We start from the raw sequence: 144,179 nt of genomic DNA, 5'->3' as shown, positions 1-144,179 counted from the left end.
CATTTTATAAATGTGGAAAAATGAAACCTAAACCATAATTTAGTCTATATTGCCCAGCTAGTAAGTATTAGGGCTTTATTTGTTTGTTTTTTTATTAGATCAAATTACAAGGTAGGAACAACACAATTACTTATGGAATCAGGTGAACCAAGGGGAGCTCTTTCTAATGAAGTAGTGAAGCACATAAGTAATCATGACATTAAGAAACTCTGCCCTCCGTTTGCATTTTTTAGAAATCCTATTATCTAAATCTATTCTTTGATCTGACCCATACAAAGTTTTCTTTCTGTTTATTCTCAAGTTCTCAATGTTCTTATGAGCTGCTGTGAGGTACAATGCTATAAACTAATCAGGTTTATTAAATGTTTTGAAGAATAATTACATGTATGAAGTTGATTTCCTCTGTCAGAGAATTAAACTGCTAGATGGACTTCGAGTCAAACAACACTTAATACTGGATCTGTGTCCTCCTGCCTCCTCCTACCCTGTGCCTAGGATTGTGTTGAGCATAAAGAAAATCTTAAAAAGTATTCAACAGATTCCTATCCTTTTTAAGGACTTTTAAAACCCATTGAATAGATGTTATTTCAACTATTAAACAATGAAATACACTACCACAATGGTATGTGGTCTTTTTGATGCAATTATATGTATATATATATGTATATATATATACATATATATGATCATATGAATAATTACATAAGTTATATATAAGTGTAGAATATATAAAATTATATATATGTGTGTGTGTAAAACAAGGTTCTGAAGAAATCTCAGGGTTTTTTTTTTTAAAGATTTTATTTATTTATTCATGAGAGACACACAGAGAGAGAGAGAGAGGGAGAGACACAGGCAGAGGGAGAAGCAGGCTCCATGCAGGGAGCCCGACGTGGGACTTGATCCCAGGACCTCGGGATCATGACCTGAGCCAAATGCAGATGCTCAGCCGCTGAGCCACCCAGGAATCCCTAAGATTTTCTTTAAAAATCTGTAAAAACAAAAACAAAAACAAAAACAAAATATGTAAAAACTGTTAAGTTAAAGAGAAGGGCATGGAGCTACAGAACTTCAGATTCACTATACAGAATTGTTTTCTCTACAAGAATTTCAGTAGCAAACATGGATTTTGTTTCTTTTTTCTTTTCTTTCTTTCTTTTTTTTTTTTTTTAAGATCTTATTTATTTGACAGAGATTAGGAGAGGAAAAAGCCAGCTCTCTGCTGGGCAGGAAGCCCACAGTGGGGCTTGATTCCAGGACCTTGAGATCAGGACTTGAGCCAAAGGCAGACACTTAACCAACTGAGCTACCCACGTGTCCCCCAACATGGTTTTTAGAGCAGAACTCTCTCTGGTGCACACTTGCACTTTAAAAATAATAAATTGGTGGATTAAACTCTTTCTCCTCTGATCTGAAATCCACATATTCAGGAACCACTTCTCTTGATCACCTTTGGCCTTTATTTTGTCATTTTGCTTCTCTATCAAAGTTCAAACTCTCCAGAGGCAAATAAGAGAACAAAAGAACAAGGATAAACAAAGCACCCCCAGAGCAAAGGGCAGAGGAGCCGGAGAGCAAAGCACCAACATTGCCTACTCATTTGTAAAGGAATGGCTCCCAGTGGTGATTGGCATTATCATCAACTGGGATCCCCTTAATGTGAATCTTGCTCCTCAATTAAGTTGTACCTCAGTCATGTAATGCACACTGTCACGGAAATTCATGTGTGATCAAAAGCTTCTTTATGTGTGCTATACATGAGTGCCTTGAGAGCCCAGCGCAACGATGAGAAAGGGTTGAAAGAGTCGGCGAAGCCTTCATGGAATGTGGAATTTTGAACTGGGCCATGAAATAAAAATAAAAAGATGGATTGTCCTGCAAAATGTGTAGCTGAGATGAACAGTAACTCAGCAGGAAACAATACTCATGGGAAGAGCTTAAAAAGGAGACATGAGCCTGGAACGGGTGTGGTGCCAAACTCCTGCAGCCGATGTGGCCATTTATAATTAGAATTTTACAGTAGATATCTGTAGCCACCGATACGCAAGGGCTATTAGGCAGGAGGCCCTATGGAGCCTCCACAATCTCACTACCACTTTCCAGAAAAAGTAACTCTCAAACTGAATGTGTCTACACCTATAAACATTTATTAGCAAACAGACAAATAAATAGAAACCTGGTTTTTTTTTAAGATTTTATTTATTTATTTATTTATTTATTTATTTATTTGAGAAAGAGAGAGAACATGAGTGGGGGAAGGAGCAGAGGGAGAGAAACAAGCAGATTCCCTGCGGAGCGCACTGCCCCATGCTGCCAGACTCCATCTCACAACCCTGTGATCCATGACCTGAGCAGAAATCAAGAGTCAGATGCTTAACCAAAGGGGCCCGATACCTGTGTTATGAGGTCAAGTCCCAGCTATGTCTTTAGGTGCTCCAAACATAACTGACTCAAAAGGGTCACTAGAGAGGAATTAATAATTTTTCAAAGGCAGGGTCAACGAACCTTCTGTTTAGCCTGAGAAAACCACACTTTTCTGAGTAGGAGGCTGTCCACAGGCAGCATTTGTGAATCAAGTCAGGGACACCAAACCAAAGGGTGGAGACTACCGGGCCTGCTGGATTCTTATGCTCTATCCACATTTCTGGCTAAGTCACACATCTAGAACACAGTTCATTTCGCTGGCAAAAACTAACTTCTAACATTCATTTGCTAATCAACAGAACGCCTAGTGTTGATTAGAGCTAAAGATAGTTGGAGAGCTCCTAGGAGCTCTCTCCTCGGAAAGTGCCCTTTTGATTAAAAGCCACCTCACCATCCCTGAAATGTGTATTCCTCTTCAGGCAACAAGGCACTGACCACGTAGATTAAGGAAAATTAACACACTCCTCTGTATGACATGGTCTCTGACGAAGGATTTTTAAGAAGTAAATCACCACTGACACAGCAGGCGAGAAACAGCAATAAATCCTTAGATTTATTGGTGAAGCATAGAATGTTGGCAGATGCAGTGGAGGACAAGGGGAAGCCAGAGTATGGAAAGTGCTGACTGGCAAGGAGAGTGGACCTAACAGGCATCCGGGAACCTCTGAACAGGAGACTCAAAGAGTGATCTCCCACTAGGGCAGCATCTGAGAGCATAGGCTCTAGTGGAGGACTGCTGGTGGGGATGCAGACTGCCATTTACTAGCCGTGTGCACTTGGGTAAATTGTCTCTATGCCTCCACGAAGAGGAGAGTTAAAACATCTAATTCATCATATTGCTGAGAAGAGTCAATTACACGCGCGCGCGCACACACACACACACACACAGGTAACAAAGCACTGATAACAGTATCTGACACCAGTAGGTAAATAAATGTCAGCTACTCATAGAAGGACATGAGGGAATGAAAAGATGCAGGAATGCAAACTAAGACAGCACTAAGTTGCACCCAAGTGGTGATGTGCACTGGGCATGATTATGATTCCCTGCCATCTGGGCAATAATCATGATTACTTCTTTGCCTCCTGCACGTTTTCTTCCCCCAATATTCTTGATTATATGTGAAATTTAATTTGCAGGATTGAATTCGCCCCTGTGCCTGGTAGCAACACAATAATCCCAGAAATAGTGGGATCCTGTCATCATTAGAGGTGACACTGGACCTGTCAGAACCAACTGGATGCAGTTATATGGAGTCAACAAAGCAGAGTGCAAAAATTTCTTATGAACAGAAACATGGGGTGACACGTTCAGATTGTGAATACAATGTGTGGTAAAATTGTGGGCTGAAATAGCATGGAACAGTCATTAGCCTTGCATGTGAGAATTTTTTTTTCTTAGCCAAAGCGGGTAACAAACAAAGCATACAGGGAAGAAGAAAAGAAATCTGGCTTCACTCATTTTGCTGTTTGAATACCTTTCCTGAAAATACATACTCTGGTTTTAAAAATAGAATCTACTTTTAGGGGTCTTTGTATCAAATTATTCAATTGGTCATCTAAATAGAATTAAATCAAATTAGTCTTTAATAACATGGAGATTATTTGCTTATTTAACTGTTATTTACTGAGCAGCCACTGAAGGTACTAAGGCTACTTCAGTTCATAAAACAGACATAATCCCCAACTGAATGGACCCTCTATTCTAGTGGGAAGAGACAGACATGAACCATAACTGTAATGAGTAACTCACATGACATGTTGGCAGATGGTAAGTGCAGCGGAAACTAACCAGAGAGCGGTAAGGGGGTCAGGCATGTGGGGGTGGGAAGGATGTGTAGTTTTAAATGGAATGATCCACCTTTAAGAAGATGGCTTGAGGAGTGTGCTGAAGAAGGTGATGGAAGCCATCAGAAACATTTAAAATTAAGAAAGAACATCTCAGGAAAACTAAAATAAATGATGGAAGACATTGTAATATACAAAATTCTGACCTATAAACGCATTTCAGAATTATGTATTGCAATAAGGATGTAATGATGCCCAAAGATTGCTTTATGGCTGGAAAGAATAGAATCCAACATACATGAATGTGAAAAATGAGCCACTTCTTTTTAAAAATCTTACTATAATTCAATTAATTAACATATAGTGTATCATTATTTCAGAGATAGAGGTCAGTGATTCATCAATTGCATATAGCACCCAGCGCTCCTTACATCACGTGGGCTCCTTAATGCCCACACCCAGTTACCCCATCTTCCCACCCCCGCTCCCCTCCAGCAATCCTCATTTTGTTCCCTATAGTTGAGTCTCTTGTCTCTCTCTCTGTTTTTATCTTTTTTTCTTTTTCCTTCCCTTCCCCTATGTTCATCTGTTTTGTTTCTTAAAATCCACATAGGAGTGAAACAATATGCTAATTGACTTTCTCTGACCGACTTATTTTGCTTAGCATAATACCCTCTAGTTCCATCCACGTTGTTGCAAATGGTAAGATCTCATCTTTTTTGAGGCCGAGTTAAAAAAAAATGAGCTACTGCTTAATGGCTTGAAGAATGGTTTCAGTCAGGAACTTCCAACTTCGGGCAAATTAATATCTCTATCCAAAATTGAAGAAGAGGGCAGCCCCGGTGGCTCAGCGGTTTAGCGCCGCCTACAGCTCAGGGCGTGATCCTGGAGACCTGAGATCAAGTCCCACGTCAGGCTCCCTGCATGGAGCCTGCTTCTCCCTCTGCCTGTGTCTCTGCCTCTCTCTCTCTCTCCTCTCTGTGTATTCTCATGAATAAATAAATAAAATCTTTAAAAAAAAAAATTGAAGAAGAGGGCTCTCTTTCTTTTTATTAAGTTTATTTCTTAAAAATCCTTTGAAAAAAATAAAATAAAAATAAAAAACTTAAATAAATAAATAAATAATAAATAAATAAAAATAATTTAAAAATAAAAATAAATTAAAAAAATGATTTCAGTCAGGAACTTCCAACTTCGGGCAAGTTAATATCGCTATCCAAAATTGAAGAAGAGAGCTCTCTTTCTTTTTATTGTTTATTTTTTAAAAACACCTTTAAAAAATATAAAATAATAAAAATAAAATTAATTAATTAAATTAATAAAATAAAAATAAAATAAAATAAAAAAGAATGGTTTCAGTCAGGAACTTCCAACTTTGGGCAAATTAATATCTCTATCCAAAATTGAAGAAGAGGGCTCTCTTTATTAAGTTTATTTTATTAAGTTTATTTTATTTTATTAAATATTAAGTTTTATTTATTAAGTTTAGTTTTTAAAAATTCCTTTGAAAAAAAATTAAAATAATAAAAATAAAATAAATATCCATTCATCTTTCGATGGACACAGAGGCTCCTTCCACAGTTTGACTATTGTGGACATTGCTGCTATAAACATCGGGGTGCAGGTGTCCCGGTGTTTCAATGCATCTGAATCTTTGGGGTAAATCCCCAACAGTGCAATTGCTGGGTCTTAGGGCAGGTTTATTTTTAACTCTTTGAGGAACCTCCACACAGTTTTCCAGAGTGGCTGCACCATTTCACATTCCCACCAACAGTGTAAGAGGGTTCCCTTTTCTCCGCATCCTCTCCAACATTTGTGGTTTCCTGCCTTGTTAATTTTCCCCATTCTCACTGGTGTGAGGTGGTATCTCATTGTGGTTTTGATTTGTATTTCCCTGATGGCCAGTGATGCAGAGCATTTTCTCATGTGCTTGTTGGCCATGTCTTGTGAGATTTCTCTTCATGTCTTTTGCCCATTTCATGATTGGATTGTTTGTTTCATTGATGTTGAGTTTAATAAGTTCTTTATAGATCTTGGAAACTAGCCCTTTATCTGATACGTCATTTGCAAATATCTTCTCCCATTCTGTAGGTTGTCTTTTAGTTTTGTTGACTGTATCCTTTGCTGTGCAAAAGCTTCTTATCTTGATGAAGTCCCAATAGTTCATTTTTGCTTTTGTTTCTTTTGCCTTCGTGGATGTATCTTGCAAGAAGTTACTGTGGCCAAGTTCAAAAAGGGTGTTGCTTGTGTTCTTCTCTAGGATTTTGATGGAATCTTGTCTCACATTTAGATCTTTCATCCATTCTGAGTTTATCTTTGTGTATGGTGAAAGGGAGTGGTCTAGTTTCATTCTTCTGCATGTGGATGTCCAATTTTCCCAGCACCATTTATTGAAGAGACTGTCTTTCTTCCAATGGATAGTCTTTCCTCCTTTATTGAATATTCGTTGACCATAAAGTTCAGGGTAATGGATAAAGAAGATGTGGTCTATGTATACAATGGAATATTACTCAGCCATTAGAAAAGACAAATACCCACCATTTCCTTCAATGTGGATGGAACTGGAGGGTATTATGCTGAAGTAAGTCAATCAGAGAAGGACAAACATTATATGTTCTCATTCATTTGGGGAATATAAATAATAGTGAAAGGGAATATAAGGGAAGGGAGAAGAAATGTGTGGGAAATATCAGAAAGGGAGACAGAACATAAAGACTCCTAACTCTGGGAAACGAACTAGGGGTGGTGGAAGGGGAGGAGGGCGGGGGGTGGGGGGGAATGGGTGACAGGCACTGAGGGGGTGCTTGACGGGATGAGCACTGGGTGTTATTCTGTATGTTGGTAAATTGAACACCAATAAAAAATAAATTTATTTTAAAAAAATAAAAAATAAAAATAAAAAAATAAAAGATATCACTGATTAAAAAAACTGAAACTTAAAGAACAAAGAAAAAGAAAAGAAAAAAGAAGAAATATAAATAGGTGAACATAACAGAGCAATACATTATAGCCTAGGTGTTTTGGGTCAGTTTGTTAGAAGAAACTACATCTCAAAATTGTAAAGAAAGGAAAACATATACGTACAAAAATAAAATTAAATACAATGAAAAAAAAATAAATAAAATTAATTAATTAATTAATTAAATAACTAAAAATAAATAAATAAAAATAAAAATAAATTAAAAATAAATAAATACATAAATAAATAAATAAATAAATAAATAAATAAATAAATAAATAAAAATAAAAATTCCTTTGAAACACCACAGTAGGGATCCCTGGGTGGCGCAGCGGTTTGGCGCCTGCCTTTGGCCCAGGGCGCGATCCTGGAGACCCGGGATCGAATCCCACATCGGGCTTCCGGTGCATGGAGCCTGCTTCTCCCTCGGCCTATGTCTCTGCCTCTCTCTCTTTCTCTCTCTGTGACTATCATAAATAAATAAAAATTAAAAAAAAAAAAATGAAACACCACAGTATTTGGTCTTACCAATAGACCAAATTGGTAAGACCAAATCTACTTACCTCATTTCTAATCAATAAAAGACTATTGAGCTTCTACAATTTCCCTGGATTTGTTTGTGAAGATATACCATGAAAAACAATCCACATTGTCGTCTGAATTAATCACCTACTGGGAGTTCAGGGAATATAAGTCATGAAACCTAGGACTAAGGAAAAACTTCAAGGATAAGGCTTTGGATTTGCTCATTTTAAAATGATCTCAAGGGGATCCCTGGGTGGCTCCGTGGTTTAGGGCCTGCCTTTGGCCCAGGGCACGATCCTGGAGTCCTGAGTCGGGTTCCCGGCATGGAGCCTGCTTCTCCCTCTGCCTGTGTCTCTGCCTCTCTCTGTCTCTCTCTATGTCTATGAATAAATAATAAATAAAATCTTAAAAAAATAAAATGATCTCGAGGACTAAAAAGTTATTGCTGAATTCATTGTGTTGTAAAATAACTACAAAAATAATTTTAAGTTGTATCCATTGTATTTGTCAATGGTTATAATTTTGATATGATAGATCAGAGACCCCAAAAGAGAATGGCTTAAACAAGATAGATTATTATTTCCCTACCACATTATAGACTAGCTGTTTGAGGCTGGCAGGACCTCTCTGCTCCACATGGGCATTCTGAGATCCATGTGTCTGCCACCTGTGCTTGGTCATTCACAAAGGCATTGTCTTTGTCTTTATGGTTATAGGTCCCTAGCATGTCTGTGTTCCAGTTCCTGCAGGGGGAAAAGAACCATTGTCTGGGAAAAGTAACTAGTCCTGAAGTCGGAGAAGAGATATAAGTTGAATATGTCACTTATAGTTCCCAGATCTCCTTGTCCAGTGTCAGTCACATGGCCACAGCCATCTGCAAGAAAGACTAAGAAATGTAGTCTCTGTATGAATTACCACATATCCAGGAAGAAAGAGACATCTTGCATTCTGCTGTGGTCTGCCTTTCTGTCCACCCGATTTTCCTACACACCATTCCACCCACACATGGAACATACTACCCTTTTCCTAAAATACTCAACATCCCATTCAGTTACTGTGGCCAGATCAAAATTCAGGATCCTTGAATGCTGAATGACAAGCAACTTTTCCATCTGGTCCAGAGTGGCTCCTCTGGACTAGAAAGCAGCTTATATATGTTATCTACATCCTTCCCAATATGCACATAATATACAATGAGGACCAATTCCAGCCTGAGCCTATCTCGTTCTTATAATACTTTGCTAACAACATCAAAGGCTCAAAGGAATACATGTCTTCAAATTATGCAGACCTCTAGGCACCTCAGATCACTGGTATCGGCTTCCTGAGAAGCTGCAGGCAGGGGAAGTGGTCAGTGGCCTCCTCTGGAGGTTCCTGAGATCTTTAGGGAGCTCTCAAGCAGTGCTGGGTTAGAGTAACAATGACAACTTCCCAGCTCTTCTCTTCCTTACAGCCCTCAGTGGTGGTGGAAGACTCTAATTGTCTGTATTAAAATGTTTTATTCTTGGAATACTGATTGACTTTTATTTTCCTGATCAGACCCAAACTGCTACATCATATTTCATCAAACCTTAGTCATCATCAAATGTAGGATCCAGGGCAGCCCCAGTAGCCCAGCGGTTTAGCGCCACCTTCATCCTAGGGTGTGATCCTGGAGACCCAGGATTGAGTCCCACGTCGGGCTCCCAGCACGGAGCTTCTCTCTCTGCCTCTCTCTCTCTCCCTCTCTGTCATAAATAAATAAAATTTTTAAAAAATTTAAAAAAATGTAAGATCAACCATTAATATATTCAACACAAAAAAAGAAGGACTATATAAGCCAAGTAAACTATGGCGTTGATTGGGAAACATCCTGATTTCAGAGAAAGAGATATTTGAATGTTTAAAATGTGTCTCTTAGAATTGATAAAATAAGGGAAGATGTTAATCCTCTTGGAATTTCGCCCCCTCCTTGGAATTTTTTTTTAAGTATGGGATGAAGTAGGATCAAGCTTTATCTTTTTCCACATGGATACCAAATTATCTCAGCTTCATTTATTGTAAACTGTGTCCTTTCTCCACTAATCTGTAGTGCTACTTCTGTCAAATATCAAATACCTTTACGTGTGTAGATATGATTCTGGGTTTTCTAGTCCATTCCATTGATTTGCCTATCTCCATACCAATACCATGCTGCCTAAATCACTATATTGTCAAAAAAAATTTTTTGATAGCTATTAGCAAATCTTACCATCTAGTTCTTCTTTAGGGTGATCTTGGCCTTCTGTATACTATATAAATTTTAGCTTAGCTTACCAAGTTACACACAAAGCCTTCTGAGGTTGTGATTCAGATAGCATTGACTCTAAGTCCATATAGTACTTAGTCTTCCAATTTATAAACATAGTACATAACTCTCCACTTTTATATTATTCTTTCAATAAAGTCTTTTAAGATTATTTATAGAAGGCTTGTGCATAGGTTGTTGGATTCATTCCAAAGTGCTCCATATTTTTTATGTTTTTGTGTATGGTATCTGTACAGTTCAATTCATGTCTGTTGTTTTCACAAAGTCTCACAAGTCTGCATAATGACAGTTTTGTTTCTTCCCTCTAATCCTCGTACCTTTTATTTCTTTTTCAAGTTTTACTGAACTCGCTGGAATCTCGAGGAAAATGTTGAATGGAAGTGGTGATAGCAGACACGCTCGTCTTCTTGATCACAGAGGGAAAGAATTCAACATTTCACCATTAAGTGTGACGTTAGCTATCGTTATTTTGGAAAATAAGAATGCTAACTTCTCTTTTATTTGTAGTTTTTAAAGATATTTTATTTTAAAATAGACCATTTTACCACATTTTATTATGTGATAAAAAATGGCCAGTGGCACTCCAGGCTCCAATATCTATTTCCCTGTCACCTGCAATTCATCTGCTAATAAGCAACATATCATCAATTTTTTGTTATGACAGTACACTATCTCCAGGTACCTATCTCTAAATATGTTAAGGTAAGTGCTAAACTTTTCCAACAAAGGTAACCTCTCACATAGCAGTTTATTTTATTTTTTAAAAAAAGAATTTATTACTTTATTCATGAGAGACACAGAGAGAGAGGCAGAAACACAGGCAGAGGGAGAAGCAGGCTCCATGCAGGGAGCCCGATGGGGGACTGGATCTCAGGACTCCAGGATCACACCCTGTCACATAGCAGTTTGGAGGAAATGTTTTCTTTCTTACCTAGCACTCTGACCATCTACCCTCACAGGGATACTCTCGTCATCAGTTTTTATATAGCACCCAATGTTGTCATGCACCTGAGATTCTTTTGAATGCACTAAAGCTCTACTCCCTAAAGAAAAGAAAATGTGTATACTGTCTTGAGGAATTTCAAAACAAAAATGATTGATGCTGCTGCTTAAAATGATCATGCCAAATACGTCCTTTCAAATTCTGTTCTTCCCATGCACCTGGCTTCCCAGCCAAGGACTATAATTCTAAGTTTCCCTTGCAGCCAGGTGGGCTGCCTGACAGCTTGAGCCAATGACTGGTGAGGGAAATGGAGTGTACAAAGTCTACATCAGCTCCTTTTTATAGACAAGCTGCCTTTCCAGGACTTTGGCTCTTTTTCCTTTCCTCCAAACCTGAAAGCAGATATGCCAGGAATCCAGTTTCGAATAAGCAGCTAAAGATAAGGGCTAGGAGAAGAGCAGAGTAACTGGCAGAAACTTAACCTATTCTTAAATTGCCTCCTCCACTGCGTTAGCATAAACCCCTTTTGGAAAAGAACCTTGATTACCAATCAATAAAATCAGATTTTAAAAATTAATTGGAGAGTTTCTTATTTCAGCAACTCCATTAGAAGATAATAAAGTGTTCGAATGTCTAGGAAAAGATGGCTAGAAAATAGATTTTTAAAAACCAAACCAATTGTTCGCAAATTTTCTTATTTTATATCTCAATCACAAAATTCAAGCCTAACAAATCTATTGAGTGCCTATGTTTTGTTCTAGCATTATAGGAGGTACTGGGAAACAATAATCAATAAGACAGCCACTGGCTGCATAACCACAACACATAAAAAGGAACTGACACACGTTTCCCTCTATGTCTCTCTCCACTTTCCCCTTGTCTCTGAAATTTGGCTAATGGATGCAGGTACTCATGAAATTTCGAGTACATTTTAAACTATTTGGTGGATGTGGGACAGAACTCAACTTCAAACTAAATCAAATCTTTGAGCTGTTTTCAAGCAGATATCATTTACCTATTACCGCAGCACAAAGAAAAATTATCACTGTGGTAGGTTGCCCTGGTTCTATTATCCTGAATAAGCTCAAAAATGAGAGAATGACCACATACACTATATAAAGTCAGTTGTCTGCTGATCGCTATGTTAAAGAGTTACTAAATGTAAACCTTTTATAACTTAAATAATACTAATACTAAACCTTTAAACTAAAGTGACTAAGTCATTTTTGAAGCTTACAATCTAAGGAATAGTATTACCTCATATTAGTACCCAGTATATATTAAGGGATTCAATCCTCGCACAAAAACTCCGTGACGTAGCCATCACCAACGTCCTCCTTGTACAGATACAAAAAACAAAGCCTCGAAGAGGTCGAGTAACTTGCTCAAGCAATACAGTATTCAAGTGCACGAGGCCTGGATCATCAGTATATTCTCTTTGTTTGAAGTCACTGTCCTGTTCTCATCTTCTCATCTGGCTTCCTCATGGCCTTCTCTTGCTTTCTCTCCTTTTCTCCTCTATTTAAAGAAGATATGATGGAATATGACACCATGGAATATTACTCAGCCATCAGAAAGGATGAAAATCCACCATTTGCTTCGACATGGATGGAACTTTGGGGTACGATGCTGATTGACGTAAGTCAATCGGAGAAGGACAATCATATGGTTTCACTCATACAGGGAATATAAGAAATAGTGAAATGGATTATAAGGGAAAGGAGGGTAACTGAGTGGGAAAAATTATAGATGATGACAAACCATGAGAAACTCCTAACTCTGGGAAACAAACAAAGGGTTACAGAAGGGGTGGCAGGTGGGGGGATGGGGTGACTGGGTGACAGGCCCTGAGGAGGGCACTTGATGGGATGAGCACTGGGTGTTATGCTCTATGTTGGCAAATTGAATTTAAATTAAAAAATTAAAAAGAAAGAAAAGAAAGAAAGAAAGAAGAAAGAAAGAAAGAAAGAAAGAAGAAAGAAAGAAAGAAAGAAAGAAAAAAAGAAAGAAAGGAAGGAAGAAAGAAGAAAGAAAGGAAGAAGAAAGAAAGAAAGAAAGAGAAAGAAAGAAAGAAAGAAAGAAAGAAAGAAAGAAAGAAAGAAAGAAAGAAAGAAAGGAAGGAAGGAAAAGAAAAATGTATTTTGGGACACTTGAGTGGCTCAGTGGTTGAGCATCTGCCTTTGGCTCAGATTGTGATCCCAGGGTCCTAGGATTGAGTTCAGCATTGGGCTCCCCACAGGGATCTTGCTTTCCCCCTGCCTATGTCTCTGCCTCTCTCTGTGTATCTCTCATAAATAAATAAATAAATAAATAGTCTTTATAAATAAATGAATGAATAAATAAAATAATAAATAAAATGTATTTCATAGGGTGCATTGTAAGAATCAATAAGGAATGTCTTAAACTTCTTCAGATTTAAGCAGAATGGGAAAATGTTAAATAATCACTCAAGTTCTATATCTTTCTGTGATGTAAAGTCTTATTTTTAATTTTTGCATAACATTTAAATTTTTTTTGGTAATTTACATAATTATTTTATTAAGTGGCTTTAATTACTATAAAAATATAGGAATAATTTTTAAGTGGCTGGACGACACTGACTAGGTCAAAACAGGAGTTCTCCCTTGTTGGCAATATATTTTATAATCCAATGTATGCAAATATCAATGAGCCATAAATATTTTTCTTTATGCTAAGAATGATGCAAAGTAACATTTGTCATAATTTGGGAAGGGTATAATCCTGTAGCAGTCTGCAAGCCACAAATGCAATTGTGTGCCAAGTCACATATTTTATGTATCCCAGTGATCAATCAATCATAAAAACAATAATCAATCACACTAAAAGATGGAATTATCACTCACATCTATATAAAAATTATATTGAATTATTATCATATAAATAAGCAATAAAAGATTATGCTGCCTGAAATATAGTGAAAATGTCCTATAGATATGTTTCATTAATAAAACTATAGCCTGGGTGGCTCAGCAGTTGAGCGTCTGCCTTTGGCTTGGGGCATGATCCAGGGTCACGGGATCAAGTCCCACATGGGGATCCCTGCCTGTGTCTCTGCCTCTCGCTCTTTGAGTCTCTCATGAATAAATAAACAACATCTTTTAAAAAAATTATTTTTTTAAATTTTTATTTATTTATGATAGTCACAGAGAGAGAGAGAGAGGCAGAGACATAGGCAGAGGGAGGAGCAGGCTCCATGCACCAGGGGCCCGACGTGGGATTCGATCCTGGGTCTCCAGGATCGCGCCCTGGGCCAAAGGCAGGCGCTAAACTGCTGCGCCACCCAGGGATCCCTAAAAAAATTATTTAACTATAGTTATATTTTTAGTTTTGGAGATGATTATGGTATTATCATATTTTTAAGGTTGTAATGTGTTGTGATTTCTTTCCTCATTCCAAAAAAATATTTTCTTACATAATTTATTCTGACGATCCCCAAAATTACATAAGCTTTAGTCTCCATCAGAAAACCTAGGGATGCTTGGGTGGTTCAGCAGTTGAGCATTTGCCTTTGGCTCAGGGTGTGATCCCAGGAGCCTCCTGTATCAGGCTCCCTGCAGGGAGCCTGCTTCTCCCTCTGCCTATGTTTGCTTGTCTCTCTGTCTCTCATGAATAAATAAATAAAAACTTCAAAAAAAAAAAAAAAGAAAGAAAGAAAATCTAGATCATCCTCTACCTCCGCTTTTTGTTGATATCACATGATTGTCATGAGGATAAAAGGAAACAATGCATTTTAAAGACCTTGGAAAAGCAAAAAAGTACTATAGTACTGAAAACTGTTAGTATTATATTGTTTTGGCTGTGACTCATTTTCACTTAAATCTTTCACACATGGTAGAGAGATTTCCATAATGGATTTTCATTTCCAGCTCAAAATGGAATGCAGTTTTCTATGTATAATATTCAGGTGTGAGGCATAACTGCTAAATTATGTGGTATCTTAGAAATTTAAGATACATTCTCTGCACTGAAGAGATTCAGGAATTCCTGAGGAGTTTCTTCATTTGCTTGCTGAGCCATACCATAAGCCAGACAATATGTTATATGATGAGTCAGAAATAGAACCTGCTTTCAAGGTTGTCTCAATGATAGTGTTAATCTATTGAGAACAGGTGTGGTTTTGAAAAATCCAAGTCATTTGGAGATAATGGGATGAATGAGTCAAACAAACTTGGATAATCGTGTTTGAGGCTGTAAGTAAGAAGTGAGTGAAATAATGAGGTTAAGTTTTCTTGTATGGCCCATACAGTGGATCTGGATACAACTTTTGAAATAATTGTTTATAGGAGCACCGGGTGGCTCAGTTGATTGGGCATCCAGCTCTTGATTTTGGCTCGGGTCATGATTTCAGGGTCCTGGGATCAAGCCCTGTGTTGGGCTCCAAAGTGAGTTAGGAGTCCGCGTGAGAATTCTCTCTCTTCCTCTGCCCCTCCCTGCACTCACACGCATGCTCTCTCTCTAAAATAAATAAATAAATCTTTAAAAAGTTAAAATGAAATGAAATATTAATTTACAGTAATCCTTCATGACTTTATTGCCACATTTTGTACACACTGTGATTTGGAGACTTGCTTGTACACATGCCTTCAGCAAAGAAAAAGCCAATGCAGCTATATATTTAAATATATATATATATATATATATATATATAAATATATATATATTTACTCTTAAATCTCTTCAAGAGAGATGTATTCACCAAAGCAGGTTTTATTAAAAAAAAAACCGAAAAATTAATCAATTTGTGAAATTATATATGCAGAAACATAGGCCAGCAAGAGCACTACTTTCACTGAGGCAAAGCATATGCTTGTATTGGCATAATTATGAATTACTATTAAATAATTAAAGCTTCATTCATGTCTATGAAAAATGGCTGCTGTTTGGAATTTCAGAACAACTGCTGGGATTTCCTCTGCTTTTTGAAGAAAAAATTTAACTTATAAAGAATAAAAGAAACATATGTTAATCCAATGTCAAATCAATAAATTTTTTTTAGTCTGCCCATTAGAGCCCAGTAATATCAGTAAATTTATATGCAAACTTGAACCTCCTTAATATCTATTCCTTTTGCATGGAATGAATTTAATTTTACTTACTATGGAAATCAGTCAAGCTTAATTCCTTCATTGCTCATCTGTAATGGATTCATGGGTTTCTATCCCTCTCATAGCTGGAAGAAGAACAAAGCTCAGGGTGACATATTCAGAAATGTAACCAGTACAAACATGAAAGCGGAGTCCTGCAACTTGCTGCTAACACAATGTTTACAGTTTACCCAACTTCATAACTTGCACAGCAGGTCTCCCTTTGCTTCTGGAGATTTCTCAAGACACATTCTGAACACTAAGAGGCTATTCCCATAGTTTGGAGAATCTAGTACCAATCATTTTCCTTTACAATTGCCCCCTTTCACAGAGCTCCATATTTAATAGAAAAGTTGTGCCTAGGCATTACTAATTCTAAGAAGCTACCTTTAAAAATTTATGTGTACCCTGCCTCATTCCACAAAAATTGAGAAAATTCACCAAAATCAATTCATTATAACTGGGTAGGATAAACATAAAACTAAAAAAACCAAGGCCAGGAGGAAAAGGCAATCATGCAAGGGACTAGTAACGGACGTTGCAAAATGTGTAGAATCTTCTATTTTTTTTCTTTTTTCTTTTTGTTTTTCTTTTTTTCTTTTTCTTTTTCTTTTTCTTTTTCTTTCGTGTGTGTGTGTGTGTGTGTGTGTGTGTGTGTGTGTGTGTGTGTGTAGAATGTTCTATTAGCAAAGACTCTGCGAAGCACACTGGGAAGGACCAGGACTTGGAGTCTGTTCCCAAGTCCACCACTATATCTGTTACTCAGCCAGGGATTTGAGTTACTTTCCAATTTAATAAATAAATTCTTCTGAAGCATTTTCTGGGCCTCAGGGGCTGTTCTGGGGGTGGAAGATGCAAAACTTCAGGGCTCCTGCCTCCACCCAGGGGAGGCAGGCGGCTCCTGGCCCTCCCTGCGAGGAGGAGGAGGAGGTAGGTGGTTAGCTGGCCACGCTCATGAGGAGCGGGGAGAGATTTCAATTCCGACTTGGAATCACGAAGGGCTTTGGAGAAGTAATGAGTGAGGTGAGCTTTCAAACACAGAATTTTGACAGGAAGGCGAGGCAGGCGAAGAGCCGCCAGGCCCGGAGGCCGCCCGCCCCCTCCCCGCCGGGCCTGGGAGCCCCCAGCTGCAGCTGCAGGGCCCCGGGGCCCTAACCCGGCTCCCCCGCCTCACCTGGCGCCCTTCACCTCGCCAGCTCCTTCCATCTGCACAACCGCAGAGTCTTTATGCCCTTAGCATTTTCCTTCTATTAGCTAAACACAGAGGCCCAGGTTCAGCTTTGGCAATGGCCCCCCTGGGCCACAGAGCCTCCTTCCCGTGGAGGGCAGGGATCCTGTCTGCTATTTTGACGGTCCTCATCCACACTGACTTAACATGTGCTTTCATTGAAAAGCTAATTAATGAATGTTAGCTATTTTTTTATTTATAAGAATATAATTTATTATATACTGAACACATGCAATGAAGATATATATTTATGATTTTAAGTGTTTATTTACTTATATATTTGTGTACTTTAACAGCTATGAGCTAAATGTTGACATTAAATAAAATATGGGACGCCTGGGTGACTCAGCGGTTGAGCATCTGCTTTCGGCTCAAGGCATGCTCCTGCAGTCCTAGGATCGAGTCCCATATCGGGCTTCTTGGGGGAAGCCTGCTTCTCCCTCCGCCTATGTCTCTACCTCTCTCTCTCTCTCTCTCTCTCATGAATAAATAAATAAAATCTTTATAAATAAATAAATAAAATAATAAAAGTTACCTAATAAGATCCTCCCTCTCAAATCATTCCGCAGACTATAGCGTATAATGGTACCATATGGTGATGTCACAACCCAAACAAAGCCCTCTTTTGTGTCCTACCCTCCCTGGGTGACGCCCCAACCTTCTCAGCCTGGTGTATGAAACTCTACATCGTCCACCAGTGCTTAGCAATCTTGCCCCATGGCTCTTCATCCTACCGTCATACTCTACACTCCAGCTCTCACATTCCTTGAACCATATCTTTTCTTTCCAGTTCTCTTATGCTTTTAGAGACTGTTCACACTGTCTGAAATCTCCTACCAAAATGATCCTTCAGCCTAAAACCCTTTTCCATTCTCTTGCTGAAAAAATAGAGAGAGAGGGGTGATAAGAGGTTAAGTTTTAAGATAATCTTTAGAGGGTAACATGATATAGGAAGAGGAGGCAATCAAACGTAATTTTTATGACAATCTTTTGATGCATGGGTCTGAATTCCTCCTAGGGCATCTGCTTAGAGGTATCCACAGAGAAATCAAACTTAAAGAGACACCTGACAAACAAGCCTGGAGCAGGTTTATATTGGCTTCTGCCACATTCAAATAAAGCAAGGCTGAGATTTCCAGAGTTAGAAAGCCCTTAGAAGCTTAAAGGCCATGCCTTGATGAGCAGAGTCTCTGAGAGGCACAGGTTTGCAGTGATGGTTTAGCAGTGACCTCAACAGCAGTGAGGCCCAGCCCCACAGCTCAGGAGAAACTTCCTAATGCTGTCCTGAACCTGATTCCACCCACCCCATAACTTCTTTTGCTTGTCTACCTGCCACCCCTTCTTCATATTTCAGCTGAAGTATCATTATCCAGCATCTAGGGACCACCCTAATAGCAAGTTCACAACATCTTCTGGGTTCCTTGCCAAGGTGTTAAGTCTTATATCACCAAAGCATGTCCATAAACTAATATACTCTCTACTAATCAAGCACCTCACAACCCAGTCTCATTCATACTCTCCTGACTCCTCCTACATTCTCTTTACTCTTTTATCAGGCCCAGCATATCCTGCTGGGTTGTGTTGAGACTTAATTCTGGATCCAGGACCTATGGCCAGGAGAAGATACAAGGGAAGATCCCAAGGGGGTACCTCTGCATCACCTTCAACAAAGGGAGAATGTTAGCTATTAATAGGAGGAGAGGGCTATTCAGGATCAGAGAGTTCAGGGAAATCTAGAAACTCAAGATTTGAGGATCAGACAAGTGGGATTTATTCCCAGGGTGTATGGGTGGCTCAATATTCACAAATCAATCAATGTGATATATCATGCAAATAAGAGAAAAGATAAAAACCTAATTTCATTTCAATAGATGCAGATAAAGCATTTGACAAGTAAAACATCCATTCATGATAAAAATTCTCAACAAAATAGGTTTGGAGATAACATATCTCAACAAAACAAAAGCCATACATGAAAAACCCATAGCCAACATCATACTCAATGGTGAGAAACAGAGAGCTTTTACCCTAAGGTCAGGAACAACACAAGGATGTTCACTCTTACCACTTTTATTCAACATAGTAGTGGAAGTCCTAGCCACAGCAATCAGACAAAAAAAAGGAATAAAAGGCATGCAAATTGGTAAGGAAGAAATAAAACTTTCACTATTTGCAGGTGACATGACAGTAGTATATATAGAAAACCCTGAAGACGCCACTATAAAACTACTAAAACTGATATATGAATTCACTAAAGTTGCAGGATACAAAAACAATGTCTAGAAATCCATCACGTTTCTGTACACTAATAATGAAGCAGCAGAAAGAGAAATTAAGAAAACAATCTCATTGACAATTAGATCAAAAATGATAAAATATCCAGGAATAAATTTAACCAAGGAGGTGAAAGACTTGTACTCTGAAAACTATAAAACATTAATGAAAGAAATTGAAGATGATGAAAAAAATGGAAAGATATTCCATCTCATGGATTGGAAGAATAAATATTGTTGAATAGTCAAGTCAGTTAAGTCAGTCAGAGAAAGACAAATACCTTCTGATTTCACCAGTGTATAATTTAAGAAACAAAACAAATGAACAAATGAAAAAAAAAAAAAAACCAAGATTTTAAAAAACAGACTCTTAACCATAGTGAACAAACAGATGGTTACCAGGGGAGGGGGTGATGGGGGATTAAGAGTACACTTAAATTGGATGAGCACAGAATAGTATATGGAATTGGTGAATCACTATATTGCACACCTGAAACTAATACAACACTGTATATTAACTATACTGGAATTAAGATTAAAATTAAATTTTTAAAAAATTTTTAAATTTAAAAAAATTAGTAACACTTAAAAATTGAGAAAAAGAAGATTTGGGCATCAGAGGAATCACTGTCTATGTGTCAGGGTCCCATTCTTTCTCAATAAGCCTGCTAACCAGGACCTACCTGCTGTGGTTGGAAGTTTAACACTTTCTGGAGCTGAACTACTCTGAGAATTAAGTCCTAGGCATGACTCCAATCTCCACAGCTTCTCTAAGCTTCGTCTTCAGAAATGAGAGCCTTTTTGGAAGGTACCTATGCCCTCTGGCTTTCACACTTGGTTTTCATTTCCTATTAAATGTTCCTTGCCTTTCATTATCATTTTATAGAACATCAATCAAACTTACCCAGAGTCATCAATTCCATTCTTAAAATTACAATTCCCTTCCTACTTTTCAAATACCTGATCCATTGCACCAGCAAGCGTAACCCTTTATGCCAGCACAGCATCACAATTCACCACTAGTAAAACTTTAAACAATCAGAGCATCGGTGGGAGTGATCTGCACCCCACCTACCAGAGATGGGTCTCTGATATTAGTCCCACAGTAACTGATCTAGCTCCAAAACCCATCCTTTAAGAAAAAAAAAAAAAAAAAAAAAGATATTATTTATTTGACAGAGAGAGAGAGCACAAGCAAGGGAACTGGCAGACAGAGGGAGGGGGAGAAGCAGGCGCCCTGGAGAGCAGGGAACCTAATGTGGGACTCAATTCCAGGACTCTGGGATCATGACCCGAGCCAAAGGCAGATACTTAACAAGCTGAGCCACCCAGATTCCCCCCATCTCTTTTTTTTTTTTAAGAATTTCTTTCCAAGTTTTTTTTTTTGCGGGGGGAATAATGGACATACATCATCATATATATGTAAGGGGTACAGCATGATGGTTTGACTTACATATAATGTGAAATGATTGCAATATGTTGAGTGTTCCATCCATTTTCTCATATAGATACAATAAAAAGAAAATAAAAACAAAATTTCTCCCTGTGATGAGAACTCTAAGATCTACTCTCTTAACAACTTTCCCATGTCTCAGGCAGTGGTGCTGGCTGCAGTCATCATGTTGTACGTGACATCCCTAGTACTTATCTTATAACCGGACGTTTGCACCTTCCTCCAGTTTCTGTGAGTTTATTTTTGTTTGTTGGTTCTGAGATTCCAAATTTAAGATCATACAATATTTGTCTTTCTCCGACTTATTCCACATAGCACAATGCCTTCCAGGTCCAACATGTTGCTGTAAATTGTAGAATTTCCTCGTTTTTTATGGCTATTATTTCATTGTGTATATTTATCACAATTTACTTATCTTTCGATATACAACTTAGGTTGTTTCAAAGTCTTGACTATTATAAATAGTCTTGTTATGAACATGGAGGTGCAGGTATCTTTTTGGGTTAGTGGGTTTCTTTTTTCCTTTGGATATATACCCCAAAGTGGAACTGCTGGATTATATGGTAGTTCTATTTTTATTTTTTATTTTTTTTCCTTAGGAGTTGTACCAATTTACAATCCTATCAACAGTACACAAGCGTTCCCTTTTCTCCACATCCATATCAGACACATGGAAAAGTAAGTATAGGCCAGACAATGACAAAGGAGCTTAGACCTGTGTCGGCCATGGAAGCTTTGGGGCAAACGTGATATAATCAGAAGTGGGAGTTGGGAAGATGATTATATTCATCACTCCAACTTTCATCCAACTAATTGTTATTAAGAAGCATCAGTGTATTATTCCAAATGTTGTATATACTTGGGTCTTTGCCCTCAAGGAAATAGGCAATAAACAAATACATATACTGACAATATATCATTATAAACTTTGTCTGTGGGAAGAAGTCATCAATACGGAGCTCAGTTTGGAGGCTACTGTAATGGTCCAGGCCAAACAAAAAACAAAACAAAACAACAACAACAAAACTTAGTTCAGCCTCTAAGGAATGTCAGTGGCAGGTAAGGAGGATAGAAATAAAGCATGACACATCTGGAAATACAAGGAGAAGACTGTGTGACCGATGGGAGTAAGAGAATCAGTATTTTAGGAAATAAGAGATGTGGTTAGTTGGATTACAATTATGTTGAATTTCAGATTTCCACGGGATATCTCAAGGGACAGTATAAAGAAAAAGAAGATCTAAATAATAATAAAGTATGTGGTAACTCTCTTAGGTTCCGGGGGGGGGGGGGCGGGGGGGAGAGAGCCCTATCGATTCACTTCATCTCACTGCAGTTCAGCTTCACTGCACTGCTAACATCATAGGGTTTGAAGGAGGATTTAAAAAATAATAATAATATGTGTGAAGACACTGTAAATCGCATACAAGTAAAGCTTTCTAAGAAATGGCCTTGGGGAGTCTTGGTGGCTCAGGCGGTAGAGTGCAAACTCTTCATTTTGTCTTGGGGTTGTGGGTTCGAGCCCTGCGTCAGGCTCCATGCTCAGGACAGGGTTTGTCCCTTCCCCTCTGCGCCTCCTCCACCCACTTGCACACTTTCCCTCTCTCTCTCTCTCTCTCTCATTAAGATAGATAGATGATAGATGATAGATAGATAGATAGAAGATAGATAGATGCTAGATAGGTAGATAGGCAGATAACTTTTTTAAAAAAAGGCCTCAAATTCTATAGGAAAGTCAAAGCAGTTGAGGAGCTGGCAAAGGCCTCTGGGTGCTGCCATTTGGCGGTGAAAAACCAGGTGAAGCATGAAGAGAGGTGAAGCGACCTCTCCTCTTGAAGCCCAAAGATAGAGTGAAATGACAATGGTGTGCCCCTTCGAGCTCCCTGAAAAACAAATATTTTTAAAACCAGATTGAAAGAAAGCTTTAAAATGCTTTACTGCCAAACATGAACAGTTTTCTCTTTAAACTTAAAGTCAAAAACACCGCGTTTTTCACTTCTGCATCCCCAGCTCATGGCACAAAACCTCACACGCGGGAGGTAGTCAGGAGGCTTTGAGGGGTGAAGCGCACGAGGCCCGGTGACCCCATCTTCCCTTCCCAAGCACCTCATTCCTCCTGCCCTCTCCTCGGCCCTGCTGGCTCTCTCCAGCTCTTCAGACAAACACATTACAGCAGGGGGTCAGGTACGGGTTGAGCCGCCCGGGGCCCTCCCAGCCTGTGTGTCCAGTAAATATTACACAGGTGGTCAACGGACATTGACTTAGGAGAACACACAGGCTTTAAAAGTACGTTTTTATTTAAAAACATATGAGGATAGGGATCCCTGGGTGGCGCAGCGGTTTGGTGCCTGCCTTTGGCCCAGGGCGCGATCCTGGAGACCTGGGATCGAATCCCACGTCGGGCTCCCGGTGCATGGAGCCTGCTTCTCCCTCTGCCTGTGTCTCTGCCCCTCTCTCTCTCTCTCTGTGACTATCATAAATAAATAAAAATTAAAAAAAAAAACATATGAGGATATAATTATCCTTCATCCAAGATATAGAAGACCAGGGATCAAGCAAACACTTTTGCGACCTTCTAATTTCTAAAAGCACTTGCAATCTTTAGCAAGCCTGATGGCTGATACTGGGTGGTTTCATTTCTTGTTTCTTTTTTTTTCTTTTTTCTCTTTTTTTATTTTTATCTTTTGGTCCTCATAAACTGGAGGATGTTGCCCCCTTCAGGAAAACTCAGATTTAAAAAAAAATCTGTTCTAGAAGAAAAAATGTGGGGAGAAGCGCTGGCCTGCCCAGGCCCTGCGAGGAAAGGCAACTTGGAGGGAGTGGCCACTAAGGGTGGGGGTTCTGACAAATCTTGGTGCCTGTTCACACGTCTCCGGGGCACACGCTCCTGTCCTTCACGTTTTATTTGTTCATCCATCGGAGTTTGCTCGTGTCTGGGGACTCACGCCGGTGAGGCCGCCGTGGCCTTCCCTTCCCAGAGCCCTGGGTGCACCTGCCGCGCCATCCACACCCAACTCGCAGCTTCCGCTCCGACAGCTCACTTCTTCACATTTTCAGAATCTTAGATACTCGAAATTTCAGATTTTCGAAATTTTAATCCCACACATTCTTTTTAAAGATTTTATTGATCTATTCATGAGAGACACGGAGAGAGAGAGGCAGAGACACAGGCAGAGGGAGAAGCAGCCCGACGTGGGACTCGATCCCGGGTCCCCGGGGTCACGCCCTGGGCCGAAGGCAGCGCTAAACCGCTGGGCCGCCCAGGGATGTCCTGATTCCGCAAAATTTTAGTGATGAAGGGAACCGGCACCCTGGTAGCGGCTGCGCTGTCCCGAAGGCAGGGAGCGACATGCTGCCCCTTTCAGTGCAGGAGACGGTGGCCCTTCTAGATGTTTCTAGCAGGAAAGGGTCACAACACGGGGACAGCGAGCGCTCGTGCAAGCTGCTGGCTGAAGGCGCAGTCCGGAGCGGCCGCGGCCCCTGAGGCTCCCGCCCCCCCCCCCCCCCGCGAGGTGCTCCGGCGCCCCGGCAGGTGCAGGCGCCCCCCCCCCCCGCTCTCCCGCAGGCGCCCCGGCAGGTGCAGGTGCCCCCCACCCCCGCTCTCCCGCAGGCGCCCCGGCAGGTGCAGGTGCCCCCCCCCGCTCTCCCGCAGGCGCCCCGGCAGGTGCAGGCGCCCCCCCCCCCGCCGCTCTCCCGCAGGCGCCCCGGCAGGTGCAGGTGCCCCCCCCCCGCTCTCCCGCAGGCGCCCCGGCAGGTGCAGCACCCCCCACACACACACCTGCAGGCGCCCCGGTAGGTGCAGGTGCCCCCCCGCCGCTCTCCCGCAGGCGCCCCGGCAGGTGCAGCACCCCCCACCCCCGCCCACCGGCTGAGCACAGGGCTCGCACCTGCGGCCCGAGGCGCCCGCACCCGCCGACGTCGGCCGCCGCGAGCCCCGCGTGGGAGGCGCCTCGGCCCCGCTCCCCCTCCCGGGGCTCGGCGAGCCCAGCGCCTTCGCCTTAGCAGAACCGGAGTCCGGCGGGAGCTGCGGCCCGAAAGGCCGGGGAGCGAGGGCGCCGGCGGGAAGCGGCTCCCGGGCGACCCCCCGCGGCCCCCGCGGCCCCCAGCGCCGCCCCGCCAGGCCGCAGCCCGCGCCGCGCGTCCCTCCCCCGCCCCCCAGGATGCGAGCCTGGCTTCCCAGCACCGCAGCAGGGCCCCGGGGCCCCCCGTGAGCCGGCCCCCCTCCTGCCCCGGCGGCGCCCTCCTCATCCTCCCGCCGCTCCGCGTGTCGCCGCCTGCACGTGCTGGGGGGGGGCTCGCGAGGCCATCCACGTACCCCCTCTTCTAACAGGAATACCACCACCCACCACCCCACCCCCGCTCGCAGGACGAGTTTCCCTAGTTCCACACACCGTCTCTTGCAGGTGGGACACTCCGATCAGGACCCGCCCTGTGCTACCCCAGGCCGTGACCCGGGGCACCAGAAGGCCAGACAGCACATGCTCAGTGGCACTGGCCTTAGATACCTTAGGCACCAATTCAAGGGTCAAAGATCCTTCGGTGAGGACAATCCGGTTTGCATTCCCCTCTCCAGTGTTCTCTGAAGGTTGCCTTTTAAGAATTACCTATGGTTGAAGAACATTCTGCAGAGCCCTTTTGTAAGAAGTGCCCAATTACCTAATCGGAGCTGAGGTGTTTCACCTCAAAACATCTGTGCTAAATAGGATTCTGTGCTAATTCTGACGCTCACCTTACTCACTGAGGACTGGCTATTGGTGTGGACACTTACGGTTCTCAGTAAGATCTGTTACCGAGCCATCTAGAAGCTTTGACCTAGAGGGAGCTTCAAATATTGGCCACTCAGTCCTGCCTATTAGCTCCGAGAGAGGACAATGTAGGCTCATCCAGCGCTAATTACAACAGGCATGAGTAGGCATAAAATTCACCTGCTGAAGGATGAACACCAGGAGTCTACATACTGAATACACGAGACCATCAAGGATAAACTCTGAGTGACAGATGACACCACTTCTGCTTGATAGCAGCGCTCCTGCTGCTAGCTTTCCTGAGAAGGGCTTCTATCGCTGGTTTTGGAATGGCGGGATCAGGGTACAAAAGGCCCCCGTGAAGAACGTGTAAGTGGAGAGAGACACTTAGCTTATCTAAACACCTTTTAAGACTTTATGTTGGTCTGGATTACTGTATCGCCTATTCCCATGACAAAGGAAGAACCCTCCTGTCCCAGCAACATCACCTTTCCAAGGCTGCTTGGAAACACCAGAACTTTTGTCTTTAATATTTTCACCATTGGGGTGGACTCCCTGTTGGCCCATCCTTTGGCCCTCGACTCCTGGTTCTCTTTTCTATCTAGTTTTCCAGATCCTTCAACACACCTCTTGCTCTCCATAAAGGGTTGCATCAAGAGCTCAAAAAATAATTCTCCTGGCATTTATTTTTACTTACAGCTAACTTTCAAATTATACTATTCTCTCATTATAAAGGCGTGGATAATGTGATGTTTTCGTTATTGTTCTGGATAGTTTCTAGAGGATGGCTAAAGAGATTTGGATTTTGGTGACTTACATTACCCTTAAAATCCTAGGTTCCCATTTTTTTCCCCCTTGGCCAACCTGTTTTAGGAACCCTCCATGATACAAGAGATTAAGGGACAGCAGCATAGCAAGAATAAAACTTTAGTATTCTTAAAAAAAAAAAAAGATGTATTTATTCATGAGAGACAGAGAGAGAGAGAGAGAGAGAGAGAGAGGCAGAGACACAGGCAGAGGGAGAAGCAGGCTCCATGCAGGGAGCCCAACATGGGACTGGATCCTGGGACTTCAGGATCACGCCCCTGGGCCAAAGGCAGGCACTAAAAGCAGGCTGAGCCACCCAGGTGTCCCACTTTAATATTCTTTACACCATTTCTACTTGACAGCAGTGCTACTGAATATTTCAAGTACACTGGACCCATTGAGTCAAAAGCAGTGAAGTGCATAGCTGCTTGCATTGCTGCACTGCAGTTACCACCTGGGTTTATTTTTTTCCCTGGGTCCCTACTCAAAACCCAACTCGTGGTTAGTCACTGATCACTGATGTATTTGGGTTCAGATTAGGTTTCTCTAATGTATTTTGAGTTTCCTAATGTATTTGTGTTCCGATTAGGTTCCCAATGTATTGATGTTCAGATTAGGTTCACTAAAGATCTTCATTTTATTTCTGAGAAAAGTTATAGGTCTTCTTACTTTAAATGAAGATCGATGATAGATTAAACAGTCACACTGTGCCTGGAATAAGGGGAACTTTAAAAGTGTGATCCTATCTGCTTTCTCATAATCACTTAGTTTTTCGTATAGCCTTCCACTGTTTGGTATGCAAGGATAAGCACATGCAAATGTTTTCTTCCTCTTTATCCAAAATACAGCATTATTATACACATACTTCTGACCTTTGCTGTTTTCCACTTAACACTATCTCTTTCTATATTAGGAATAGTATCTCTTTTGTATTTAATATGCACCAATAAATGTATTATTTTAGTCCCCTAATGATGGGTATTTAGGCTACAAATGTTTTGATGAATCACTTTTTAAATATATCATTTTGCACACACATGCAAGTATATTCCAGAATGAGGACTGCAGGGTCAAAAGATTGAAATATTAGTGATTTTTGACAATAGCTGCCAAACTGCTCTTTATATAAATCATATCAATTTATAATTCCAGCGGTAATATAGGAGAATGCTGGTTTCTTTAAAATCTTACTAAAGCCTTATCAAACCTTTGAATTTCTGCAAATTTGAACTTTTAGTTTGTACTTGAAATAAAGCATCTTTTCATACATTTAAGGGCCTGTTATCTGCCTATTTTATCCATTTTTTCTCGAGTAGATTTTTTTTTTCTAAAGATTTTTATTTATTTGAAAGAGAGACAGCGCTTGGAAGGAGAGGGACAAGCAGACTGAATGTGCGACTCACCAGAGGGTTACACCTCATGCTTTGAGCTCATGACCTGAGTTGAAATCAAGAGTCAGACAGACACTAAACCTATTGAGCCACTCAGGCGCCCCTTGAGTGGATGGTCTTTTATTGATATTTTACAGTAGTAGAGATTAGCATTAGCCATTTGTAAAAATAACTTGCAATTCTTGTTCAACTTTATCATTTGTCTTTTACATATGCTTTTTTGCCATGCACATTTTTTTTTAATTGGACTTGCCAACCTTTTCTATAATGGCTACTAGATTTTAAGTCATAGAGAACTCTTTCCCACTGTAACACTGTAAAATAATTAAACTAGAGAAATAAAGTTAAGCTTTCTGCATAACCTTCTGATGTTTACGACAGTTTTTATGCAAAACAGATCATCGCTACATAACAGGATCTACTCCACATCTCAGCCATGGTCCCTTGCACAAAGTTGCATAGAGAACCTGGAAAAGGGCTGTCTTTAGAATTGTTTCCCCAACCAATGAGCTATATCAAATAGCTAAGAGGCTTATCAATAATAGTTTGTGATGAACTAACCAGGAAAGCCCTTATTTGAATCAAAGGCCTTAGACTATAAAAATTAAAGCATCAAGTAATTAGCAGCTACATTCACAAGCCAAATGAAATTTCATGTGCAGTATGAACAAAATTAATTGCCCATCTATAATATCGTATAGAGACCATGTTTGACATGAATGTACTGCTAGATTTCTGCTTGAAGGGAGAAGAGACGAAACACTGGTACAAATAAATTAATAGTGTATGATTTATATAATTATACTCAAAATCAGCTACCATTTGTGTGACTTCTATTTGCCAGGTGTTTTTTTTTAACATTATTAGGTGTATATCACCCCAAATAAAAAACTGAGCTTGAGCTCGAAGAATTGGTGGTGGTGATCCAGTAGGATAGCCAAAGCTAACATATTTTCCATCATGTTACTATGGATCTCCAAATACACTGTGTGTGTGGCTGGTAAGCACTCTCAACTGTTTGTGGGTTTGTGTTTTAATGAAAATGCTATGTGGGAACTTGTAATTATGATTATTTGGGCCATTACAAACATTTCTATGAAGAGCGATATCAATGTGTTTTCCTTTGGTCTGGAATCTGAGTCATCTCTGTATCCCAAGGGTTAGCACAGTAGCTGACTAAACAAAAACTCTGTATATGTTTGCCAAAGGAGTGATATGAACCTGTAAGTCACGGTAATTAAATTGCAATATCTATGCAATCTATGTCAGGAAAAAATTAATTTTGGTTAAGTATAGTATCTATGTTCATTTAAAAGAGATTTAAGGCAATAACCCAGAAAGTTAAGTACTGTATTCTGTTATATGGAATAAGCATCATATAGAAGGGGAAAAAAAAAAAGAAGACTACAGTTGACCCTTGAACAACAAACACGGGGGGCTAGGGGCACCAACTGCCCCACAACCCCCACACAGTCAAAAATCCAGGTATAATCTCTGACTCTTCAAAACTTAACTACTAGGGGTCCATTGATCTGAAGTCTTACCAGTAATATAAACAGTCTATTAACACATATTTTATCTATGTATTCATACAATAAAGCTAGAGAAAATGTTAAGAAAATCATAAGGAACATACATTTATCACACTATATAAAAAAATCTTGCATAAGTGAAGCCCAATTCAAACCTGTGTTGCTCAAAGGTCAACTGTAATTTACTCTCCATATAACTTCTGCCAGAAACTTAAGCCAGCAGAAGAAATATCTGCAGCAACCATTTCATATCCTATGTATGCAAATTCCATGTCCTATGCTGCTGTCAACAAAGTTAATATCTGGTATCTAAGAGTGGAAAAAATTTTGTCCGTGATCATCAATTATGTAAACCATCATTAGAAATTCATTATATATGTACATTACCAAACCATTAAACAGTCAAAATGCCTGGATTCACTAAATATTCATAACAAAAAGGAAATTTCACCTGCTTCAACAAAATATTTCTACTATTAGCTCCTGAGAAGGATTCTGGTTACAATGTTTCACAAAACTAACAATTTTCTGTTTCCAGTATCCTTTGCTTTGGTCCCATGAAGACACCTATGAAAAGGTCAAGGTGACTGTGACAGCTAATTTTTTTACACATACTAATAAACAAAAATAAAACACATGCATATTAGAAGCATCACGTATTTAATGTCAAAGAATTTGAATTCAAGTACAAAAATTAAACAACACATGATTTCAACATTAGAAAACTGTGAACACTTATTATTCAAACAACTATACAGTGAATATCAAAAACACAAAAGAAGCATAACTATAAAAACCTGAAATACATTAACAGCAAAATTAAAATTTATTTCTATAATAAACAATTAACAAAAATATTTCTAGTTATTTTCAAGGACCACAATGGTAGAGTGCTTTTCCTTTAGTACTGCATAAAATTTGTATCTTAATCTTTTTGCCCTTCATTTCTTTCTACATAATAGATGCTTCTGGTTATATAATTGTTAAAATCTCTAATACAGATAGTGATCCTTGGTAATCAAATCTAGCATAACCATTGTCTGCAAGTGCTTAAATATTTGTGAAATGCTATTTGGCAAAGTTATTATGCAAAAATCTAACACAAACTATTGGGTTCTACTGTCCACTCAGGAATTAGAAGTATTTAAAATCCCAAAAGTTTAAAAAGAGGAGTAGTTTGCTATATCTTTATCAAACGAAACCACTGAATAACTTTTTAAACTTAGCATTTTTACAAGTTCTACAACTGTAGGTTATTCTGAATTATGGTTGATGTTTTTACTATGTTGAAATAAATATATATGTATCATTTTAAAACCAAGTGTGCAAACCCGATTCTAAAATAAAACAATATTTTAATTTGCATGCTTTACAAAGAAACTTTCATACTCAATGTTTACAGTATCTTCTTCAGAAGAATGAGGCCTGATTGGAGATATATAGTCGCTGTCCAACATGGCTGCCATTAGTAAGTGATATTGTTGGTGACAAGGGATAGCTTGGATAAGAATAAGGCCTTGAAGTATAAGGAAGCACGCTGGGAGTCCCAGAAGAGAGAGTAGCACTAACAGGGGAAAGACTATTTATTGAGCTGCGACGGAAAGTGTAGTCTGTAAATAAATACATGAACAATTATGCTGCACATCTTTATGGATACAAATTTAATTCAAAGAGACAAAGCATTAAAACCATAATCACAGTTTAACATAATGTTCTAACATTCAAAATCGTACTAATACTATTTTGCTAGTAAAGAATGTTTCAGCATTCACTAAATTGCAAATCCTGATAGGTTTTATTACAGTCAGTCTTGTTTCTTTCACTGACACAACGGCTTCAGAGGTCTTACTAGAATGCATTCTTGGATATCTTTTACTTGTATATCTATTCATTGTTTTGTGTATTTTTGATCACAGAAAAAAGAGAACCTCTGATTTCTCTTGCTCTACAATGCACCTCCTTTTAAATTTGGTTCTGATGCTAAGGGGTAGTCCATGAAGAAAAGATTTAAAAAAACAGCAAATTCATATTTGCTTATCCTTTTTGAAACTGTATTAGGCATCAAATCAGCAGAAACATTCTCCCCTGGACTGCAAAAACATTTGGTGTAAACTAACTGCCCAATATTTCATTATTTAAATACTAATATAAACATTTGTATAACTCAATACACCAATTTAACATTAGAGTTCCTACTTGTACCATAAAACAGTAAAATGAATAGTGTTTATAAAATAAACTTCAAGAAACCATTATCAACTTATAGCATAGAAAAATCCAAAAATTAAAAACAAATTTTTAAAAAACCAGTTATATTTGAAATATTATTATTCCACATTAAACATTCATCTTATGCACCAATAATTTCCTGCTTCATTAATTGTAATGTTTATATGTGTGTAAGAATATTAAAGACCAAATCTGTAAATCCTGTACTTTCCAAAAACTCAACTATGTTCTTTGGGGTAGAATAGGCCACAGGTCTGACAATAACTATAAGATGATTATTTATAAAAGTCATGGTGTTTCTGGGAATGAAAGAAAAGGAATTAGGTAATCTAATGTACAAGTCTTTTCTGTATTTTCCTGGTATTATAGATGAGGCCTAAAACATATGAGCATTAACTTAATGTTGTCATGGGGCTTAATATTTAGCCAACAGGAATGAGATCAACTGCAGGAGAATAAGCTCAAGCAACATCAGTAAGGACCTAGTTAAGAAAAAAAAAATGGAAAAAATAAAAATCAGTTAAATATAGGTTTAATTTCTAGCACTGCAAAACTCTAACTTGATTAATTTTAATGGTGCCATAAAACCAACAAAAGCAGTCTGTTCCAAGAAAACAAATCCATTTAAAATATCCAGTTCAAAATATTTTCAGTATTTTGAAATTGGATAAGGAATTACTTTGATACCATTTGCATTTTTAATATCCAAAGTAGGATAAGTAGTTGTCACAGAATTTTTCTTCTTCTCTTATGGATACACTTTGCCTGAAGGGTATGGTATTTAGTAGTAACAGAAACCTTAGTGCTCCTGTAATTCAAATTAATTGCTTACAAAGTTTTGATTCTCTCCTCCTAAAGAATATTACACAAATACAATCAATTCCTTATTAGACATGCATCTATGATACAACTAGCTCTTTCAATTTTTAACAATGTGGTCATAAACAATATAATTTAGAAGAGCAGATCTTTAGTTACACTTCTGTAGGTGGGGAAAATGCAGTTTTCAGAGAAATCACTTTCAACTTTGGGTTTATATCCATGCAAGAGTTAATGCAGCATATTCTTTGAAATCTAGATAAAAGAGATAGCTTCAGGGAACGATTTTACAAAGAAGATAGCAAGACAACGGACTACTGGCATAGTACCTAAGTCTGAAAATGGGCATTTTTAATAGTCTCCTACTGCAAACCTTTAATTTAAGAATACACTAATCAACCACTGTTTTCCTACATTTCTAAGGAAACTAAATTAAAATACAAAATTAAAAGCTGACTTTGATGACCTCATTCATACAGGATGAATCAAGAGAAAAAAAAATCTCCCCCTAATGCTACAAAGATTAGGAAATGAAAAGCCTCAGTGTTCATAAGATTTTACAAGCATTTCAAAAATAAATTTTATTATGGCATAATAATCTAAATATATTCAGAAAAAATCTAGGTAATTAGAAAATACAATACATATCAAACTTAAGATAGTAACTATTGGCATAAACCTAGATGAATCATCTTTTCCTTAGATCTAACATACAATATATAGCACAGAAAATAAACATCAAAAGACATCACTGATTTTTATGAAACAAGTTAATAAGTGAGTTAGAATTCCTAGCATGTACTTACTTGCCCACCCCTGGTTTTTTTCCCCAATGAATATCCTTAACTCTTCAATACCACTGTTTCTGTCTCAGACTTGGATCCGTACTCCCCCTTCCCCTTCTTAAGGGAATGATAGAGCCAATTTCAGATTTTAAGTTTTACACTGAGAATGATTCAATTGTCTTAATACTTTTTAAACTGAGGTACAATTTACATACAGTGAAATGCATACATCCTATGTGTTCATTTCAATGAGTTCTGGTAACTGTTAACCTAGGCAACCAACCCCTAGAACAAGATATAAAACATAGCCATCAATCCAGAAGTTCCTTGTGGCTCCTTTCCAGTCAATAGCTCCTCTACTGGAGGCAACCATTTCCTGACTTCTCACTACAGCTTAGATTTTTCTGTTCTTGGACTTCATATAAAATGTATTTTTAAAGTACTTTTAAATCTAGCTTCTCTCAATACAATTTCTAAGATTCATTACGTTGCATCAGTTTATTCCTTTTAATTGTTCAGCAGTATCCTGTCGTACATATACAGCATAACGTTTTTTAATCCATTTACCTACCTGTTGACAGATAAATATTTGAGTTGTTTCTAAATTTTGACTATTATGAATAAAGCTGTTATGAACATTCTTATGCCAGCTTTTTTGTGGATATATGGTTTCATTTCTTTTGGGTAAATAGGAGTGAAACTGGTGAGTTATAGGGCAGACAGGTATTGCTGAACAGTTCTCCAATGTGACCATTTTGCATTCACACCAGGAAAATATAGAGCTCTGGCTGTTCCACATCCTCACCAACATTTGGTATTGCCAGTGTTTTGAATTGTAACTATTCCAGTGATGTGACATAGTATGTCATTTCAGTTTTAATTTGAATTTCCCTCATGACTAATGTGTTTAGCTTCCCATCTGAACATTCATGTTCTTTAGTAAAGTATGTTTTCAAGACTTTTGCTCATTTTTATTGGTTTGACTATTTATGGTTGGTATTAATAAAGCTTTTAACTAATCAAATTCTCTAACTCAAAATCATAAACCAGGGATAGGCTGGTCCTCAGAAGTCTCTAATTCCAATCACCTCTTTCATTGAAGAATGACAGACAAAAGATGGCTGATTGTTGTACACTCCCACAGTTAAATGAAGAAAAACAAGTTAAAAATTGGGCCTCCTAATTCCTAGGAAAGTATTGTTTCTACTTGACCAAGCTTTTTCACTCTGGCAATCTTCTCAAAGCTTGGTTGGGCTAAGGGTCTCAAGAGGTTATCAGCAACAGGGGATAGAAATACAGTAGTAGGTGCTCTAAGCTACCTGGCCGCTACTTGCACCTGGCCACCCCATACTTCCCATTTCAAGGCATACTGCTCTGCATTCCCAATGTATATGCTAAATGTTATCTAAGAATTTCATTTGAATAAAAGGTCCTTTTGCAAAATAATAAAAAATAAATAAAGTGACTTGCTCTAATATAATATTAGAGATAGCATTTTCGGTCAAATCCTCTACAATTTCATATTTATATCTTGAATGAATACAAACATTTTCATATAATAACACTTTGATCTATATAGCAAATAGGCTAACCTTAAGTGCAATTCTAATCAAGCAGTAATGGCTAAAAGGACCCCAGATTCTGAAGGATTCGGGAGCTGTGTCTAGAAAGAGCAGGAAAGTGAACAGGTTGTAACTGTTGTGCCACTGACCTGGGAGCAAGTGCAGAGACTGGCAGCACATTCACCACCTACTCATCAGCCCCACCTTTTAAATAATAATTTGGTCTACTACCTTTCTCTGTCCAACACAAGAGATGAATACCATCAATATGCTTCTCTGTGAAAACCTAAGCAATGGACGACAGACACTGCTCTACTCCAATTGTATCTTGTTTGTTTCTAATTCTCTTACACATTTTGACCAAACTCCATGGATTCTCGAACTGCTTTTCTGCCTCATATAAAGAGGAGGAAACCCTTAATGGAGACTCTAACCTGAGTTCAGTGAAAAGGTCTTCTTATACTTATTTCGGCTTTTTCTTCTAGTTTGTTTCTGACCATACTCTTTAATTTTCCATTAATAAGTACCCTCCCTCATAATTTTCCTTAACTATTTTTTCTTGTTAACTAAGTTCTACCTTCACATCCACTCCCTCTTTCTGATGCACCCTTTTTGAGTGTACAATTCAGTGGTTTTTAATAGATTCACAAGGCTGTGTAACCATTACCATTAATCAGAACATTTTCACACCCTAAACAGAGACTCTATACCTATTAGCAGTAACTCCTCCATTTTCTCTCCCCCAGCTCCTACAAACACTAATTTTTCTGTTTCTATTGATATGCCAGTCCTGGATTTTTTATATAAGTGGAATCATACAATTTATGTCATCTTTTAAACTAGCTCTTTAGCATATGTTTTCATGGTTCATCCATGTTGTGGTATATATCAGAACTCCATTCCTCTTTTTTTTTTTTTCCATTCCTCTTTATAATCCCTTCTATGAATATACCACATTTTGTTTATACACTCATCAGTCGATGGACAGTTAGGTTGTTTCCATCTGTTGGCTGTTATAAATAATGCTAAGAAATAATATGCACAAAATTTCATGTGGACATATGCTTTCAATTCTCTGGAGTAAATAACTAAAAATGGACATGCTGGGTCATAAGGGAATTGTATGTTTAACTTTTTGAGGCAACTATACTGTTTCCCAAGACAGCTATACTGTTTTACCTTCCCCCAGGCAGTGTGAGAATGAAGCACCTGATATTTTGATTTATGAAATACATTTCCCCACACCTTTAATTCATATTTTAATTACTTCTTTAGATTTCTATAGGATCTTTATTAAAATTTTTGAAAAATTTCCTCACCTCACCATATTATTATTTCAATTTCTAACATTCAAATAGCCACAAATGAAATAACTCAGTAACTTTCTTTCACTGAACTTCATCTGCAAAAGTGTTAACACTTGTTAACACAGCACTGTATATATGCAGAACAGAAAACATGGCTGGGTTGAAAGAGAGATTTCTAAAATTTCTAGTATAATGTAAATGACATTTATCATTTATTTTGTACTTTCCATCCTAGTAAAGAACTATCAAGAGCTAACTGTAAAACAGAGGAAGGAATTTTCAAAATTGCTAATTATTAACTTATAGCCTATGACATATTTACAAATTACTAACTAGAAATTTTTAAGTGATATTTCTGGCTAGCACACTTAGTTATGATCAAATTTACTGGCATTTTTAAAATCTCATTTACTTTCCCTATTACAATTAAATTTTGACCAAAAAATAAAAATAAAAAAGTATTTTTACCCCCTACTTAATTTTTGCTGAAGGCAACTGACAGCAAATATAGTATAGCAGACATGAAATGACCAATGTTTTTTCTTACGACTAGGCTCACAGAGTAGCTTAAGTCAGTTTTTCTGTTTTAAGATGATTTTTAGGAGGCTTTCAATATGTTAATCTTAGTAATGGTGGCTGGATAAAAATGAAAGTTATTATCTCTAACTCCTTTCTAGAAAGTTCTAGTTGGCTAGTTCTCTATTTTTAGTAATTATATTTTTCAGATTCAGTTTTTGGGGGGGGAAATCACCTGCTTTTGTTTTTAATTGAAGTATTTTTAAAATTTACAATATATTTTCCATATAATTTTGAAAGAGTGATGTGAGTTTCAAATTCTTATTGTGAAACTTTGTATATAACAATTTTTATAAACCTATAATTGTCAGGTATCTGTACTTATATTTTTAAGAAATTACAACTGTTTCATCCTAATTTATCTAAAGATTATAAACATTCAAAAACAAAGGTATGAAATTCTAGAAAATACAAAGTAATCTATAGTAACAGCAATCAGATCAGTGGTTGCTTGAAAAAGAAGGTAGTCCTCCAGGAGGAACAGGTTACATTAGGGGTGACAGAAATGTTTGTCTTCTTGATTGTAATATTATTTCACAGATGTATACATAAATGCAAACTGACCAAAGTGTACACTTTAAATGTGCACTTTATTGTATTTCAATTGTCAATAAAGTTATAAACAAAACCCAAGTGTTTCCTTGAGTTAGTTTCAGTGTTTCCCAACCTATTACAATTCAAGTACCTCAAAACATTAAGAATCCCTTAGCCAAGAAAAAAAAATTTGAAAAAATAAAATTGGTAAAACTGATTTAACACTTGTACAGGTTGCTACTACTATGCTTTTCAATATGCTAATAAGCATTATGATTATGCTAGGGCAGTATATAGTACACAGTTTTTCCCAAACTTGTTTGACCTTAGGAACAATTATTTGACCTTAGGAACAGTTATTTCACTGAACAACTTGCAAATCACTTTGGGAAGAACATTTAATGGGGGGCTAATATGTAATAGGGAAACATTAAAAACAAAACAAAAATATTCTTGAACTATGTTAAACACAGTGATTACAAACTTAACTGCCCTAAGAAGCTAAGATGTAACAAACAAATGAAAAAAGAACTCAAAGAGGACTAAATGTATAACAGGTGTCTACTATTTGTCCTGAAATTAAATCTAGGTGCATTCCTTTCAAAAAACCAAACAGACAAAGCAAACCATATCAGGAGCTTCCAATTTGCTACCTTTGTTTAACAGATTATGTCAAATTCCTTTTAATGACAGTTTCTAAACCATTTGGAAGAGATTAATAGAAATGCAACCTACAAGAGAGAAACTTATGATCTGAGCACTACAGTTTATTTAGGATCCAGTATGGCTCAAAAATTGTAACTTGCTAAAAAAAAACTATCTGGGCAAAAGTTAGGAGACGATAAAAGTCTTAGGAAAGATAGCAACTCTTTTCAAGTTTCATTTCTATCAGTAAAATTAGTCCCCATAATTCAAAATTTGAACTATAAAGACTTGTTAGAAAAGGTACTTCTGACAATAACATCATATATTTGAGTTTTTATGTTAAGATCTACAATAGTTATAAGCCTCAAGCAAAATATATCTCCTTGTATCTCAAGTATGAATTCTATTAATATTTATTGAGTACTTACAAAGTGCAAAAATAACTATACAACATCAACACTACTTAATCCTTACAAAAGCCTTATAAAATAAGTACTATTATTTTCCTCTTTAACAAGAAAAATGAGGCACAGAAAGATGAAATCGCTTATTTAACAACAAGAACTAAAACATGGAGTCTACCCAGGGAACCACAACATTCTTTTTGCCTCAACAGGTAAAAAGGAATTTAAATGGTAATATTTATTTGAACTATAAACTACCTTTAACATTCTACTAAAACTTATCTTCTCAGTATCATGTTGGAAAAACTAAAGAGTGAATCCTAGTAAATAACTTTTATTTTTATTTTTGTATTGTATCAACAATAATTTTAGTTGTATTAATTCAAAAAAATAGGTAAATTTCACAGGTAATCTTGAGAAATGCTGAATAATCTACATTAAAACACTGTTTACCATCTTTGGTGGTTCACAACATACATTAGTATGTCATAAGCCTTGAGAAGACCTGAAATATGGGAACCAGTTTAACTTTCTGAACTTTGCTTAATGAATCTATAATTAACAAAACTTTTATAACCAAATTATTTCACAAGCTTCTTTAGACAATTTTAAATATTTCTTCTTATAACCATAAGAAGGATAATTTATAACTGGCTTTCTGAAAACTAAATATATCACTTAATATTCCCAAAAGACTTTTTCTTACCTGTTTATTTTCTCCAAATTCTTCTACATAGGTCCAGGCTGAAGAGATTGTGTTCCCTGTCTGTAATCAGTGAAGACAGAAAAGAATTGAGTCTTTAGATTGGTGTTATCCCTAATCTTGGAAGTGCATGGAATCCTTGATAACTTTAGTTAAAAACCTTCTGATCAGTAAATAGGAAAATAGAGAAAAGAAACAAGTGACAAATAATTATCATTTCTGAATCTCTGCAAAGATGAACAAAGAGAACAGTATTTGATATCTGAATGAAAAGTATGAGTTAATACATTATCAAAAGTATTTCTATACCAATTAAGTCCTTATTAGTTGGTTTTTTCAAGAATTGCTACTCTACTAATAAAGGACTTTAAAAACAAATAAGATTGCCCAATTTCTGATAAGCAGATAGCCCAAAGAATCTAAACAAATTTGAAAACTACCACCATCCTTTCCTTCTGTTTTAAAAAGAGATAGATGGCCAAAATAATACTAAGCTTAAAAAAATTTTTGCTTATTAATAGCTCAACAATCTACTTGAAGCCCAATATAACCATATACAGTACAACTCTGGATTATCCATACATTTTAGTGGCTATCTCTTTATATCCCTTAAAGCTTTCTGGTAGGGACATACATCCAACCCTCTCCTAAGATACTGTGCAAAAAAGTATGAACAAATGAAAATGTTTGATGATCCACAAAGAACTATAGATTTTTAAACAGCCATCTTAAAGATAACTCAGAAAAAAAAATAGTCACAATATTTTCTTGATTTCTACATAATGAAATTAGGTAACTTCAATCAATCTTCCTGGTGAGAATTAGAAAATGGAAGCAATTATTACAAGCAACAGTATCTATCAGAGAGCACCAAGAAGGATCAAGGAAGACAATGAAGAATTATGGGATCATGATCTTGGATAAGAAGGAAACCCAAAATGGTTTGCACATCTTTTGGAGGTGTGTTTCCCCTAGAAGGACTAGCTGATCCTGTAGAGGTATCTGACAGCCAACAGAAGATAACAAGAGATAGACGAATTTCTAAGGATAAAAGTACAAAATCAGAGCTGAAAAACTAGTGATAAGGCATGTCTCGAACCTGAATAAAACTGAACTAGAAGTAGACCAACTTTAAAAGAGATTAACTTCAACTCTTCCCAGTGCCTTCCTGGATTAATAAGGCACTCTGGGATTGACAGTCCCTTGGCCATTTTTCTGAAGCAAAATAAATCTTCCCTTATAAACATTAAAGCAGCATGCTAGCTTTCAAACTCTTTATTTTTCATAGACATATGTGACATTCAATCAAAAATAACCAGTCATACAAAGATAAAACAATCTAACCTAAAACCAACAGAAACAATAGTCAACAGTAACTGATCTACAGGGAATTTAGGTAAAAGTTTTCAGAACTAGATATTAAAATAACTATGCCTAATATGCTCAAGGAAATAAAAGACTAAATATTTGGAAGAAAAAATATAAATCAAAAAAGAGTCAAAAGAAATTCTAGAACTGAGAAATAAATACAAATAAATGGTTTTATCAGCATGATAGACACATGCTTTAAAAAAAGGGGGGGGGGGTAGTGTAAGAAGAACTAATGAACCAAACAAAAGATTTGAAGAAAATACACAGACTACACATAAAAAGAATGGAAAATGCAGAAAGAACATAATAAATATATGGGATACCTGTAGAGGTCTAACACAGGTGTAACTGGAGTACCAAATGAAAAAAATGAGACAAAAGCAATATTTTAAAACAGAATAACTGAATTTTCTGCAACAACTGAGTAACATTGATTCACAGATTTTAGAAGCAGTGAAAGTCTCAATTAAGATAACCAAGAAAACCATATGTAAGTTCATCTTAATGACACTCCCCCAAATCACAGAGAAATATTAAAACTCCCTGCAGGGGTGAGGAGAGTTTATGTTCAAAGGAGCAATAAATAAACGACAGTTGACTTCTCAACAGAAACCATGGGAAACCAGAAGACAGTGAGTGGAATTATAACTTCAAATGGCTAAAGGAAAATAACTGGTGACCTAAATATATAATATATATATATATATATATAATATATTTATTATATATTATTTATTGTATATTATATAAATATATATTTTTTTATCTATATTTCTTTCAAAGACATATTCAGGTAAAACAAAACTAAATGAAATCTGTCATAAGCATGGATCCACACTAAAGAAAATACAAATTAATGTTCTTTGGGCAGAATATATAGAAATAATCATAGTGGAAACTTGGTGATGTAATAGGAAATGAAGAGCAAAGGAAATGATAAATATATAAATGGTAAATGAATACAAATGTATATTAACAAAAAACTATTATAACTAGGTATGTCGGGATTAAAATATATAAATTTAAAACACACGGAAATATCAGGACACTTGGGTGGCACAGTTAAGTGTCTGACTCTACATCTCAGCTCAGGTCTCAATCCTAGGGTCATGAGTTTGAGCCTCGCACTGGGCTCCATGCTAAGTGTGAAGCTTACTTATTCAAAAAAAAAAAAAAAAAAGGTAAAACATATAGAAATACCAAGGCACTATTGAAATTGGAAGAAGAAATAAGTTAGAGTGTACAAAGGCTCTTGCACTGTCTAGAAAATGATAAAAGCATTAATTAATATTAGTCTTCAATAAATTAAGAATGCAAGTTGGAGTCTACAGGGTAATCCCTAAAAGAACAGTAAAGACTCGGGACGCCTGGGTGGCTCAGCAGTTGAGCATCTGCCTTTGGCTCAGGGCGTGATCCCAGAGTCCCAGGAGTCCCAGGATCAAGGCCCACATTGTGCTCTTTGCCTGGAGCTTGCTTCTCCTCCCTCTTCCTATGTCTCTGCCTCTCTCTCTGTCTCTTTCATGAATAAATAAATAAAATCTTTAAAGAAAAAAAATAATAGTAAAGACTCTACAGCTCTAATATAGCTAAAGGAAGAGAAAAAAGGCCAAGTAATCACCTATCTAAAGAAAGTAAGAAAGGAGAACAGGACAACAGAACAAGGAAAAAAAGCAAATGGCAAGATGAGAGATTCTAAGCAAAGCAATAAGTACAGTAAATGCTAGCTGACCAAACACTCAAAGAATAGACTTTCAACAAAAACAGCAGCAACAAAAACAACAACAGAATCTAACTATATACTGGTGTTATCTTAAGGATAAGATACAGGAAAAGCAGAAGGTGCAAAATGGAAATATACATCATATGCAAACTTTAACCAAAAGACAGCTTATAAGCTTACGTTAATATCAGAGAACGTAAAGTTTGTTTTAAGTCAGGAATTCATGATAGAGATGGAATGACAGCAAAATGACAAAAGGTACATTTCACCAAAAAAAATAACAATTCTAGATTTCCATGCACCTAATATATAAAATCTCAAAATATATAAAGCAAAAACTGACAGAACCAAAGGAGGAATAAAAATAGATCTATAATCACAGTGGGTGGTTTTTATCACCCTTTCTCAATATCAGAACGAGCAGACAAAAAAATCATGATAAAATTTAAATATGATCAACAAACCTGACCTAACCGAACTGTATGCCCCAAAAAGATACGTTGTGAAGTACCAAATGCTCTTACCTCTGAATGTGAACTTATGTGAAATAATGTCACTGCAAATATAATTAGTTAAGATTAGGTCATTGATCTGATTGGTATCCTTACAGAGAAAAACAGAAAGGAGACTGCCTTGTGAAGACAGACATGCCGGGAGAAGACAACATTACAACAGAGGCAGTGACTAGAGAAATGCATCCATAAGCCAACACTATAAGCCAACAACTTGAGGCCTGCTGACAACAGAAGCTAAAAGAGGCAAAGAAATTCTCTATTAGCCTAACAGAAAACATAGCCCTGCCAACACCTCAATTTCTGGCTTTTAGCCTTCAGAACTATGGGCGAGTAAATTTCTATTGCTTAAGCCACTCAGATTGTGGTATATTGCCACAGCGATGCTCGCAAATACACTGCAATCAATTAACAACTGCAAACATATTCTTTCTAATAAGCAAGCATGGCATATATATACTAATTGGTTGTTACAAAACAAAGGGACTGAAATGATACTTTCTGATCATAGTAAAAAATATATGTAAATAACTACAAAAACTTCTGTTATGTTTAGAATTTCCTATGTTCAAGAAGAAATTAAAACAAAATATTTTGAAATAAATTATAAAAATAAAATACAGCAAAATATAAATGTTGCAGCTATAACCATACTTTAGCAGGGAATATTGTAGTAAAAGAAAGGCTGAAAACTTTAAACTAAATGGCTTCCTAGATATTTCATATATTCAAAAACTATATCATACCAATTATATACAAACTCTTCCATACAACAAAGAAAAAAAAAAACTTCCTTCTTTTAGGAGGAAAGGTATGGGCCAATCTCACTAATGAACACAGGTATAAAAATCCTAAAGAAAATTACAAAAACCAAATGAACACAGGTATAAAAATCCTAAAGAAAATTACAAAAACCAAATTTATCAATACAGTAAAAGGAGAACGCATGATGACCAAATTGCATCTATTACAGAAATACAAGGTTGATGTCACATTGAAACATCAATGCAATTCACATTAAAAGAAGAGACAAAAAAAATAATAATTATCTAAGTATAAACAAAAAAGCACTTAATAAAATTCATCACCCAACTCATTCTTGATAAAAACTCTTAGCAAACTAGGAATAGAAGGAAATGCCCTTAATGTGACAAAGAGCTTCTATAATAAAAGCTGCAACAAACATCCTACCTTAATGGCGAAATAGTGAAAGTTTAAAAGGAAGCCTTCTATCATCATTTGTATTCAATGCTGGACAAGGGGTTCTAGCCAGTGCAATAAGGCAAGAGAAAAAACTATAAGGATAGAAAGGAAGGAAAAAGCTCATTATTTGCAACTGAAATGACTGTGTAGGTAGAAAATTAAAAATAATGTAGGATCAAACCAAAAATAATGTAAATCAAGTAGTTTTATTCAATACATAAGAGCTGAATTTATAAAAACAGGAACAATCAGAAGTCAAATTAAAAGGCACTTTTTACAATGCTGTTGAAAAACCTTAAATACCTATAAATAAATCTAATAAAAGATGTAGGAGAAATTTACACAGGAAACTACTGAATGTTTGGAGAAATTAAAGAAGCCTAAATAAATGGAGAGATCTATAATGTTCATGGATCAGAAGTTACAATACTATAAAATATGTCATTTCTTTGTAAATTGATCTATAGATACAAGTCAACTTTAATCAAAGTCCAGGTAGACTTCTTTTTTGGTATAAACTTGGTATAAATTTACAATCTAATTATAAAATTCATATGGAAATATAAGGGTGAGAAGAGCTAAGATAATTAAGAAAAAACAGGTAAAGATGTTCTCTATCAAATCTTAAGATTTTCCAAAGTTACAATGTAGTAACTTAAAGATGGTATACTAAATTAAATTATATCAATGGAATAAAGAATCCAGAAGAAGCATATATATGTATATAGGTGTGCCTGTGTGTACATAACACAACATACATACTTGATTTCCACTAACGGTGGCACTTCAGAGCCATGGGAATAGGATAGTCTTTTCAATAAACAGTGCTATGTAGATGATTATACATACTGAGAATAAAACCAAACTTGAACATGTAGTTTTACACCCTCACTAAATTTAAAAGAGTAAAAAAAATACCAAAATATAAGAGAATATCACACAACTTTGATAAGCAAATCTAAGCAAAGATTAAACACAAACAGGATTAACTTTAAAAGATTGATAAAATGAACCAAACTAAAATTAAGAACTTTTGTATTTTTCAAAGTGTACCATAAATAGGGTATAAAGGTAATAAGCCACACAGAAGAAGATATTTGTAGAAAACATATCCAACAAGGGGACTGTATCTTAAGTAATAAAGAAAAAAACAAACAACCCACTACATCATTTGTTTTCAATGAGACTTAACAGACATTTCATCAAGAGGATATCTTAATGCCCTATAATTCTCTTAAAAGATGTTCAATATCATTAGTAAACAGTGATATAAAAGTTAAAATCTCATTGAGACATCAATATATACTAACAGAATATTCAAAATGCTCAAAGGTTAGTAATACTCAAGTGTTGGCAGGAATTTGGAACAACCAAAATCTATATGCTGCTCATGAAGCGTAAATTGATACAATCACTTTGAAAAACTGGCATTATTTACCCAAGTTTTAAAAATATGACCCACTTTTACTCCCATGTATTCAACAGGAATGCATGCAAGAATCTTCACAGCATCATTATTATTCAAATAGCACAAACTGAAAGTACCTCAAATATTTATCAACAATAGAAACAGCAAATAAATTCTAACATTCTAATAGAACATTGCTATCAGCGAGAGTGAATGAACAGTACTGCCACATGTAACATGGACCAATCTTTATTCATAACATAATGTTAAAAGAAGCCAGACAAAAGTATATAAAATGCTGAATAAATTTCAAAAACACAGAAGTCAGAAAGATGGTTTCCTGTGGGAAGAGAGAAGGTAATATGTGCATTGGGGTACAAACGAAGGAGCTTTTTGGGATATTGATATTTTATGTCTTCCCCTAGTAGTTAAAAGGATGTGGTTCCTTTGTAGTAATTCCACAAAGCTTACAGTCATTTGTGGACTTTTCTGACTGCATGTAAAGTAATAAATCACAAAGTCAAAAAAGGGGGGAATCACAACAGCTATCACAGTGATATACATAAATGAGAAACTGATCATTTATAATTATGGTCAAAAAATAAAACACTGTAACACAGTTATGGTCAAAATAAAAATGATTCAGAGTAACTTAAAAACTATTAATAGTGATTTTCAGTAAAGATGCTAATCGAAATTACTATTAAATATGGAACCAGATGTCCCTCCATAAGGCCTTCACATACTACCACCTGGAGTTTCACAATTAATGCATTAATCTTAAGAGAGAAAAAAATGCTGGGATTTAAATTATCAGTCTAGGACAATTACATTTCTGTTAATGTGCAGAAGACATGATGATAATCCTCAAAGGAAAAGTAAAAACTATCAGCAGAATCTCAAGTAAATGTTAAACAGAAGGTTACTAGTCCTTTAATCTCATTTGTTAGCATCATTCCCTTTAAAAAGTATTGACTGTTAATGAATATATTCTAAGAAATTATTTCAAAAGAAATGTGTTTCCTATTTTTTTTATTTTCAGGTGTACAACATTAGTGATTATTCAGTAAGGAATTATTGAGACACAAGGAAAAAACTAGGGAAAAGAAAAGGCATGTCAAAAAGTCAAGAATAAGAATAGGATACATCAAATTTCAGAGATCAGAGACAGGATCTTATTTTCTATAAAAATGCAATCATTAGATACGCTATTTTTAGTGTTGTTATGTAGGAATAAAAGCCAAAAAAGATAAATTAGGTAAAATTCCTACTAATTAGGGTATTTATTTTCATTATATGCACTAAGACCTAACATTGTGGATATGAATTGTTCTATAAACAAGTGATGAAAAGTTTTATTTTTTGAGGCTTTTTTTTAAAGATTGATTGATTGATTTGAGAGAGGGAGAGAGCACACGCGCAAGGGAGAAAAAGAACAAGAGAGAGATCTGGGGGAAGCAGGCTCCCCGCAGAGCAGAGAGCCAGATGCAGGGTTCAAATTCAGGACCCTGAGATCAGCACCTGAGCCACAGGCAGACACTTAACCAACTGAGCCCACCCAGGTGCCCCTGATGAAAAGTTTTAGAAGTCACTTAAAACTAATTATACAGGAAAACTGTGTATCTCTTAAGATTTCACTGATTTTCAGTTTGAAGAAGAATTGAAGAAGAATTCCATATAAATTTTTAAATAACTGGTACAAAAAAATGAAGAACTGTTTTTCAGACTCTCAGATACGGCATACTACTCTTCCTTCTTTTCAAAACAGAAAATAACTGCATGCACAGGATTCCAGTATAATCCAAATAAAATTTCTACATTAGCAAGCTCAACTTTTAGGGCTATTCTTGCTTTTAGAAAACTAAACTAAAAGAACTCCATCTTCTTAGTTTATACCTGTTTAGAAGAATGAACATGAAATGCAAGCTAGTATAAGTAGTTTAGAAATAACATACAACAAGCTATTGCTGTTTTCCATTTGTGAAGTCTAAGAAATGTTACAGATGGTACTAAATATAACTACAGCTTATGTAATGAGCTTAAGAATCTTCATAATGGTCAATAAAATTATAAAATTGCATGTAATATGATCCATTATATTCTACAGTACAACCAAAATCCCCTATTCTTCGACTATCCAAATTTCATTTATACGTATAAATAATACACACATCTTTAATATAAAATAATCCATGACTCATGTCAAGTCATTTCAAGGATTTCACTAAAACCATACTGATCATTTCTATTTAAATGAAATATAAGTATATATCATTCTGTTAACCACCATTCATAATGTAATTGTTCTGTGTCTGTACCTACCACCTCAGATATTTCCTTTCCAATCCTTTGTCACTTTCTGCTCAAAGTACAGCCTTTATCTTTCATAAGAATCTTTATCTTTTAATCTTACAGCACATAGATAATTTTCAATTATTTGAAAAGCACTACATGCTAAGTATTAAAGGAGGAGACAGTACGGACCTATATAAATGCAGGAAATAATAACAATTAAAAAAACTTATGTACAAAAGTCCCTTGCCTTTACAATCCTGAGGGATCAAAAATTTTATAATAGTAAATAAACAGCAATTTAAAAATTACTAAATTGTTAATATTATACAGAACAAGTTATCCTCAGCAGTTACTTTGTCTAAGAAAAGCTTCATAACAAGGTAAGTCAATGAAATCAGGGAGAATATTCCAAGTAGAGTGAACAACACTAGGAAAGGCCTGGAAGTACCAATGAGCAATCTGAATCCAGATAACCAAAACAAGAGGTATTTGTCTATGGTTAGGTAAGATGGGGAAAACCAGGAGAGCATTCTGAACAAGAGAATGTGGAGTTCAGAGGACCTAATCATACCACAATAGCAAGCCATTGTTGGTTCCTGAACAAGGAAATAACAATGAAAAATCATAGATAAAATTGGAGTGAAAAATTGTATGGTTGAATTATGTATTTGAGATGTTCTGAGTATAATCAGAGAGCAAAATGAAAGTACCAAACAAGGGACCATGAAATAGATATAAACAAACTCCACCTATGTGAAATTCTGTCTAGCATCTGATAGAGGTAAAAAAAAAAGAACAAAAAACAAAAAACAAAACACATCATCTACTGGTTGTCAATGCTTACCCTAAACTTAAAGATCCCAGTTACTTTGTAAACGAAGTATACTCACAAGATCTTTGTAATTTAGAATGATTCATTTAGGTTTGAAACAGATGTCCTAGGTCCACACTACACCGAATTGGTCTGATATACAGGCTTGTAGGACTGGTCAAGATAAAACTGTCTGAAAAGGAAGTAAAGCATGGAACAAAGACCCACTTCCTTCTATTTTAATTTTTAGGAGAATAATTGGCCAAAAATATTCTACAAGTTCATAGTCTGTTGTTTAACATCAGACTAAGGTCAGTTTTTCACTTGAATCACATGACATAAGAACGGCAGCTAAGAGCACACAGAGTCTTAGCTAACTGGGGAATCCTGAACAAATGATTTAATCTACTAAAGCCTCAGTTTCTTCATTTGTTACCCAAAAAAGTATATAGACATTAAAGTAATATTTACCTCAAGCAAGTGCTATATAAAGGCATTTAGCATAAATGCTAAATTTATAAAATTACTTATAAATTTATAAATTTTTAAGTGTTCAAAGAATCTGAACTATTATTATTACTAGTAACATTTGTTATTATAAATTATTAGAAACAGTTGTCTTGGATTTGTTTTCTGAAAAAAATGTTACTTTTCAATACTTACATGGCACATTTTAATATACAAAAGGCACTACTGTGGGCTTTTTAACATTTTAACTCATTTAATACATATAATTACCCTACGAGATAAATACTGTTAACATTCCCATTTTACAGATGAGGACACCAAAGAACAAAGAGGTTAAAATAACTTTTCCAAATAAGTAAAGAAGCTGGGACACAAACTCAGGAAATTTGGCTCCAAATGCCATGCTTTTAGTCCATGAAGACTATATGCGGTACTAAATTTAAGTACTGAATTCCATTTTGCTGAAATTCTTTCTGAACACAATGTACTATTTCCTGACCCTCTCATATCTCTGATTAGGTCAGGTCATCCAGTTATGTATTCTGGTACACCCTATACCTCTTCACAATGTTTATCAGAACTGTGACTGAGTATCTTCCTCATAGAATGTAAACTCTATGAAGGGAGCAACTGGGTCTGATTCACTACAGATCATCAGGACTTTACAGAGTGTTCAGCAAGTATTTATTGAATGAACCACATATTAACAAGGATTAACAATCAGTCAGGTGCCAGTTAATAAGCCAAAAAGGAGAACAGAAAGCCTAAAGAAGTGACTTATAAACAGAAAGGTTATCCATAGGCAAATAAGAATGCCAAAACCAAACTTTCTTACATTGAAGTTTCGAAAAGCACATTTTTCAGAGGGCTTCAAAACAGTTAAGGTTAATATACTCTTAAGCGGTGTTAAGGAAGATAATTCTAATTGTCTAGTAAAGAATCTTTCCTTTCCCTACATATTTGTTTGACAATATAAATAGATTTAAAACAAAGGTTAAAAATTTTTTTTTAATTAAAAATAAAAAAATTTAAAAAATAAAAAAATAAAAAATCAAAGGTTAACTTTCTTTTCTTTTTTAACTAAGTGAAATAGAGCTTTTAGTACTTTAAAAACTTACATGGTTCTGGGTTGTATTAAATCATTATCTACTTCCTTGAAACTTTCCTCTATTAGACTTAATTCTAACCCCTAGATTTCACATGTTAAAGTTTTTTTCCCAGGTGTCAGCTCCTCAAACATCTGAAGACAGTAATCATATTTCCCCTGTTAATATCAGGATTTATAGAGACGCCTGGGTGGCTCAGTAATTGAGCATCTGCCCTCAGCTCAGGGTATGATCCTGGGGTCCCAGTATCAAGTCCTGAATCAGCCTCCCTGCATGGAGACTGCTTCTCCCTCTGCCTATGTCTCTGCCTCTCTCTGTGTCTTTCATGAATAAATAAAATCTTTTTTAAAAAATAGGATTTATAAACTAAAAAGTCCCAAATTCTTCAGTTGTTCACTGTCCTACTTTGCATTAGAGTTTCCAAGTTCTCTCTAGTTGTCAAGTTTTAATTAAACTTGGTGCCCAAAAAGAAACAAAACATTTCATACCTAGTCTGAACAGAATAAAAATATTTGGTCTGGAAACAACACAACTTTCCTATATTATACCCTGAATTATAAGAATTTGAGAATCCCTAGAGTACAACTACTCATTCTAATTTTGATAAAATAATTAAGTTCTTACTCTTGGCTGGCTAGCAAACTTTCATTCTTTGCCAAATTCTTTACTTCATTATAAAAGTATGTTATTAAAACAGAAGAATATATAAAATATATACAACTATGTTATTTACAAAATAAAAACATGTACTCACTCAGGTTTAGAAACAGAAAATTATCAGTAACTTAGAAGTCTCTCCTGCATCATTTCTAATTTCTCCTTCTAACCCTTAACCATGATCCTACTTTTTAAGTGTTAAGCATTCCCTTGCTTTTCTCTATGGTTTTGCCACATATTCCTATATCCCTAAACAATAAATTCTTTAGTTTTGTTTGGCCTTATTTCCTTTTTTTTTTTTTTTTAAGATTTTATTTATTCCTTCATGAGACACACAGAGACAGGGTAGAGACAAAGGCAGAGGGAGCAGCAGGCTCCTCACAGGGAGCCTGTGTAGGACTTGATCCTGGGACTCCAGGATCATGCCCTGAGCCAAATGCAGAAGCTCAACTGTTAGGCCTTATTTCCTACACATAATTTCCCATTACTTCAATTCTTTCAATTTAAAATTTGAATCCTGGGGTGCCCAAGTGGCTCAGTCAGTTGGTTAAGCATCTGACTCTTGATTTAGGCTCAGGTGAGGATCTTAGGATCCTGGAATCCAGCCCTGTGTTGGGCTCTCTGATCAGTAGGGAGTCAGCTTGAGATTCTCTCCTCTCTCTCTCTGCCCTTCCCCACAGGCCCCTCACATATGCACATATGCATACTCTCTCTAAAATAAATAAATCTTTAAAATTTGAATCCTTTTGTATTTTACACATTTTTAATAATCCACTTCGTATCTTTCTTACAATGAAGTAAGGATTAAAGTGAATAACCCGTCCACTACCAGCAAAAAAAAAAGAGAGAATAGAGGAAAGATATATATTCTACTCAAGTTAATACACTCCACGAACATAAGATAATGCCATCCTCCCCAATAGAGAACTGAGCTGAAGAGAAGTTTCCCACTTTTCCTAAGTTGGATTTTATAATAGGGCTTTAGAATATATGTAAATTCCCTGAATTGATGAACCATACGTTTAAACAGCATTCCGGGATAAACAAATATAATTAAATAAATTAGCCAATTGTACTTGGTTTATTTAGTTTTGGTTTATTCATACTTCATATCTAAATATAAATATTTGGGAGGTGGCTACAGAATTGATCTTGTCATATACAGAATACTAGACTGAAGGAACTCAAAATAAAAATTACCTGAAAATGCATTTAAAATCTTAAGGCAATGGACTAATTCCCTTAGTCACCAACTCAAATGAGAGAGTGCCTGATACCAGCAATCTACTTTTTGAAGCCTTAGAGGATTAATGAAAAAGCTTGTCCATCTCCCTCCCCAAGTCATGTTCACTAATGTAGCAACTCCTTGTGTGCACATGAACTACAATAAATACAAATAAATAAGTAAAAATAAAGTTTAAAGGTTTTTAAAAATCAAGAGAAGTGAGATTTTTTAAAAACACTGGTGTATACACACACACACACACACACACACATATATACACACACACACACTTTTATTTATATGATAAAAGTAGATGACTGCAAAAAGACCAGGAAAATCACAGATAACCTAGATGCACTGCAATATAAGTTAAAAATCTTAAGTCTACTACTAAATAAATTAGGAAAAAAAATTTAAGAAATGGAAAAGAAAAAACAATTATGACTATTTCATCATATTTGTAAATGCCCCTCACGAGCTAGGAGAGTGCTTTCATAGGGCAAGTATTCCTATTTTTGCTTAGTATCTCCTTTTTGCCTCTAGTTCGTAAGAGAAAAGGATAAACTTTCCATTGTTCTGATACCATCACTATTTCTGTACTTGATAAAGCTAAATTTCATACCAAGGAATCCCTAAGGGATTCTTGAACACTCAAGAAAACTTAATTTTGAGACCTCAAGGAAACACAGACACATAATATACACAGGTAAGAATCATTTAAATTAGTAAGTATGTCCCTGCTTGAATTATTTTTTTACTTTTGGCAAAAACTGTTAACTTTATAGTACAGAATACAACTTTAAAACTGTTTTCCAAAGATTCATAATGGCTTACTTGGAATCTTATAAAACTCTGTGCTTCAAATAATCTATAGTTTTCACAAATTCGTAACTATAGATTTGATCACTCTTAAACCAAAATTAACACAGCAATAGAAGAAAAAGAAAAGCCACACATATGGCACATAAGCCACAAACTTATTTGTTTACCCCATAACCTGGCCAGTAAACAAGCAGACTGGAACATGTATTGCTGAAACAAAGGTAACAAGAAAAAATATTAAGTTAATAGGCTTGCATTGCAGTCTTACAAAAATTACATAACAAAACAAGATTACAAAAAAAAGTTTAAAAAGCATTTCTTGTAATATCCTTAGAAAATATAATGAAAGAAAAATCAAAGGGAATAAAGGGGAAAGGAGAAAAAATGAGTGGGAAATATCAGGGAAGGAGACAGAACATGAAGACTCCTAACTCTGGAAACGAACTAGGGGTGGTAGAAGGGGAGGGGAGTCGGGGTGACTGGGTGACAGACACTGAGGAGGGCACTTGATGGGATGAGCACTGGGTGTTACTCTATATGTTGGCAAATTGAACACCAATAAAAAATAAATTTATAAAAAAAAAGGAAAATCAAAAAGTGCAAAAGGTGGAGGTCAACACAGATATATACTGTATAAGGAAGCTAGAATTGTACATCCTAGTTTACATTATTTTTACTTATTCAAGTTTACTCAAATGCAAATCCCTTAAGTTAATCTGCATAGAAAAATCAAGCTATGCTGTTTAAACACAAAAGAGACTTCAGTGTACGCTCTCCAAATTATCAGGCAATACAATCACAACAGATTTTTCCTAATGATTGCATTCCTATATACTTTTTAACCTAAAGTTGTAGATACAATTATAGTATAATTCATTATCAGTGTGGTATACAGATGCTATTTACTGAATCAAAACACAGGAGAGTATATAGACAAATCACTTTCTTAAAATTTGAACTATATTATGTATTTTTAAAAACCTACATATAGGTCATTTTTATAGTTCAAATGTCACTATGAGATATACAATGGCTCACATGTAACTAGCATATCTTCAGGCAAATACCACAAATTTAAAGAGTAAGGGAATCTGAGTTCTTATTAACTTCTAATTAGATGGTAGAACTAAAGTGTTTTGTTGTTGTTGTTGTTGTTGTTGTTGTTTTATTTTATTTTGAATCCCCAGAGGTAAAAACACCATTCTTGGACATAGTGCACTACTATGTCTTGCAAAGAGGATGTATTACTCTAGAACAGAGGATAAATTGGCTCTAGAGTAGATGATACATCTGAAATTAACTCACAGAAGTAGACGCTATATGTAATCTAACCAAAAGGCCTGGAAGCAACTGACACTGAATAATTTTTAAGTAGTTAAAAGCACAGATAATTACTTAAATAAAATCATAGTAAAACTGTTTTTCCAAAACATTTTCTGTCAACATTCACTAGTCCACTTACTAAATTATATTGCTCTATCATAAGCAATTGTTGTCTACTAAATTTTAAATAGGAAACAGAAATAACGGCACAACAGGCAGAAGACTAATGCAGCTTTTCACATAGATTTTACTGATTCTAACCCTCTCTTCCAAAAATAAGCCACAAAGGAGAGAAAAATCAATGTAACACTGAAATTCCTTTCAACGCCATGCTAAAAAATATATTTAGGTGACATCATGTGGCAAAATTAGAAACTGCTGCTGACATCTAAGAATAGAGTATACGTGCAAAATTTATTGTGGCGTTTGATATGAGAGGGGAATATTTACAAACCATTACTTCTTAAATATTAAATGACAAAATCAGATGTTAAATTTCAAAATAAAGCAGTTGCACCTGTTAAAATGTGTATTAGAACAATTATTTTAGGAATGTATTAACCAAAGATATGAAAGAAAAAGGGATCAAACAGGATTAAATAAATATATAAAGCAAATGAAATCACAGATCACATTAGCAGTTAATAACTATGGAACAAATACTGACACATGATGTTTTAATACACATCATTATTTTCCTAGATTTTCTGTTACAAAAGAAAACAAATTTCCAAACTTTTAAGTAATTATGTTGTTTTATACAATCTTGGTTTTGATTAGATTTAACTGAAAAATTCAGGAAAGGAAATAACCAAAAAGCAATTATTTGTCATCATGCAAATAAAACAGGTGACTCTTTCCTTTTTTTTTTTTTTTTAAACCAGTTGTTCTGCTGTGAAGTAGACAGATAAAAGCTTTCAATTAAATACAGGAAGGGATACTAAACTGAAAGTTAATTATTGCAAAAGCAACTCTTGGTTTCAAACTATTTGAATTCAAATATATATATTTTGGTATAGTTTTTTTTAAATTCAAGTATTATTTTTGGCCCTTCAAAGATTTTCACTGTATTTTAAACAAAATCATAAATTGGGGGGGATAAAGGAATCATTAAAGCTCACTAAGTAAAACCCTGATACTTTAGAGGTGAAGGCACTGAGGTCCCCAAAGAGTGAATGATTCATTTGCCATCCAAGATCATGGTTTGTTGGTGGTTGAGGTTACACATTCTTCTATTTTTACTCAATACTCTATGTTAAATAAGCTGCTTCTCTCACATTACTAACTCCATGATAATTATGGTTCATTAATACAGAAGTGTTAATAAGATAAGAATTATGAGTAATACCAGATGATGATATTTCAGGAAAAAATATAAGTTTCAAGAGGAACAGAAATATGTTTTCATGAGCACTAGGCCCCCTAGAGGGTCAAAGATACATAGTTGAGTTAATGGAATTTTCATTTCACCATTTGGTCATATGAAAGCAAATTAATGAACAAATGTTGGTGCTATTCCTACTTCTTATTTAAGTGAATTTTATAGCAAATTATTTTATTCTTTACATCAATTTGAAATAGTATCATCAAAGTTAGGTCCGTAATTAAAACTGGAAAAGACAACTTTCTAAAAGTATTACTTTTTAAATTATTTATAATAAATTTTGTTACGATACAACCATTTTATGTATTTAGCTTAAGTGTCTCCCAAAATATTATCTAAATTTAAAAAAAGAGTTTCTGTTTCAAAGCAATTTATTAGATATTTTTAAAATCACAATTTTATTTTTGCATTTCTGCCCATCAATCTGGAAATGATAACTCATAAGAAAAAAAGCACCAATTATTTTTCAGATTAAAACTTCTCAGAAGTTTTACTTTCATCCTATTGTATCTTCTATTTTATTTTATAACTGTCAACCAAATTACAAGTAATAGCAAAAAATCAAAACCTAATTTTAATGATAGTAAAGGGATAGCAAACATAATGGCTATCATGCTTAGAATATATTTCTAAATATTTTTCCACTCTATAACTACAAAAAAATAAAAATTCTAATGATGTATGTCATTACAAAGTAAAATATGAGAAGCAATATGCAAGTCAGCCACAAAGTGAATACTGGAAACAGAATGTAAAGGAGATATTAAAAAAAGACCATAAAATGACACGTAAAATAGTCCACACAAATTAAGATCGATTCATCCAGAAAAAAAAATCACTTGCTCAGAAGAAAAGCAACTAAAGCCACATAGTTGTACTAAAAAACAAACAAACAAACAAAAACAACTTGCAAAGTTTTAAAAAGCAAGACTGGTGAAATTTCAATTAACCGAAGGCCACATCCTCTCAACTTCTAATCTTTAAAATCAACTGAAATCACCAAAGCAAACACTATACACAACTGTTTGCCACTTAACCCACCACCATGCTATTTTTCTAGCAAGAATTTGCACATTGTACTCCTCTGCCCATGAACTCTCCTCAAGATTTACAACTCAAATCAGGTGGGAGGTATGCCCTTCCTTTGTACTCTCAAAACAACCTCTGCAGAGTTTGTGTCTCTGCTTTTTTCAGTAAATCATGAGGCCTTAAGACCAAAAACAGTATTTTATTTGTGTTTATCTCCTGATACTTAGAAAAGTATGCTTAGTACGTGAGAGGCATTCAAGTTCTTTAATTAAACTTCATCCATCATAGACAAAACAAAGGCATACAAGTCAGATGAAATTCAATCAATGGCACTAGCTGCTTTGTGACAGAGGTTCTCTAGTCCTGTTTGAAAGTTTTGTGTGGTCATACAAGTAAAAAACTGCCACTTACATTGGTATTAAACACGGAAATAAGAAAAGAAATGCCCTGCCTTCAATTAGTTGTTAATGAGTTATTTAACAAGGTGAATTGCCAGTAACACATTTGAGGCTACCTTCCTCCTTCCAGTAAGTATTCTCCAGGACTTTCTTTCTTCAAAGCTATAATTCTCCAGGACGTTCCTTTATTTCCTTTATTTTGCTTATCCCACTTAGGTGGTTGAAGAATCCTCCAGGGGAAAGCAGTGGCAAAATTGGAAGGCCCATATTCAAAACAGAGGCAAAGTTTTAGGAATATCAAGATTATTCACACGATAGTCTGATCCATTATTAAACAGATATAAAATTATGAGATAGAAAATGCTTATTTAAAAAGATACTGAATGACCCACAATGTCTCCATACATCAAATACTTAGTACAGAAACTCTTAGCCTATAAGTATATATTCTATGTATTAAACCCACTGAGTATCCCACTTATCATAGGTTCCTAAATATAAACGGGTAACAATTTCTTATCCCATTGGTTGGGTGATCAATTTCCAGTGAGGTTAGGGAAATCATTATCTGACATTATGAAGATGAAGATAGTCTCTTTCACATCAAAAACAAAACAAAACAAAAAACAAACAAAAAAAAACACAAAGCATTCAATTTTGGCATTAATCCCAAGCTTTTAGTTTCATCTATTGAGGTATTTTGCTTAAAACAGAGTTCACTTTAAATGGGACCAAAAAACCCAAAATTTTTTAAAAATTGATTTTAAAGTACTACTCACCAAGAACTTTTGGGGTTCTGCTAAGAAGTAAACTATCTGATCTCTAATACTCGTTTAGGTAACTATTATGCCTTTAAGAAAACTATTTTCCTCATAACACCAATGATAATCATTTAAAGTCTCATTTTTCCTCTTTTACTTTTCAAACCTGAAAATGGGCATGGTAACACCAAAACAATGTGGATATTAAAAGTACATTCTTAAAAGATTCTGAAATAAAAAGATAAATGACCATTCACATATAATAATCAAACATCATCAAGGCTGGATAATAATGCTCAAAACAGCATCAAACTGAAAGGGTTAACAGAAGGGTATCAAAACAAACTAAAAAAAAAAAAATTACTACACCAAAGAAGACATCTTAAAATGGTAGTTAAATTCACTGCCTAGAGAGATAGAATTCTTTAAGAAAACAGAGCCAAAAGATGATTTAATATTTAATGAACTCTATTTGAGAGATTCCAGGAACCAATAACCATCTCTCAAGATCTCAGGAAAACCCAATGCTTGAAACACGTAAATATTTAGCAGAATATGAAGAACACACCACCACTACCAACTGATCTCAGCCCTTAACCACCCAATAAAACTTTGCAACTTTTAGATAAAAGAATTTGCACCTAAAAAGACATCAACTCTTTAAAGCCCAGAGACTCCAATATTAACAAAAGTAAAAAGCAAGTCAGAATACTGCCACAACAATATTCAAGCTATATGTATCTTAATCTCCCATATAGCAACATGTAACCTCTTGGCTCTCTATAGCTCCCCGCCCTATTTTAGTAACCTCCAAAGGTGAGGCATTTGTTTTCTGACCAAAGATTCCTTGACTCCTAATTTATGATTCCTATACTTCCCTAAATTCTATCCCTCCTTCTCCTCAGCTGCCTCTACTCAACCTTCTCTCACATTTCTAGTCAACTCCAATAAGGATTTTTATGTTACACCCTGAAGACAAGGCCTTAGGCCTTGTATACAGCATCCAAACAAGCCCTAGTGTTTAACATTTTTGGCTTGTATCTTAGGTCTTTTCTCTTAGGTAATTAGAAACTGAGAAAATGCATGAAACACAAATCGACCATTTTTTAAAAGTAGCTTTTACATAAAATTGATAAAATCTGAAATAGATGACTAAACTGTGCCCTCTAAGTATTTCATTTATTGAAGCTAATTTCATCCCTAAATAACAAAATTAAGTTGTGAATACTATACTTGAACAGGGATTTTCTTTGGAAACTATAAGGTCATTAGAAGTTAACTATGGGAGCAGCCTAGGTGGCTCAGTGGTTTAGTGCTGCCTTTGGCCCAGGGTGTGGTCCTGGAGACTTGGGATCAAGTCCCACGTCGGGCTCCTGCCATGGAATGGAGCCTGCTTCTCCCTCTGTGTCTGTGCCCGCCCCGCCACCACCCTCCCTGTCTCTCATGAATAAATAAATTAAATCTTTAAAAAAAAAAAAAAAAAAAGAAGAAGAAGTTAACTATGGTCCTAGGACTCAAATAAAAACCATCTTAATAATGGAATTAAAAGCTGATGAAAAACTTCTGGTTCCATATAACATCTGATCTTCTTTATAGGACAACCAAATGGGCAAATCATGTCTAAACAGAAAATCTGACATAAACTAAGGCTATACTTTAAGAATATTGGAAATTTAAGCGAAGTTAAATTTGTAAGGGAAATGAGTGGGGATAGAAATATGTTTCAGTATTACCATGTTAGATCAGATACAAGTATCAGAAAACCTTGCTCAGCAACTAATTACCTATACTCCACTCCAAAAAATAATTTGATCCATTTTTCTCTAAGGACCCTAATTTGAATTACTTGCTGTTCAAGTCATTTTATCTTTAACCTAAATTGTCTTTATTAAAATAAAAAATGGAAGGCTTCTATTTTGTGCATTAACGAAAATTATACCTAAGAATTTATTAACTTAAATTTCAAGACTGTAAAATTCTCAACTATCTCCAACTGAGTTATTACTGAGGACACTACCAAAAAGTTTCTTTGAAAGAAACCTACCCTTCTGCCCTAAAATTCTGAATATCCAAGTCTCCTAAAAATATGCATACCCTGGGAGTGGCTATGATAGATAAGCACTGTATAAAATACATCCGTACAATGTATAAAATTCTCTCCCCTTGACAGTGGTTTTCCTTTTAGACTGCCTTACCTTTAATAAATCTGTGACTACCCATTTTAAATAAGCTTCAGCTGTATGGTTCTGCAACCATAAAATAAATCAATTTTAAACTAAGAGTTTGACAATTATAATCAAGAAACAATTATAATCAATCGTAGGGGACTCTTCCTTCTTCCTTCTTATCGTTATTTTTAAGGAAACCACTATCCTTCTAATGTCATTTGGGGCACAAAATAATCACCAACTGAAATCTATAGCTAAGTTAAACAAAAAAAAATGAGAAAAAGTAGGGGCAGGGAACTAACATAACAATAAAAAACAGAATACCAGAGTGATACTGCATCTCTTCCTTCACAATGCCAAATATTTTGTTACCATATGACCCAAAGCCTTTTTAACTATCCCTCAAAGGCTTTAGAGAAACCTTTCTTCAAAGCATGAAATTAAAGAGGGAAATGGTCATAAACATCTCTTAGTGATGCTTTTTGTCTTTAGACGAGTAATAATGATGAATTTCCAGATTGGTGAGCATAAGGCTGTGTCTACACAGGACCCACCTGAAATGCCTCAGATTTTACCAACTCCCTACTGATGCCCCTCAAAATGACTACTGTGTAGACTTCACCAAAGATGTGGGGACACTCTTAGAAACTGGCTTAAAATAACATCATATGGAAATGATCAAATGAGAATTAGTCATTATAAAAACAACAAATTAATGAAATAAGATTATGAACTCTATAAAATAAATCAAAACCAAATTTTCCCCTAAGTAAGCAATGTTTAAAAAGCTAAATACAGGAAGATTATGCAAGAGAAAAGTCTCAACAAAATTTACCATGAATTCATAAAATTGAGGTAAAATTCAGGTTAAACATCACAAATTCTAAATAATTCAAAATAATTTATAATAATACTTCTTCCTCATTTCATATTCTATGATATTATTTAAAGTATTTCTAAACTTACCCAAATGAAGTAATGTAAACTGGGCTGCCAGTTCCTTTGCATCTTCTAATGTAGTACAGAGTTTGTCTGGCATAAAGTAACTCTGGGATCCATTTGCAATAGCAGGAATAACAATTTTATATACCAAGAGTACTTTCCCATCTTGACTTGTTGTTGAATATAAATAATATTCTGGTGGTGCCCAATTATTTTTGTTGCAATAATAATCCAAATGCATTACTGCAGAATTGAAATGATTGGATTTTAAAGAATACATGCTAATTGGAGTAAGCTTTGTTCCAGGAAAAAATGGATAAGTGCATCTTTCGATTTCAGGGGGGCTTGGGCTATGCTGACCATTGAGACGAGCTGGAAGAGTTGGTGGTTTGCCTAGAGTTTTTGGGTGGCTCTCTTCTTTGTTAGCAAACACAATCAGGTTTTCAGAATTAGGGCTAATCTGACCATTAAGATGCTGTCTCCAAGTGTTTTCTTTATTTACTGGTTTTGCCAGTGTTACCTCAATACTTGCTCCATCAATGCATTTTCCATTCATAACAGACATAGCAGCCACTGCATCTTCTCGGTTGAAAAAGTGAACAAAAGCATAATCTCTAAGTTTCTTTACTCGTTCAACTGCACCAGGTTTGAATTTGTTGAATTCTGCTTTAATAGTCTCCTCTGTAGTTGAGATCATTAAATTTCTTACATAGAGAACTTTAACTCTCTGCATGGTTTCCTCATCAACCTCTTTCTCTGGGTCAGCCCAATCTACCTGAATGGTATGGCCCCATAGTTGGAAGGTACCTATAAAAAAAGAAATTAACCTGAAGACAATTAAAACAACTAAAGGGGAAAAAAAAAAAAAAAAAAAACAACAACTAAAGGTCAAAAACTATTAAAGAAAACTTTCTCCAGAGAAGCAGGAACACAAATACCTATCAGTATACTTGATTAAACATTAGTTTCTCACAAGAAAACCTTCATGAAAGTTTTTACTAAGGCAAACAAACCCCAGCTAGAATTTACAATACAATTCATTTCAAGAGTCAACAGTACAAAGACACTTCAAAAACACTTTTACCAGAAGAATTAGGTACTGTCCTTTGGATTTTTATCAAACAACAATTAATACCACAAAAAAGTGTATACATCCAGTAAATTAGTATATAACTACAGATAATGACTCATAGGAACAACTTCTGGCCTTCTTAAAACCCTTATTTCACTTCTTACTCAAAAAACCTACCTCTTTAAAGATACTACATATTTTCAAAATATTGATCTATGAGGTGTCATTCTTCCATGTTTATACTACGGCTAATATGAAAAAATAAACTTCAGAAGGACAAGCTTACCTGGAATTAGTTTTCTCCTAGCCATAGCAGCAGCTCTGTGAGATTCATATTCAACAAACGCAAAACCACGATTTTTGGTTTTATCAGTTGCACTTGGATAAACAATGACATCTACAACTCCTTCTGTAACTTTCTTCATTTCATCCAAAATTTCTTCTTTCTTCTTTTCCTTAGGAATAGCTCCAATAAATAATCTGCAATTATCCAAGCTTACACACACACCAATAAACTTCCCTGGTCGAATCTCATAATTATTAAGAATTCTGATGGCTAACTGAGCCTCTTCTTTTGTAGTGTACATCACAAAAGCATACCCTCGATTTTCACCACTAAATTCCATCATAAGTCGAAATTCATATATCTTTCCAGCTCTTTCAAATACAGGAACTAACTCATCTTCATACATATCACGAGGTATTTTCCCTACAAAAACTTCACAGCCTCTAGGTGGAGGGGGACCTTCCCAACCTGAAAGTCAAAAATAAACAAATTCTAGTTAACATATTTATATGCACTATTCAATGATCATTCATTCCACAAATTTACTGTGCTTTCTATGTGCTGTGCACCACTCCAGATGTTGAGGATACAAATGAACAAAACAGAAGACCTTTCCCTCATTGGCTTAAATTCAATAGAGAAAAGAGGCCATGATTGGTAAGTGCTATGGGGGAAAAAAAAAAAAAAAAAAAAGCCACACAAGAGTTGATATTTTTGGTAGTCAGGTAAACCTTCTCTGAGAACATGAAGTTTAAACAGAGACCTGAATAAAATGAGGGAATAAGCCTTCAGAACATATCATTAAGAAAAAGCAAGTGTTTTATATGTTAAAACAACATCAAGTGCATAGGCCTGTATGGCTAATGAGTACTTGAGGTAGTATTAAAGTGGTGGGCATTGCAGCCATCCATGTGGCTACAGGCCAGATTTTAAGTCTAACAGAAAGATAATTGGAGAGTTATGAGCAAATAAGTTATACTAGCTACTAGAACAGCAAAACATATTTAGATAGCTGTTTCCATCTGGTTTGCCTCTAGTATAAACACCACTCCTCTACTCACTGCTCTTTCAAAATCTTCCCCAAAACAACCTCTCCTTTAATAGTTAAAGTATTCTTTCCCCCGTAACTCAATCCTGACTTCTTTATAAACCCAACTAGAACACCTGAAAGACTCCACCAAAAATTGCTGGAACTGATACACAAATTCAGTTGCAAGATATAAAATCAATGTACAGAAATCTGCTGCATTTCTATACAAAAATAATGAAGCAGCAGAAAGAGAAATCAAGGAATTGATTCCATTTAAACTGCACCAAAAATCACAGATATTCTTAGATACCTAAGAATAAACCTAACCAAAGAGGTAAAAGATCTATACTCTGAAAACTACAGAATGCTCATGAAAGAAAATGAAGAGGACACAGAGAAATGGAAAAACATTCCATGCTCACGGATTGGAAAAACAAATATTGTTAAAATGTCTATACTACCCGAAGCAATCTATACATTTAATGCAATCCTTATCAAAATACACATAGCTAGAACAAAAAAAAATCTGAAAATTTGTATGTAACCACAAAAGACCCCAATTAGCCAAGGCAATCTTGAAAAAGGAAAAAAAGCTGGAAGTATCATGATTCTGGACTTCAAGCTATATTACAAAGCTGGAGTCATCAAGACAGTATGGTACTGGCACAAAAAGATACATAGCCCAATGGAACAGAAAACCCAAAAATGGACCCACAACTGTATGTTCAACTAATTTTTGACAAAGCAGGAAAGAATATCCAATGGAAAAGTCTCTTCAGCAAATGATATTGGGAAAACAAAATGTTAGACGACAACATTCCGAAGAATAAAATTGGACTACTTCCTTATACCACACATAAAAATAAATTCAAAATGTATGAAAGACCTAAGTGGGAGACAGAAAAACATCAAAATCCTAGAAGTGAATACAGGCAGCAAACTCTTTGATCTCAACCATAGGAACTTTTTTTTTTTTAAGATTTATTTATTTAGGGAAAGAGCACACATATGCATGCAAGCCTGAGTGGGGGGAGGGACAGAGGGAAAAGGAAAAAGAACTTCAATCAGACTCCCCACTGAACAGAGAGCCCGACATGAGGCTCAATCTCATGACCTTGAGATCACGACCTGAGCTAAATCAAAAGTTAGATGCCTAACCAACTGAGTCCCTGAAGCACCCCACTATAGCAACTTCTTACTAGACACATCTCTGGAGGCAAGGAAAACAAAAGCAAAAATGAACTATTGGGATTTCATCAAAATAAAAAGCTTCTGCACAGTGAAGGAAACAATCAATGAAAGTAAAAGGCTGCCTACAGAATGGGAGAAGATATTTAAATAACATCTAATAACGGATTAGTATCCAAAATCTATAAAGAACTTATCAAATTTGGCACCCAAAAAAACAAATAATCCAGTTAAGAAATGGGCAAAAGATATGAATAGACATTTTTCCAAAGAAGACATCCAGATGGCCAAAAGACATGTGAAAAAATGCTCCCCATCACTTATCACCAGGGAAATACAAATCAAAACTACAATACACACCTGTCAGAATGGCTGAAATTAACAACACAAGAAAAAACAAATGATGGCAAAGATGCCAAGAAAATGGAACCCTCTGATACTGTTCATGGGAATGTAAACTGGTGCAGCCACTCTAGAAAACAGGAAGTTCCTTAAAAAGTTAAAAATAGAACTACCCTATAACCCAGCAGTTGCACTACTGGATACACAGGATAAAAAAAAAAAAATACTGATTTGAAGGGGCGCATACACCCCAATGTTTATAGTAGCATTTATCAACAAGAGCCAAATTATGGAAAGAGCCTAAATGTCCATCAATTGATGAATGGATAAAGATGTAGTACACACACACACACACACACACACACACACACACACAATACGGGATATTACTCAGTCATCAAAAAGAATGAAATTTTGCCATTTGCAATAACATGGATGGAGCGAGGGTATACTATGATGCTAAGTGAAATAAATCAGTCAGAAAAAGACAAATACCATATGATTTCATTCATATGTGGAATTTAAGAAACAAAACAGAGGAATATAGAGGAAGGGGGAAAAAAGAGAAGGAAGCAAACCATAAGAAACTCTTAACTACAGAGAACAAACTGAGGGTTGCTAGAGCCAGGGAGTACAGGGGTCATTACCTGGTGGTAGGTATTAAGGAGGGCCCTTGCTGCATTGAGCACTGGGTATTATATGTAAGTGATGAATCGCTGAATTCTAATCCTGAAACCAATATTACACTATATGTTAACCAACTAGAATTAGGTAAAAATTTGGGGGAAAAAACCTGCAAACCCAACTTCCTTCTCAACTATTTCTTAAATCAAGAGCAGAGATGAAAAAAAAAATAAAAGAATCAAACATGCATAATATACACAATCTACCTCTTTTCTCTCACAGCAGTAAAAACGATTGCTAAGGTCTCACAACAGTAAAAACGATTGCTAAGATCTTAAAGCAGTTATGAGGAAAGAACTATTGTTCGGCATACTTATGGATATGTATACCTAATGTACATTAAAGATTCAACTTTTTTGAACATAAATAAATCCACACCTGGAGGAGGACCACCAAATTTTCTTTGCCCATTCTCTTGAACCATGTTGTAACCAGTCTTTTCCATCAAAGCAAGTAATGCTGCTTCATTCTGAATACCGGTTCTGACTTTACTGCATCCATTTGTTCCATCTATGTTTTCTTCATTCATGGTTGCAGTTCCTAAAACAATATTCAAAAATAATGTTTATGACATGAAGCCACAGAGCTCTGTGAAGGATTTCTTTGGGTTGCAAGGAACCAAAAACATTTGTGGATGCTACATTTGGTGATCACTACAGTCCTGCCCACTAGGTTCTCCACAAATGGAAGCTAGAAATTTCATTTAATGTCACTGATCAATCAAGCAGTACCTTTAGAAAGTCTAAGCTACAAGAAAGGGAGGCAAAAGTAAAAAAGAGAAAAGAACAAAAAAAAAAAAAAAAAGAAAAAAAGAATAAGTGAAAAGGAATTAGCAAAGAAAAAAAGCAAAAGAAGTAACAAAATAAATATACTGCCATTAATGAATATGACCACTGCTGATCGATACAGCCAAAATTTAAGTTTTTTATCATATAGGCCAATTGGATTTTACTGTGCCTTACATTTTTCGGATAAATGTAGCCTAATGCCAGTATAGCTCACGTTGTCAACAATCTTTAAGAGCTCCACTAGTTATCAGAAATTGAACAGATGCTCGGAGTTGGAGTAAGTAAAGAGAACTTCAAACCAGCCCCTGTTCCTAAAAGCAGCTACTAGAGAAAGCAGGGATCACATTCTCTGAGCAGAAACAGGAACTACTGTGATTTTCAACTAGCAGCAGCTTAAGAAAATTACCTAAGGGGTTCATGGGTGGCTTAGTAGGTTAAGCATCTGACTCTTGATTTCAGCTCTGGTCATAACCTCAGGGTTGTGAGATTAAGTCCGTGTCAGGCTCCATGCTCAGAACAAAGTCTGCTTGAGATTCTCTCTCCCTCTCCCTCTGCCCCTCCTGTTCAAGCTCTCTCATTCTCTCAAAAATAAATATTTTTAAAAATTACATCAATGGGTAAGCAGGAGCTAGGGAGAACGTGAGATCTGTGTTGACCACTGTATATAAAAATGTTTTTAATTTTTTTAAATGAACTTAATTACCATATCTGTAAGTCATCAGAAAAATCACATTGATCCTACAGATTAATACTGTGATTTATTCCATTTCTTAATTTTATATCTCCCTTATTTGGTTTTATCATGAACAAATAACAAAAATCAAAATCCATAGTATAGGAAATGTACTGGGAAAGCCATTTTGGCTTTCAATAGAACTTTCCTAATGGAAACCAAGTCACTGTAGCACACCATTTTAAAAAGTATGAAATATTCAGCCAGAGCACCTCAGTCTGACTTAGCTCTGCCACTTTCTAGCTATGCAAACCTGGTGGCTCAGTCGGTTAAGGGTCTGATTCTTGATTTCAGCTCAGGTCATGACCTCAGGGTCCTGAGATCTAACCCTGCATTGGGCCCTGCATTCAGCAAGGAGACTGCTTGGGATTCTCTCCTAATTCCTCTGCCCATCCCTCCACCCCTGCTAGTGCTCTCTCAAAAAAAAAAAAAAAAAAAAAAAAGAGAGAGAATTAAGATAATCTATAGGCATACTGAATTCAACATACCCAAAACTGGAATATCATTTTATCTTCCAAACCTGTTTATGTTTCCTGTCATCAATTCATGCATTCAACAAGGGCACAACAAACATACTCCCTCCCCTCCAAACTTTCACAACCAGAAACTCATGAGTTAACCCAGAGTATTCCTTTGATTCACAGCTAATCATTCACAAAGATCTGCATATTTTACCACTGAATATATCGTGAAATCAATCTTCATAGCCTGTTCTCAAATATTACCAGAATTAGTACTAGTTTCCAGATTTTAGTCTTGTGCCCTTTGAACAAAATCTCCATGATGCTATCAAGGTGATATAAAATATGTATATCAGGCAGCCCGGGTGGCTCAGTGGTTTACCGCCGCCTTCAGCTCAGGGCTTGATCCTGGAGACCTGAGATCCAGTCCCACGTCAGGCTCCCTGCACGGAGCTTGCTTCTCCCTCTGTCTGTATCTCTGCCTCTCTCTCTCTCTATGTCTCTAATGAATAAATAAATAAAATCTTTAAAAAAATAAAATAAAATAAGTATATCATCTTAAGCTTTGACTACAAATCAAAACTAAAGAGAAAAAATTAGCACATTTACATTTTAATCTTAAAATCAAGTAGGCCATTCTAAAAAAATAAAAAAGCCTCGAAGGAAAATATTGCTATATTATTTTCACTAAATATTAACTATTATTTTGGAAGGCAAAAAAAAAAAACAAAATCAAGACTGAAAATTATAAACAGGGAAAAATGATCTGCAACACACACATTTAAGGCTAATTTAAAATAAAGAAGAACAGCATGGTGTCACAATTAAGAGCCAATTCAAGTATCCAAATAATTGCTTTTATGCAAGTCCTGTTCTCCCCCTTAATAGCTCTGACTTTGGGCAAGTTTGGCTTCAGTTTACTTGTCCCTAAGAAATGGATAATAATAGTTTCTACCTCACAGGGTTGCTGCCAGGATTAAGCATAAAGGACTTAAAAAACAGTATTTTGCATATAACAATGCAAATGTATTTACTATCTAATTAATACACAATAAATAAAACTAACTTCTAATAAAATTTTGTCCAATAAATTAGTAAAATAATAAGAAAAGCACAAACTGCAAACCAGGGATTGCAAACTCAGATTCATTCACTTGTTCAACAAATGTTTGTTGAGCACCAACTGTATGTGAGTACTATTCCTTATGTCTGGGCTACATCAGTAAAAGACCAAAATTCCTCCCTGGAATAGCTTGTTCGCCAATGGCAGAAAACAAATGCTAATAAAAGTAATAAGGAAGTAATATATGTTAAAAGGTAATTGTGTGGGCAGCCCCGGTGGCCCAGCGGTTTAGTGCTGCCTTCAGCCCAGGGTGTGATCCTGGAGACCTGGGATCAAGTCCCACATCAGGCTCGGAAAAAAAAAAAAAAAAAAGGTAATTGTGTGTAGGAGGGAGTATAGGGTATATAGAAGGGATCGACAGAAGACAGGGTACAATTTTAAATAGGATAACTAGTACTGACCTCAATGAGAAAACATTTGAGCAAAGAATTAAGAAATGTATCCATCTAGTTATTTGGGAAGAGCCTTCCGCACAAATAGAAAAATGAAGACAAAGGTACAAGGTAGAAGTGTGCATGGCACACAAAAGGTACAGCAAAGTGACTGGTATGGTAAAGCCAGCGGGGGGGGGGGGGGGGGGGGATGGGTATTTCGGAATAAGAATAGTAGGAGATGGCCAGCCCAGATGGCTCAGCAGTTTAGCACCGTCTTCAGCCCAGGATGTGATCCTGGAGACCTGGGATCCAGTCCCGCGTCGGGCTCCCTGCGTGGAGCCTGCTTCTCCCTCTGCCTGTGTCTCTCATGAATAAATAAATAAAATCTAAAAAAAAAAAAAAGGAATAGTAGGAGATGAGATCAGAGAGGTAACAAGCTGTCACAGGACACAGACCTTAAGTCACAGACACAGATACAGACCAAAATTCAGGTAATGAAGGACTTTAGCTTTTTTTTTTTTTTAATTTACTTATTTATTCATGAGAGAGAGAGGCAGAGACATGGGCAAAGGGAGAAGCAGGTTCCCTGCAGGGAGCCTGATGCAGAACTCGATCCAAGAACCCCGGGGTCACAACCTGAGCCAAAGGCAGATGCTCAATCACTGGCCAAAGGCAGATGCTCAACCACTGAGCCACCCAGGTGCCCCTAGCTTTTATTCTGAGTTAAATGAGGAGCCACCATAGATTCCTAAACACAGAATATGATCTTGCCTTTTTAAAGTCAAAAAGAAGTGGGGTGCCTGACTGGCTCAGCGAGTAGAGCATTTGACTCTTGATCTCAGGGTTCAAGTGTGTTCAAGCCCCATATTAGGTGTAGAGTTTACTTAAAAATCAAATCTTCAACAACAACAACAACAAAAAGAACAAAGGAGGAAGCAGGGAGACCAATGAGTAAACTAGGACTAAAACTCCGGTGAGAGAGGATGGTAGCATGGATGAGAGAGAGGCTGGTGAAAGGAAAAAGATAAAAAGAAGTAGTTTCTGATATGAGATATATTTTGAAAATATAGCCAACAGAATTCACCAATACACTAGATACGGATCATGAAATGAATAGAGAAGTCAAGGATAAGACCAAAGTACTGGTCCAAGCAATGAGAAGCCAAATGATGAGAAAGAACAGATTTTAGGGGTAAAATCAAAGTTCAGTTTTGGACATAAGTTTTTGTATCCACTGAATGACTAACTCAAATGCCTACAAGGCCCTGGGAAGAAATGTTAAATGAGCAGAAAGGCCAAGGACAAGACTCTAAGAAGTGCTAAGCACCATCTTGAAAGGGCAGTGACTACTCAATTCTAGCAAACTATTAGCATGATCAAATCTAGTTTACACAGTTATGCCGCCAAATTTTCCAACTTTTCAGGAAGGAAGCTGTAAATCTGATTCTAATGTGAAATCTCAATTTTTAAAATTTGAGAACCAAAGAACTACATTTCCCTACTAAACCTGCAAAACTGGTAGGAAAGCAAATTGGTGCAGCTGCCATGAAAAACAGTACGGAGGTTTCTCAAAAAATTAAAAATAGAATTACCAGATGATCCAGTAATTCCACTACTGGGTATTTACCCAAAGAATAGGAGAATGCTAATTTAAAAAGATATATGTGGGATCCCTGGGTGGCGCAGCGGTTTGGCGCCTGCCTTTGGCCCAGGGCGCGATCCTGGAGACCTGGGATCGAATCCCACCTCAGGCTCCCAGTGCATGGAGCCTGCTTCTCCCTCTGCCTGTGTCTCTGCCTCTCTCTCTCTCTGTGTGTGTGTGTGACTATCATAAATAAAAAATAAATTAAATAAATAAATAAATAAATAAATAAATAAATAAATAAATAAAAAGATATATGTGCTCCTATGTTCATTGCAGCATTATTTACAATAACCAAGCTATGGAAGTAACCTTAAGTATCCACTGATAAACAGATGGATAAAGATGTGACATAATCCAAACAGTGGAATACTAGTCAGCCATAAAAAAGAAACTGTGCCATTTGTGACAACATGGATGAACCTATAAGGGCATTATGCTAAGCAAAATAAGTCAATCAGAGAAAGACAAATACCGTATGATTGCACTCACATGTAGAATTTAAGAAACAAAACCAAATGGACAAAAAACAAGAGACAAAACAGAGATGCCAAAACAGTCTTAAATACAGAGAACAAAATGGTGGCTGCCAGAAGGGAGGTGGGTAGGGTGGTAGGTTAAACAGATGAAAGGAAATTAAGAGTATACTTATACTCTCTACTGAAAACATAGAGAATTGTTGAATCACTATATTGTACACGTGAAACTAACATAACACTGTATATTTTAATACAAAAATTAAGTAGAATATTGCAAAGCTACATAAACATCATCTTATTTACATGTGCAGATACTCAAAGGCATTAAGATGGCATGACTAGAGAGTAATACAGTAGAAAATCATGTTCAAATTTAGTCCTGTGTATATATACATTAGTTCTAAATTCCAATTCAAAACTTAATAGCGAGTCAAATTCTCACAATTCAGTTCAATTCTCTACACATTTATTAACTGTTTTCTATGTCTGAGTCACTTTACTGGACTTTAGTCATACTGATCACCTTGAGGAGTAGAACTACAGTCATTTTGTGCAAGGGATAGAGTATGCCTTTATATATCTTTCTACTCAGAACTGTACTCAGAAAGGACTGCCACAGAAGGTAACTTCCTGTCAAGTAGAAGTATTCAAACATTAGCTAAACGTGCTATAGAGATTCAAGCAAAGAGTACACTGCTGGACCATGTGGTTTTGGCCATTCCTTAGAAAATCTGGTATGGACTTAAAGCACAGATGATGGCTTAAAAGAATTTATAATCCAGGATATAGTATACCATCATCCAATTAGGTGACTTCTATGTGTTAAGCCTGCATTTTCGAGAGCAATATCTCTATTCCTTGAAAGTAGAGTAGTGGGTAGTCAAGAAAACTAAAATAAACCAAACAAAAAACTGAAAATTAATTCATATGTAAAAATAGTAACAAATATTATACAACAGACCAAATAAAACACCGACAGATTTTCTATGGTTTTAATTCTGGGCTGCTTAAGGGCAGAGATCCCATTTTCCTTGAATACTTTCCCTATTATCCACTACAGTGTTTGGTACATGGTAGGTACTCAATAATTATTTGTTGGATGAAGAGTCTAGCAGAAAATTCAGAAAAATCCTTACCAGGACTTCATATACTGTTAACAGGGACGTATTAAACTGGAATTATCTTTTTAGAGGGAAATTTGGCAATATTTATCAAAATCTAAGATGTTTATAAACTTATTTAGCAATTCAATTACTAAAAAATTAAGCTAGATATAGTTGCACAAGTACCCAAAAATAAATGCACAAGAATGTGGACTGAAACAATGTATGTAAAAGCAAAAATCCGGGTGTGGGGGGGGGACACCTGGGTGGCTCAGTTCCTTAAGTGTCTGCCTTCTGCTCAGGTCCTGTCCTAGGATCCATCCCATCCGGCTCTTTGCTCACCATCTGCTTCTCCCTCTCCTTCTGCATGCTCTTTCTCTTTCTCACTCTTGCTCTCTCTCAATAAATAAAATCTTAGAAAAAAGAAGACAAAAATCTAGAAAATATCTACTTGTCTACAAATAGAGTACTTACTCAAAAATTACGGTATAACTACATGATGAAGTATTATGCAACTGTTAGAGAATGTCAGATTTGCATGAGCTAATACGGAAAAATACTCAAGAAATAGATGAGAAAAAGCATGTTGGAGAGCAGTACGTTTACTGGTTTACCAGCTGAATGTTTTGTTTAAATATATTAATATATATATTCACATGTCTATATAAGCATACAAAAATTTTAGAAAAATTTTATAAGAAACTTTAACAATCATTATCACTGTTAAGTAGGAATGAGGAATCAAAGTACCTTAACTTCTCACTTTTCTGTGACTGTCAAGAATATCTTCTACTTGTATTAAAATCAAGAAGCCCTTTCAGGGGTTTCCCACTGTTCCTTAAATATAAAGTCTAAACTCCTTAAAAAGCCATAGGGGCACCTGAGTGGCACAGTGGATTAAGCACCTGACTTTTGGTTTCAGCTCAGGTCTGATCTCAGGGTCTTGAGATCAAGTGCCCAGTCAGACTCTGCCCACAGTGAGGAGTCTGCTTGGGTCTCTCTCTCTCTCCCTCTGCTCCTCCCCACTGTGCTCTCTCTCTCTCACAGACTGAAATAAATAAATATTTATAAATAAATAAATAAATAAAATAAATAAAATAAAATAAAATAAAATGTCCTAAAGGTCCCTTCATAATCTGGCCCAGCCTGTCTCTCCAACTTCATTTCTTACTATATGGCAACAACAGTACTTACGTATTTGCAATTTGTCAAATGTGCCAAGTTCCCACATATCAGCCTTTGTGTAGCTTGTTCCCAGTCCTTTCTCACTCTCTTTGCCTTTCCCACTCCTAACATCCTCCAGGGAAACCACCCCCTGACCCTCCCATCTCTGCTAAATTGGGGATTCCTCTGTGTATGCTACTGTCACAGACCATCTCAGAGGGCTGCTCTGTCAATCCCTTCCACCTCCTTCTCTCCTAAATTCTGCCAGATATTAAGAAGGGTCTAGTCTTTTATTTCCAAAACTCTACCACCACGTACACTCCCTGCTATGCGATTATTCTTCAGGAAACGAGGCAGAAAAAGAGGACCACCGTGATTTAACTAGAAATAATGGACTTGGGTGAGAGAAGACCTGAGTTCTGGGCTTAGTCAAGAGATCTTTGACGAATTACTTTACAGTTTTTACCTTTACTTTGCAACTCTGTGAAATTCCATTTAATGCTTATTTCTGCATTCTTTCGTTTAGCACCTTGTATACCTTGCACAATGACAGTCACTGTTTATACATGATTTCATTTAGTACTTAAAATACTCCTGTGAGGTACATATTATCTTATTCCATTTCAAAAATAAACTGAGACTAAGATAAAGTAACAGTACTAGCAAATTGGTGGAGTAGATACTCCAATCAGAGACCTGTCTGCCTAGATATTGGGCTCCTAACAGCCCACTTTAGATTACCTTCATTTTAGATATTTAATAATCTGAGATCTCCAAAAAGTGATGTGATTTGCCTAAAATCATATAAATTACAAAACCAGGACCCGAATCCAGATTTTTTTCACATCAATAGTTTTTTTAACATAATTATAAAAATTATTAAATTACGCATGCCTCCTTTGAAAAACTACAGCATGATTTTAAAAAAACAAAACAAAAACGAAAACAAAAAAAAAACGTATTAAACTTAGAAGGAAAAAAGTTAATTAAAAAAACTTTTGGAAAAACTCTAATAAAATAATTTCAGATTTATTAGAGACCTTAAAAATCATCTTATTCAATACCACCTGATGTTTGCATCTCCTTTACAATATTGGTGTGCAAAGCAGTCACCTATTTTATTCTTGAATTCTTACAAGAAAATCACTATTCTCTGACTTTGGTTAACTCTTTAAGAAAGTTCTTCCTTATACTGGATTATAATTTCTTCCCTTGTAACTTGTACATAGAGATCCTCCTATTATCCTTCTAGCCAAAGTGAACATACACCTCTTTCATAGAATTGCATTTGAAAAGCGATTCTCCTCTTCTTCAAGCCAAACATTACCAGTTCCTTAAACCCAACTTTTCCTAAAATGATGTCCCTTAACATATTATTCCAGGAGCTATTAATAGACCTCAAAAATAACCAAATACATCTGAGAATCACTAGACCTCTCCCTTAAGAGTATCACAATGAACATCAGCCTATTTAAGGCCGTGAAAAGTTTTAGTTACAAAAAACCTTGCAGCCTTAACTCCTGTCTCTCAAACATTAATTGTACTTTATATGATACAGTTTCATGTTCCCTCACTATCCCGTCTTTTTGTCCCTTAAAAGCATGGTGGCCAAAATTACAGAGAGAGATATCAATGTTCTACATAGCTGCATGACATTGATGGTTCAAATCAAACATACTGTCAACAAAATACCCAAATCTTCTTTAGCCTATGTCGAAGTAACTGGATTTTAAAGTCATACTGAATTTCATCCTATTAGATTCAACCAACAAGCTCTTCCTAACCTTCCCTCTAATCTTTTACCCACTTGTGTCCCATCTATGAAATGTCCTAACTTAACCTCCTTTTCCAAGGCGTAGCTTTTTTTTAAGAGAAGGAAACAGGTACAGGAGGGCAGAGGGAGAGAGAGAATCCTAAGTAGGCTCCATACCCAGCCCTGCACCTGATGCACTCGATCTCACAACCCCAAGATCATGACCTGAGCTGCCTGCAATCCAGAGTCAAGACACTTAACCCACTGACCCACCCAGGTGCCCCCAAGACATAACTTTCTTATTTTCATGCTTCATTGAGAGCAATTTTTCCAAATATAATTAGAAAATATTTTTAAATTGCCCTAGTTGGACCAGTGAATAGTACTAATTCTACATTGTCTTTTTAAATAGTTAACATTCTGTCATCCTTGTAATGAGACAAATTATCCACCCATTATGGGTCCTGATAATTCATTTTAGAAATGCATTTACATATGAAGAACAAGTACGTGTGATATTCTAAAGAAACTTAAAAAAATAATAATAAAGCTACCTTTCTCCGTTTAAGATTGTTTTTACCAGGTTTTGATACTATACCATCATTGAAGATTTTCTACTAAGAGAATATTAGAATTGCAAGTGGACCTTGGACCACTTCCAATTTTACATTTAGAAAACCAACAGCAAATAAAGTAGAGACCTGCTTAAGGTCACAACGCTAGTAACTGACAAACCTGTGCCTCAAACCATCAGACATTTATAAACTCTGGCCCTCTCCCATAATTTAGTCCAGAGGGACCTTAAGAGTCTAAACATCCCAGAGGACACATTACCGGCCCATTACACTAAAAACATCATGTTGATACAGTGTGGAGACTAGGAAAGTGTGAGATTTATATTTTTTAAACACGCTACTAGTTTAATATGCCACCTTACGTACACTATTTACTGCCATAAAAACAATTGATAGGGGATCCCTAGGTGGCGCAGCGGTTTAGCGCCTGTCTTTGGCCCAGGGCGCGATCCTGGAGACCCGGGATCGAATCCCACATCGGGCTCCCGGTGCATGGAGCCTGCTCCTCCCTCTGCCTGTGTCTCTGCCTCTCTCTCTCTCTCTCTCTCTCTCTCTGTGACTATCATAAATAAATAAAAAATTAAAAAAAAAAAAACAATTGATAAATATACCTTCTGCTTCTATTTTACCTGAAATGTAGAATTTAATTAATACACAGGAGTTTTTTGTTTTTCTGTAACTGATAGCTTACTCTGAATGGCTGATTTGTGCAATCCAGCCCACCCCTGCAATTACTTACAGACATCTATTTTGGGCCAATTCATGTCTCTAAAGTTGTATTTTTAAAGATATTAACATATTATCCACCGTGTCAAGATGAAGTTGGTTAGTCCCCACATTAAGACTCTCTTTAATAGACAATGACTAGAAACATATGCTAGACTTACTACACTTAAAGAAATCTCAATCAAAATATTTTAAAAACTTAAAATTACAAAAGTATAAGACACACAGGAGAGTCACCAATCTCACCCTATGTTTTTTGTCTCACTCTCTCTTTAGAAAGGTGTTTTATCTTAGAGCCTCAACAAAAGTAACATATACACATATCTAATTCAAAAATCTAAAAATATCTAACCTTAATAGTATACCTAGCAAAATACATTTCTAAAAAAGCCAGAATTCAAGAACCTCAACCAGAGAATTAAAAATCAAATCTAAAACAGGTATACAGTTATTTTTATTCTAAAATATTCCAGAATCAATCTGAGAATTACCAAAATTCCAAGAAAGCATAGCAGTCTTATATGACAAAACTGACATGCCAACTGAAACTTGTAGGCTCAATTAGTTCTTGCTGATCCAAGGAATCTGAGTAAGGGAAGGAGGACCCAGAGCAAGAGAACGACATGAACAAACAAACAAACCAAAGTGGGGACAGGACGGCAGATTAAGAGTTGCTATATCACATATAAACTCTAGTTTTCAAGATAGACCTTTTTTCCTAAACTTTGGACTTTCAAAGATTCCTTTCCAGCTCAGTTTCAAAAGTAAAACTGAAGAAACATTAAAGAAAAAAGTCCTCTAAGCTATGAAGTAGAAGGCCAAGATGGCACAGCCAATCACAGGATAGATATCCACGGAACAATTTGAATCAAGACTTTTTTTTTTTAAAGGACTTTAGCTTTAAATGCTAACTATATCTTCACTAATTTTAAGTACTTTAATAAGCTGACAAAATATAAACTTTCAAATTCATACTTCCTTTTAAAATAGAAAACATAGTAATAAAAAATTACTAGTACAATTTTAGCAAAATATACGTGAAAATTAATCACTTTAAGGAATTTGTCAGCTGTGTTGAAACCTAAATTGAAACTTCATCTTATGAATTACTGTTAAAATTTATGAAGATGAACATTTTAAATTTCACTATAATTTTTTAAAGTGAATGCAATAATTAAAACATTTATTTTTAAGATATCAAAATGTTTTAATAGAAAGCACATTAGATCTATATGGCATTCCTTAAATTACATGGGATTATATTCCTGATCTGTTGATCCAATTGTTATGGAGTATGATACACTGAGACCATGGTTGCCAAATCAATGGAGACGTTTCGGCGGCAACTCATTTTAGTGACAGACTGCACTATTTCCCACACGGTTGGAAAATGAGAAGGATTACTAAAAGTGTAGAGATATGGAAGCCTAACATTATTTCAAAATAAAAAGGTATAGATGGAACAGTTCAATTCCACTTTAAATGATTTTTATTAAAAAAATGCAGACACGTTTTTATTCCTAGAAGTCAAATATAATAATATATGAAAAGTGTTGGTACTGGGTGTTTCACGACTTTTAGCAATACTGTGGAGGGCAGTATTGTTTTTTATTATATAATTAACAATAAAGTCTTTAAATCCTGTGTCGAACACAAAATTCTCTGAATCTAGGATAAAGATACCCACAACCAAAATTCTTGAACGCTCTGACACAATACACTGCTTTCCTCACATTAGGTCTTCTATAAGCTTTCATCCAAAGTGTTACAATTTCAACAGAGATTGTATTTTCTTCCCTCATTTTTGTTTTACCAAGGACCGGATAGTAAAATGAAGACACAACTCAGCATTCATATCCAGGTCTGGTCAGATTCTACGCCAACCATTCGATTTGTGTTCGCAAACGCCCTGTCTGCCTTCCTAACCAAAATGACAACATCGAAACTATGGCGCTTTATTTCAGTCCATAAATTCGGCATATTCCTATTAAGAATTGCTAAGTCCTTCTGCACCCAGCAACACACAAGCCTACATTTCCGATGTTGACATGTACTAGGATCGTTGGCCATCCCGTTCAAGTCCAACACTCCGCCCTCTAAAGAGAACACTCGGGGATCCCAGGTGGCTCAGCGGTTAGCGCCGCCTTCGGCCCAGGGCGTGATCCTGGAGTCCTGGGATCGAGTCCCGCATCGGGCTCCCCGCGTGGAGCCTGCTTCTCCCTCTGCCTGGGTCTCTGCCTCTCTATCTCTTGTCTTACATAAATGAATATTTTTTTAAAAAAAAAATCTTAAAACATAATAATAAAGTGACCATTCGCGGTTAAGGCCGTGCCTTAAACAGAAACCGGGGCGCCGCCAGCCCTGAGCAGGTGCCGCGCCAACCACCATCTCCAGGTCTGGGATGGCCTCTGGGCGCAAACAAGCACAGGTTTTTTAAAAAGAGACTTTTCCACGTGTACCCTGGAAAGCAGAAAAATCATTACAGCCGAGGGGCTTTGGCTCTGAACGTCTCCGAGTGGAAGCTGGTGCAACCGCTCGACTATACACCGCAGTGGTTCCCGAAAACATCCTATTATTTCCTTCCTTCCTTCCCAATAAGCAGAAGTCTACCGACACGTGGACGGGGCCCTCCAGAGGGCACGGGCCCTGGTGCGCGGCACGTCCTGCTCCCGGACACCGGGCGGCCCGCTCCGCAGAGGCGCCGAGCCTGCGGGCTCCTCCCGACACTGCCCCGTCCACGCTGGCTCGGCGCGGCTCGGCTCGGCTCGGCATCGTCGCGGATCGTGAAGGCTGCAAGCCGTCGGCCAAGAAGGCAGAGCGGGAGCTCAAACCACACTAACTCCACAGAGGAGGAACCCGGTGCCCCGAACGGGTCCTGGCTTCCCGGGGACCCCAGGCTCCCACCGATGCCACCACGACGGAGTCCCGGGTCTCCGGCCTCGGGGGTCAGACTTCACCGAGTGCGGTCACAACGAGCAAGGCCTCGGCGCGCAGCGATGCCGCGGCCCCACGCCGCCCCCGGTCGCGGCCCCGCGGCCCCGCAGCCCCGCAGCCCCGCGGCCCCGCCCGGCGCCGGGCCCCACTCGCCCGGGGAGCCAACAGGCAGGCGGACGCGGGCGCGGAGGCCAGCTCGAGGCTCGCCCGCCGCCGGCACCCAGGGACAAGGCGCGGTCGCCAAACCTCACCCAGCAGTCGGACGCCCCGACGTCGTCCACGGCCGCCGGAGGGGACGCGCGGCGCGACAACGGCCGGACGCCCCGGGCGCGCGCTCCACGGGCGGCGTTGGGGGCACCGGGAGGCAGCGGGCGGGAAGCGGCCGGAAGGCGGCGGGCAGAGCGGAAATGGGGCAGCGCGGGGGCAGGGCGGGGCGGGGCGGCGGGAGGAGCCCAGGGCCGCGAGCACGCGGCGCCCAGGCTGCGGCGGCGGCCGTCGGGCCGAGGCCGCCCTCGCCCTCGGGGCCGCGACACCGCCGCCCCCCGCGGGGCCCTGCGGCCGGGGGCAGGCGCTCCAGCCCTTCCCGGCGGTGACCGGCGGCCCCCGGCAGTGCCCCCGCTGCCCCCATCCCCTCCTCACCCCTTCGGGTCTTCAAATGTTGGTCCTAAATCTCTGGGACCAACGACCACAAACCGCCGCCACCGATTCGGGGACCAGTCGGTCGGAGCGGGGGTGGGGGGAGGGTGAGGGGGGGCCGCCGCCGCGGAGGAGGGGAGCCCGCGGGGAGGAGCTCGCGTCGTCCTCACGCCTAGGCCGGCCTCCCGGCAGCCGCCGCGCGCAGCGGCCGAGGCGGCCCCACGAGGAGCGGAGCCCCGGCCAATCAGCGGCCAGCTCCTCCCCGGGGGGGCGGGGTCAGAGCGGGGAGAGTGGGCGGGACTAAGGTTTGAATCAGAAAGAGGCTCTCGGGGGGGGGGGGGGGCGTGAAAGCGCCTGGAGTGACAGGCCCTTTAGCCAATTGGGGCTGGGGGTGGGCGTAACGTAGCGGTGCCGCGAGACTGCCCTGCGTGTTTGGTTTGGGTGCAGAAAAACAAAGGCTTTGCTTTTGACGTGCTTCTTACTTCGGGGAAGATACGGATACACTGTACTGGTTCTTCTCGGCTGGTGGGAGTTTTCGAATCTTAACCTCCTGGTTTAGGCCCTTTTTTAACGAGGGCTTGAGGGTGGAGGGTGCGGAGGTTTAAGGGGGCAGGCGGCTTCACAGACAGGAGCGGACACGCGGTTGGGTGGGCCGAGGGCCGAGGGCCGGGGCGAGGCCGCTGGGCGGGGGCGGGGGCGGAGGGGCCGGGGCGGCCGGGCCCACCTAGCCCCGGGGGACGCCGCGGCCTGCGGCTGAGGCTCCGGCTGCTCTTCTGGCCTGAAACCAGCTTTCACGGGCTCTGCACACACGCCTTGAATTTTGCTCCCTTTGAAGATAGAGCGTGAGTTTAAACGGCGAAGAAAATAAAAATAATGCCCAATCAGACTCCTAGACTAATAGGACTGCAAAGCCCCTCCATCACGTAGCTTCTGCTCCAACAAATGAGGAACCTGAAGCCCGGAATAATCCACCGGGTTATACAACCTCGAAGGGCCGTCTTCCACAGTGGCCGGTGAATTCAGTTTGTTGCCTGCGTGTGTTCAAGGCACTAACAAGTGTCTTAAAATCTGTGAACAACAACAAAAAATTTGTGAACAAGCCGCGTCTGTGTACTTTTTACCCCTCCCCTCATAGTAGGATTGAGCAAGGCCTTTGGTGTCTGGCCGACCTGGACTCCAATCCCTGGTACCGTTTTGTGGTTGTGACACAACTTCTCTGAGCCCCAGTCTAAAACGGGGAATGGGAAGATAAATGATAGATAATATCAACAAATGCTGAGCCCTTGTTATGTGCCAGAAACAACTGCAAGGTATTTTCACGTGTGGGTGCATTTAGCTCTCACGGTAAGACTGGCAAAGGTACTTTGGCCCCACGTAGCTGCATATTCCAGGTGGAGGCACCCAGACAGCTGAAGTAGTCTGTTCAAGGTCATCCAGCAAGTAAGTTTATTTCTGCTCTGAACCCTGCAGACATAACCACTGTGCTATACTGTCTCAAAATGTGTCCAGAAACAAGTGGCATAATGCCCAGAGTGCCCAGAGCATGTTGGGTAGAAGCTTAACAAATCCCTTCCTAAACCATCTGCCCTTCAGCCCAGGGATAGGACCAATCTCATGTATGTAGGCTATATGCCTATATAAATAATAATGATAAACAACTAGAAAATCTAGACATAGAATGTAACTACTTGGCTGTGTGTGTGTGTGTGTGTGTGTTTAATATGTTAATTCTCTAAGAACTGCAAAGGTGGCAAGTTCTATCATATTGACTATGTCTGTGACCGCTCTTTCATTTCTCCAGAAAGAGATTACTCATATTTTCATGTCGATGCCATCGGCAGTTCTCAGTAATTAGTTCTAAATGCACATGTTGAAGGTTTAAACTAGCTGAAGTTGTGTTGTTAGGCCCATTAATCTGAAAAGTTCCAACAACTAAAAAATTTCTAGGAGTTGCTGTAAGATCCTTAAAACCTCACTAGGTGGAGATGTTATCTTGTGAGGTGCGAAAGACAGTTCCAGGAAATCCCCTGAAGAGTTATTTTACAGTTCTAGCTTCCTTTTTTTTTCTTCCACCAGACACCCTCCCCCACCCTCATATAAAAAAAAACAAACAAACAAAGGCTTCTCAATAGGCATTAGTCAGGCCATAGAACCGTGCTTAGATGAAGATAATACTATTTAAAGATCCTTGCAGTGCTTGTGTAGTCTGTCCTTTTGGTCAGATTTCTCCTAAACTTTTTTACTATCCAAAATCTAGTAATAGATGTATTTTTCAAATGCTATAAAAACTATATTCTGTGTATATAAAAGTAAAGGAATCACCTTTATTTCTCAAGACTCCTAGAAAAGAGAATCTTAAATACCTTTACCAACTAGAATTTTTTTTTTCAGAAATAAATTCCAAATTAGGGTTTGTTATAAATTTATTTGCAAGTTTATGGGGAAAGGAGATCCAGATTAATGGGAAGAGTGAAGATAAGTGATATGGAGGTATTATTTTTTTTTTACTGAAAAGCAGCCTAAAGTAGAATACTTGTTGGTAAGGGAAAAAAAAAATAGAAGCGGAGGTCTGCATCACTATGGGACCTGGAAAGAAAAAGTTATCAATAAAAATTGAAAGAGATGTAAAAGATATAGTTGGTTAAAGTAGTCTAGATACAATGTAAATGTGGTTTTTCTCATATGAAATGCAATTTTTTTAGAATAAAATCTTCATACACCTTCTGTAAAATACAAACTCCCAAAAGGAAGAAAAGCAATGAGAAGTCTGTATAAATGTTTAAAATCCAACTTAGTCATAGTAGAAGAAATGAAAGGTGAACAGTTTCACAGAAAAAAAGAGCATTGTATAGTGTTAGAGCTTCCTACCTCCATATCATATCTGGCGGTGATGGCGTAGATCCACCAAAAAATAGCAACTGTTTACATGTTTATAGAATTAATGATCTTTCTACAGGAAACTTGGAAGCTAAGGGCCATTCTTTAACCTGGCAACTCTCCATTCTAAAAGATATCTCAAAATGCTTTCAGAAGTATGAGGGCTTTAAAAAAAAAAAAAATCTCAGAGTAAATATATTTATTTCAATTTACTGACCACCCTCATTTGATGATTTCTACTTAACAGATTAACTTGAACTTTTGATGTGTCTGGAATGTGAATGTCAGCACCACGATGATTATAAGGTGGAATAGGTGCTTTTCCCAGTAGGCTATCCCAAGCCATCTTTACATTCAGTCAGTGTACCTCCCATGATTAACAACCTATCTTCCCAAGGCAACAAATTAGAAATAGAGATCTTTGTACACAATTTAATGGTCTGTACAGGAACCAAACCTATAACGAAGGCCTCAGTTAACATAGATACCAACTAAAGGAAGCAGTAGTAAAGGCAACCTTTGATTGGTATTAGTTGGTAGTTAACATCAAGATCCAGACATCCAATTACTATTTTTTAAATAATTTTTAATGATTTTTTAATAATATTAGAAATAATGCTATCCTATAAGAATCATCTTTTTCCCCTTTGAGAAATAGAGATTTAACTTATATGAAATAACTACTGTATGTAAAAAATAACTTTCTTTTCCTCTCTCTCTCTCTCTTTTTTAAGTAGGCTCCACACCCAGTGTGGAGCCCAATGGGGAGCCCAACCCAGGGCTTGAACTCATGACCCTGGGATCAAGACCTGAGCTGAGATCAAGAGTCAGATGCTTCCCTGACTGAGCCACCCAGGCACCCCTAAAAAATAACTTTCTTTCCTTGTGTTTTCTTTTCTTTTTTTTTTTTTTTTAATAACTTTCTGCTTAAAAATTTAAACACTTGATTGGAGAGAGAGTGGGATGAAGCTTTCCTGTCTTATCTCACTGAAGCAGCTTTCTTAGGTAACAAATTATAGTGGAACTATAGCCGACAGACACCAGCAATTTTTAAGCTGGGAGAGCCAGAATGACTTGCCCAAAAATCACAGTCAGTTAGTGGCAATACTAGATCTCCAGCGTCTCTCTTCTGACTTTCAGTCTTAAAACCTGGCTCTCACAGAAACTTAAATTGTGCTTTAAATTCTACAGTGGTTTAAAAAAAAAAAAAAAAAAAAAAAAACACCTATGAATATATTCAATGAAGAAAAGTATTTGGCTGAGGACAACAGGGTCAGCTTTGGTTCAGGAACATTAGTATACCTGGCCAGAAAGGATGTGTGAAGTAAAGCAATTTCTTGGGTATTGAGGTTTCTTTCTTCACACTCCATGGGTGGTGCCCTCCCAAGGTGACTCCAGCCCTGTCTATCTAACTCAGTTATTGTCTTAGCCCAAGAAGCAGAGGAAGACTCCCTCTCTTTGACTAGGGGAGTGTTTTGCATTTTCTCAAAAGCAGGGAATAGAGAGTCCTTGGAACCCTAAGAGGAAAGGATACCATTATAATCCACAATTCAGTCAGTCAGTGTTTTAAATTAAAGCATCAGATCTTTTTAATAAATCATTTGTTTTAATTTGCATTGCTCTGCTTAGATGTACAATCTCCAGGGCATCCTTGAAATCACTGACTTTTTATGTTCTGCCAACTTTCACTTATTCCATTCCAATCGTCGTTCTTTTTTTTTTTTTTTAATCCAATCGTTCTCAATAAAAGGCATACATTCCCTTTTCATCTCAATTTGCACTTTAGCACCACTGAATTACTAAATCCTTACAAGTTAAAAAACAAAACAAAATAAAGCAAAAACAAAAACAAAAAGAATCCCAGAAAACCCTAATCTTGTTCTGTTGAAATAATGTATTTAAATGTAAACTGTGGAAACAGCTAGTGTGTAATTCTGATTTTCATCAGGACTGCCCAGTGTATATGGGGCAGGCTAACCAAACCGGATTAGAACTGATTCTTTGGTTCAGTCCAGTAGCCCTGTGTAACCCAGAGATAGGGCTTTAGTACTACAATAACTAAGGGACAGAGGAAGTCTGTGGTATGTGGTTAAAGGGCTAGGAAGTGAGTGAATACTATATACATCACTTAGTTTAGGTATAGAGGTAGAGGAGTAGGTGTAGAATGACCATAAGGTATAAATTCATGATGACTGCTTTAAGAACAGATATTAATAGCATCAAATCATATTAAAATTTTACACAGATTTGTTTTTCTTACTACTTATTTACTACAAGCAACAAATAGTTAAATATATTTCTTACTTTATGTTTATAGAAAAGCCTCTTTTTATATGCATCTTATATGTAGGGTGGTATTAAAAAAAAAAAAAAAAAAAGCACTGGAATTAGAGCCAAAAAATCTCTATGCCAATTTCAGCTCTTCTTTTTCCAGTTGTGTATGGCCTCTCTGAGCTTCAGTTTTCACAGTTGTCAAATGGACGTAACACCAACTGTCTCACAGGTAGTAGTATATAATAGGAGGTACTGAGTGAAAATACCAAGCACTGTAGTGCCCACTTCATTTGTAGGATGTGAGATTTTAAGTGTCATGTTTTGAATTGTTGGTTGTATAGTATTGTAATTTTAGAAATTTTAAAAATAGACATTTTAAAAATGTACTTTCTCACAACTCAGAATTGACTGCTATTAACATCCAGTCATCTTGGCTTTCATTATTTTTTTACTAAAAAAAATGTATACGCATACACACATATAGAAACTGAATCTCCTTTGGCCTCCCATTTGTTCCCTTTGCCAATTGATAGGTTCGTTTATTCAGTGTGCATTTATGGAGTGCCTACTACATATGAGGCACAATGCCAGTTGGTAAGGTGGGGATTCATGGTAAACAAGACAAAAATCTTTGCCTTCACTTTAGCCACACTGACTTCCTGATTGTTCTGGAGTATACCAGGCAAACTTCTGCCCCAGGCCCAGTACTCTTGCTATTCCATGCCCCTGAAATGTGCTTCCTATACAAGGCCAAGTGGCAGGCCATTTCATCTTCTTTAAGGCTTTATTCAAATTCCCCTTTCTCAGTAAGACCCTCCAAGGCCATACTGTATAAGTTACATCCTTCGTCCCCATCACTCATACAAGCTATATCTATGCCTGTTTAATTTTTCTCCACAGTGTTTCTCACCATCTATCTCTCCATATATTATCTTGCCATTAACTGTCTCTTCTCCTAAAATACAGGATCCAAGAAAGCAGAGATTTTTGTCTATTTTATTCCTTGCCCCCTCTCCAGTGCTTACATAGTGCCCTTAACAATTATTGGTCAAATGACACAAAGGAGTGAATAAAAGTTTAAAAATTAGACGCAGGTAATTTCTTCTCAAATTTGAATGCTTAAAGTGACTGAATGAAAGAAAAATGTAATTCCTCTGTGATTTACCAAATTACCAAAATGTAGACAGACCTTATCTCCATCTCCCTGCTTCCAGGAAAACTACTTATTTTCAAAATATGAGTGAAATAATTTTCATAATGTCAGGGTTTACAGAGGTTATATAGCTCAAAGTATTTTGAAACTGATAGAAATAAGCCTCCAAAATTACGTTTCAGACAGTTGAAGCTGCTCTGTTTATTTATCCTGGGATTTGAAATTACAGTGAAGCTTAAAGTCCTGTAGACCCCAAAGGAAATTTTATAGCCAGCCTTCTCTTTAGCCTTCAGAAGTAGACTTAGCTGTCACAATTGAGGACTCCAACCCCAGGCATCACTGAAAGAGTAGTTCAAGGACATGAGCAACACTGTTCAACAAATATTTGTCTAATACCTATTTCTCTCTAAGCACTTAGGAAGTCTAATGAGTTGTATTTCAATTTTTTTTTTTTTTTTTTTTTTGCCACAGTAATGAAGTGGAGATACGATGGACCTTGGAATGAAATAGTTCAAGCACTGACAGTGTCAGTTTGGACACAAGTTATTTAGCTTCCCAAAGTCTCCATTTTCATATCAATCACTCAAACAGCAATATTGGTTGCCTTGGTTATTGGTAGTCTAGCTTAAATAAGATACTATATCAGTCAGGATAAACTAGGTTATGCTGCAATAATAAATAATCCCACAAATCTCAACTTATAATAAGAGGTATATTTTTTTCCTGAGCTACACTAGCTGTGCTTCTCCTGCCATGTAGTCATCCTGCAGCCCTTTACTCAGGAACCCAGCCTGATGGAGACCAGCTAGCTATTACATTGCAGGCTGCCATGGCAGAGGAAAAGGACAATCTCACACGGGCAATCGCATGCCAGATTTCAAACTGACACATATCTTTCCGATCACATTGCATTAGCTGCAACTGGTCACATGGTACCACCAACAAAGGAGCCTAAGAGGTATACTTCTACATACCCAGAATTCAAGCACCTGAATTTTTGCTGAGCATCAGAATCAATGACTACCATAGATGGTAAATTTAAAGTGTTTAGTATAACATCCACCTCAGGCCTGTCCCTTTTCTCTCTCCAGGCTACTCCCTGTATGCCTTCTTGTTTATTGAGTGGAGATACCCATATTTCAAAAACAGTCTCTTTGAATTCACAAACTGTGTTTAGTACAATACTTGAACTAGAAAATGCTCTATGAAAAAATAATTATGTGATCAAATTAATTTGAGAAACACTACATACTACATTCCACATCCCTTTCTAAAAATTATCACTATATAGTAGCTTATTAGAAGTTCTGAGATGTCTTCTGGTAAAGATAACTGTTTATGGGGGATGCCTGGGTGGCTCAGCTGTTGAGCATCTGCCTTTGGCTCAGGGCGTGATCCCGGAGCCCCAGGATCGAGTCCCACATCAGGCTCCCTTCATGGAGCCTGCTTCTCTCTCTGCCTATATCTCTGCCTCTCTCTCTGTGTCTCTCATTAATAAGTAAATAAAATCTTAAAAGAAAAAAAAAAGATAACTGTTTGCTTCTGTTTAACCCAAGGTTTATTCAACAAATATTTATTGTGAATTTAATTCTACCTCCAGTACTACTAAGACTAATGCTACTATTCGCATTTATTGAACAACTCCTAGCTGCCAAATTGATATCAAACCTTAGAAATACAAAACCGGAAAAGGCAGACAAGATTTTTGCTTTGATGGTGGTCATGGTCTAAAAGAGGATTATCAGCATGGCTCTGAAGCCTTTGCCTGGGTAATTCCTTTAATTCTCCTGACAGACCTTAAAGTTGGCATTATTATTGATCTCATTGTACAGATGAGGAAAAGGGAGGTTGCACAGCTAGCAAAATGTCTGAAATTCAGGGATTAATCAAATAAATTATGAAAGATCCATAAGGTAGAGTATTTGACAGTCACTAAAAATTCTTTACGGAAGAGTAGCCATGACGTGGAAAACACTGCTTATGATTTTCATGGCAAAAAGAGAGTCTCATTTTTATTAAAAGTAGCACTCCTTCCCTTCCTCAAATTCTTACAGAACACGCCTGTCTTCGTTAGATGAGTCAGAACATTATTGCATGGGAAAGGCAGTCCGGAAATTCAGTATTTTAATAGGTGTTTTGCTAGTCCCAACTAAATCAGGATCATGTTACTAAAGAGAAGAGCAACAGTGCTGTGGTGATAGCCAGCTACTAATCCCAACTCCACCGTCTGTGGAATGTTATCCAGGCACCTGCAATTTCAACACATTTCCTGGGTGATTCTGATGCAAGTGGCCCACGGAGTACACATTAGAGAATAGTACTGTAGGCAATCAGAATAAGGGGGAAAGTAGGACTGGGTGACATTAAGGTTTATTTATTTACTTTTTGGATGGTATTAAGGTAAAAAAATTAAAAAAGCAGTCCATTTATCAGAGGCACTCAGACCTGATGAAATGCATACCTTGAGAAGAAAGCTGACATCGATTAAGAATAATAGAAATGGAGTGTGAGTGCTAATAAAAAATTTAGCTCGCTAAGTATTGTCATGTCATTATAGATGGATTATTATTTCCAAGTATCCAGAATAAATAATAAACCCGGAACACACACACACACACACACACACACACACACGCCACCCCCAGAGACTAATCGTAATTGAGTCTTTCTCTCCGGTGGAATCTTGAACGCTATAAAACCCCAGTGATCAATATGATTGCTAATGACAACTGAACAGTTATGTCAGCTTTCCTAGGTTCTGAGTTTAGAATAAGACGTGTCCACTTATGCCACAAGCTGTGGTTCACATTCATGGCCTCTGTGTTAAGGGCACCCTTTCATTTTCCCTCCCTCCCTCCTTCTCCTGGCTGCTTCTAAACTTTTCCTATTACCCAGATTCACATAAAAAAACTTTTCACTGGCAGTAGCCCTTTCTCTTCATGAAGTCTATGCTTTAAGGGAGCCAGCACATCCAGTTGCTGTAAGCCAGGCCACCCTGGCCACTGCTGGTATTTCCAAGAGGTCAGCAGCTGGGTCACATCATTGGAATGGCCAGACCGCCTAAACAACCATCTGGGGACCTTGGAGCCTGACCACTCTGCCAGCATAGAAACCTCACCCTGGCCAGACCCTGCTCCACAAAAGCTCCACAGCAGGAGAGCCAAACAGCTGCTTTGCTTCTGAGAGCTAAAGTTGCAGAGCAGAGGCTGAGTGCAGAGAATCCCTTTGGTAAACATTAAGAGAAAGAATCGGTGTATAGGTCCCAGCAAGGGAGCCTAAGCCCAGAAATACGGCTTAGTGCATGGAAGAGGCGATACTCACCACAGCCTCCTGGTTACCACTTAGTAAGCACATCTATGTTCCCAGCCCAGTGAAAGGCTCGACATTCTTTAACCTTCACAATAATCTTGAGAAGGAATATCATCCCCCATTTATACTGCAGAAAATTAAAAATGAGATAGTTTGCCAAAGACTCTCAGCTGTTCGGGAGCAAGAATCAAAGCCAGATCTTTCCATTTTTATCACAGAGGATCCCTGACAAAGACTGAACAGCATCAGTGGTGGGGAGGGGGAGGGGGCTGGGAGTGAAGGTATGGTGAGGAATCACAAATAAATGTGATAATGTTTATGAAACGACAGAAAAATTAAAGGGTTAAACAAAACCAGCATTTCTAGTATGCATAAACATTATTCGTATTAAATCTAGAAATACAATTATTTTGACAATCTCCCAGAGATGGGATGGTGGACAAACAGGAAAACTTGCAAGACAGAACAGGTTGTTTCGCAAATATCAAGGGTGGTTAAGGGAACCCGTCATGTAGCCAACCTGCAAGCCCATGCACGGCACTGACAGGTGTGCCTGCTGCAGCAGCAAGGTGGGCAGCAGGCCCACACTTGGGGGAGCAGTGGTGCTCTCAGATCCAGCCAAAAAAACACTTCCACTTGGTGCACTGTCAAAACTTTTTTTTTTTATAAGTTAGTTGTCTGGGTAACAGAAGAAATTTAGCAAGATGGAGAAAGACCATTTGTGGCCTTAAACCAAGTCCTAAGAATGAAGATGTTAAACTATGACATGAGATGTTCTACAGAGATAAGCAAAGGATTAAACGAGAGATTTACAACTCGTGGTGATTAGTGCCAGGCTTATGCCCATAAATCACAGCCTGAATAATATCCCCATGAACACTGTCAGGCACAAGAGTATAAGCAGCAATACAGCAATACAGAGCCACCCTTCTGCTGGTAAGGAAGACCCAGGGCCTCATCACCCACAGCCATAGCACATAAAGTACCTCTCCCTCAAGTAGTCAGTGTATACTTGTTGAAAGGAAGAAAGTAAAAAAAAAAAAAAGAATCAAAAGAATCAGAGGATGACTGGTTAGATGTTTGAATGTAAGAGTGCTGAGGACCTAAAAATGAGAGAATGTTCTTCCTTTGGCTGACTGTCTGTAAGAAACAAACAAAACAAACAAAAACCAAAACCAAAAAACTGTGAGAGACAGTGAAATCATATTCATTTTTTAGAATTTATTGGGCACCATGCCAGACACTCAGAAACACTTGAAAAGAGCCTATGGTTTAATTCAGAAGCCTGACAAGCCAGCTGTCGACGAAGCAAATGCATTGATTACAAACCTGCAACCTGTGGCGTTTGGGTCATCTTAGCCTCTTGAATGGGCCTAGACCCATTTTAGAGTCATGAATAAAGGGGGCTGCATCCACTAGGTCACCTCCAGTGTAGGCTTTCTGTTTATTTCCTCACGCTGCTGCAGACATTCGGTCTGGAACTTAATAGGTGCCCAGTGGGACCACATGAGGTCCTATACTTATGAACCAGGCCAATCCTGGACCACATGAGGCCTATACTTATGAACCAGGCCAATCCTGTGGCCTTCCGACAGTTGCCATCCTGAACCTGTCTCCCACTTTGCCTTCTGTTACATGTCCATCTCCTAGGCTAATTTCCTCTAGGGCCTCACCCTTCAGACCTGTCACCTCTGACTTGTGCACTCAACGGGCTGTCGTCAGGGATTCTAGGGCCTGGTTCATAAGAAGAGAGACTGGAGGAAAAATGTTTAGAACTAAGGCCAATAATCAATCCAGATTGCCTCAGAAAATGGCCAAGACAGATTACTGCTGAATCAACAGTATTACATATATCACACGTGTATGTAATGTCCTCCAATCTGTAACCCAGGGCCTGGTATTACTTGTGACTCTACCCCTCACCATAAACCTTCTAAGAAGGATTTTCACTATTCCTCCCTGGTAGAGAGGCAGGATGGTTCCCTTTGCCACCCCCGTTTCTTAGCTTTTCAATATTCACCAGTTGAGTTCCCAGGCTATTTTTTCGAATGTGAATCTCATTGCTGGAATACTAAATCCCAAATAACAAGATGTGCAGTTTAGGGAACTGTATATCTGTGTGTTTACCAACAAATGGATGGTAGAGGGACACACCTGTTGTTATTATTACAGGCTTTTGTTTTATCTGTCTTGGCATTGCTTCACAAAAGGAAGTTGCCTTGTAAACAGCTCACTGTGGAATTTAGGGTGCTCACCATGGTGTCAGCTTATAGACTCTGTACTGTACACATCAGAGAGCTGCTGATGCTCTCTGCTGGAGCATGAAGCATGCTGAACATGCACAGTATCTGGTGTAACTGGGTACAGTTTGTGTTCCTTAACAGAACTGAAACCAGACATTAGCTGTATTAGCTAAACTTTCCGATCCCAGGGACAGGGACCACCTTACCTTTCCATATCACTTTCTTGTAAGGATTTAAGATCTTAAGACCTGTTGCATTATTTTGAACTTTAAGGTGTACAGCCAAAAAGCACAGGTAAAGACTGGGCAAGTAAGTGTGCCTCCTCATGACAAGACATTGGCTGGCTGCAACAATATGATCTTGGAAAGAAATTGATGACTTCATTTACTTGGTTGCCCACAGTTTGGGCCATTTGATATGATACAGAATTTAGAGTAAAAATACCAAGGCTTGAGTCCTGATACCACATTGCTGACTGCAGGATCATGAACATCGAACCTGCTTAGCCTCAAGTTCCTGGACTATAAAATGAGAATAACAACCATTGTGGTTAAAAACCAAGTCATTTAATGTTTATAGGCCCAGTGTCTCCTTTATGGGATAATAGTTATTAAATAAGCAAATGTGCACGACAGTACTTTATATAAAATAATAAATGAGAAAATGATATTTTCCAAAGCTACTTTCAACTTGGATACTTCTAAAATTGTGGTCACAATATACCTGCTCGTTGAGAGTGACGACTTTTCTCTCTCACCTCTGTAGCCCTGTTACCAAGTTTAGTGACTACTATATAATGGATACCCAATACAAGTGAGCAGAATGAGAGGAATGCAGCAGAATCTGAATTCTCTGCCATGGGAATGAGTTGGCTCCTTTGCCCTGCCAAAAAGTAGTTGGTATCCTAAGCCCATAAGTACAAATGTGGAGTGGTTGGTAACTCAGCCCCACAGATTCCAGGTACTCAGGAGAGACCTCACTGACCCTACCATGTCTCCCTCATATCAGGAAAAATGTGTACTGAGGAGCACATGCTAACGTGGTGACTTAGAAGCACGTGTTGTGAATGATGTTCAACATTAGTCAATTGCCTCTTGGAGGTAGTCTGACTATTAATCAGCTTGGCACAGATGTGGTGACATTCCATAGTTTCAACATACTACTTAGATCAATCTTAAAACTTTCATGTTCTGGTCTCTTGCTGAGTGTCCCTTGTGCGTGTTGCATCAGTTCACCTGGCATTGAAAAGTCCAGGTGAGCAGGTGAAGCCACTGAGAGCTGTAGTGCCTAGACGTGATGGAAAGATGAACACTTTGTTGCCTTAAAAAAAAAAAAAAAAACTATTTATTTGAGAGAGAGAGAGCATGAGTGAACATAAGCTGGGAGGAGGAGCAGATAGGGAGGGAGAAGAAGACTCCCCACCGAGCAGGGAGCCTGATGTGGGGCTCGATCCCAGGACCCTGAGATCATGACCTGAGCTGAAGGCAGACACTTAACCGACTGAGCCACTCAGGCACCTTAGTTGCCTTTCATATAAAAAAAATAAAGATGAAGTTCCAAGAATGAAAATGGACTCATATATCCCTAAGTAAAAATAAATAATAATAATAATAATAATAGATAAAAAGGAAAACAGCAAATTTACAAATTATACTTAATTATACTTAATGGCATTGCAAGAGGGTAAACTTCCAAATGCTCACGTGAAGCCAAGATTACAGCTCTTCTAGTTCATGTCCATTCAAGCCACGCAGCCCTCTCCCACAATGACTTAAGCTTTTATATCTGCCTCATAAGAAGACAAAGACTGCAGCTCATCAATCCCATCCATTCCCACTTTCTAGCACAGACCAATGGATGGGCCTACCTGGGATGGGGCAGGGGGAGGGGGGGAGCAGTTTGAGACCTGGCATGAAAACCAAGTAAAGGGCCATATTCAGAGAATCACTGCTCTAAAAGAAAGTCTTCTGGTTGGTTTCTCCACCTATTGCTGAGGTCTGTATAAAATAAATGCAAAAAGCACATTTTTTCAAAATCTCTTCTGAGAGAAGATATCCATAGCACTTGGTTTCAGAGTGGTCATGGGAATGAGTGTCAGCAAAGTAGAGAAATCTGAGCTACAGAAGGGGGGGTAGTTCCCACAGCGCCCACAAAGAGAAGCGGGGATGGAGTGGCTCCTCACCTCCTGAGGAACTAGTCCCAGACTGTTCTGGTGCTCTATAGCCATTCTCTTCAACCTCCTGATTTTCAGATTTTCTCCCGTCTCACAGCTTCAGTTCCTTTAGAGCTTTTAAGAAAATTGTGGCAAATGTTATTGTCAGTTGAAGGCCTTATCCAGGAAGAATCAGATGAAGGATGAAACAAAGAGAATTTGCCACTGTTAATAAATTCCCTGACAGTCACTTGTCTGTGATTTACCAGAGGTGAAGTGGAGAGAGATGTGCGTGCATTGGTGGAGTGTGGAGCTGAATTGAGGAGTCTCGAAGAGGAAATGAATCTTGATGTTGCTCAAGCATGTAGCGATTGCTACATTTTTGGTTTCCACCCAGCAGTGAGGCACCTGGTCAGAACAGGTGTCTGGACCAACATGGAGCTTAAAGCTCTGGTTCTTCTGCTTGAGCAGATCCTCCGGGCGCAGCCACAGACTGAGCCAGGCTTAGCAGACAAGGATTGTTCATCTGATAGATTTTGGGGTTTCAGCTCATTGTTTGATTCCGTATAAACAAGAAGATTTACTCAGGAATAGTAACACAGTCTTCTTCAAAGAATAAGTGATTCAGACAAGTAGCAGATCAAATTATCTCAAAATTCTGCATGTGTTGAGGTCAATATAGACTGAAGGATAAGAAACCATTATTTTATGTAATATTGGTTGAACATGTTAGCATTAATTTAATGGATTAGTTTAATCTTCCATTATAATTTTTATGACTATTTTAATTGTAGAGAATCTGAAGTACTTATGAGGTAATGATGCCCCCAAAATTCCAATAGCATTTGAATCTGAGTCTTGCACCATATCTTGATCTCTCCACCATTCTGTGAAAGAGAAGAAATGGTAATGGACTGCCCCCAATATGTTGTTTGGAGGAGAGCACAGGACTCTAGAGTCCATGCAGTATGGTTTCTCCACCTTTCCACTTCCCCTAACCTTATCAGGATTTCCATCTGAATGAATGTGTTCTTTTCAAAGAATAGAAATGAGAATGTTCATTTATTTGACTTAACCCTCTAAAAGAAATCACTGCTCTGAAAGAAAACTGCAATTCTGATAATATCACAAAGAGTGTCCTTCTGAAAATAGTTATGAAGATTAACTTGATTTATGCTTCTTAAGTGAGGCATAAAGCAGTTCCCAGTATGTTCCCTTCCAAAGAATGCCGAAGGGAAAACAGAGATGTCAGATACTATACTGTTTTCTGAGTCTTTGGGCTTTATTTATTTCCTTTTCCCACCAAACTACTACAAAAGGAAGCCCACGCTCATTTTCCATTTCCATCTCAACCCATAATCTGCCTTCTCCCCTAACCTCCCTAATACCCCCCCTACCTAACATTAGTGGGATGCTTATTCATCAAGGCCACTCAGTCTCCTTATTTGTCACATCCACTGTGAACACCCTTCAGTCCCTATCTCTCTTCTATATCTTGATGCTATTCAGATTGTTAGCTTCTAAACCTCGCTCCTCCTGGCCCCACAGTCTCTCCTCGGTCGGCTCTAACCTTTGTGCCACTATTCCTCAGTCTTCTTCTAGAACTGTTCTTGATCTTTCTTCTTCCATCTTGTGTGTGTGTGTGTGTGTGTGTGTGTGTGTGTGTGTGTGACTTTAATCTTACATCCTTCCACCTTGTAAGACTCTGCACAGACTTCCCTAGGATGGTCTAATACACATCCCTGGCATCAACTGTCATGACTTCTAAATATGTCCTCATACCGGAGCTCTGTCTTGAGCATGAGACTCCAGTTTCCAGTTGTCTACCCTGTATTTCCATCTATGAGACCCGAGGCTTCTCCAATTTACGTCCCAAACTAGGCTTGTCCTACTTCTCCCAAAGTTGACTCCCCTAAATTAGCCAGTATGTCATATACAACCAGTTATATGTATCCTGGTGCCGACACATTTATTGCCTTTCCTGGCTTGCTCTCTGCCAGCTGGTTTCTGGCTTATTTGGCCAACGTGAGGCCCTCACGGGAGATTGGAGGGTGAAAGGAAAGGGAAAACTAGGGTATTACACACGTGCACACACACATCCTGCCCAGCAAGACTTAGAATGGTTTCTGTTTTCTTCATGGAACCTGTATGAAACCCCCTCCTCACCTCTCAAATCAATCCATTCTCCTTTCTCCATCCTCATTGCCATTGAATTACTTCTAGTCTTCATCATTTCTCTTACAGTCTGGTGATAGAATGTATGTCCTTTGAGTTATACCTCATCTAATCCATTCTCTACATTCTTGCAGAATGAGCTATGATGATAATGAGATGTTACTCTTTTTAAATTAAAAGTGATAACTATCTTCTAAAGAAAATCAGTTACAAGTAGCCCCTTTAGAATAGATCACCACATCTTGGAGCATGTCATTGTGCAACTTGGCAACAACTGATTGGCCCAAGGATGTCACCTGAGAACAGAACTAAAGGATATGAGAAGAACCAATGACCGTGAGGTTGCCTGGTCAGAGAACTTTGGTCATGACCACCAATATTGTGTAATGACTGGTCAGCCTAATTGGTCAGCTTAGTTCCTTTGGAATTTTCTTTCTTTTTTTTTTCCCCCACTTTGGAATTTTCAAATGAGAGACAGAGGCTGAGCAGATTGGAGAAGTAGAAGTAACACAAAATCAAAGTGTAAGGAAAACCATGAGGCAGTAGAAGTGATGATACACTGAAGGTTAGAACAGTAAGTGAGCAGCAATAGTAGTAGCAGTTATAAGGTCAGTGGAATGAAGAATCTGGGACAGAATCTAGAATCAAGAGGAGGATGGCACCAGGGTTGTTGTTGGAAGGTGGAAGTAGTTGTGAGCTGATGGGGGAGATGTAACCATTCACCCTTTGATTCCTGTAGTTCCCACATCTCCATGTCCCCTGAAATAAACCTCTGTCCATAAACCTTAGGATTCTTTTCCTAACAACCTAATCCCACCCCTCTTCATCATGTGTTTGACCAAACCACATGCTCATAAGCCTCACCTGAGGTACTTGGAAAGTTTAGGAAGTGCTTTCTTTCCACTTGAGACTTTTATAGTGTCAAGTCCTCCATGACCTTGCCTCTTGTCTCTAACTTCACCTGAGCCGAGTTGTCTTCCTCAAAGGAATGGTGGAACAGTATAGGTCCCTTACTCTCAAAGCAACAATATAAACACAGGGTAATTGTTCTTAGGGACTGGCAGTGATCCCACTGTGATGTGGGTTCTCATGACTCTGTGCCTTTGTATGTACCTCTCTAGGTGCCTGTAATGGCCTAGAGAAAGGAGGTCTTTCACTTCAAATGTCTGTATTCTTTACAACTCAATTAAGGTATCACTGAAAACACGTTTCTCTTCTCTCTCCTTTCCTGGCCCTCAACAGACAGCTATAGGTTTTGTCTCTGCCCTTCGGACACTTGTACAAGCTTATTCTTGTTTTGAAATCTATTTACTTGCCTTTCTTTCTCATGAGACTGAGGAACCACAGAACTAAGATTCTAACTAGTTCATTCTTTTGTGGCCCTGATTGGAATACACAAAGGGTCTGCAAGAAATTAATACATTAATTGGACCAAAGCTTGTCTAATTTATGAGAGACTTCAGGAAGCCAATGTCATAGAGAGGAAGGAAAGCTGGAGTCAAATTGTGGATCTGCCTGTGATTATTTGCGTAAAATAACAAAGTATCTCAACCTCTGTGCCTGCTTTTTCATGTCTGAAATATGGTTAGGTGTTTAACAGTATGGCTCAATAACCTCTGTGGTTCTTTGCAATAAATATATTTCAAGACTGACCCTGGGATTTGCTTCATCCCAGTTCGATCCATAGCCGGAGTAAACTGGCAGGCCACCTTGGTAGTGTTTGAGTTCATGCCCATGGCTCTGTGTTGTAGCTGCTTGGTTTTATGGAATGGAGAGTTGCTTTTTAATATTATTCAGAAACTTTTTCTCCATAACCAAAGGAGGCTCCCAGATGTAGATGACATAGATCATGTCAATCTAAAGGCAGATCCACATAGTTTTAACTTCAAATACGTAAAGCCAGCTATGTTCAGTAAAGGAAGCCTTGAAAGACCAAATTCTTCAGGCTACCATGCTCAGAAAAATGTTTATGTATATCAAATTCAAAGACAAGAGAAGACGGTATATAAAATTGATTTTATTTCATACACATATATACCAAGTTTAAACTAGTTGGGCAATCAGATCTAGGTTAGGTAAAATTCTCTAAACAGATCATATAAAACACAATATTGGCAGTCATCATTTCCTATATGTTTTTCATCTATAACAAGACTTTGCCATTGACATAACTGTGATATTACTAAAAAACATCTTTATAAATATTTGACAGTAATAGTATGAAATAGAGAATGGAAAAAGTAGAAATATCTATTCTGAAAAACAACATTTAAACAACAAATCTGTACTTATTTGCTTGTCCTTATGAAGAAGCATAACCAGCAGAACAAAGATCTGGACTATCCAATATACATACATCACCATATTAAGTTATATTTCAGGAACCAATTTTCTGGCAGGAAAGGATACATGACTTCTCCCTGACACCCTACCAACAGTTACTCATGAGTCAAATAGGATTTGGCTAGTCGGCTGACACTTCCTTGACATGTTTGCTCTCCACCCTCACAATTATAGGCCCTTATTTGAGAGATTAAGGGCCATAACTAGTCTTCTAGGAGATTCCCTTGTCCTGTCTTGCCCCATGCCCCATCCTTCCTCTGTACTTTGCGGAGTTACCTTTCTGAACTCAAATGTCCACTGCCGGTTCATAAAGTCCAAACTTCTTGGTCTACACAAAACTTGCATCACTTGATCATTGCTCTCCTTTTCCAACACCTCTCCTCATCACCCTTGCTCCACACTAACCTCTGAACCACTTGCCTCTGCCTAATTACCCCATGCAGTTTCATGCTATAGTCAACGAACTTGTGTGCTAGGCATGTTGTAGACAGTTGTCCTGCATTCGCTCATCCTGTTCCCAATGTGTAGAATGCCCTGCCTAAATCTGTCCCCTTGGAAGACATCCCATTTTTTCCAAGTCTCAGTACACAGTCCCTATAATTTTGGCCTTCTCGGTTAAAACTAGCCAGTCATTTTCTGTGCTTTAAATCCGCTCTACTATGTAGTCTTAATGCTTCGATGTCAATGAGGCCACAAACTTGGAGGCCCAGGTCTCATTCTTCTTTTCCTTCCTAGTACCTGCACAGTACTTGACACATTATTTCACCTCAGCCCCAGCTAGTTCTTTGGCCTTCATCTACATATGGCAACAACATAAGCAACAAAAAGCTGTGTTAGACACTGCTTATCATTTCACAAGTTAGAAGGGAAATTTAGAACTGTAAGGGATTTGCAGAATCATAAGGATGAACCTTAGTTAATGAAGCCCAGAGACATTCATTAGAGACACAGAAATACCGGTTTCTTCCACGACCACAATCAGGGATCTATGCTGCTTCTAACTTGCTAACTGAGCACAATAAAACAAAACTTTCCTTTGTCCTAAGTTCAACAGATTCTAGTGTTGTGGAATACTGAATAAATAAAACCTTCCTTCCAGTTTCCTCTTCCTGTAAATAGTAGAACACATCAATGTATACAGTATTAATTAGAGATCGTGAAATTACAACAGGTCAGTGTCTAGCATATAATGAGCACTCAAATGAACTAGGAATTGGATCTTACTTTAAGGATATGAAGTAGGACTAATTATGTTAATTCTAACCTTAGTACTTCCCTTAGCATTTAATAAGAGATCGTACCTTTGAACACATATTTAACAACAGGCAGTGTTTTTTGCTACCGGAAATACTGAAAACCTGCAAAAAAGGTAGTTATTTTAGGAGGACACCATATGTTTAAAAAATCAATTTATTTAAACAGTTGCTACAAAGGTAATATATAGTAAGTGAAAAACCTCTAATACAATGCAGTTCACATAGTGCTTGCTTTCAAGTACACATACTTAAGATAATTTTAAGTGGTTGGAATAGGCCCAAAGAACCTTTATGCCATTTCATGTTTTGGTGTTGCCATTTCATGTTTTAACAACTTAAAACATTTAAATGATTAAACACAAAGTTCAATTACTATTAAGCTCCAACTGAATTTGTTGTAAATTAGTGGTAGCAAAACATCAGTTATGCTAAAATCTGCTCTTAAATTTCTTCTGATTGCGTCACTGGGTAAATGACTCCACTCTCCCTGTATCACTCATTAGGTGACTCATTATTTTGTGATTCCTGATAGTTCATAAAGCAATTTTAATACTGGAAATGCAAGTCTAGCTTGTGGCCTAGTTTTTATAAGTTTGGTAATTCTGCAAAAGTACATGAACGCTCGCTCTAACAGTGCAACATCTCAACTCTTGACAGGCTCAGTGTAATCAATTTTCATGCGTGGTGGTACGGAGACACTCAAAACCTACTTCTGACAGTTATTTCCTTGTGGCATCCTTCTTTTAAGAATGGAAACTATGCAATGAAATGAAGAAGTCCATTAGAAGACAAATCTGAGGACTTTAAAAAATTATACATTAGTAAGTGCTTTAAAAGGTAAACCATCCAATGACATATATGCAAGTTATACCATGGATGCAAAGGTCATAAGAAAACGGACTAAGCTTATTTTTATATTTACTTCTACAAATGCTCCCTGGTAACCACAATGGTATAACATAGCAATCAAGTACAAACTTAATTTGTCTCTCATCAGTCTGTGTATAGGTGGACACTTGCATATTCAATTGGCCCATACACACTCCAAGTATCCAAATTACTTCAATCCTATATCCATTTGCCTCTCAAGAGTGCTTGAACGGCACCAGAGTGACACATAAGAGATAAAAAAATTAACAAATGCCAGGCTTCTGAGTAAGTAAAGCCAAATGAAATTGTTCAGCTGATGCTATAATAGGTATTCCTGCAAGAAAATGCAGATTTCTATAGTTCTTCTAGTCAGTTTCTTTATCACTAAACTCTAACTTTGCCAACAGGATTTCAAGTAATGGAAGTATTTTTGATTCATTGGGAATTATATATAATACATGGAAAAAAAAGATTTTGAATCTTTTTTTGCCAATCATGAAACATGTTTTCATCTGAACGAGGGGAAAATCGTTTAGTTTAGTTTAATGTAAGTTTTCCAATGAACCAGAATAAATTTACAACGAAGTTAGTGGTCTCATTCAGTAAGTCTTCTAATCTTCAAATTCAGGCCAAACTGAGAAGAACAATGATTACAGGAGAAAAAAACAAACAAATAATCTCCTGTGGCCATCATCTTAGGGGCTGGTTCTCCTGTAATGATGAATGCTATCAGAAGTTGTCATGTTTCCAAGATTTGCACAGTGCTTTAAAATGGAACTGCCTGAGAAGATTCAGAAAGCCTTTGTTCTTGGGCTTACACAGTAAGCACTTTGAGTGATTCTTAATCACATTTTTATCTAGGACACAGTGTTACAGGTCACATCTTTCTCGACCGATGCTTTAACTTGTGCTCTATAAATATAAACATATTTACACACAGAATACACACACTGACACGGGGATATGAAGTTAGCCAGCCATCCATAAGAAGAATGGAATAAAAATTGCAGGAAGGGTAGTATATGATGCCAAGCCCAGACAGACTATAGATGCCAACCCCAAGACTGCTGAAGCAAGAACACTTCTCTGATCACGAATAATTATCTTCACATTCTCACAGAACTGGAAAATAAAATTGAAGAATATTAGAAAACATGGCTAAAACTGAGAAGGATCACACGTACCAACTAGTAAAGCATAATTTTCTCACCAATTTTCTGTCTAACAGAAAAACTAGTATTTCTCTGATGACTTTGGAAAGAACTGAAGATTGAATAGTTCAGTTCCTTGATTCCACTTCCCATAGTAACTGAAATGATGCTTTAGGCAACTGAGTTCATAATAGCAGCTGCCTTTGTAAATGCAGAATTTTTATAGAAAACTATATATAGAGAATGTAACCACATAAGAGTTATTCAGGATTAAAGGTCAAAACTGTAAACTACCTGTCAATAACGTCTAAAATTATATAAGCAAAAGAATCTCTAATCGTGAGTGATAGAATTTAGCTTATTATTATTATTGGTGAATTCAATTCCTATAACCCATCATTTGAAAATCTGATGATACCAATGACAACCTTCTTCCTACGTCTCTAAATCTAAAGGCACAGAAAGTCTAATTTTTTTTTGTCCTATCCCATTCCCTGAATAAATTAAATTCAATCAATTCTGTGACATAAAATTGGCTGCCGGGGATAAAGATAAATTAAATATGATCCGTACCCCTGAGGAAGGCATGCTTCTAACATGTGAAAATGTTTCTCTTTAAAAACTAATTTTACTCAGTACTGATGGCTTATGTTTGAGTCCTGGCTCACCTCTTATTAGCTCAAGTAAATCTCTTGTAAATCATTTAACTTGTCCAGACTACCCTCTTCTCTTCCATGGGAATAAGAAGGTTGTTGGGGGGATCCCTGGGTGGTTCAGCGGTTTGGCGCCTGCCTTTGGCCCAGGGCGCGATCCTGGAGTCCCGGGATCGAGTCCCCCATCGGGCTCCTGGCATGGAGCCTGCTTCTCCCTCTGCCTGTCTCTCTCTCTCTGTCTATCATAAATAAATAAATAAATCTTAAAAAAAAAAAAAAAAAAAAAGAAGAAGAAGGTTGTTGGGAGGATCAAGTGAAATCTTTAAAGGTACTCTGTATTCTTCTACATGCTGCATAAATGTAAGGCATTACAATGACTATTATTACTGCTACATCTGTTGACAATCATCTCTACCTATTCACTGTCAGGGCAAAATTTAGCAATGAACGGCTTTGTTTTTAATATAGGACTTTTGCTACTCCTACTAGTTTTAAGCTCCTTTTCTAGACATGACACTGTATACGCTTTGATGGTCTCCTACAGTGGCCTATACGGTCCTGAACACCTCGGTTTCTAAGTGCACATAGTATATAAGACCAATTTATTTTAATGCACTCTCTTGACCGTGAGGTTGTCTCTATCCATACTTTTGTAAAATTTCTAGACAAAAAGCTTCCTCTTAGTTATCCAGATGTTGTTTTTCTTACATATCAATCAGATGATTTGTCCCTTTTTACTAAACACTGAGACCGAAACATAACATCTTAAAGTAGTGAAGATGAAACTAAATCGAGTTTTCAGGACAATGAGAAAAGGTGCTTGGCAAATAATGGGAAGTTATACATTCAGGTAAATGAGTAAGCTGTCTTCGTACAATTGTGCTTATTTTGTCTTTTCCCCCAATAATGGTTAATTAAGGAAAACAGAGAATCATTGTGGAATCCCTTCCCCAAAAGATTTTCTCAAGGAGCATCTTATTTCTACTGTTCTGTTCTTGTTCAATGGGCCATTATTAGCCCAGGAGGCATCTCCAGTGATGCTCAACAGGAGGGAATGTCCTGCATTTCTAGGTGTTAAGATGCCTATAGGGGCACTTTTTGAGCACTGAAACCCCCCAAATTAAAAGGGATGTTTGCATTCCTCTTTTGGCAATGAAAAGCAGTACCCGCAACAATAACAAAAACAAAGAGTTGAAAAAAAGCATAAGGCAGAGTAATAGTAATTAAAGGTCTTTATAGTTTACAAAACGCTGAAATTGTTAACAGTAATATAAAACGCCCTTAATTTTATGATTCCTAAACTTGTTAAAAAGAGCTTCACGCTACAAAAAAGCAAAATGTTTTCTTCCCACTAATTTTCAAATTAGTTGTAGGGCTCTCAAGAGGGAAAGTGCTCTTCAGAGTGTTTATAAACTCGAATTTAAGTAAGACAACTTGCAACTCTCAGTGTTAGGTTTACCATAGTATACACAGATGGAGAACTAAACAATCAGACCCCAATTCAAGTCATTCCTTACATCTCTGAAAAGTAGGAATCAGTCCTCCTCCAGTATTAATGACCTACTTCTCTGAAGGCATGTTCAAAAAACAGTTCTTAGAATTGGAAAATTTGGGATGGGGATTTTTTTTTTCCCCGAGAAATCTACTCTGGCCAAACTGTTACATCATTCAAAGTGAAGACAAAAAGTCAGTTTCACAAGAGGTGTTAGGCAGCAACAGCAATTTAAAACACTTCTCTACTTCTGTAAAACCTTACAAAGTTTCCAAAGATGAAAAACTACTCCAGCTAGTTATTTATGCAGATTAAATATTTTACTAGCTCAAGGAAAGCCCTTGTACGGTTTTGTTTTGGTTTTGGTCAAAATATAGAATACAGTGCCATCTGTGTTCCATGAAAGAGTAACTCCTAATTAGGGATAGAAATACTGTTTTTCCTTAGAGAAATCATTTGCTTGGTTCCTAAATAAATCTGACGTGCTTCCTTTTTGTATACTTTTGGAGCTAGTGTTTGTAAATGTAGTGAAGTTCATTTCTAATCAGGCCTGGACTGGGGCTGTGATTCTTAAATCACTGCACACTGATCTAACAATATTTTTATTTTACTTAGAAAAGAATTCCAAGATTGAGTCTGTTGTGGCTCTGTAAATAATCTATAAGGAGTTTCATATACCGATGTGTAAAAAGCATGGTACTTGTGTGCTCTGCCACAGAGGAGACAAAGATTTTCCCGTATGGGTCAAAAATTTAATCAAGATGTGGAGCAATAAAAAATCGGTGGCATGGATGCATTCTTTTGGTCCGAAAAACATCTAAAGGCTAAAACATGAAGCTTATTAGGTGATGGCCCAGGTTTCAATTGAGAGTAAACATTAACAATAACCTCTTTAACAACTACAGGGAAGGTTGAGAAAGCTAAATGCAAATGAAGTTGCAGGCTTAAAAAGTTGCCTATCTTTAAATGAGCAGGTTTCAAAAAGAAATTTAAAAAAAAAATCCATTCCCTCCCCCCCTTTGGATTTGTGGCTAACTTTAATCATCTTTAATGCTAATACTGTTTTTTTTTTTTAAAGTGCCCATAAAAATTACAACATTGAATGGATCTTCTTGAAAATCAATTGTTCTGATCTCTGAGGAACCCATAAACAATCTAACCCACCTTTAGAGCTAATGGTTACAGGATGCCTAACAATGAGGAAGTCTAGATGGGGATTAAAGCCTGCAAGGAAAGAATTCAGAGTATCAAGGAAATGACTTCTCCGAAGCCAGAAGGGATCTACCAGGGAGGTCTTTGTACTGGGAATTTTGATAGGTTTCAAGTGAGCAAAGGGAATCCAGGCCACAGCTTACAGACGGAGAAACCTGCCCGATTCCTTAATTTTGAAGGCACAGCAATTTGTACACAAGGTTATAGATAAAATACAAACTCTGAGCGCCTTTCTTCCAGTTGCAATTCTTGGGAAAATCTGCAAGCACACAGCGACAGAGTTTCTCTAGACCCCCCCCCCCTTACCCCCACCTGCTCTTTAGTCGTTTCGACTACTGGGTGCACACCCTGAGGGCCTCGGCAGCAGTAACTGGGTAGATTTGCAATCGCCGGCGGCGGTGCTGCAATCGCCACACTCCGGACCGTGCATCTCGAGGTTACCTTGCAGGGGACAACCACGCCTTTTATTTACTTAGCCTCTTTTAGGAACACCAGAGAGCTCGCTCCTTGTTCCAGGACTCAATCCCTGATCCCAGAGTATATGGGAAAAGGCTAGGGATGGGGAAGGGCGAGTCCCCGGCGAGTCCCACGTGTACCTTGTCGGCCTGGGGGCTGACCGGGGTGCCGAACCTGCAGTAGGTCACGAAGTGCTCGCAGTTGTTCCACAGGAGGCTGTAGGAGGTCATGCCCAGCAGCTTCTCGGCCCTCTGCGCCACCTCTTCGTTGAGCAGCGCCTTCTTCTTGAGGGACTGGTCCAGGTGATTGACCAGGATGTCGGCTCCGTAGGCGAAGTCCTCCACGGTGTCCACGCGGATGCTCGCTACCCTGCCAATGACGCCCAGGATGAGACGCTTGTTGGACACCACCTTCTGGGTGAGCCCCGTGTCGTCGGTCAGGGCCAACAGGATGTCGGGCATCATGTGCGCCACTCGGTTGTCGCCCAGGTAGATGCCGTAGTGGGTCAGGTGCGTCCGGGGCACTTCCAGCACGTCGCCGCGGAGGAAGGAGCTGGTATCGTAGAAGCCGCGCCTCGCCTGGTCTTCGCCCGCGGTGCCCGCACTGAAGAGCCGGAGGTTGGAGAGGAGCAGCAGCTTCTCCAGCAACAGGGACAGCGCCTCCAGCATGGGGTTCTTCATCCTGCGGGGGACAGCGAGTGTCGGGGGCACGGCCGCCGCTGGCGCGCGGGGACCTCACCTGCAGGCGGGCGGCCCGGGGCCCGGGGGCGGGGGGCGCCGAGGGAAGGGGGGAAGCCTGGACACCGGTCTGGGGGCCCCGCACCGGGAACGGGGAGGACGGGGGCCCGGGTCCCGGGGGTGCACCGAGGGAAGGGGGGAAGCCTGGAGACTGGTCTGGGCGCCCCGCACCGGGAGCGCGGAGGACGGGGCCGGGGTCCGGGGGCCGGGGGGCGCGCGGCGGCGGCGGCGGCGGCGGGGGCGGAACGCACCTGGGGCCGGGCCGGGGCGCAGGGCCGCGCGGAGCTGGGCGGCGGGGCGGCCTCGGGGACCTTTTAGCGCCGCCGGGGGGCGGGGCCGAGGCCGTCACGGCCGCGGCGGCAGCGCTGATTGGGCGCCCGCGGCGAGCGCGGCTCCCCCGAGGGGCGCAACGGCCCGGAGCCCCGGATCCCGGGCGGACGCCGCTGCCCTCGGCCGCTCGCCCGCGAAGCCCTCCCACCCTGCGGGCGGCCGCACGGAAGCCCCCGCACCTGTCCGGACGGGGGCGCCTTCTGGGCAGCCTGGGAGTCCCCGGGGGACGGTCCTGGGTCGCACCACCTCCCCCCGAAGGCCGGGTACCCAGGGCTTTCCAGAGTGTTTGCATTTACTCTGCGAAGCGCGCGCACCTCCAAAGCCCGCGGCCGCCGTCGCGGATTCCCCGGGGACCTAGGCCCCCGCGCCGCGCGCCGTCCTCCCCTGGGCTTGCCCCGAGGCCCGGGGCTGCCAGGCGCCCCGCGCGTCCCCGTGTCCCCGTGTCACGCTCCGGCCACTGGAACCCGCGGCGCCTCTGCGCTCGGGCGCGCCGGTGACCGTTGAGCGCGCGGCTCCCAACGGTCGTTTGAAAACCGGCGAAGCCCCCAACGACCGCCTGCAAAAGGCGGATTAACGCCGTTTATTTCCTTAGCTTCGGGGTCAGAGGGACGAGCGCGGCTTCACGCACCCAGACTCTGCCACTTGCAAAGCGCCGCCGCCCGGAGGTGGCCGCGGTCCCCGGGCGCCGCCGAGCGAGCTGCAGCAGGTCCCGCCCCGCTCGGCACGCGGCGTCCCGGCCCCGCGCGGGGTTCGGGGCTGACGCGGGATGTAAATGCTGAAATTCCGCAGACAAAGACCACAATGGGGAGCCCCGGGTGGCTCCACAAAGCTGCCCGATTCGGAGCTAATAGGTTTCCTCGGAAAGCAGCTTCCCCGCCCGCCCGGGGGAGGAGGCTGACTGTGCATGATGGATGAAGGGCCATTCATCTTACCTGGAGGATGAAGGGGACCCTGGAGACCGGGGCGGGGGGGGGGGGAGCCGGGGCGGGGGGAGGCTGCCTCCCAGTTCTCCTCGGACGCCAGCCCTTCGCTCCCACCCCGGGTCCGCCATCCGCCCCGGTCCCCCCGCTTGCCCGTGACTATTGTTCATTTCACAAACGATCCCGAATCGCTCTACAGTCCCGGCAAAGACAAGAAGACCCCCAGCTCCCGCAAACGGATCGAAAGCAGAGGATGGAGAAGGGGGGCAGGCGGCGCATTGGCAATTAGTAATAGTTTATTTCCCCAAATCTAAAGCGCAGAGCCGCGGAGTCGCTGGTGTTAATCCAGCAGCCCCGCCCATGAGCGGTTGTAAACTTTGGGCCGCCGGAGAGAAAACCCGGGGAGTCGGCGGACACGTTTAAAAGCGCGATCCAGGGGATCCCAGGTGGCTCAGCGGTTAGCGCCGCCTTCGGCCCAGGGCGCGATCCTGGAGTCCCGGGATCGAGACCCGCGTCGGGCTCCGTGCGTGGAGCCTGCTTCTCCCTCTGCCTGGGTCTCTGCCTCTCTATCATGAATGAATGAATGAATGAATGAATGAATGAATGAATGAAAGCGCGATCCAGACCTCCGCGCGCACGTGAAACCGCAGACCCGGCGCCCGGCCCTACGGCTCCGGCCACGCGAGCCCGGCACAGTCCTCCCGCGGCGTAGACGCCGGGACCCCCCCGGGTCGGGAGCCAAACGGCTCGGGGAGATCAGAGAGGACCTAGTAATTAGCGATTTCCGTCTCCGGTGGTCACTCCTTCGGCTTATTAACGCCTACGACCGTCTCCCTCCTCCCCCCGCCCGGGGGCCCTGCGGAGACCGAAGCGAGGAGAGCACGGGGCCCCCGCGGCGCGCCAGCACCCCGGGGCGCCCAGCCCGGCCGCGAGGGCCGCACCCCACGCGGGGTCCCGCCCCGCGCGCCCCGCCCCGCCCCGCCTGCGGAAATCCGGCCTCGGGGAACCCAGACGAGGCTGGAGGACGTTTCCGTTTGTCCTGTGTTTGAAGTCTGTCTCCTCAAACCTTCGGCGGGGAGTGGCTGGGGACGATTGGCTGCTTCTCAATTAGAAAAAAAAAAAAAGAAAAGGAAATTTGCTGCGTCCTCGAATGAGCTCTTGTGGGCCCAACCGATGTGCCCAGGAGCCCCAGAAACCCCACCGATGTGCCCAGAAACCCCACCTGAGAGAGGGCCGCTGCTCCCGTTGCTCCCTCCAGGCACACTCCCTAAGGGTTCACGCTAGCGGGCACACGCACACTGATACTTTCCCGTCTGCATCAATTTTAGCTAAACTGGGGGGGGGGGGGGGTGTGGCTGTTAGATGTCCCCGGAGAAATCTGACATTAGAAATCTCTCCTTCCAAAAAAAAAGAAATCTCTCCCTCCTACACCAGGAGAATCCTCCTGGGTTGCCAGAAAGACCTCTTGTTTTCCAGACTGTATGAAAGTCAGCTGTCTTCAAACCTCCCTGTGCAAATGCCTCAGAGGCACACAAATGGGTGGCCAGGTGTGGCCTGGGGATCCTAAAAGAGCTGAGGCTTTCCAGGTCAACACCCAGACTTCCCTGAAAGGTCCCGGGACTCGCACCCAGGTCACCTCTTCCCCTACCCTCCCATCCCACAGTGACAGCATCCCCACCTGCGGTTCTCCAGTCTGGGTCCATTTCTCCCAGCTGCACAGGGTTTCTGTGCAGAGGAGGCTGAAATCGGGGCGCAGAGAGCCCGCCTAACTTCTGGGCTTCATCTTGAGCTCATCATGGGTCCCAGGAGAAAGAGGGCCTGCTCTCAGAGACGAGGTGCAGCGTCCAGCAGAAATCTGGAAAATCAAACAAGTTTTCTCCCGGCATACTTCTCGCCTCTGGAGCCCCCCTGTGCCTCAGTGAAGTCTTCAGAGTGGAGGATGTGATCACCAGATTGTGTGCTTCCATAGTTAGGCTCTGAACAAAGCATTTTCTCACTTAACCCTCATTGCCCTGTGAAGTGTCATTTCCCCTTTTACACAGGACGAAGTTGAGGCTTATAGTTTCGCCTCCATCACTGTGTTGGTGTGGATCAGGACTCAACCACTGGTTTCTCTGCCCCCGGGTCCATCACCCTGGGGAAGGACTGACCTTCCATCAGTCCACCCACCTGTCATCCGTTCATTTATTAAATACCGCTATATGTCAGCTGCTGTGCTTGTCCTGGAAGTTCCATGAAATGCCTAACCCTCAACTTAGATCCCCCGCCTTTCCTCTTTCACTTAGACTTCATTTCCCTGCTTCTCTAGTGCCACGGGAGTCTAATTTTTAGCATCAGTTATCTTCCTGCAAAGGCGAGGAAGGTCTGATTAAGATGCTGGTTAGTAGCATTCCCTCCCCAGGAAGGCCCCAGCACTCGGTGGCCTTGTGGTCCCACACCCTCCTTAGACCTCTGTGCTCGGTGTCTTGCCCCAGGGCACAGGCTCAGAAGCAGAACCTAGGTTTTCCCAGACTTCTTACCTCTCATACCTTCTTCCCATCTGGCTTCTAAGCCTGATAAATTTGGTTTCCTAAACTTTGTGTTTTAAAATTAACTGCCCTCCTTTAGGGTTATTTTGTCATTCTTAGATTTTTAAGATTATTAAACTTGGGAGCACATAAATCATGATAATCTTTTTTAAAAATATTTTTTAATTTATTCATGAGAGACACACACAGAGAGAGAGAGAGGCAGAGACATAGGTAGAGGGAGAAGCAGGCTCCATGCAGGGAGCCCCACATGGGACTGGATCCTGGGTCTGCAGGATCACGCCCTGGGCTGAAGGCAGTGCTAAACCGATGAGCCGCCTGGGCCGCCCACTTTTTTTTTTTTTTTTAAGATTTTATTTATTTATTCATGAGATAGAGGGAGAGAGAGGCAGAGACACAGGCAGAGGGAGAAGCAGGTGCCCCACAAGGGGCCTGATGTGGGACTCGATCCCGGAACCCGGGACCACTCCCTGAGCCGAAGGCAGCCGCTCAGGCCTCGCAAATCATAATCTTAACACCCGTTTTTCTTCTGAGCCATCCTCCTGCCTTCGGTTCATTTACATATGTTCAGGTCTGGCTCCCTGGACACACAGGGCCCCTAACTGGCTAATTCTAAGGGAGTGGGGAGACTAAAGGCTTTGTGCACTTTCCCCTGGGGGCGGAGGAGAAAGAGCAGGTACCTTTCCCTGGAGCCTCCAAGATCGCTGCTACCTAGAGTGTTAGGAATCAATTACTTGCTGCGAGGAAGGCTTCCTTCCCCAGCTTCCTTCCTGGTTGGCTAGCACCTTATTATGAGGGCCCCAGTCCTGCTTATTGTCTTTAGGAAGATTAAATACTGCAGTTTCCGCCAGACAGGATTTAGGGTTTTTTGTTGTTGTTTCTTTGTTTCTTTTGCGAACCATAAAATAAGAACATTGAGCAAAAACAATGTATGTTTCATATGAAGAATCATGACCACAAATATAGCTTCATGTAAATGAACCACAGGTTGAGGCAGCTGTGACATAGAGGATGGAGGCAAAAATCCGGAGTTTAAGGCCTTGTGGTACCATTTACAGCTACATGAACTCAGACGAGTCACTTTGTCACCTCTGAGCCTCAAAGTCATCTTTCTAAAATGAGCATGATATTGCAAAGGGATGCTTGGGAGATTAAATACAATCAAATCTGCGGTGCACACAGAGGATATGCTTTTACTCATAGACCCCTCCTCATGGCTGGGCCCAGAGCCACAAGGGTGAGCGGAAAGTAGGCATGGACGTGTTCTGGCGTTGAGTGCCACCCCACAGGGCCAGTCAGCAGACAGCGGGCATGGGGAGGATCACACAGGAGATTCAGAAGCTTCCCTAGAGCTCTGCCCTGCAGCTGCTCACCACCAATGAATTTGTTTATAATTCATAAAAACGGAGGTAAAGGCCAGTCTTGTTTGAAGATGCCTCTCAAAACATACAAAACCCCCAAATGGGGACGCCTGGGTGGCTCAGTGATTGAGCAACTGCCTTCAGCTCAGGGCGTGATCCCAGGGTCCTGGGATCGGGTCCCATGTCAGGCTCCCTGCATGGAGCCTGCTTCTCCCTCTGCCTGTGCCTCTGCCTCTCTCTCTCTCTCTCTCTCTCTCTCTGTGTCTCTCATGAATACATAAATTATTTTTTAAAACCCCCCCAAATGTCTATGTTTGAAATGATACAATGACATAATACCAAGGAAGACTGCAAATGTTTGAGATGCCCCATGATAGGGAAAGCACATTTCATTTCAAAACACCAATAATAAATGGCGAGTCGTGTGACATCTCACTAACTTCATCTTGCTTCCTTTCGATTTCAACTTAGCATTGTGAGGCTATAGTAAATATGAACATTCGGTGGCCCAGATTTGTTTAAAAAAGCAAATACATCATACAGCAATTCGGCAGTGTGGCAGGATACAAAATCAATGCCCAGAAGTCAGTGGCATTTCTATACACTAACAATGAGACTGAAGAAAGAGAAATTAAGGAGTCAATCCCATTTACAATTGCACCCAAAAGCATAAGATACCTAGGAATAAACCTAACCAAAGAGGTAAAGGATCTATACTCTAAAAACTACAGAACACTTCTGAAAGAAATTGAGGAAGACACAAAGAGATGGAAAAATACTCCATGCCCATGGATTGGAACAATTAATATTGTGAAAATGTCAATGCTACCCAGGGCAATTTACACATTTAATGCAACCCCTATCAAAATACCGTGGACTTTCTTCAGAGAGTTGGAACAAATCATCTTAAGATTTGTGTGGAATCAGAAAAGACCCCGAATAGCCAGGGGAATATTAAAAAGGAAAACCATAGCTGGGGGCATCACAATGCCAGATTTCAAGTTGTACTGCAAAGCTGTGGTCATCAAGACAGTGTGGTACTGGCACAAAAACAGACACATAGATCAGTGGAACAGAATAGAGAATCCAGAAGTGGACCCTCAACTCTATGGTCAACTAATATTTGACAAGGCAGGAAAGACTATCCACTGGAAAAAAGTCTTCAATAAATGGTGCTGGGAAAATTTGAAATCCACATGCAGAAAAATGAAACTAGGCCATTATCTTACACCATACGCAAAGATAAACTCAAAATGGATGAAAGATCTAAATGTGAGACAAGATTCCATCAAAATTCTAGAGGAGAACACAGGCAACACCCTTTTTGAACTCGGCCACAGCAACTTCTTGCAAGATACATCCACGAAGGCAAAAGAAACAAAAGCAAAAATGAACTATTGGGACTTCATCAAGATAAGAAGGTTCTGCACAGCAAAAGAAACAGTCAACAAAACTAAAAGACAACCTACAGGATGGGAGAAGATATTTGCAAATGACGTATCAGATAAAGGGCTAGTATCCAAGATCTATAACGAACTTATTAAACTCAACAGCAAAGAAACAAACAATCCAATCATGAAATGGGCAAAAGACATGAACAGAAATCTCACAGAGGAAGACATAGACATGGCCAACATGCACATGAGAAAATGTTCTGCATCACTTGCCATCAGGGAAATACAAATCAAAACCACAATGAGATACCACCTCACCCCAGTGAGAAAGGGGAACATTAACAAGACAGGAAACCACAAATGTTGGAGTGGAGAAAGGGGAACCCTCCTGCACTGTTGGTGGGAATGTGAACTGGTGCAGCCACTCTGGGAAACTGTGTGGAGGTTCCTCAAAGAGTTAAAAATAGGCCTGCCCTACGACCCAGCAATTGCACTGCTGGAGATTTACCCCAAAGATACAGATGCAGTGAATGACTGAGACACCTGCACCCCGATGTTTCTAGCAGCAATGTCCACAATAGCCAAACTGTGGAAGGAGCCTCGGTGTCCAACAAAAGATGAGTGGATAAAGAAGATGTGGTTAATGTATACAATGGAATATGACTCAGCCATTAGAAACGACAAATACCCACTATTTGCTTCGACGTGGAGGGACCTGGAGGGTATTGTGCTGAGTGAAATACAAGCAGGAAAGGACAAACATTATATGGTCTCATTCATTTGAGGAATATAAAAATTAGTGCAAGGGAATAAAAGGAAAGGAGAGAAAATGAGTGAAAATATCAGTGAGGGAGACAAAACATGAGAGACACCTAACTCTGGGAAATGAACAAAGGGTGATAGAAGGGGAAGTGGGCGGGGGATTGGGGTGACTGGGTGATGGGCACTGAGGGGGCACTTGGGATGAGCACTGGGTGTTATTCTATATGTTGGCAAATTGAACTCCAATAAAAAATTTTAAAAAATAAAATAAATAAAAATAAAATAAAAATAAAAAAGCAAATACAATAGCCTTTGGCTGCATATTTGAAAGGCAATACACCTCCACTGTATTCATATACAAAATAAACGGAGAAATGAGGTACTGTCATCAACCCAACAGGACAGTATTGGCAATCAGCAGTAATGCTAACAACTAGGAACACTGATAAATGCCATGTTATTAATATTTCAAAAATTCTTTGTAAATGCACAGACATTCGAAGGATATAATGACAGGTAACTGCAGAATTTTCCTAATATCAGGTTTAGCTTTAGATCCTCCTAGCTGATGGTGTGTGAGATCTCACAGACTCCTGGGGCCTAGAAGACCTCATGTGTAAAGCTTCTTGAGCTGGATTAGAATGACATACTCTCTAAACCCTCCAAGGTGGAGGTGTGAATGGTCCTGGAGTTTATGAAAATCAGATTATTCAGGCCCGGCAGAGAGTCTTAGCTGTTGTTCTGGTGAATTTTCACAGAGAGTAATTACCAGAAAAAGAAGATAAATCACTGTCCAGTCTTAGAAAATCTAAATAGGATTCACAATAACTGCTTTCAACAATGCAGTGCCTCACTGAATTAAAAAAAAAAAAAAAAAGGTGAGAGAAATCACTCACACTCCAGTGAAACAGTAATTCCGTAAGAAGGGCAGGAGAGACGGGGCAAAAGTTTGGTAGCAGTTGGTGCTGGCAATCAATCAGTGGCTCCTTTGATTACATATGTTTGATCATATAGAAACTTTTATTATTTTTTAATAGAAACTTTTATTATTTTTTAATTTAAATTCAATTAGCCAACTTACAGAGATCACATAGAAACTTTAAATGGTATAAACACCCTGTTTCATAAATATTTTGTAGCAATATCTAGTATTGATATGTTCTTGAAGAGAAATTATTATCTCTTTGATTTCTAAACTGAATTTGAAGGGAAGTAATAAGCGCATCATTCTGGTAGTTTTGTAATTACGTTTACTCTTAGCCCACCCCATGCTAAAACAAAATTCAGCGTGGTTCAGCTAAAGCTGACTCATACCTAAACAGCTCAAGCACCTATGAAAAGGGGAAATTTGATTTTAAATTGTCTCGAGTTTCTTAACTGGAAAAAGTCCACGTGGACAGATCTCTCTTTAAGAACTAGGCTGCTTGTGTTCTTCTCTACAGGCACAAACCTTCCTGTTTGAATTAAGTTCACTTATTTTTATCCTGGTTGCCCTCTACAGTGACTTCCCATTAAGTTGAATTACTTGCCTTCTATTTTTGCCCATTCTGTACATGGAATGCATATGAATAGGGGGCTCCTGGCTGGCTTAGTCAGTAGAGCTGTGACTCTCCATCTCTGGGTTGTGAGTTCAAGCCTTATGTTGAGTGCAGAGATTACTTAAAAAAGAAAAAAGCATGTAAGTGGAGCTGAGCTTGGATCACACAGAATTAACACAGAAAATAAATTCAATAACTTTTTCTTTAAAGATGAATTAAAAATCTGTGTAATTGTTTTCATCCACTAGAGGTTGAAATCAGAAATCACTGTAAGTTTAATGTTCAATTAGTTTAACTTTCAAAAAGAATAAAACAGGATATTTGCCCTTTGGTCAAAACTATTTCATGTGTTAACACTTACATATATTACATTTTTTCTTTTCTAATCTGTCATTCTTTTATCTCTCTTACTTAATTCTAGAAGTTGCTAGTCTTAAAGGGAGGGTTCAGATATTTCTCTGTGATATCTTCTAAGGGCACCATCCCCACTGGCTCTAATCTTTGTGGATCAGATGGCATCCAGAAAATTGGAATCCTAAATGCATTCTGGAATCTGGGAATGCAGGCTTACAGTCAGCATGAGAATGGCCCATGAGATCACTTGTCTCTTCTACTAGTGACCTGCCTCCCACAGAAGAGTAAGTAACCAAACCAGCCATGCTGTGAAGCTCAGGGTGCCAGGCCAGAGTCAGCAGGCCGTACCAATGGGGAAGCCATTATAGGGTGATGTTGGTGCCGGGCCCAAAGGCCCGAATTTAGACATCCTTGATGTTGGTAGTAGAATTCCTACATTCAGCCCAGTATCACCCAAAATATTGTCACAACCTACTTTGTGATCCTAAGTAAATTGGTTCCACTCTTCGTGTCCTGTCAGTCCTCCTACAGTAGGTGTGACAGTATCCATTACCTTCCTGCTGAAGACTCTCATCATCTCTTCACCTCCTGAACTTTCTGGAATTCAATCGAGCAACAACTAGAGACAGTCATCCTGCATGCCTCACTGCCAAGTCAAATACAAGATGACAGTCTGAATTCTCTGTTTTCCTTAAACAATGGCTCTTCCAGCCTTTATTTTTACTTTAGATGAAAGGGACCAGATTTTCTTATACAGTGCCAACCCCCACCCCCCCATCTGAGTTTTGCTTCACTTGGTTTTGGTTATTTCTGGTTAACCACAGTCTGGAAGCAGATGGCCCTCCTTCTGACATATCCTCAGAAGGTTAATAGTAGCCTAACACTACTATACAAAGCCTACGTCATTCACCTCACTGCATCTCATCGTGTAGGCACGATCATCTCACATCATCACAAGAAGGGGGAGTACAGTACAGTAGGAAATTCTGAGAGAGACCACATTCACGTAACTTTTGTTAGTTTCTTGTTGCTATAATTGGTCTATGATTAGTAATTACGGTTAATCTCCTACTATGCCTAATTTATAAATTAAACTTTAACAGTCTATTGACTGCCCATAGCACTCATAGAAATTTGCAAGAGTCAGCGAGGATCCATAGGGTAGTAGGAAATTCTAGAAACGGGGATGGGAGAGTTCTAATCTCTAGTCCACTTCAACAAATGTGGTGGATCTCCAGGTGAACCTCAAGTTCTGTGTGGGCGCCCAGAAATACAACAAGAAATGAGATTCACTCCCCTTCCTAATGAAACACGGAGTCATTAGGTGGGGAGGAGACAGACCCAAATAAAATTTCCATAATTCAGTGTGATGTGCTGAACAGCAGCAGGCACTAAAGGTGTTGGCATACTTCTGAGGGAGCAATCATTTTTTAATTGGGGCAAGAAAAGTGAGGGAAAGGGTGGCACCTAAGTACCCCGAGAAGTCAGAGTTTGCCAGGCACACAGGTGGACAGAACTGGTGCCAAGGGGCCAGGCAAGGGCACAGCATGAATAAAGGCAGGATTTCAAAAAGCGTTTGGTGTATTTTGCAGCACACAAGGTGGATGTGTCTCTGAGTAGAGGTGAGAGCTCCCGCTGGCAGCCTGTGGGGGTCGGTTGCGAAGGCCTCCCATGCCCTGCAGGGACTTCAGGCTCTACTGAGGAGGCAGCAGAGAGCCATCGCAGGCTTCCAGGGAGGTGAACCGTGTGCTCCAAGGTGACTCTGAAGGCAGGATGGCGAACGGATTGAGGGGAGAAGGGAGAAAAACTGGAAGCAGAGACCAGCTGGAAGGCCATGCAGCTGGGCAGGTGAGAGAGCTAGAATAAGGTGGGGGTCGGGGGGGATGAGATGGAGGGGCAAAGCTTCTTCTAGAGACAAAGGAATAAGGTGAGTCCAGGCATGATTCTGCAGTTCCCTTACTGGGGCAACTGGACCAACAGTAAGAGGAGGAGGAAGGGAGGCATAGGTAGAGGTTTATGGGAGGAAAAATGAGTTTAGTTTTTAAAAAAGATTTTATTTATTTGAGAGAGAGAATGCAGAGTGTGAGAGAGTGCATGAGGGGGGCAGGAGCAGAGGCAGAGGGAGAAACAGACTCCCCACTGACCAGGGAGCCTGATGCAGGACTTGATGCCAGGGCCCCAGGATCATGACCTAAGCCGGAGGCAGATGCCTAACCGACTGAGCCACCCAGGTGCCCCATGAGTTTAATTTTTGATAGATTTTCTTTCTGTTAAGGACTTGCCATATGTTTACAACAATCTGAATTTCAGCATAATGTAGGTTGTTGGCTTAGACAAGAAGCACAGCTGAAGATGTGAGTTGTTTTTAGCAGCTCTACAATCCCTTCCTTTAACCAATGACCAAAGTTCAGAATGACTTCATGGGCTTCGGATAATTCAAATGATGGATTGAAAAACAGCAGAACTACAGGGACGCCTGGGTGGCTCAGTGGTTGAGTGCCTTTGGTTCAGGGCGTGATCCCAGGGTCCTGGGATCGAGACAGGGAGCCTGCTTCTCACTCTGCCTGTGTCTCTGCCTCTCTTTCTGTGTCTCTCATGAATAAATAAATAAAATCTTAAAAGACAGCAGAACTACAGAGAAGCCGAATTTAGGATAATTTATGTACTTCTAACCTTCTAAAATAGATGGAATAAGATCATTTCTGTGGTTTCTCATGTTTGAGACATTAACCAAGTGATGCGGTGAGAAATATGAAAGAGATATAAAAGGCTATAAAGTACATCCACTGTTACAAATTTCATTTCAGGCAAGTCTTACTGGGAATGTTTTTCCCACATTAGATACCTAAGAACTGCTTCGCAGAGCCTCCCATCAAGAGCCTCCAACTGAACAGGTCTGAGGTGGAGGCAGGAATCTTCATTCTAACAAGCACTCCAGGTGATCTTCAGGCAAGTGGCCCTCACACCTTGAGAACCACCTTTACTGAAGATCTTCTTTTTTATAATTCTGCTAAACCCAGGTCATTGACAAAAGGTAATGGGGCTGAGCGAAGTTCATAATGGAGTCTTCATGGTAAAGTATATACGTGAGAACTTACGAGAAGCTTCCACTACTACACAAAATTTTGTAACAATACTTTTATCAAAAATCACATAGCTACCACTAGTTGTCAATTATCATTAAGAAGATCTAAATATAGCAAAGTTTCAAAGTGATAGGTAAATTTTAAGACTAAATGATACACTGGAGTGAGCTCAAGTTACTGACTTTAGTTCCTTCTTAGGACGATCCAGGCATATTTCAACCCAGTTCCATTGTACGTGGGTGGCTTCAGCTGGTTCTGGACAATGATAACGCAGAGTAACTTTCTTTACCTCAAATAATGTCTTTCCTTAATCTATAGAATACTGAACATTCTTTAGCTTCAAGATTAAATCATATATGAACGGTTTTCTTGAATCTTGAGACACAAGTTTTCTAAGCAACATTTATAATGAAGATAACTGTTTTGCACCAAGTTCTCCAAAGAGACTTCCCTCCTATTTTCTTCCTCATTCAGAAAGTTCTGTGGTATTAGTTCATACGTTATGTTTTATAGAATGGTGTTGATGCAGGCTAATGTCAACCCGTGGAAAAGACACCAAAGGGAAAACATTCAATGTTTAGGCGCTCGCCTGTGGATCACTCCTCAGTGAGGCAGTACTTCCACCACCAAGAGAACTTTTCAAAACAAAGCTCAATATATATATATATATATATGTTCCTAGCAATCCATATGTAAAGAATTTTTAAACGAAGATGAATTATGATAAATTTTTACCGAATATAAGGGCTGCTAAAGGAAGTAGCTACCCCCCAAGGAAACCCCATACCAGCCTTAAAATATTAGCCATAAAAATTAAGGAGATTTAGATGTAAATACGCATATAAATAGATGTTTTACTCAAGAAGGCAGTGAGTGAGGGGTGCCTGGATGGCTCAGTCGGTTAAATGGCAGACTCCTGAGTACAGCTTACATCATGATTTCAGGGTTTGAAGATCAAGCCAGGCACCAGGCTCTGCACTGGGCATGGAGCCTGCTTAATAGTCTCTCTGCCCTCCCCCAGTCATGGTCTCTCTCTTTCTCTGTCTTAAAAAAAATAAATGTAGTGAGTGAAACACCAATGCTGAGTTCATCCTCTCCCAAGATAACCTTTACTCAAAAAAGAAAAGGACTTGTAAATGGCAAGAGAAAGGCATTTTTTTCTTTTAACTTTTGGTATAATTACAAAGAGTTGCAAAAATTATGTAAAGAACTTCCATGTATTCACCCAGATTTTCCAAATTTTGCTTTATCCTTTCTCTGTGTACACGCACACACACACACACACACACACACACACACACTCATGTTTATACATATATACATTTTTTTCTGAATTGATTGAGTGTAAGTTGTAGATATGATGCCCCTTCACCCCTAAATCCTTCAATGTGTTTCCTGAAAGTAAAGACATTCTCTTAAATATCATAGTATCATTATCAAAATTGGAAAATTAACATTGCTACAATGATCTAAACTACAGATTTATTTAGGATTTGCCAGTTAGCCTAGTAATGTCTGCTATAGCAAAAGAAAATTCCAATTCTTAGGTTGCAGTCAGTTGTTACAGTTGGCTCATCTCCTTTAATCTAGAACAATTTCAATCTCTTTCTTTCACAACACTGACATTTTTGAGGCCCATGAATGCAATCCCACTCTTCTGCAGCATATCCACCAATCCGTGTTTGATATTCCTCTTGATTGGGCTCAGGGTATGCATTTTTGGCAGAAATACCACAAGAGTAATGTTTTCCTTTTCATATCAGTAGGCGCGTGATGTTGATTTGGTTGATTCTGGTTAATGGGTTACTAGTGAGAAAGAGAAAAGCAGTCCCTGACATCTGGCGTCTGAGAATGCCACTTGCTAGTGCTTCGTGTTGCTAGGAGATGCCCTAGCACTCAGAGCTGGGCCCTGGTGTTCCTATGTTGAACATAATCTGTTTCACAAAACATCAATATTCGTCAAGGCTACTCTGTGACCTTGTGACAAGACCCCCTCCATTATCATGTCTGAACACAGACAAAACAATGAACACTGTCATCATTGCAAAAATGGCCAAGACTCCCTTTCTCTTGGCTGATATATATGCCTGTGGCTGCTTTGCCAATTACAGCTCTTGCTTTAGTCTACTCTTCCTTCCTTCCGCATAAGATTTCCGGAGACACGCAATGACAGGATTACCCACTTTTCCTGACGACTTCCAACTCAGAACCACTTTCTTTACCCCTCCGCAGTTACCTAACAGCCTCCCACCGATCCGCCCCATGCTTTCCCACTGTGTGCACTCTTCCTTACTGCCGTGATTAATAATCCCAACTCGTTCAACTACAGGTGCGCTCCTGGTGGTCTCAACCTGCAAGGCACTGATGCTAGTGATGCTAACTGCTCCGTGGAGACTATTGATATGTTCCAGTAATATCTAACTTTCTACCACAGTCTTAGTATCCATTGATGATTCTTGCCTGAATCGGTTCTTACTAGGATCATGGCCTGTGATGCTGTGATTTATGATAAGAAATGTATTTGGTCTTCCTCCCATTTCTGACACGAAACTCCTAAAACCTTTGCAATTTCTTAAGTGATGAGAAGAATAAAGGTGTCTTTTGTTATGTGAATGAGGTGACTTCTGCAATGCCCCTAGATCACTTAAGGATGGGGGTGGTCACCAGTGGAACAACCAGGTAATTAGAAGGTTGGCATTTCCAGTCCCATCCCCCACTGACCTTCACTGAGCAGGGAGGGGCTGGAGGTTAGATCAGTCATGGTGGCCAATAACTTAATCGACCATGCTATGTAAGGACACCCCATAAAACCCCCACAGGACAGGGTTCCTAGAGCTTCCAAGTTGGTGAACACATGGATATGCAGTGACACTGCCATGTCTGGAAGCAGCACAGAAGCTCCAGTGTCTTCCCACCTACCTTGCCCTACGCATCTCTTTCATCTGGCTATTGTTGAGCTGTATCCTTTTTACAATAAATAGGTAATCTAGTGAATAAATGGGTTTCCTGAGTTCTGTGAGCCGCTCTAGCAAATTAAGCAAACCCAAGGAGGGAATTATGGGACTCTCTGATTTACAGCCAATCAGTCAGAAGTATAGGTAACAACCTACGCTTTAGAGGAGCATCTGAAGTGCTGGTGGAGGGGAATAGTCCCATAGAACTGAGCCCATAGCCTATATCTAGCTCCAGGTTGTGTCCTGGTTTGCGAGCTCTAGGTAGACAGTGTCAGAATTGAGTTGAATTATAGGATATTACCATTTGGAGTTGGTGCCCAAAGAATTGTTTAGTGTTAAGAGAAAACCGTACTCCAATCTTGTGCCATTGAAATTGGGTCCAGGAATCCAAAATACTACCAAGTGGTAATTTTCCTGTTTTCATCATCCTTTCTACAGTAAGATATTAGATTTCTATGATAAGGAAAAACTTTCCATTCTCCCCTACTCGTTAATATTATTTTGGGTTTCATTGTATTCTTATTTTATCCAGTGGATTACAATCCATTCATGTTATTTATTTTGATGTTCAAATTATTATCATCACCAAATTATTACCATCATTACCAAGTTTGCCTTGTGGGAGCTCCTTCAGACTGGCCTGTGTATTCTGGATTTGTCTCTTATTCTTTGAGCATTTCTCCACTTTCTGCCACCACAAGATATTCCAAGCTTATCTTTTTCTTTCCTACCCCAATCCTCAATCAACCATTTATCCATACAGCTATTGTTTCTCCTAGTGTAAAATATTTAGAAATAAAAATCTGGATACTTGGTATATTCATTACTATTGCTTCTAGGCCCTCTCAGCTGACAGAAAAAATAATTATATATATATATATATGTATATATATATATACATATCCACATATGTTGTAATCTATATTTATTTCCATGTCTGTCTTTATACATTAAAAACCATGAGTTTATCCTGATACTCCTAATCTAACCCCATAGGGGTCCTTGTAGAATTGGAAGGCATTTTATTTATTTTTAGTTTTCTTTTTTTTTTTAAGATTTTATGTATTTATTCATGAGAGACAGAGAGAGAGAGAGAGAGAGAGAGAGACAGGCAAAGGGAGAAGCAGGCTCCATGCAAGGAAGCCCGAGGTGGGACTCGATCCCCGGACACGAGATCATGCCCTGAGCCAAAGGCAGACGCTCAACCACAGAGCCACTCAGGCATCCCAGAAGGCATTTTAAATACACATATGCATCATGGGTGAAAGGTAAAAAGCATGTCCTTGACTATAGCAGCTTTAAGTGCAGAACATTTTATTGGATAGATACAATATGGTCCTTATGAACAAGCATGGCCAGGCTGTGTTAGCAATCCCTCTTCCTAAAGCTCTGATTAGAGTCTAGCCATGGTTTCCTCCGGGCACGGTCCTTAACAGTTACTGGTCTGCCCTCCCAAGTGTCAGCAGTGGTAATAATGATGCCCTTCATATCAGCAATGGGCTCCCATCAAATCCTAAGTTGACTTTCCCCAGTGTTTATTTATTTATTTTTTCCCCACTGTTTAATTGACAATTAGTTGAAGAAAACTTATGTCAGGGTCAAACGTGCATTTTAATGTACAGAAACATCCTTCCAGTTTCTTTGCTATAGCATCAGCACTAGCACTGGCATACTGCTATCAGCCTTAAAATTCAAAACCATTTGCCAGGATGCAAAATTGATAGTAGACAGCAAGAAGTCTACACACGGCACCTATTATATTAATCATGAGGCTGATATCAAGATGTTATTTTTCCCCCTAAATTTTTTTGCCTTCAAGCTTTAGCCTTTGAGCATGGACCAAACCATATGCCACAAAATATGCACTGAAGTCAGAATATCTCAACAGATAGGTTCATGAGAGTGTTTACAGGTAAGATTTACTAATGACCACAAGACAGATATATTGTATGTTCTGTTCAATGTTCTTTGGGCTCAGAGCATGGGAAAAAGATATATATGTATATGAATACATACATATATAGTACATATAGTATGTACTAATAGATTATTTTATATATATGTGTCTTCATTTATACTTATGTGTCCGTACACATGAATGGAGGTCATTCTGAGAAGATCACCACTGTCCAGGACAGGGTCACAGGGGTGACCAAGATGTGTATCCGTGAAAGGAGAAGCAGAAATGAGGAAATTAAGTGAAAAAATAAAAGTGGCTGAACAGCTTGGATATAGTATGGATACTTTCATCTAGTCACAAAATATTTTCCTTATGATTTTTTTTATTTTTTTTTTATTTATTTATGATAGTCACACAGAGAGAGAGAGAGGCAGAGACACAGGTAGAGGGAGAAGCAGGTTTCATGCACCGGGAGCCCGACGTGGGATTCAATCCCGGGTCTCCAGGATCGCGCCCTGGGCCAAATGCAGGCGCCAAACCGCTGCGCCACCCAGGGATCCCCCTCCTTATGATATTTTAAATAGTTTTTGCCAATTTCTTGAATAACAATGTGGAAAAATGAATACAATTGCAATTATGCAAGGATGTATAAAAGCAATAAAATTATTATGGATGTAGAATAAATATCGTGGTTGATTGTGCAGGCACTGATAGGAGAATTTACACATTCAACATCTGTCCTAGCATTAAGACTGATAGAAGACAACGTCATCGTCAATTCTTTAAAACAGTTCTTCATTTTCTTCATATATTCATTTTGTGAATATTGCATGTATTGTGTTAATCATCAGACTGGTATAAGGGAGGATTATTATTTCCTCTTAGACTTTTTACCTTGAGGAATTGAAACAACTAGCCTTTGATTTTGTTTTTCCACTGTGCAATTTCAGTTACCAATTTTCCATAGTATTAAAAACATTCATGGGGCACCTGGGTGGGGCTCCTCAGTTAAGTGTCTGACTTCAGCTCAGGTCATAATCTTGGGGTCCTGGGATCCAGCCAGGTAGGGCTCCACACTCAGCAGGGAGTCTGTTTGTCTGTCTGCCTCTGCCTGCATACCCCACCCACTCCTGCATGCTTGTGCCCACACTCATTCACTCTCTCAAATAAACAAATAAAATCTTTTAAAAAATACATTCATTATTACTCAAATGGATAATATCTATGTTTAAGAGCAATTTCTAAATGCATCCTTTCAAGCAAAGATTAATTTTGAATAAGGAAACCTGCCTTAGCTTACTATTTCCTTTGTAAGTTAATGACTGTTAATATACATTTGACTCATTTTTTCCTTCTACATATAACCAAGTAGAATGTGGGCTTAACGAAGAGATTGAACATTATATAAGAACCGTTATTTATGACACTTTTATAATTACTGCAATTACATTCAAAAGGAAAAATTTGCTCATAAATTTCAGGTGATCCAGAATTCTCCCCAGACTTCTTTCATCTACTTCCTGGTTTACTGGATAGATATTTCTGCCCTGCAGGATGTAGACCAGCCTTGCATAACAATCCAAGGCTGAGAGTGACAAGAGGATAATGTGAGGTCCTTTAAGAGCTCAAAGAAGGACAAATGTTGGCCAAGATTGACTCATATATATTCAAGTTGAATCACTTTAGTGTGTTAGTGCTAGATGAAGAAGATGAAGCCTCAAGCCCACATGTACTATACATCTCATTATATCTTGGAAGCAATAATGTCCAACTCTGGAAAAAGAAATAATGCAAGAGAGGAATACTTTGTTGCAGAGAGGGAGATCATGAATAGGATCAACAATTTATTTACAAAACAAAAACAAAAACCTTAACTCCAGATAAGGAAGAATCAAGATACTTATCTTAATATCTAGAAACTATAAACATATTTTATCAGAGACTTGAAAATATGAGTTCCAATATCCTGTTTAAACCAGCAGCAAACTAAGCTCATGATATTCATAGTATTAAAATTTGGATGACTTTAAACATAGATCAAGGTAAAGCCTCAAACCCACATGTATCATATATACCCTGTTCCATCTTGGAAGCAAACATGTCCAACTCTGCCAAAAGAAAGAGTGCAAGAGAGGGTGTCACCTCCTTGCAGAGATAGATTGTGATGGGCAGTGCTTTGAGAGGTAAGGTAAAGTGGCGTAGTCATCAAAAGCACAGAGTTGAGAGCTACATTGCCTAGTTGAATCTTGGGTCAACTACCGTTACCTTATGTAAATTATTTCTTCGTTGCGTACTGTACCTCCTGCCTAGTATCATTAGGTTGTGAGGAGGAATAAGTGAATTAATACGTGCTGGAAGACCCTCAGTTAGTCAGTTGGACTTTTAAAAATAATGCTCATTGAATGAATTGCTATAGCTCAAAGTATGCTGGAGGTCCTTCTCCATGCAGGACATCACACTTGGGCTTAGATGCTACCTCCTACAAGGATCTTTGATATGGCTGATGCGAAATTACCTGGCAGGCTTCCCAGAACTGATTCAATGACCACGGTTGTGTCAGCCAGTGTGTGGCCTGTGTTTACTTTCATTTATTTAGTCAATAGTAAGTTGGGGACATATACTTATGCTATATTCAGTGCTGGTAATATGAAGAGGTGTGAGACATCATCTCTGTCTTGGAGGGCCTTAAATGGTAGTTGAGGATAGGGCATACAATACCAATGATTACAAAAGCTGGCATATCTCAAGTGATGGCATAGATAGAAACTAGGTATGTATAGGTACTGAAATACAAATGAACAATTATTAACAGGGTCATTCTTTTCTCAAGCATGATTGACTCAACCATTTTCCCTTGAATTGCTGTTTCAATTTTGTATTGCTATTCAAGGCTTGATGTTTATTTATGTTTTGATGTTTACTCCAGTTTTAGAACTGGAGTAGACTATTTCTCCCTGCAAGGAGTCTGCTTCTTCCTCTGCCTATGTCTCTGCCTCTCTCTGTGTCTCTCATGAATAAATAAAATCTTTAAAAAATAATTTAAAAAAATAATTAAAAAAAATAAAGTTCTACTTCTCTGCGATTTTGTTTTTGTTGTCATATTATTGTTTTGCTTTATACTCCTAAAGAGCTAAAAGCAACTCGAGTGCTAGATCCATATGCCACATTTTTTTGTAACACTAGTTCACTTTGCACAGTACATTACATATTGGTGCCACACACACACACACACACAGACACACACACACCCCTACATATATATTAATAAATTAAATACATAGAAACCAAAAGTTAATCCACATACCAAAGTTTAACTAAAGCAAGTTTCTTTTCAGTTCAAACACTATATAGATTATCAAGTTCACTTGCATATCTACAACTGGAGGATGATGCAGACAACTGGTAGGATAAATGAAAGAGAATAATTAATAGCGATAAAAGATTTACAGCATCGATTTTATAAAGAAGCTGAAGAGATTTATGTGTATGAAAATAAGCGAATGACTGAATGTCACTCCATAGGGATTGTCTGAAGATCCTTACCAAAGGAAGAAGGATACAGGTACTTGGCCTTAAAATGAAGCCAGAATAATTTAAGTAAGAGATTAGAAAAATGAAAAGAACTGCAAAGCAGTGCTACTCAAACAGTGATCTGTGGGCAGGCTGCATCTGCATAGTTAGTCAGAATTGCAAATTCTGGGTGACTCAGCTGGTTAAGCATCTGCTTTCTGCTCTGGTCATGATCCAGAGGTCCTGGGATGGAGCCCCACATGAAGCCCTACATTTGGCTCTCTGCTCAGTGGGGAGCCTGCTCTTCCCTCTCTCTCTGCCTGCCACACTCCCTCTTTCTGCTTTCTCTCACTCTTTCTGTCTCAAATAAATAAAATATTAAAAAAAAGAATTGCAAATGTCCAATTTCCATTGCATAAGGGGGTGCACTTAGCAGGCTGTTCTAACAAGTTCTCCAGGTGACTGACATAAGCTCAAAATTTCTTAAGCACTACTCTAAAAGATCTTTGCTGGAAAGAGTGTTTGAGATACTCATCAGAGAGGGTGGACTTTTGTTTCTCACAAAATTGCAAATGTGCATAGCAATCTGACTGACCATCTCTGGACCTAAACTGGCACTGTACATCATTCATTGCAAGTGTTACCTGTAAGCCCATTAGACTTTTGCCCCACAGAGACGGGAACAAGTGGCTCAGGCGTGGGAATGCTGAACACCCACTCTGCACACCTTGAGAGTTCTGAGTCCTGCAAACACTTCCAGCTAAGGATTTTAGGAAAGGTAACCGTGCTGGGAAAAGGTGATAGAAGGAAGGGAAAAAAATGGCAGAAGATAAATTAGTGACCCAAATAGGGCACCAGGGCAGAAAAATAAAAAGAGTAAGAAGGAAGCATGACAGGAAAATATAAGAAAAAAGAAAGGAGATTCCATCTAAAGTCAGAATTGAGTTTGGTGAGAAGAGAACAAAGAAAAGGCATTTGGAGGCAATATTTAAGAGATCGCTATAAGGGTTACAGGAATCAGTATATGAAAAGTGCAGCAGTGCTTGGCAAACAGGGAGCACTATAAAAAGGATAGTTATGATTAAGACTGCAATGAAGAAAAACAAAGTGGAAGAGCAAGAGATAAGAAAAATATTAGCTAACCTTGTTCCAGGGGTAATAATGGGAGCAGCCCTTTCTGAAGTAAGGTGATGAACCAGATGACCTCTACAGTCTTTCACAACTAATATTATTACATGGCTGGTATGTAATATGGCATGTGCATGCACGTGCACACACACAACTGGAAAATACTGGTGATATTTATTACTATTTTGCAAATTGAATAGGTGTTTTATTGGCATATCTAGGCCATTTGTTTCAAAAATCATCTTTAAGTGACAAAAGAATCATGAAAAAAATATATTTATAGAGTGGTATTGCTACTAACAAATTCTTTTAAATTTTTGTTTTAAAATGTAACATACTTTAAATTTGACAAAAGCTCATAAAAATAGAAAAATCCTCTGTTTTAGCTGACCTAGTATATCTAAACACTGTGGGGTGCCTTTTTAATTACTTCCTTTAATATGCTGAGCTTGGTTTCAGAATTAATTAGAGATCAGACTTCCAGAAGAATTTCCTGTTTGTTTTGGCTAAATTATTATTGGCAAATTTTAGAGAAAAGTAGAACATATCAATTGATTATAGATAGTCTTTGGAAAGTATGAAATGAAAATACAAGAGAGAAAATATGTTTGCACAGAATCTAGCTATAGAAGCAACAGATGATCAGAGCACATCTCAGAATACACTAGTGAAATTCAACTCTCTCATTGGCCGGCATTAGTAATGACTGGCAGCATATGGGTTTGCTCAAAGCAACTAGAAACATATTTACTCCTTCCTTCTTAGGTTACCAGATGGCCCCCAAAAAAGGATATGATTTTTCTTCAATTTTACTTATCCAGAAAATAAAAATCTTAAATTTAATGTATTATAGCTTTCACGATTTCCTTGTGATTAAGCACACTTAGGAAATGATGTTATACAAAGAAAACCCTAATCCTTTAGGAACCAATCTAAGCATGAAGTCACTCGAAGATATTCAAAGGGATGCTTTGTGTAGTTTTCCCTGGTACTGATAGGAAACATGAGTTTATTAGGATGAATGACGAAACAGGCTCTTTGTTCTCAGAAAAATTGCAGCACCGTGTGTGTGTGTGTGTGTGTGTGTGTGTGTGTGTGTGTGGTGTGAGGGAGCTGGTGGGTGGCTGTATTACTACCCATGTGGTGGCCACATGCTACTCTGGTTAGCAGAATCAGAAATTGCTTTTCTTGGTCTACACATTTCCTAGGATTTAGTACTTCAAGTACAGATTCCATCATCCAAAGACTGATAATGATAATGGCTGTACCATTTAAAAATCATTGGAGTAATGTTTATGTCCAACAGCCTATGCTATTGGTGCTAGTTAGTGCAACTGATTAGGGAAATTTTTTAATGAGTACTAAATTAGCACTATACAGGGTAATCAGTATTTTTGTCTCTAGCGCAAATGGCTCTACTTTCATGCAGGAACGTCCTACAAATAAGAAAGGGGATAGGGTGAGAGGGTGAGGATGAACTGGAAGGTCTATCAACATCATTAGAGATCAATGAATATATCACATCTGCTTAAATATTTAAAGTGTAGGTGGGTTTAGGTGGTGCAGGCTTTAAAATCACTATCTCCTATGGAAAGACATATGTGGGCATAAACCTATAACTATGCCTGACTGACACAAGAGTAAACTTGTGTATTTAGGGAACTATTACATTCTTAGGAAATGTACTTTATTACTTTATTCAAACACTGAATATTCACTGAAATAAACTGAAGAGCAATAGAATATATAAGGTTTGCTTTTTCTGATTAGATACTTCCATTATGATGCACATTAATTTCTTTGGGGGCAAAAGTTTTGTTTTACTTTTTTAAAGACAAAATTTAAAAAAAAATTAGAAACCTGAAAAATGTAAATTTTCCTAAAATGCTTTTATTTAATAACTTTATAAATGACATTCACAATGTGTGTAAAAAAACTGCTGACTGAATCTTTCCACCTGCATAAAATTAACAAAAAAGTAATCCGTTAGGAACGAAGACATAATTGTAACATAATTATGTAACATAATTGTACATAACATATTGTAACATAATCCTTATGATTCTCCTAAATTAAATAAAAATTTCTAACTTTTCCTCCGGTAGCTTTTACTCTCCATTCTCAAAAATTCATTCTAATTCCAATTTAAAGACAGACCCCAAATTATACAATTCAATAATCCAAAGTATTTTTAAGTGTCCTGAAAAACTAAAAAAAGTACTTTTAATGCTTTCCTTTACCAAAGATATTTTCTTATTGAAAAAGATGTTCTGGAAAACAAAGATATCTTGTTTACTGCTAAATACTAGCTAACAAAGTGATACTAAAAATCTGTGAAAAAGTGATCCAAGGGTCACAAATATTTATTGAGCATCTGCTATGTGCTTAGTGCCCAGAACAAAAGAATGTAAGGACGTAATAGGGGAAGAAAACGTACTCCCTATCCTTCAAGGAGCTGATGGAGCCATAAAGTGTCTACAACAACATCAATACAAGGTAGAGAGACACATGCCAAACAAAGCAGAAGGGAATTAAAGAGTAAAAGTAGAGGTTGTTTCTGCCTGGGAGAATTAAGGACAGTTCATAGGGGAAGAAGAATTGGAGCTAGGATTTATAAGGGCAATAGGAGTGTTTGGTTGTGAAAAGATGGAGAGGAAGAAGAGCAGGTTGATAGAAAGAAGTAGTGAGATCCAATACATGGAGTTGGGAAAGCACAGATTATCTACTGGGGATGGTAAAGTCTAAGCTCTTTAGTGTGGCAAAGCGGCCCTCCACTTTCTGACCAAAGCTCCCATCCTCAGACTCATTATATTCTGATTTCCTACTTGCAAATTCTCTCTGTTTCCTGAGCTTGGAATGCCCTTCCCATTTTCTCTGCTAAACTAGGTGTAGACTATTAAGCATGCAATTGCATTATGTCCACAAAAAAAAAAAAAAAAAAAAAAAATGTACTACCTTAATTAAAAAATAATTTATGGCTAAAAAATGCTAACCATCATCGTAGCTTCCAGTGAGTCTGAATGTTTTTGCCTGTGGAGGGTCTTGCCTTGATGTTGATGGGTGTTGAAGGTCAGGCTGTGGTACTTTCTTAAAATAAGACAACAATGAAGTTATAGCTGGTTTGATCTTCTATCCAGACCACTCAGACTTTATCCTTATCAGCAGTTAGACTGTTTCACTTTCTTATCATTCATGTATTCACTGGGGTAGAGCTTTTAATTTCCTCCAAGAACTTCTCCTTTGCCTTTACAACTTGGCTAACTGGCACAGGAGGCCTAACTTTCAGCCTATCTGGGTTTTTGACATGCCTTCCTCACTAAGCTTAATCATTTCTAGCTTTTGATTTAAAGTGAGAGGTGATTCTTCCTTTCACATGAACATGTAGAGGCCATTGTGGGGTTATTCACTGGCCTAATTTCAACACTGCTGTGTCTCAGGCAAGGGCAATAGAGAGGCCCAAGGAAAGGAAGAAAGAGAATGATGATCATGAACATTTATTAAGTTTGTTGTCTTACATGGGCACAGTGTGTGATACCCCAAAACAATTACAACAGTAGCATTAAAGATCATGGATTACAGAGTTCCCTAACAAATATAATATTAATGAAAAAGTTTGAAGTATTGCAAGAGTTACTAAAAAGTGACACAGAGAAACACAAAGTAAGCAAACGCTCTTAGAAAAATGGCACCAAGAGACTTGCTGGACACAAGGGCTGCCACTAACAACCCTTTTGTTGTAAAAAAAAAAAAATGCAATATCTGCTACGTGCAATAAAGTATAGCACAGTAAAACAAGGTATGCCTGTAAAAGGGAATATTTAAAATCTTTGAGGGAGATTTACCAGACTTGGCAACTTATTGGAATTAGGTACTGTTGGGAGGGTCAGAGAATATTGAGGTTTACAACCTGGGTAAGTAGGAAAATGCTAGTATCATTGACATTGACAAGAAAGAAAATAGAAGATACTGGCTTGGAAGAAAAGAAGGCAGAGTCACTCAGACGATATTTGTCTATGCACGAAGCACCGGGCCAGGCACTGGACCACAGATATGAAAGACACAATCTTTTCTAAGGAATGATAAGTCTTCACTCACTCATCAACTTCTTTACTATCCAATTCACATTTTGAAGCACCAGATTTTAGGGCAAAATTAAAGAAGAAACCATCCTTGTCTTCAAGGAATTTCCAGGTCAGTAGTGAAGACCGTCACCTATAAAAATGATCACCAAACTTAAAGTGCTATAAGAGAAACACACCAGAATGTATTAGATTTTATTAAATTTAGGGAGTGGCAGTGGATCAGCCAGGTGGAATTATCTGTCGGGTAACAAGCAGTCTGGCCTGAAGTTGAAGAGTGGTGTCATGGCTAGGAGTGTTTGTAGATTTAAGGATCATTCACTTGGTTAAGAAGAAGGCAAGGACACCAAGTAGAGGGTGGCCAACACCTGCATTCAGCGTATGGCAAAGGGAGAAGGAAAAGGAGCCTCAAAGATGGGACTGCCAGGGTCGTGAGCATGTACTAATAGGGAAAATAGGGAAATACTAAAAGGGAATGCAGGAAAATGAAGAACCACATCTGGTGTGGTTCTGCTCTTCTTGGGAACAATCACATGGCAAACTGAAGAAAAGTGGGGAAGAATGATCTTTAATAAGTGATTTATCAAGGAACCCATTTCGCCAAGAAATCCAAGGATTTTGAAGAGTGAGTGGTCTGGCAACTTGCCATTGAGATTACCTTCAGGAGAGAGCAGAATTGGGAGTGGAAATCACATTATGAGAGTTTTAGGAGCCAGTAGATGGTAAAGAAATAGTACCAGTGAGTACCTAAAATGGTTTATTGATACTGGGCCCTACATGGAAGAAATGAAGTGGAATGTTAATTTGAGGGAGCAAGTAGTAGGCTTAAGAGTTTTGTTTTTGCTTTTATTTGATATTTTAGGGGTGAAAGACTCAAGTACTTTTCTAAGGGGTGGAAAGTACTGGTGAGGCATTAAAGATGCAAGAGACAAGAGTTGGGAATGGGGGGGCGGTGGAGGGACCAGCGCCTTGGGTAGATCTGTTGTTATCCTTGGGAAGGAGATGAAAAGATGCCTTCTTCTGAGAGGGCAGGAAGGAGAACAGGGTGGACACAGAGAAAACAGTAAAGGGAAGAGGGAGGGACTTTGAATAAGTTTTGTTGAATGAAGAGTCTGAGGAAACAAGAAAATGAAATGAGGGCATAATTGGGTGGTTTTGAGAAAATAGTTTGGGACAGTTACTAGTGGAAATGCAAGTGGGAGTCAACTAGAGATCACTACAAGTATTGTCAGTCCCGAGTGTGCTGTGGGAACTTTGTGTAGGGTAATTCTTGGTTCCGCAGGACTATCCGTGTGCATTGTAGGAAGGTGGCATCACTGGCTTCCATCCATTCGATACCAGAATTGCTCCCCTGTCATTGTGATAACCAAAAACCCAGTCCAATTAGTTTCTAAATGCCCTGGGTTGAGAATAACTTAGCTGATTTTAGACAGCCTGCCACTCCTGCAGAATCAAGTCACACTAGCATGAAGCTCTCCCCAGGAATACTTAGGGACCTTAGATCAGAGGTCAGTAGTTATAAAAGCTCGACGAGAAAAAAAGAACTAAAAAAAAAAAAAAAAAAAAAAGCTCTGACGAGGAGACAGTAAAAAGAAATGTTTCTAGGTTATCTTCCCCCATTGACGGAAAATGTTTTTTTTTCTTTTTTTTTTCGGAAAATGTTTATATCATCCCCAACCTAATCTCTGTAGATCTGGTTCCAGTAAGAGCAATTGCTAAACACTCGTAGCATTGTAAAGCCAAATACAGTTGCACAGGAGATTAATTACTGTCGATTCAGAGACATTTTTATAGGCCATGTATGTCTAAACCCTGACCCAATGCCTGGCTTTATAAGCCTGGCCCTTGGCCCAAAATGTAGGGGTAGGGAGGGAGTGTAAGTCCCATGAAGGAGGCTAAGCTAAAAGGAAATCAGAGGACTTCTAAGAGGGCTCCTGCCGAAGTCTCCTGGCAGAGCACTGCCGTCCCACGCAAACTTGGCTCAGGTCTTGGAAGTGTGAAAACACAGCTGCTGCTCTGCGGTAGTCTTAGAAATACTGACACAGTGGCAAAGCTACCTGTGGAAGGCTTGTACCTGTCCAGATGGAGAAAAGGCAGGTTAAATATAGCTTATCCCAATAATTTACAGAAACTGATATGTAGTGCTATTTCAGAGCTAGAACTCAGCTTATCTGGCTGTCTTATGTTCCTTAAGAAATTCTCAGTATGCCTTGCTAACTTCTCTGATCACGACCTGTCTTCCCTGAGAAAGGCTAAGCCAATGGGTTTCAACCTGTTAAGAGTTCCACCCTACCGTGACCCCACGCAACTGGGTCATGGTCTTCAATTAAGCCTTGCCCGAGTCATTCTTCAGGTTGCAATGCCAGCCCATTTCAAACACTCCCACTCAAAACACTGGTGGTGATCTGTCTGGTTTTGCTCCCTGCCTGTCTTCTCAGAATTCTTGTATAAACCTTCTATCTGCAATGCCTCACCTTCTGAACTTGTTTATCAAAGTGTAGTGGCACACATACGCTCTAATAGCTATCGACCTCACATATCCAAACATCTAATACAGGTCAAAAGTGTGGGCGCCTGGGTGGCTCAGTTGGTTAGGCATCTGACTCTTGGTCACAGCTCAGGTCCTGATCTCAGGGTTTTCAGTTCAAGTTCCACGTTGGGCTCCATGCTCTGCGTGGAGCCTATTTAAAGAATAATAATAAAATTAAATAGGTCAAGCCTTTTCATAAGACCCATGCAGAGTGTGAAGGAGTGACAAATGGCTTTACTTGGGGGTGAAGGAGTGCCAAAAATAATGTATGACCTCACTGTTGCTTTTAGGCAGGCATAAAACACCAACGAACCAAAATAACCAAAATAGGAACATATTCCAAAATCAAAAATGACAGAAAGGATTATTTATATCCTAGTAGGAGCATCTATTATACCGCCTTTAGCATTGATTGTTCTGATCGTTGATTTGAGGTGGTACGTATAGAATTATTTATTGCAACCTTCTGATCTTAGACTGTTAAGGTATATTTCTAAAAGTTTGCTATCTGAAAATGAATGGGAGGTAAATAACAATGAAACAAAAACAGATTAAAAGAAAATATGTATAGTTTTCATTGAAAATGTTAATCATCTTTAAAGGAAACATAATCATGCCAAAAATACATATATAATTTAGAGTTTTAAAATGTAAATACCATCCCATATTTTGAATATATTTCTTATGCTCTTTAAAAACTCTTTAATTTTAAGGGGTGTCTGGATGGCTCAGTCGGTTAAGTGTCTGCCTTTGGCTCAAGTCATGATCTCAGGGTCCTGGGATTGATTGACCCCTGCGTCAGGCTCCTCTCTTGGCAGTGAGTCTGCTTCTCCCCCTTCCTCACCCTCTGTGATCTCTTTTGTTCTTCCTCACTCTCAAATAAATAAATCTTTTAAAAAACCCTTTAATTTTAAGAAAATTAGACCGTTTACATTTTATTTAGAGTCAGCAACTAGAAGAGTCTTGCATTTCATTAATAAGCTTTCTCCAGCATGTGATTCAATTACAATTTTTGACACTGAGGAGGCTCCTGGATGGCTTAGTAGGTTAAGCACCTGACTCTTGATTTCAGTTCAGGTCATGATCTCAGGGTCATGGGATCAAGCCTAGCTTCGGGCCCTGCTCAGTGCCGAATCTTCCTGACTCTCTCCTTCTGTTATTCTTCCTGTTGTCTCTCAAATAAATAAATAAATAAATAAATAAATAAATAAATAAAATCTTTAAAAAGAAAAAAAAAAGATTTTGACACTGAGGCAATATCTAAAAGGCTACTATTTCTATCAGGTTTTTCCCTAGCCCACGTTTTACGCTTCTCTCCCATCTCCTAGATTTAGTGTTTGGATTACTCAATTTAGCCTATATCACTGGGTCTCATATTGACCTCTGGATGCTCCAAATCAGTTTAACAAGTGTACAAAGAGTACTAATTTAGTAAAACTATTGGTTTATTTTGAAAAATGACAATCATGTATTCTGCTTCTTTTCTGGTAACTCCTATAATGAGGGCAAGAGATAAAGGTCCTAGAATCAGAATAAAAACCATTGATCTGCTAGTTCCAAATTAATATCCTTAACTACTTATAAGCCCCAGATACAAACATGGTAATCCAATCACTTAAATTTGATCATACCTTATTACTTACTGAATTCCCTTTCCAGTTGTTCTTTATGCAGAATATGTTGGAAGTAATCTTGAGTGCTTGAGCAGTTAGAAATATTTTTAAGTATAGGTAGTAGAGAGGAGGTCATGCTATGATGCCTATTTGTATACTAATTATCACACTAATAAACACACATGTTAAAGATTGATCAAGATGACTAATTAATTTGAAGTATCTTAATCTGATTCTGTGAGGATATCATGTAGTGGGTGGGGATGGGAGTGATAGAGGGTATGAGGGATACAGTGGACAAACTGTTGTCATCAAAGTGAATCACCTGGTGGTGAATGTCATTCTCACTACTTTGGCCATTTCCAGTGTTTTTCTAATTTATTTAACCTAGTTTAGTTTGCCATGTTTATGCATGTCTAATTTAGGCCATAACTAATATTGCATGGTACGCATTTATATTAAAAATTATTTACTGCTTATCTGAAATTCAAATTTAACAAGGCATTCCATATTTTATCTAGCAACTCTACCTTGATTATCTCAAGCAGCATTAAGAAATTCTAAGAAAATTTGTTTCATTCCTTTCATTTTTGAAACTGGTATATGTCATATAATTGCATCTTGCAAAGAGAGGACAAAAGATGGATGTAAAATTAATGTAAAATCAAAAGAAGGATCACTAGGATACTAACTTTAAAAGATTATGCATTTCAGAGGTCATGGGCTAACATGCTCACTGTTCGATTCCTGTCCACAACGGATGTTCTAGGGAATGGAAAGTGCTAAATATCTTTTAAGTAAAAAATGGCATATATAAATGATATAAATGACTCCATTTCTTCTGAGAATGTAAACTCTTCTGCTAAGTATAGACAAAGTGTCAATGGAGTCATTGTAAGATTTCAGATACAGACATCTTTAACAGGAATGTGCACACTTGCATTACAAACTCACTTGACAATAGAGATTTACGTCTGCTCTGACTTTTATATATTAGTTCTACTAAACGACCATGATTTTATAGTCTACTTAAAGGCATTTACTGAAAAATATTCAATTATTCATAGGATGTCAGTAAAGAGATGGGTCAATGGCATTCCATTCGGTTACAAGGAAAAGAACCAGGAAAATTATTCTACAGAGAAAGAAAGGACCCAGCAATTTTTGGAGAGGAAAAAAGTAGAAAAGAATTTTGCAAGTGAAGAGATATTCTTTAAAAATAAATAAATAAAGGAAATATATATGAGTAAGGAAAAACAGAAATATGGTGATAATAACGAAGTATTATACTATTTAGAGAACATTAGGGAAAAGAAGATTGAAAGGGAGCACTTGACAAAAGGCTAATTAATAGAATATATGCATTATAATACTATAAAACATGAGTGGATTATTCTGGCCCCAACAACATTTTAAAATATGTAATTTTTGCGAAAATTATTATATTGAGAGTGACAGCTTATTTGAAGCACACAGTTTTGTTATATCAATGAGTAAAAGCTACATGACATTGAAAAATCTAATATAACTTAATCGATACAGTAGAAGAAAACCTTATTTTAAGGTTTAAATGCAAGTGAAAAGTGACTAAATGACTGGATCAAGTTTAGAGACATGAAAAATGGCTTTTATGAACAAAAACACCTATCTTTGCAGAGATTGTCCCAACTTGTAATAGGCCAGACCTTCTAAGTGATATGTTAGCGAGCCACTTGGTAGATCTACCAATGGAAGAAAATTGAAAAGGTATACAAAAAAACTAAAACATGTCATATGAATGTGGTTATTCTGACATGGAAGTTACATAGAAAAGCTTACTTGGTCAAAATTAGTCCTATTTTGGAGGAATCATAGCACTCTAGGTCAGATATACTATGTGTTTCTTTGGACCCCTAAGAACACTTAACACTCATGAGGCATAACTATATGTTTTGATTTTAAAAATTCCAATTTTTATGTAAAATTAGTAACAAAAATCAGTAGGTGGCAATGTTAGTTGAGTTGTTAAAAAAAATCAACTAAGCAAATTTGAAGATCTAATTGGCTTTATTCAGTGAATCATGAATTGAACAGCCTTCCATCTAGCAAGAAAGGAGCTCTGAGGGGCTGTACAAAATGGAAGATTTTACAGGCAGAAAGAAGGTAGGACAAGGCAGTTAAAAGAATGGATTATTTCAGGCAGGTTACTTTCCTTTTGAGGAAGGCAGAGGTCTTATCAAGATTACCTCACTAGTGCTGATCAGGAATTTCTAGAGTGACTGGTTCAAGATTCCACTCCTGGGAAAGGCTGAAACTCCAATTAGGTTAGGTATTAAGTCTTAGTGGGGCTTAGCAACAGTGACTCCATTTTGGGCCTAGTGTTCCTTTTTTAATTATTTTTATTTTTATTTTATTTACTTACTTTTTAAAGATATATTTATTTATTCATGAAAGATGCAGAGAGAGAGAGAGAGGCAGAGACACAGGCAGAGGGAGAAGCAGGCTCCCCACAGGGAGCCAGATGTGGGACTCGATCCCAGATCCCAGAATCATGCGCTGAGCTGAAGGCAGACGTTCAACCACTGAGTCACCTGTCTCCTATTGTTCCTTTTTTTAAACACCAACATTTTTATAGAAAAAGTAAGAATCTTAGCCCTGGGAAGAGGGAAGTCTCTGTGAGACTCGCTCTGGATTTCTGCTGTCCTTCCCCTCTCCAAGCTCTGCTGGTTGACTTCTATGTGTGTCCCTATGGCTTTGGTCCTAACTCAATTGCCTTGGAAGGATGTGTTCTTGCATCAGGTCTCCACAAATGCAAAATGCACCCTGACTCAAAATGGATTTGAGTCCTTTAAGTGCTAACTTCAAGGGAGGCTTTGCAGTCTCTCACTTTTCAGAGTCCTGCCAGGGACTAAAGCTGAGCTAGACACCCCCGTAGTCTCAGTGTTTTCTCTTCTCTGTCGTCATGAGTGTCTGTGCTGCTACGTAGTTTTTATGATTCTGGGTTTGTTTTGTTTTGTTTTGTTTTGTTTCAAGTATTTATTTAAATTCTAGTTAGTTGGGGATCCCTGGGTGGCTCAGCGGTTTAGCACCTGCCTTTGTTTGGCCCAGGACGTGATCCTGGAGTCCCGGGATCGAGTCCCACATCAGGCTCCCTGCATGGAGCCTGCTTCTCCCTGTGCCCGTGTCTCTGCCACTCTCTCTCTCTCTCTGCCTCTCACAAATAAATAAATAAAATCTTTAAAAAAAATTCTAGTTAGTTAGCATACAGTATAATATTGCTACAGGAGTAGAATTTAGTGACTTATCACTTATATATAACACCCAGGGCTCATCACAAATGCCCTCCCTCCTTAACATCCACCACCCATTTAGCCCATCATCCCCACCCATCTCCCCTCCAAAAACCCTCAGTTTGTTCTTTATAGTTAAGAGTCTCTCATGGTGGGATCCCTGGGTGGCGCAGCGGTTTGGCGCCTGCCTTTGGCCCAGGGCGTGATCCTGGAGACCCGGGATCGAATCCCGCGTCGGGCTCCCGGTGCATGGAGCCTGCTTCTCCCTCTGCCTGTGTCTCTGCCTCTCTCTCTCTCACTGCGTGCCTATCATAAATAAAATTAAAAAAAAAAAAAAAAAGAGTCTCTCATGGTTTGCCTCCTTCTCTTTTTTTCTGTCTTTCTTCCACTATGTTCTTCTGTTTTGTTTCTTAAATTTCACATGAGTGAAATCCTATAGCATTTGTTTTTTTCTGACTGACTTATTTTGCTTCTCATAATACATTCTAGTTCCATCCACATCATTGTGAAGGGCAAGATTTCAATCTTTTTTAAATATATATTTTTTTAATTTTTATTTATTTATGATAGTCACAGAGAGAGAAAGAGAGGCAGAGACACAGGCAGAGAGAAGCAGGCTCCATGCACCGGGAGCCCGACGTAGGAATCGATCCCGAGTCTCCAGGATCGCGCCCTGGGCCAAAGGCAGGCGCTAAACCGCTGCGCCACCCAGGGATCCCGATTTCAATCTTTTTGATGGCTGAGTAATATTCCTATGTGTGTGTGTGTGTGCGTGCGCGCGTATGCCACATCGTCTTTATCCATTCATCAGTCCATGGACATTTCAGATTTGGTAGTTTATGTGTTTCTAGGAATTTTTCTACTTCTTACATATTGCCTAATTTGTTGGCACATGATTTCTCTTTTTTTTTTTTTTGGCACATGATTTTTCATAATATTCATATAATTGTGTTTCTGTGGTGTTGATTGTGATCTCTTTCATTTGTGATTTTATTTCCTTGGGTTCTTTTTCCTTTTCTTTTTGATAATACTGGCTATGGGTTTATCAGTTTTATTAATTCTTTCAAAGAACTAGTTCCTAGTTTCACTGATCTATTCTACTGTGCTTTTTGTTTCTATATCATTTATTTCTGCCCTAATCTTTATTATTTCCTTTTTTTTCTGCTGGCTTTAGGCTTTATTTGCTGTTCCTCTCTAGCTTCTTCTTCTTCTTTTTCTTCTTCTAGCTTCTTTAGGTGTAAGGTTAGGTTGTGCATTTGAGACTTTTCTTGCTTCTTGAGGTGGGCCTGTATTACTATATACTTTCCTCTTATGACCACTTTTACTGCAACCCAAAGGTTTTGGACTGGGCCTGTTTCTTTCTTTCTTTCTTTCTTTCTTTCTTTCTTTCTTTCTTTCTTTCTTTCTTTCTTTTTAAAGATTTTATTTATTTATTCGAGAGAGAGAGAGAGAGAGAGAGAATGAAAGAAGCACAGGCAGAGGGAGAAGCAGGCTCCATGCGGGGAGCCTGATGTGGGATTTGATCCTGGGACCCCAGGATCACACCCTGGGCAGAAGGCAGGCGCACTAAACCGCTGAGCCACCCAGGGATCCCCTGTTGTTTCTTTTTAATAAGATATTCATGTCATTCTAAATAAGCATACCTGTATAATTGCTATAAAGTTAAATATCTACAGCCTCAATTATCAAGTGGGCAGCAGAATATTTGTTTTTCTTTTTGTGCTGATGTTGTGGAAATAATAACACTTTTGTTTAGACTCTAAATCCATATCTCATTTTCATGGGAAACCAAAATCTTATAGATACTCACTAAGGTCAAACAGCATTTAATTTAATGCAAGGAATCATGCAGTACAGCTCACCAAGACAAAGGTAGAGAATAAGTACAACCAGTGAGACCTCCTCAAAATGAATTAGTAAGAAAACCATTCCAATAAGTGTGTGTGGGGGGGGAATCTTCAATTTTGAATTGTCCTTAAACATACAAAAATTAAATTTGGGCCCAGTAGCATATGGACAGTTCTAAGTAAACCCTTTGAATATGTAGGCAGTCCTCACTATGCACATTTCCAATATACACAAAATTTGGTTCCAAGATTTGGGTGATTAACATCAGCTCCCCAACAGCACAGTTCTAATTTCAGGTACCGCAATGTGTCAACTGGGTATAATTGAATAATTAGTATTGCTTTCATACACACACGGCAAAGTGTGTAGTTGTACTGCCTCCTTAACTCCCATGACATTTTGCAAAAATCGATTCTTCAGAGAATTGGCCAAGAGAGATGAAAGTGTGGTAGAGAAACCCTAAGCAACAACAGTGGAAGTAAAACAGAATCAACTGTAAATGGAATTTCAGAAGAGAGAATCAATGGTGGGAAAGTTGACACTGTGGATATATATGTAGTCAGAGGAAATGAGTGAAGGCAAACATCATCATAAATGGAGAAAGTGATTGTGCCTGAAAGATGGAGATGTCCCAGAGGAAATGATGCCAGCTAAAAGAAAACCTTCACCCAAAAGGCCTTCTTGGAGTTATTTCACAACATTTGAAAGTGCAAAGGATAAAATGTTGGAAGCTGCTCCAAAAGTAGAAAGGAGCATAACAAGTCAGAGTAGACTTGAGCTTTTAGTTTGGTTTCCAGAAACTAAATCTCTAAAAGGCTGAGAGCTTTCCAAAGCTGTCCCTCTCTTTCTGATTCAAATATTCATGATTGTTTTCCATGACAATAACTATCTTTAGTGTACTCTTCCTACCTACCTTCTCTAGAGTTTAGATCTCCCCTACCTAGGATAAGATCATTTTTCTCAACAGTTGTTTCTCCAGCCTTCCACTTGTGTGAGCATATTCTTGATTTTTGCAACAATAACCTTTACATGTGCTTGGATCCTCTCATTACGTAAGAAAAGAGACCAAGTGGAATCATAGGCTCACCATTTTCTCCATGAACCTCAGTTCCCAGTAGTCCCCCCTTTACCCCTGGTTTCCCTTTCCATGGTTTAAGTTACTTGCAGTCAACCTCCTCATCCAGCAGCAGATGATTCTCCTTCTGACCTATCTTCAGAAGGTCAATAGTACCTGATGCTATTTCACAACACCTATGTTATTCACCTCATTTCATCTCATCACGTAGGTTGTATCATCTCACATCATCACAAGGGTGAGTAGAGTACAGTAAGATTTTTGAGACTACATTCACATAACTTATTACAATATAGTGTTATAATTGTTCTATTTTATTATCGTCTTTATTTATCTCTTACTGTGCCTAATTCATAAGTTAAACTTTATCATACTTATGTATGTATCGAAAAAACATAGTACATAAAAGGGTTCAGACTATTCAATTTCAGCCATCCACTGGGAATGTTGGGACATAGACCCCACAGATAAGGGGGAGACAATTATAGGCAGTATTTTTCATGATCTACCCCGCCTCGGCCCTGCGCTGTATGTCACATCCAGGTATTTCCATGGACCGACCTCAAAAAAACCACATTAGTACTTATAGCCAAAATGTCCTACACACTTGTCATGTCATCTTTATAGATAGCAAAAAGAAAGAATAAGTGATGAAATAGAAAGACCAGCAGCTTTGGCAGAAAATATCAGATAGAGAAAATAAACATACCTTTTAGGTCATCATCTATCTTGGGTAAATTTGGTGAAGCCAATGTGTCCAGTGTAAAAGTGAGATCTTTGTGAGAGATTTCAACATGTTCTTCATTAATGTGGACAGCCACCTGAAAAACATTTTTAAGTCAGGAAATGAGTAAAAAAAGATTTTATGAATAAGAGCCTGTACTTAGAATTTAGTTTAACTGGAAGACTAATTGGTCAGTTCTTTATTTCCACCTTAGAAGCTCTGTTTTTGAAGTTTTTATGGAACTACATGGAGCATACAGTCCTTAGTAAAATGTCAGTCCTTAGTAAAATGAAACAAAACAAAACAAAAAAACAAGAACAAAAACTATATAACCTTCTTCCAGCTTCTCCTCTGCTCTGGGCAAACATTTCTCTTGCAAGAGTTCCTGCTTCTGCTTACTGCTGGCAAGGAGAGAGTGGCAATGAACTCTATCTGGTAGTCTGAGCAGACGACGTTGAAGAAGCATGAACAAGTATGGCCTTGTAGCTGACACTGAAATCAAAGACTCTTTGTTAAAAAAAAAAAACAAAAAAAAACAAAGACTCTTTGTTTCTTGTGGATTGATGACTGATGGCTGCCTCATCAGTACAGTCTCCCTGGAAGAACATTTCCAACTTCCTCTCCCTGTCTCTGAGAACTGAATCAGGTGTGAGGCACACCTCTTCCCAAGTGTCAGGACCTCACAAAGGAGCTTTCTGTGTCAAAAGCAATGTCAGCTTCATTTTTTTTTTAATCAAGGTGTGGTAAGTCTGGCACATATACCAATGCACAGCCAACTCAGGATGTGACAGGAAATCTGGCATAGCAGGTCTTAAATTGATTTATATGACTGCATTAATTTATATGATTACATGAGGGTGGAGCCATGTCTTTTCCTTCTTTGTTCCTAATGTGGAACACAGTGAGTGTCTGCAACATACAGGCCCTCAGTAAATGTTATATTAAACTTAAGAATCTTTACTCATTTGTTGTTTTCCAAGGCTGCCTTTGCAATTACTCTCGATTGTTTTTGTGACCAATGCAAGGGCTATGAGAACTGGAACCAAGCTGCACAGAGTAGGTAGGCAATAAATATCAGCTGTAATGGTATTCTGTATACATTCCAGGATTTTATCTTCAAGATGTTCCACGGAAACAAATGGCACCCTCACTCTCCTCCCATCCTGTCCAGCTTGCTTAAAACTGCTGATTAGTTTTTCTTGC

At 38.8% G+C, this 144,179-nt stretch overlaps 2 protein-coding genes and 2 long non-coding RNA genes across 13 annotated transcripts; 1 reads left to right on the top strand and 3 right to left on the bottom strand.

Annotated features, from left to right (window-relative positions):
- Positions 1 to 30,103: 30,103 nt before the first annotated feature.
- Positions 30,104 to 79,882, bottom strand: RBM46 (RNA binding motif protein 46). Of its 7 annotated transcripts, none has more exons than XM_077846464.1 (6): positions 79,724 to 79,860; positions 67,594 to 67,713; positions 65,608 to 65,769; positions 61,986 to 62,453; positions 60,652 to 61,434; positions 30,104 to 31,070 (listed from the first exon to the last, which is right to left on the bottom strand). In XM_077846464.1, the coding sequence occupies exons 3-6, from the start codon at positions 65,756 to 65,758 to the stop codon at positions 30,871 to 30,873; spliced, it is 1,602 nt and encodes a 533-aa protein (XP_077702590.1). In that variant the 5' UTR covers positions 65,759 to 65,769; positions 67,594 to 67,713; positions 79,724 to 79,860; the 3' UTR covers positions 30,104 to 30,870. The 7 variants fall into 7 exon arrangements, with proteins under 7 accessions (XP_077702590.1, XP_077702587.1, XP_077702588.1 ...); XM_077846466.1 differs by lacking the exon at positions 67,594 to 67,713 and adding an exon at positions 39,028 to 39,087 and having other exon boundaries at positions 30,927 to 32,171; positions 79,724 to 79,881; XM_077846465.1 differs by lacking the exon at positions 67,594 to 67,713 and adding an exon at positions 39,028 to 39,087 and having other exon boundaries at positions 30,935 to 31,070; positions 79,724 to 79,881.
- A 6,233-nt stretch (positions 79,883 to 86,115) lies between these two features.
- Positions 86,116 to 96,466, bottom strand: LOC144281676 (uncharacterized). The gene is made up of 3 exons (XR_013350104.1): positions 95,895 to 96,466; positions 93,759 to 93,863; positions 86,116 to 86,363 (listed from the first exon to the last, which is right to left on the bottom strand). It is a non-coding gene; the product is annotated as an uncharacterized LOC144281676 (long non-coding RNA).
- Positions 96,467 to 97,900: 1,434 nt separating this feature from the next.
- On the bottom strand, positions 97,901 to 143,440 carry LRAT (lecithin retinol acyltransferase). Of its 4 annotated transcripts, none has more exons than XM_077846459.1 (4): positions 143,310 to 143,440; positions 142,962 to 143,073; positions 105,477 to 106,017; positions 97,901 to 101,494 (listed from the first exon to the last, which is right to left on the bottom strand). In XM_077846459.1, exons 3-4 carry the CDS (start codon positions 106,014 to 106,016, stop codon positions 101,342 to 101,344), a joined length of 693 nt encoding a protein of 230 aa, XP_077702585.1. In that variant the 5' UTR covers position 106,017; positions 142,962 to 143,073; positions 143,310 to 143,440; the 3' UTR covers positions 97,901 to 101,341. The 4 variants fall into 4 exon arrangements, with proteins under 4 accessions (XP_077702585.1, XP_077702586.1, XP_077702583.1 ...); XM_077846458.1 differs by lacking the exons at positions 142,962 to 143,073; positions 143,310 to 143,440 and adding exons at positions 104,833 to 104,892; positions 106,325 to 106,463 and having other exon boundaries at positions 101,357 to 101,494; XM_077846460.1 differs by lacking the exons at positions 142,962 to 143,073; positions 143,310 to 143,440 and adding an exon at positions 106,718 to 106,848.
- LOC144282587 (uncharacterized) lies at positions 112,997 to 119,472 on the top strand. The gene is made up of 3 exons (XR_013351084.1): positions 112,997 to 115,544; positions 116,853 to 117,108; positions 118,068 to 119,472. It is a non-coding gene; the product is annotated as an uncharacterized LOC144282587 (long non-coding RNA).
- Positions 143,441 to 144,179: the final 739 nt, after the last annotated feature.

The sequence above is a fragment of the Canis aureus genome, chromosome 13 (assembly GCF_053574225.1).
Source record: "Canis aureus isolate CA01 chromosome 13, VMU_Caureus_v.1.0, whole genome shotgun sequence".
NCBI classification, from domain to species: domain Eukaryota; kingdom Metazoa; phylum Chordata; class Mammalia; order Carnivora; family Canidae; genus Canis; species Canis aureus.
This window is presented reverse-complemented; position numbering and strand designations above follow the sequence as displayed.

Excerpts from the sequence above, each read along its gene's own strand:
- RBM46 (XM_077846461.1), bottom strand. The coding sequence starts at position 65,758 with ATGAATGAAGAAAACATAGATGGAACAAATGGATGCAGTAAAGTCAGA. Across the intron at positions 62,454-65,607 it reads ATTTGGTGGTCCTCCTCCAG|GTTGGGAAGGTCCCCCTCCA; the intron begins GTGTGGATTTAT and ends TTTGACTTTCAG. Across the intron at positions 61,435-61,985 it reads TAGGAGAAAACTAATTCCAG|GTACCTTCCAACTATGGGGC; the intron begins GTAAGCTTGTCC and ends CTTTTTTTATAG.
- LRAT (XM_077846459.1), bottom strand. The coding sequence starts at position 106,016 with ATGAAGAACCCCATGCTGGAGGCGCTGTCCCTGTTGCTGGAGAAGCTG. Across the intron at positions 101,495-105,476 it reads TCAGCCCCCAGGCCGACAAG|TTCTGTGAGAATGTGAAGAT; the intron begins GTACACGTGGGA and ends TTTATTTTCCAG.